Source organism: Impatiens glandulifera, chromosome 4, assembly GCF_907164915.1.
Source record: "Impatiens glandulifera chromosome 4, dImpGla2.1, whole genome shotgun sequence".
In the NCBI taxonomy this organism is placed as follows: Eukaryota; Viridiplantae; Streptophyta; class Magnoliopsida; order Ericales; family Balsaminaceae; genus Impatiens; species Impatiens glandulifera.
Genome location: NC_061865.1, coordinates 58,621,977 through 58,766,155, shown reverse-complemented (window position 1 = coordinate 58,766,155; position 144,179 = coordinate 58,621,977). Strand labels below are relative to the sequence as shown.

The window sequence follows — 144,179 nt, the reverse complement described above, 5'->3', positions numbered from 1 at the left end:
TTAATTATAAAGCACTCTTTTATTTTAATTCAAATAATAATAATCACAAAAGGAATCATTTTTTATGGTAGTAAATCTTTTCCAAAAATTATGAAAATCTTATGAATATTATTTAAATTAATTAAATTTATTAGTTTTAGTTAACTAGTATTAGTATTGATGACAATGGTTAATTAAAATCAAATATAAAATAAAGATTTCCTTTTAAATACTAAAATGACATTAAAATAAAATTTCTTCTATAATTATGTTTATATTGAAAGGGTGGTAAACATTTATTATATTATTGACAGACTATAAAAACAAGATATTGTGTTAGTGGTATATTATAGTTATAATCCAAAAAAAGAAATATTTTAATTAAAAAAAAAACCTGATTTTATAGCATAATAATTTATTCAATCCTAGTTTACCATAATATAAAAAATTAATTTTTATGGTAGTAAATATTACACAATAATTACAAAATCTAAAATTAAATTTTGAAGATTTGATTAACACATTGATTACAATGTATTTATTTTAGAGTGGAGCCTTTTAAACCAAATTTCTTTTTTTCTAAAAAATAAAATCTATATAAGGAGTGTTCTATCCCATGAACAAAATCCCATCACATTGATAAAAAATAAAAGAGCTTTGTTATCCAATCCAATCCCTTATAGAAATATCATGGGTAGAAGTAAGGTCAAGTATTCCTACATTCTCAATCACACCCTGAGAAGAAACACGTTAAGAAAGAGAAGATTATGTGTTGCGAAAAAAACTATATGAACTCACCACTCTATGTGACGTTGAAGCATGTACCGTAATCTATAGTGAAATTGATTCCGAACCTTTTGTTTGGCCCTCTATAGATGAAGTACGGAGACTTATCACTAAGTACCATACGTTTTCAAAGGCCGAACGGGGAAAACGGAAGGTCAATCAAGAGACGTTCACGAGGCAGAGGCTAGGAAAGACAGAAGAGATGCTGAGAAGACAGCAAAGAGAGAACATTCGCAACCAAATGACGTACATCATGTACCAATCCATGATAAATCCACAAACAGCCATGTCAAGGCTGAATGTGGATGATTTTGTAGAGCTGGATAGAGTTACTGGCCAGAACCTAGAGGAGGTCAAAAGGATGATGGAGAATCATCGGAGGGACCACTCTTTCAACCCACCTCCCCCTCAGTTTGGCGCCGACGGGAGTGGATTCGTCGGTGGTAGCCAAGATGAGTTTATGCCTCCAAATTATGGGGGATTTGACTCATTAGTGGCGCCCAACATGCCATATCATAATCCTCCTCCTCCTTTCATGGAGTTTGCGTCTCCCAACATGGGATTTCAGCCTCCAGTTATGGATTTCCCACAGGTCAATATGGGATTTCCATATGACATGCATTTCATGGATCCCCCCAACATGGGATTTCAGCCGCAAAATGCAGGCCTGCCTTACATGGATCCCAACATGGGAATCCCAGACCAGACCGATCTGCCCCCATTCCCTTAATTACGCAGACATGGCTCCAGAATACTCATTCTCCAATTTGCATATGTTTTTTTAGACCCAATGTAATAATGTCTTCTTTAATATAATTTATTTTTGTTGAAGTCTTTTTAATATGTATTTTTTTATTTAACAATTGTTTTTTAAAAATAATATATTCTTTTAATAACGAATAAATTAATTAAAATAATAAATATTTATGAACTATTTAAAATATAGTACGCTTAATTTTATTTTTCGATATTTGTATATATATATATATTATTAGTATTTATTATATTTTATAAAATAAATTATATTTAAAAGATTAATTAATATTTTTAAAATATCAATACAATAATATAATAATTAATATTTTTAATTTTAATTTTGTAACGTTTGACTTCATTATAATTAAACATTTTTATAATATATAAAATATTTAAAACATAATATATATATATATATATATATATATATAATTTCAAATTATATGAAATCTATATGAATCCTAATAAAGATGAAAGAATGAATTAATAATATTTTTAATATATATCTGATTAAGTTGAATTTTTAAACTATTTGATTTTTCAAATTAAGATAAAGTGTTTTTAAATAGTGCCGTGAAATAAAATTTGTCCTTTGAGAAAATATAAATAAATTGAATAATATAATCTTTCAATATAAAGACATAAATAAGGATGGACCCAACTAGCTAGCAAGAGAAATGGAAAATTAATTGTGCTCCATTAATTAATTAAGAATTTACTTTTATATCTTAAAGTTCTACTAGTTCAAAATTAAATAAATTATTTCTCTTACATTTACTACACTCACTAATTAATTAGTATCTGCCATTATATCTTTTCATTAAACTTTTTTAAATATTTTCCATAAACACCAATATAATCTAATACAACTCATTGTCTTATATTTAAACAATTAATTTAGCCTTATTCCTTTCTTTCTCTATATGTCAAAATATAAAAAGTATATGTATCTAATTAAGATTTTCAATATTTAATTATTCATAATAGAACAAATTCTACACAAATTCATACATACTTTCTATCGATAAAAATTGATGGCATACAGTAATGATAACAAACTTGAGCGACCTTAAAATAACGATTGATTTATCTATACAAATCATATTAAGGTTATCAACGTTCAAAGTAACAAATAACGATTGATTTATCTATACAAATCATATTAAGGTTATCAGCGTTCATCGTTACTTTGACCTCCCTTGGATAATGTTCAGCAACAAAGAAAGTTTTATCCATATTGAAGTTAGTTACAAAGAATCACATGATATCGAGTAATTTATTTATTATAACTATTAGTTCATGTTTGTGTTAGTACTTCATCTCTATTTATCACAAGTCATAATATGTATGACATCATCTAATCTTGAATTAAAATTCCAACTCAAAATTAATAATCATTTTAGAAAACAAATAATGTAGGTCTATCAAGAAAAAAATATAATTATTTAAAAAAATATTATATTCATCTACCCAAGATCATTAAAATTAAGGTAAAAAAATAACAAATAATTATTTTAAAAGAATGTTATATTCATTTATCCCAAAATGATTAAATTTAGGACACAAATAAATCAAATAATTATTTTGAAAAATATTGTATCATTTCATATCAATAGAATTAAAATTTGAGATAATTTTTTGTTCAAAAATATACAAAATAATAAATGGTATGTGCTAAAATAATTTATATCTTTTAATTATATTTTGTGTATTTTGCAAGTAAAATGAAATAGAAGAAAAAATTGAGGCTAAAGCCGTTTTTCCCAAATCAAATAATGGTATGGCCATGCGGAGACTAGGCGTGCAACCATCTGGCCAAACAAAATGGTTAATGCCCAAGGCACGCGACGCAAAACATAGAAAGACCGCACATGGATCGCCAAATAGAAAGACCAAGTGATCGGGCTTCGTCTCTTCTTCCTCGGATATGTGGATAAGGACGACCGAATTATTTGAAATTTCGTCCGAGCTTATCTTTGTCAATTCTTGACAAAATGATGAAATTCTAAAAGAAAAATTATCACAATAGTAGTGTGTTACATTCCAATTTCTTCCCGATACGTCCCAAGGAAAATCTCGAATTGGATCCGATCCAGTTCCTCCACCACCGCGAACCCCAGTTAGAGTCAGGCATGCTACACTTTTTAGTCATTTCCCTACAATAGGGTTAATTGACTACAAGAGGAATAATTGAGTGTGATCATTTCCCCTATGATAGGGTTAATTGAGTAATGATAGTTTTTCTCTATAAAGGTACATGTTTTGGGGGATAGAAATGTCTTCTTGTCGATCTATATGGATACCAAAGAAATTATTTGATACAATTGCAAAAGAGTTAGTTGGTAAATATATATGTTACAAATAGGTTAATTACTTGGTTAACTGAATGTAGATCTAGGATTGCTTGGTTATTACAGATCTTGATTATATAGGGTATTGGACAACAAAGGGGTTAATTGAGTTACAAAAAGGGTACATATTATTTTCTTCTACAAAATGTATAAGCTTAAGGGGTTACAAAGGAACTTCTTGTGATCATGGCTACAAAAAGGATAATTGGATACACTTACAAAAGAGATTTACTTGGTCAATTAGTTACAAATGATTTGTATAATTGAATATAGTCTAGGGGTTAATGGCTATAATTGATTTTTTATTAGACAGAGTCTTTTATAGCCAAAGGTGATTAAAATCTACCACCTTCATGTTTAATGGGGGCTTGATTAGCCTTTGTAATATGTTCTATTTGTTTTTGTTCATTTTGAAATACATGTTTTTATTATAAAATAAGGTTGTGTGTCAGTCTAGATTTACAGTAAAAAAATTATTTGAAATAAAATTTGATTTATATAAATAATACTTATTAAGTTTAAGTGATATGAGTAAGTGTGGTTAATATTATATATTTATTAACATCATTTTTTTTTCAAAATAAATATGTTTGAAACTATATTTATATTATTACACAAGATAATATATTTTTATTAATTAGTAGAATGTATGAATATTTTGATTAAATATCTATAAAAAAATTCTTCTTTGTAAAATTCTAACAATATATGAATGATGGTTCCTTTCCTTATCTATCTATTGAGCATTCCTTTATTTTAATTAAAATAACAATCACAAAAGGAATCAATTTTTTTTATAGTAGTAAATATTTTCCAAGATTTACAAAATCTTATAATATTATTTTGAATTAATTAATTTTATTAGTTTTAGTTAACCATAATTGATGACAATGGTTAGAGAGTAATACTATCATTCATCGTCTTACAAAATATTTTGAATTCAAATTTATATTTTTACACCAATATCCATTTAAAGTACAATTGTTTACATTTTTAATGTATTTATATACATCTTCTTATTAATTAAAATAAAATATAAAATAAAGATTTCGTTTTAAATACTAAATGACATTAAAGATTAATTTTTTTCTATAATTATGTTTATCTTGACGAGGTGATAAAAATTATTGTATAGACATGTTATAACTATTTTAAAATAAGTTATTATGTTAGTATAATATTACTATTATAATTCAAAAAAAGAAATATTTTAATTAAAAAAAAAGCTGATTTTATAACATAATTATTTATTCAATTTGGTCCACCATAATATAGAAAATGAGTTTTTATGGTAGTAAATAATATATAATTAATTAAAAAAAATCTAAAATTAAATTTTGTAGATTTGATTAACGCGTTGATTACAATGTGTCGAGAGTGAGAGTCTTTCAAACAATATTTTATCAATTTTTTTTTCTCTAAAAAAAAACTATATAAGGAGAGTTCTAGCAATTGAGAAAAATATAAGATTTTTTTTTATCTAATTCCTTGTAAAACATCATGACTAGAAAGAGAGTGAAGCTTTTTTACATTCTACATTACACTTTGAGAAGAATTGCGTTCAAAAAGAGAAAAATATGTGTTGTGAAGAAACTAAATGAACTGACGACTCTTTGTGGCATAAATGTACAGTCATCTACAGTGAATTTGTTTCACAACCTTTTGTCGGGCCATCTATAAAGGAAGTATAGAAGAGTTAGCGCTAAATACAAGACTTTTTCAAAAAATGATCAAAGAAAACGAAAGGTCAATCAAGAGAGGCTCGAAAAAATGACAGAGAAGCTGAAAAGACTACAAAGAAAGAACCGGCATACGCATATCATGTATCAATCCATGATAAATCAACAAACAACAATATAGGCTGAATGCAGAGAATTTTGAAGAGTTGGCTAAAGTTATTCGATATGAATTTCTAACATGCAAACATGGGATTTCAGCATCCCAATATAGATTTCCAACCGGCCTACATGAGATTTCCAAATGACCTGCCTTACATGGATCCCATGGGAATCCCAGACCCAAGCGACCTGCCCCAGACATGAGACCACATTACCCCTTCTCCAGTATGCATGTTTCTTTTTGTTATCTTTTTTAGTCCCAATGTAATGTCTTTTTTTAATATAATTTATTTTTATTAAAGTCTTTTCCTGATATATTTTTTTATTTAATAATAGTTTTTTAAAAATAATATATTTTTTTAATAACGAAACAAATTAATTATTATTTTTATTTAGTAATAGTAAGATAATAGATTAAAATAATAAATATTTACGAACTATTTAAAATATTAAATATTCTACTTTAATTAGTTTTTTATATTTAATTATATATATTACTAGTATTTATTATATTTTATAAATTTAACTTTTTATATTTATAAGATTAATTAATAATTTTAAAATATCAATACAAAAAATAATAAATAATAATTTTAATTTTGTAATGTTTTACATCATTATAATTTTTTTTAATATGTAAAATATTTTATACATAATATAATAATATATATATATATATATATATATATATATATATATATATAAAAGTAATGTTAAATTTATTAATTTAAATAAATTATCCATGGTAATAACTAGTTCAATGTTAGGCCTTGTTCGGTAAAAGTTTTTATATTAATCTTCATCAAATTAATTTCTTAATCAATTATTTCTCATCAATTACATCACTCATTTCATTAACTAAAATACTAAAATATCATTTATTTTAAATTATTATTTTTTATTTTATTTATATATAATACCTCTTAAGTCTTTTTACCAAAAATATTCATTACTTTCTCAAAATCATCGCTCATTGTCGAGATTCAATAGATGGGAGGAGTCAATAGAAAACGCAAACGTCTTCAGACCCTTTCCCAGCTTTTCTTCTTCCTGAAATTCTGAGGCGCGTTCATTTTAGCCCTCGGACTTTCCTTTCTTTTAATCTACAGAATTAATTTTATTAATTTATAAATAATTCAGTCCCTAAACTTTTTGTCTAGGTGTAATTTAACTCATAGACTTTTTCAAGGTCCAATTTTATCATAAACTTCTAATTTGTTGGAAGGTAAAATCGCTGTTGAAACGGACATTTTGCTCCCACTAACTTGGCCTGAAACTAAGGGGAAGTGAAGTGGTGGGCTGCAATTCATATTATTTTTAATAATTTTGAAATATTTTGACCATTCAATTATTTGTTCACGTCCAATTTGATCCTCAAACTTTATATATGTTAAATTTTGGTTATAAAGTTTCAATTTAAATTTTTGGAAATTCTTTAGGACTTGTTTGGTTCATTTTCACACCAAATAACCTTAATTTATCAAATAGAGCCTCTAAATCAATTTAGAAAATTTTCAAAAATTCAAAGATAGTCAAAATATTATTTTCTATAAGAAATATATTTTCCAATATTGTTAGGGCCCGTTTAGAAAACGACCTAATTTGAAACACTCGTATCTTGAGTTCTACAACTTGAAAAATTTAAAAATTATTTTTGACCTCAACAAAATTTTCAGAATTTTCTAAGCACGTTTAGAAAAACACTCATTTTAGTAGTGTAATATTTGGAGTTCTTTATCTTCAAATATTCCAAACTCTAGTGCAACGCACGTGCTCCTAAAAATATATTCGACATGCACAAGAACTTTCAAAAAAAAATCAAACATCTTTAGAAAAATTCTTGATTTTGGTTGTGTCATAAACGAGGCTCCAATCATCTGAAATCCTTAATCCACATCTTACTACACTCGTGAACTCTTTTCCTACAAGGATTCACTATTTAAACCCAACAAATAAACACTCAAGCAACATACAAAGTAGCGAATTCACATTTTGTTCACGTGTGCCCGAGGTGCATTCAAGGTTTCTTTATATCTTATTTCGTCTATAAAAAACCAAACGAGAGTTTAAAGTCGTCTCTAAACTAAGAATAAGGTTATACTTCTAAATAGACTTAAGACATGATAATGACAATCATGAGAATTCTAATGGCGTAATCAACTTTTATCTAAATCTAATGAAACTTAGAATTATCTTTGAGCAATGAATAATATCAATACCTTAGTTTTAGACACAAGTTAGGATATTCACAAGTAAAAAAGAATTATGAACTAAGAATACATGTGTAATAAACCTTCACAATATACAATGGTCAAACTACATTCGAGTAGAGACTGTCATTTGTACAGGCGCATAGGACATAGCGTTATGTCCCATTCTTAATGCATAACTAAGCACTAAACCCTTAATCCGTGAATACTCCAATTTTGTTCCTCATCTCTAAAACAGGAAAACATCCTACATGGACAGCCTTCCTATCTACTTTTGTGAGATTTGAGAGAAAAATAATCTAAGGGGTTCTATAACATAACTTCTCTATAAAAAAACATTTTTTATAAATAAGTTCACAAGTTGTGTCTACCATTCAAATTCTTCGTTGTCCCCCGTGGGTCAAGCACTCGAATGGATAGAAAATGCATGGGACCAATCAACTCTGGATCGCACAAATCACCTTTAAAAACGCAACATTCGAATGGATAAGAAACTTGAACTGATATGAACCTATTACTTCTTACCGCGCCCTTAAAGCGAAAAAACGAAAGACGAAAAAAAAAGTCTTTGACTACAAAAAGTGGTTAAGATCTACCACCTTCATTCATTGGGGGCTTTGAGGTGGCTGGTTAACATTTGGAATTTTTTATTTGATTTTTGTTCATTTTGAAGTACATATTTTTATTATCAAAATAATAAAACTGTGTTGAGTCACGATCACCGTAAAAAAATGATTTGAAATAAAAAAATTGTTTTATAAAACATATTTATTAAATACCTGAAATGAGAAAGTGTGGTTTATAGTATTATGTTTATTACCATAATTTTTCTTTGTTAAAAATAAATAAGTTTATAACTATATTTATGTTATCACACAAGGCAATATTTTCTATAGAAATATTAGAATATAGTAATACTTTGATCAATTATATATAGAGAACTCTTATTTGTAAAATTATAACAATATATGGAAACATATATAAAAGATGGTTACTTTTCTTATCTAAAGAGTACTCTTTTATTTTAATTAAAATAATAATCACAAAAGGAATAATTTTTTATGGCAGTAAATCTTTTTCAAGATTTATGAAATTTTATAAATATTATTTTAAATTAATTAATTTTATTAGTTTCAGTTAACTAGCATTTATGACAATGATTATAGAGTCATACTATAATTCATCATCTTACAAAATATTTTGAATTCAAACTTTCATTTTGACAATACTATCCATTCAAAGTACAATTGTTTAGATTTTTAATACATGTATATATATTCTCTTATTAATTAAAAGCAAATATAAAATAAAGATTTAATTTAAATACTAAATGATATTAAAAAATAATTTACTTCTATAATTATGTTTATGTGAAGGTATGGTAAAACTTTATTGTATTGATAGTCTATAACTATTTTAAAATAAAAATATTGTTTTAGCGGGATATTACCATTATAACCAAAAGACCAAATATTTTAATTAAAATAAGTTGATTTTATAACATAATTATTTATTTAATCTGGTCTACCATAATATAGAAAATAAGTTTTTATGGTAGTAAATATTACACAATTAATTACAAAATCTAAAATTAAATTTGAAAATTTGATTAACGCGTTGGTTACAATGTACAAGAGTAAGAGCCTATCCAATAAATTTTTGTCAAGTTTTTTTTTCTCTAAAAAAAATCTATATAAAGAGTGTTCTAGCATTGAAAAAAATATAAGATTTTTCATTATCCAATTCCTTGTAAGACATCATGACCAGAAAGAAAGTGAAGCTTTCATACATTCTCAATCATACTTTAAGAAGAATCAAGTTCAAAATGAGAAAAGTATATGTTGTGAAGAAAGTAAATGAACTGACGACTCTGTGTGACATTGATAAGTGTACAATCATATAAAGTGAATTTAATTCACAACCTTTTGTTCGACCATCTATAGAGGAAGTACGAAGACTTATAGCTAAGTACAATCATATAAAGGCTGATAGAGAAAAACGAAAGGTCAATCAAGATACATTTACAAGACATAAGCTCTGAAAGGTGGAAGAGAAGTTGAGAAGACTACACAGAGAGAACCGTCATAATCAAATGACACATATCATGTATCAAACCATGATAAATCCACGAAGAGCAATGTCATGGCTGAATGTAAATGATTTTGAAGAGCTGGCTAGAGTTACGCGATGGATTTCCAATATGCAAACATGGGATTTCATCATCCCAATATGGATTTCCAACAGGTGATTTCCAAATGACCTGCCTTTCCATGAATCCCAAACCCAAGCGACCTGCCCCGTTTCCTTGATAACGTAGGCATGATTGGTCCACATTACCCATTCTCCAATATGCATGTTTCATTTTGTTATTTTTTTTAACCCCAATGTAATGTCTTTCTTTAATATAATTTATTTTTGTTGATATATTTTTAATATATATTTTTTATTTAATAATGGGTTTTCAAAAATAATATATTCTTTTAATATCGAAAAAAAGTATTTTTTTTTATTTAGTAATAATAAGATAAAAAATTAAAATAATAAATATTTATGAACTATTTAAAATATTAAATATTCTACAGTTAATTGATTTTTTATATATTTAAATATATATATTACTAGTATTTATTATATTTTATAAATTTTATAAATCTCACCACCCTTTCACGTGCTTACAAGAATAGGTTTTATTTTTTTTCCTAAAACACACCAACTTGAACCGGCCTTGTTTTAGATGTTTTGATATATGTTAAAACTTATATTTTTGGGTCGTTCAATAAAAAATATATGAAAAATGTCGCTATTATCTTCCTTTTTTTACTACCCCAAACAAACATATCCTTAAATTTAATTTGTTTTAAGTTATTTGAAATTATTATAAAATAATTTACTACCTATTATCTTTATTAAACAAGTTATTATAGTTGTCAAACACTGTTAAACAAGCCTTAATTTTAAAAGTAAATTATCATATAAAACAATTGTCCACGTGTAAATTAATAAAAAAAAATATTACTAATATTATTAATTTAAACATAATAACTAACAAATACATGTAAAATAAATTATGTGCAGTTTTATCTTTCAAAACAAGTTAATTAATTAATCATTTTTCTTTTGCATTATTAATAAAGAAAATTTTAAGACTTGTAATTAATAGAAAATAGTAGCATGATAACTTCATTTTATTAAATATAAAATAAAACATAGCACTAGTTTTCTTTTCTTTTTTAAATGTAGAATTTTGCATTATTCCAATAGAAAGACTCATAGCCAGGAGGGTCAATTTAAAAATATTTATTAACTGAAAGTATAATTCATAAAAACGGCTATAGGTGTAAATTATTTATAATTTCCTTAGCTTACCGACGCATATTATGCGTTGGTATTTATGTGTCAGGAAAAGCTCAAATTGTGTAGTGTATAGATCATGTGCTCATAAACTCCTTGTGCAATTTAGGTAGAAATAAATAATAGAACCAACATTGAAGAATGTTTTGATTGTTTTCCTTTAGTTTATTTTGTCATGCATGTATATATTATTATTTTTTCATTTTTATTATATTGCTGAGTTATATAGTTAAAATATGTTAATATTAACTCATTTTTTGAAATTTCAACAATATATAGTCATAATAAACTCGTAGTGATTGTGTTAGGAATTTCAAGTTGAATAATACTTCCTATTGAAATCAATTGATCTGATTAATTTCACAAGTCAACCAAATCATACTAGCAGATCAGCAAAGTAATAAAGAACACCAGATTTACGTGGAAAACCCTCTCAACACGGAGGGTAAAAAACCACGGGGCAAAACCAACAGATTTCACTAATCAGTAAGAAACCGATACAATTGTTCCTCTCAACTTTAAACCTAAAGTTGAGGTATACATACAGAGAAACTAATTTCATTCAAACCCAAACAAATCTAGGTTTGAGAAAACATGAAATTCCCTTTACAAGTAAGAGAGAAATGAACCTGAGGGTAATCAAGACAAAGAAGGTGATACTCTGTTCTCCTTCTCTTCTTCTTCCTCTGTATTTTCTTCACTCTGTTTCTCTTGATCTCTTCACAGAACTCTCTCTGAAAATTGTGGTAGAGAGAGAAACAAAATTAGGGTTTATTTGGTTTTATATTGCCTAATTGGGCTGGACCCATAAGGCCCAACAATCTCCCCCTCCAGCCCACGGAGAGAGGCACACCGATCTTCAAGTCATCACTTGGTATTCACGCCGACAAACCGACAACAAAGCTCAAACTTGTCTTTTGGAACTATCTTCGTAAACATGTCTGATGGATTCTTATCAGTGTGAATTTTCTTCAGCTTCATCTGCTGGCTTTCTATTGCATCTCTTAACCAATGAAATCTCACATCAATATGCTTAGTTCTGGAATGATATGTAGCATTCTTGCTCAAATCTATAGCACTCTGGCTATCACAGAAAACAACTGCATCTTCTTGTTGCATACCAAGCTCCAAGAGAAATCTAATCAACCACAATAGCTCTTTACCAGCTTCAGTGGCTGCAATGTATTCTGCTTCTGTGGTTGACAAAGCCACACATTTCTGCAGTTTGGATTGCCATGACACGGCTCCCCCTGCAAAAGTAAACACATAACCTGAAGTGGATTTTCTGTGATCCAGATCTCCAGCCATATCAGAATCAGTGTAACCTTCTAGCACATGTTCACCATTTCCAAAACTCAAACACAAATTGGAAGTGCCTCTTAGTATCTAAGAATCCATTTCACTGCTTCCCAATGTTGTTTTCCTGGATTAGAAAGGAATCTGCTTACCACACCGACTGCATAAGCTATATCTGGCCTAGTGCAAACCATTGCATACATCAAACTCCCTACAGCTGAGGAGTATGGCACACTTGACATTTCATCCTTTTCTTTTTCTGTTGATGGACACAACTTCTTGCTCAATTTCAAATGGCTAGGAAGTGGACAACTTACTTTCTTTGCTCCTTGCATGTTGAATCTTTCAAGCACCCCTTCAATGTACTTCTCTTGTGACAACCAAAGTCTCTTAGCCTTTCTGTCACGAGTAATCTTCATGCCCAATATCGGCGTGCTTGACCCATGTCTTTCATTTCAAATGTCTTGGACATCTCTTTCTTCAACATAGCTATAAACAGAGCATCCTGTCCTGCAATCAACATATCATCAACATAAAGTAAAAGGATTATAAATTTTTCCATTAGGAAATCTTTTGAAGAAAACACATGGATCTGCCTTGGTTTTCTGGTACCCATGACTCATCATAAAGGAGTCAAATTTCTTGTACCACTGTCTCGGGGCTTGTTTCAAACCATATAGACTCTTCTTCAATTTGCAAACCATGTTTTCTTTTTCTTTCACTTCAAATCCCTCTGGTTGCACCATATAGATCTCTTCTTCAAGGTTACCATGAAGGAATGCAGTTTTTACATCAAGTTGTTCAAGTTCAAGATCTAGGCCAGATACTAGACCTAACACTGCACGAATGGAAGTCATCTTTACCACTGGTGAGAAAATTTCCCCAAAGTCGATGCCCTGTTTCTGTCCAAAACCCTTTACGACCAGTCGGGCTTTGTACTTCATAAGTTCTCCATTTTCATCTCTCTTTAGCTTGAACACCCATTTATTTCTCAAGGCCTTTCTGCCCTTAGGAAGCTCCACAAGCTCATATGTGTCATTTTCTTGCAATGACTTCATCTCGTCTTTCATTGCATCATGCCACTTAACTTTGTCTTTATGAGCTTGTGCCTCCTGAAAACTTTCTGGCTCTCCTCTTTCTGTCAACAGGATATACTCTGAAGAAGGTATCTTTTAGAAGGTTGGTGCTCTCTCTCAGACCTTCTTAATGGGGGCTCTTCTGGCTCTCTTGACGATGTTGCTTCCCCCTGCTCAGGAACACCATAAACACTCTCATCATCATTACTACCATTCATGTCAGAGGTTTCCTCAGTGGCTTCTTCATTTTGTTCATCTTCATCCGTTACTGTTGACTGTACATGTGAAGGAATTGGTATGAGTTCTATGGACTCATCAACCCTCCTCTGACTTCTCAATTATTTCTGGACTTATCCCTGTCTGACCTTCAAAGAACACAACATCTCTGCACCTGACAATTCTCTTCTTTTCTGAGTCCCATAACCTGTACCCAAATTCTTCATTTCCATATCAAGGAAAATACATGGAAGTTGCTTTATCATCCAACTTGGATCTTTGTTCCTTTGGAATATGCACATATGCTTTTGTCATCCAAACACCCTTAGATGTGAGTATGAAACATTTCTTCTTAGACCATACTGTTTCTGGTATCTCGAATTTCAAAGGAACAGATGGCGACCTGTTTATGAGATAGCAGGCTGTGCGAACTGCTTCTCCCCAAAACTGTTTTGGCAACTTTGCCATCTTCAGCATGCATCTCACCTTTTCTACAATGGTGCTATTCATTCTCTCAGCCACCACCATTTGCTGCGGAGTTCCAGGCACTGTCTTCTCATGTCGAATACCTATTTGGTACAATATGTTTTAAATTCCTTGGAGGTATACTCTCCCCGTTATTCAGAGCGAAGGACATTTCAGCTTACTGTCTGTCTCTCTTTCTACCATGACATGGAACCTCTTGAAAGTAATGATACCTGGTCTTTTGTTCTCATAAAATAAACCCACACCTTTCTAGATGCAGCATCAATAAATGTTAAAAAATATCGATTGCCACCCAATGACTCCACTTCAAAAGGACCACACACATCAGAATAATCAAGTCTAACACATTATGTTTCTTTCTGATGTCTGACTAAAAGAGACTCGATGTGTGCTTACCAAATGGGCAGTAGTCGCATAGATCCAGAGACCTCATCTTTGGTTGAGGGGATGTGCAGCTTCCTCACCAGAATTTCGCAGCCCTTTCTCACTCATGTGGCCAAGGCGTTGATGCCACAGATGTTAGAGAGCTTTCAGCTTGTACTGCATTCAGATCATCTTTGAGTACCTCACATGTGTTCTGTACAATGAATGCCACGACTTCCCTTTTGCTACAATCATTGATCCTTTGCTGAGTTTCCATTCACCACCACCAAAGATAATGCTTGAATCCATCTTTGTCCAATGCATCACCTGATATCAAATTTAGACGTAAATCAGGAATATGCACGCACATCTTTCAGTGTTAACCGATGCCCCTGTTCTGTCTGCAAATTAAATGCACCAATACCCACCAATGCTTGAGTGACTAGTATACCATCTTCACTGTACCAAGATCTCCAGCCTTGTACGTGGTGAAGAACTCTTATTCGGTGTAGCATGATAGCAAGCACCTGTATCAACTATCCACTCAACTCCTGGTGATCTCTACATGTAGATATTGTTCCTTTTCACAAGAAGAATAACTACATCCTCTGCAGTTACTGTGGCTGTGGTATTTCTGTTTTCATCATCTTTCTTCTGATTTTTGCCTTCATTCTGTAGTCTTTTCAGGCTCTACAATTTTCTTCATGTGACCTTCTTTACCACAGTGATAACATTCTCTCCCCTTAGATTTTGATCTGCCTCTTGACTTGCTATGGCCTCTGATTGTTGTCGGGTTCAAGCTCTTCCCCTGTTCTCTGGACTAGGGCCTGTGCACTATTTGTATTAGTTGACTTCCTTCTTGTCTCCTCATTGAAACAAGCTGCTAGTAACTATACTCATATTAAGCACCACCATTCGGAGCTGCATTACTAACGTCACAACCAATGTCTCCCAACTGTAGGCAATGATCCCAATAGCAATAAGGCTTGTAGCTCATCTTCTAAGGTCATCTCCATCACTGATAATTGATTAATCAAGCTCTGGAACTCGTTTAAAGCTCAGCAAAACCTGTGCCTTCTCTAAATTTCAGATTTACACCTTTCGGATCAGAAACGCTTTTGTTAACTGCCGTCTTCTGCTCATACAATGACTCTAGCTTCTTCCATAGCTCATGAGCACTTTTCTCACTTGCTACATGGTGATAAAACACTATAATCAAGCCATTGTCTGATTGTGCCGACCTGCTTTCCGGTTCAGGTTTATCCAATCAGCTTCAGCCATCCTTTGGCTTTGCACTACTCCTTCAACTGGCTCTACAGATCCTTACAATAAAGGATGTCCTCCATTTTGGATTTCCAAATCTGCAAGGTTATTGTTTGTCAGCCTTGATCATAGGCTACTGCCTTCCATCTGAACCTGAGGGAAAAAAACACTCTTCAATAGAAAGTAAACCTAACAGCTCTGATACCACTTGTTAGGAATTTCAGTTGAATAATACTTCCTATTGAAATCAATTGATCTGATTAATTTCACAAGTCAACCAAATCATACTAGCAGATCAGCAAAGTAATAAAGAAACACCAGATTTACGTGGAAAACCCTCTCAACACGGAGGGTAAAAACCCGGGGCAAAACCAACAGATTTCACTAAGCAGTAAGAAACCGATACAATTGTTCCTCTCAACTTTAAACCTAAAGTTGAGGTATACATCCAGAGAAAACTAATTTCATTCAAACCCAAACAAATCTAGGTTTGAGAAAACATGAAATTCCCTTTACAGTAAGAGAGAAATGAACCTGAGGGTAATCAAGACAAAGAAGGTGATACTCTGTCTCCTTCTCTTCTTCTTCCTCTGTATTTCTTCACTCTGTTTCTCTTGATCTCTTCACAGAAACTCTCTCTGAAAATTGTGGTAGAGAGAGAAACAAAATTAGGGTTTATTGGTTTTATATTGCCTAATTGGGCTGGACCCATAAGGCCCAACAGATTGGACACTATATGGAAGATCGGGAGACACTTATTGTTTTTTAAATTTAATTATATATGAAATATAATAACAAATAAAAAGAGGAAGGTTTACGTCACATATAATATTGAATATCAATCAAAAGTTTTGGTTATTTTTTTAAAAAGAGACTTGGCTAGTGTTTTCATATATATATATATATATATATTAGAGAAATTTCTCTAGGGTTTCATCACTGTCGCCTCATCCGCCTCATTCGCCTACTGATCTACGGGCAAAGTCCCTAGCTAGAGTTCTGTCGTAGTTGCCACCTCATTCGCCTACTGATCTATTGGCAAAGTCGATCGATCTTCTTCTGTTGGACCATACCGATATGATTCCACAAAGAGGAGAAGAACTTAGAGTCGATGAAAAATCACCATTTTCCATGGTCCTAGCATCCAGATCTCCTATGATTGGGGCACCTGGTTGATCCTGGCATTGAAGAGGTAATTTCGTACTTTTTGTATAGATGTTTATCTTTTGGTTGGATCCAGTTTGGTGTTCAGGGTAAGAAAGCTCCCATATTATTGGTTTCTTTAAAATTAGTTATCATTTTATGTTGATTCATTAAGATGGATTTGTTTCTACTAATTAATTTTGGAAGAATAGGTTTTTTGTTTTTGTTTGGTTTTGTTAAATGTCTTCTTGTCATCATGTTGGAAGAATCGATTTTTTATTTTTGATTGGTATTGATAGATGTCTTCTTGTCATCATATTGGAAGAATTGGTTTTTATTTTTGATGGTATTGTTAGATGTCTTCTTGTCATCCTGATACAAAAGTGATAATTGGATATAATGCAAAGGATTAACTTGGTCCATAGTTACAAATGATTTTACTTGGTTATTTAATATAGATCTAGGGTTACTTGACTATATAATGGATTATTGATACCTAGGGTCTCTGTGGGTGCAAGAGAGTTCATTGAGTAATGGTAGTTTTTTTACAAAGAGTACATGTTTATGGGGATAGAAAGGTCTTCACTTGGTTAATTGAAGGTAGAAGGATTGATTGGCTATTATAGATCTTGATTACATAAGGTCTTTGGCTACAAATTAAGGGGTTAATTGAGTTACAAAAAATGTACTTATTTTTTTTTATAAAAAGGTTTAGGCTGAAGGAGGTTACAAAGGGGGCTTCTTGTTATCATGGCTACAAAGGGGTATAATTGAATACAATTACAAAGAGACTTACTTGATCAATTTGTACAAATTATTTGGTTAATTGAATATTATAGGGTTACTTGGCTATAATGGATTTTTTTATTAGACATGGTCTTTAGCTACAAAGTTGGTTAAGATCTACCACCTTCATGTTCATGGGAATTGAGATGCTTAATGAACCTTTGGGATATTTTTTTGTTTTTGTTCATTTGGAAGTATATTTTCTTATATAAAAAAAAATTGTGTTTGAGTCAAGGTTTATCGTAAAAAAACATTAAAAAAAAAAATACTTATTAAATTTATGAGAATGAATAAGAATTCTATGTATCATGTTTATTAACATAATTATTTGTTGTTAAAATAAATAAGTTTTAAATTATATTTATGTTGCAATATTTTTATTGGAATTGTTAAAAAAAATATATATATATATAAATATTTTTATTAAATATCTATATATAAATAATAATTATTGGTAAATTTCAATCCAATCAAATGTGGTAGAATATATGAAAGATTGTTTATTTCTACATTCCTTATATATAAGGAAACTATAAAGAAACAATTTTTCATATAATTTTCATATTGATTGAAATTTACAATAAGAGACTCTTTATAGATAATTAATGAAATATAGAGCACTCTTTTATTTAAATAAAATAATATTCACAAAAGGAATCTACTTTTTATTGTAGTAATTTTTTTCAAAGATTATGAAATATTATATATATTATTTTAATTAATAAATTATTAGTAATAGTTAAATTCATAATCATTCAAATATATTGAATTTTTAAATTTTCATTTTGACAGTAATGTTCATTTAAAGTATATTGTTTAGATGTGCACTACATGTATCACATGGTGACACATATATACAAAGTGAAGTATTATTTTTCTTCTGTTGATTTTTTCTCTTTGTATATGTGACACTTTCTTAATGGATAAAGATAGGACATGTACGGATAGCATCGAACTAACCTCCAATTTGCATTTCTTTCTTCTTTTTTTTTTTTCTTTTTTTTTTGTTATTGTTTTAGCCCCCAATGTACTCTTTCCTTAATATAAATTTATTTTTGTTGAAGTCTTTCTATTATATATATATTTTTTAAAACATACATTCTTTAATAACAAATAATTTAATTATTATTTTATTTAGTATAATAATAATTATAAATATATATGAACTATTTAAAATATATTGCAGTTAATTTTTTTTTATATAAATACTTGAATATATTTATATTTTATAAATTTATTTATTTTTTATATCTATAAGATTAAATAATAATTTTAAAATATCAATACAAAAATATAATAATTTTAGTTTTGTAATGTTTGACTTCATTATAATTAAACATTTTTTTTTATAATATATAGAATATTTAAATCATAATATATATATATATAACTAATGTTAAATTTATTAATTTAAATAAATTATCCAATATTTTTAATAACTAATTCGGTGTACGATAGATAGACGAGACATTTAAACTTAAGGATTAATTTTAGTTAATGTAATTAAAAATATTTTTAAATAATTGTGTTCACTCAAAAATTTAAGAATTATAACATGCAAGTTAAAAATGAGTGTCTTTATAAAATCCAAATAAATTTTAAATTTGTTTAATGTCTGGTTAATGAGTTATAAAATTTGAAAGTTAAAAATATAAATTCCAAACCAGTTAGAATTAGGCCAATTAGAAATATAATGAGTAATAAAGTATCTACTCACATTAATTATTAAATTTAAATTTATTTTATTATTCATCAAATTACTAGAATATTGCTCATTTGCGCATGGTTGTATTACAAAGTTAAAATATTATATATTTGTCTATTTAAAAAATACATTATCATCCCTCTCAAACTTTTTTTAAAATAAAAATAAATATTTAAAATAATGTTTTATCACATTAATTTTCCGATTAATTAATTTTTTTTTTATTTTGTTTTAAAAATGTTTGAGAATAATAATAGATGCGCAAGGGAAGATATGCGCCCAAAGATCTACTATCGCATATCACTATGATTGTGTCTTGGATGCCCCTCCCTCCCGATCAACAATAGTATACATTGATTGACATTTTTGTAATAATACAATTTGAGATTTTGTATTAATACAATTTAATTTTTATTTACGAATGATTTTTTTTTAATCATAGTTGAACAAGATATGATATAGGCTGCTCTCCAAAAAAAAATGAGAAAAAATGTAAAAAAAACATGAGAGTAAAAATTATCAGTGACGACGAATAGGGATTTATCGTCGCTGATATTGTTAACTATCAGCGACGACAAATAGAGATCTGCCGTTGCTGATATTATTAACTATCAGCGACAACGAATGAAGATCTACCGTCGCTGATATTGTTAACTATTAGTGACGGCAAATGGGGATCCAGCGTCGCTAAAAGTCGTTGTTAACTATCATTGACGGCAAACGGCGACGGTTTTATTCACCGTCGCTGATATTTATCAGCGACAACGTTAAGGCTATTAGCGAAAGTTTTTACCATCGCTAATGATGCATTTTCCACTAGAATAATTACCGATTGTAAAAGTTGATATCGACTATTAAAGTCTACATCGAATGTAAAAGTCGAGAAAATAAATATCGACTATAAAATTTGATGAAAACAGTAAATGTCGAGAAAAAATTTCTCGACCGTTAAAGCTGATGCCAACTATAAATGTTGAGAAAATAATTATTGATTGTAAAGTCGATGCCGACTATAAAAGTTGAGAAACCAAATGTTAAAGGTCGAGAAAATAATTACCGATTGAAAATTCGATGTCGACCATTGTCTCTTCATTCGTCCCACAACGTCACTCGATTTGTCTAGAATTCCTCATCATCAAATACATATATATTGATGATCAACGGACTAACATCGTCAACGAAGAACTTGACTCAAATTATTTTTCTTATTACGTAACAAACTCACTGTGTGTATCATTCCGTTTTATTTAAGGGAATGTATTAAAGGCTAAAATATCATCAACGAGTCAATATCAATCGCTTATTTGTTAAAAGACTATTGAGTCTATCCATAAATTGAAGAGTAAACATTAAATTTTATTAACTTGTAATATTTTGTTTATTATTTCATTATTAAGCAGTTTTTGGTATAAGTTACAACTGTATAGGGTATAAGTTATATATATATATATATATATATATAAAAGGATGTATAATAAAGAAAAATTTAAGATTAGTAATTAATAGAAATTAGTAGCATGATAACTTGATTTTATTAAATAAAAAATAAAAAATAGCACTAGTTTTCTTTTCTTGTTTAAATGTATAATTTTGCATTATAAGAATAGAAAGACTCATAACCAGGAGGGTAGATTTAAAAACATTTATTAATTGAAAGGTATAATTCATAAACCTGCTATATTATCCGCAAACTAAAATTTTCTTTTATTCCTTAACTTACAGACACATATTATGCGTCGGTATTTATGTGCCGGGAAATACTCAACTTGTGTAATGTATAGATCATGTCCTCATAAACTCCTTGTGCAATTTAGATAGAAATAAATAATAGATCAACCATTGAAATAATGTTTTGATTCTTTTCCTTCAGTTTATTTTTTTATGCATGTATAGATATATTATTGTTATTATTATTATTTAATTGTGTTATCAAGTTAAAAATATGTTAATATTAAACTCATTTGGAGACATCGACAATACAAGGCCATAATAACCTTGTAGCGATTGGACTATATACGAAACGGTCGAAGAGACTTATTTTTGTTTTTAATTTAATTATATATAAATATAATAATAAATAAAAGTGGAGATCGTTCTACGTCAACACACGTTCAGACCCACAGTGGCACTAACCACAAATGCGCACGTAACCTTTTGAGCGGACGAAGGATAAGAGATTTGGTTATGCATTTGTACTATAATTATACCTACTGATTCATACCACTCTATCGTAGAGAGATTTCACCTAGGTTTTGTCCGCCCGCTGCCGCCTCAATTACGGCCTACTTATCTAAACGGCATAGTCGATCTCCTTATGCTTTTGCCCCGCCTCATCTGCCTTACTAATCTACAACAAGTCGATCCTCCCCTAGGCTTGTTCACCGCCGCCTCTACAACTCTTGAATCTACTGGAAGAGTTCTGATCGATCTTTCTTCTTTTGGATTGCCCCGCTATGTTCTACAAAGCGGAGAAGAATTAAGGAGTCGATGAAATTCACCCTTTGCTATGTGTCCTAGCATCCCTGGCTCGACAATTGGAGCACCTTGGTGATCTTGGCATTGAAGAGGTAATTTCGTGTTTTATATAGATGTTTATATTATAGTTGGATCCAGTTTGGTGTTCAGGGTAGGAGAGAGTTCCCATGATATTGGTTTCATTGAAATCAGTTACCATTTCACGTTGATTAATTAAGATGAATATATTTTTGCTAATTAATTTTAGAATAATCTATTTTTTATTTTTGATTGGTACTGTTAGAGGTTTTCTTGTCATCGTGCCCATTGTTACAAATGAGTTACTTGGTTAATTGAATATAGATCTAAGGTTACTTGACTATATAATGAATTATTGATTACCTAGGGTCTTTGGCTACAAGAGGGTTAATTGAGTAATGGTAGTTTTATTTTCTATAAAAGGTGCGTGTTTATGGGGATCGAAATGTCTTCTCGTCTACATTGTTACAAAAGAAATAATTTGATACAGTTGCAAAAGAGTTAGTTGGTAAATATGTTACAAATAAATTACTTGGTTATTGACTGTAGATCTAGGGTTTCTTGGCTAAAAGATCTTGATTACATAGGGTCTTTGACTACAAAGAGGTTAATTGAGTTACAAAAAGGGTATAGACTTAAGGGGGTTTACAAAGGGGCTTCTTGGCATTATGACTACAAAAGGGTAATTGGAGACAATTACAAAGAGAGTTACTTGGTCAATTTGGTTACACATGATTTGGTTAATTGAATATTTCTAGGGTTACTTGGCTATAAATGATTTTTCATTATACATGTTCTTTGGCCACAAAAAGTGGTTAAGATCTACCACCTTCATGATTCATATGGTTTTGAGTTGCTTGATTAACCTTTGAAATACTTTCTATTTTTTTTTTTTTCATTTTGAAGTACAATTTTTTATTATCAAAATAAAAAAGTTGAGTTACAGTTTATAAACTGTAAAAAACTTATTTATAAAAAATCGATTTATAAAAAAATAATACTTATTAAATTTACGAAAATGATTAAAGGCTGTTCATAGTATTATGTTTATTAACATAATTTTTCTTTGTTAAAAATAAATAATTTTTAAACTATATTTATGTTATTACACAAGACAATTATTAGAATATATGAATATTTTGATTAATAAGTTTTAAAGAACTCTTATTTGTAAAATTCTAACAAAATAAGAAAAAAATATATGAAAGATTGTTATTTACCTTATCTATAGAGCACTCTTTTATTTTAATTAAAATAATAATAATCATAAAAGGAAATAAAATTTCTATAGAAATATTAGAATATATGAATATTTTGATTATAAGCTTTAAAAATTGTTATTTGTAAAATTCTAACAAAATAAGGAAAAATATATTAAAGATTGTTACTTACCTTAATTATAAAGCACTCTTTTATTTTAATTCAAATAATAATAATCACAAATGAATCATTTTTATGGTAGTAAATCTTTTCCAAAAATTATGAAAATCTTATAAATATTATTTAAATTAATTAAATTTATTAGTTTTAGTTAACTAGTATTAGTATTGATGACAATGGTTAATTAAAATCAAATATAAAATAAAGATTTTCTTTTAAATACTAAAATGACATTAAAATAAAATTTCTTCTATAATTATGTTTATATTGAAAGGGTGGTAAACATTTATTATATTATTGACAGACTATAAAAATAAGATATTGTGTTAGTGGGATATTATAGTTATAATCCAAAAGAAGAAATATTTTAATTTAAAAAAAAACTGATTTTATAACATAATAATTTATTCAATCCTAGTTTACCATAATATAAAAAATTACTTTTTATGATAGTAAATATTACATAATAATTACAAAATCTAAAATTAAAATTTTGAAGATTTGATTAACACATTGATTACAATGCATTTATTTTAGAGTGGAGCCTTTTAAACCAAATTTCTTTTTTTCTAAAAAAAAATCTATATAAGGAGTGTTCTATTCATGAACAAAATCCCATCACATTGATAAAAAATAAAAGAGCTTTGTTATCCAATCCAATCCCTTATAGAAATATCATGGGTAGAAGTAAGGTCAAGTATTCCTACATTCTCAATCACACCCTGAGAAGAAACACGTTAAGAAAGAGAAGATTATGTGTTGCGAAAAAACTATATGAACTCACCACTCTATGTGACGTTGAAGCATGTACCGTAATCTATAGTGAAATTGATTCCGAACCTTTTGTTTGGCCCTCTATAGATGAAGTACGGAGACTTATCACTAAGTACCATACGTTTTCAAAGGCCGAACGGGGAAAACGGAAGGTCAATCAAGAGACGTTCACGAGGCAGAGGTTAGGAAAGACAGAAGAGATGCTGAGAAGACAGCAAAGAGAGAACCGTCGCAACCAAATGACGTACATCATGTACCAATCCATGATAAATCCACAAACAGCCATGTCAAGGCTGAATGTGGATGATTTTGTAGAGCTGGATAGAGTTACTGGCCAGAACCTAGAGGAGGTTACAAGGATGATGGCCACTTTCAATCCACCTCCCCCTCCTCCTCAGTTTGGCGCCGACGGGAGTGGAGTCGTCGGTGGAAGCCAAGATGAGTTTATGCCTCCAAATTATGGGGGATTTGACTCATTAGTGGCGCCACAATTACATGCCATATCATCATGCTCCTCCTCCTCCTTTCATGGAGTTTGCGCCTCCCAATTACATGGGATTTCAGCCTCCAGTTATGGATTTCCCAACAGGCCAATATGGGATTTCCATATGACATGCATTTCATGGATCCCCCCAACATGGGATTTCAGCCGCAAAATGCAGGCCTGCCTTACATGGATCCCAACATGGGAATCCCAGACCAGACCGATCTGCCCCCATTCCCTTAATTACGCAGACATGGCTCCAGAATACCCATTCTCCAATTTCCATTTTCTTTTTGTCCCAATGTAATGTCTTCTTTAATATAATTTATTTTTGTTGAAGTCTTTTTATTATGTATTTTTTTATTTAACAATTGTTTTTTAAAAATAATATTCTTTTAATAACGAATAAATTAATTATCATTCTTGTTTATTAATAATAACATAATAAATTAAAATAATAAATATTTATGAACTATTTAAAATATAGTGCGCTTAATTAATATTTTTAATTTTAATTTTGTAACGTTTGACTTCATTCTAAATAAACATTTTTTTATAATAGATAAAATATTTAAAACTTAATATATATATATATATATATATAATTAATGTTAAATTTATTAATTTAAATAAATTATATTTAAACTTAACTATTAATTTTATTCAATGTAATTAAGAAATATTTTAAAATAATTTTGTCCACTCAAAGTTTTAAGAATGATATTAGGGAACTTAAAAATAAGTGTCTTTAAAAAATAAAAATAAAATCAGCCCAAATTAAAATTTATAGTCCTAACCTAAAAACATAGTAAAATTGTATTGAGAATTGAAATTTTCAAATTGTGTAATGTCTAGTTCATGAGTTATAAAATATAAAGTTCCAAACAATTATGCCAATTAGAAATCTAATTACAAAGTAAAGTATTAGTAACACATTAATTATTAAATATTTTTTATTTTTTATTTTTTATTCATACTATTTTCCACTATAAAGTTAAAATATTATAGTATACCTATTTAAAAAAAATACAATGATACAAAATTAAAAATCGTTTAATTTCGTAAACAAATGTGAATAAATAATTGAGTCGATTATCCTCTCAAACCTTTATAAAAAAATGAAATATTTTTTTTTAATTTAAAATTTAAAATTAATAAAACTAAAAATATTTTAATTTATAAATTAAATAATTAAAAAATTAATGTGATAAAACATTTTTTTAATCAATTTAAAAAAAATTATATTTAAAGTACACTAAATGATATATTATAGAGCTCATACAATATTAATTGACAATATCAATATGGTAAATGATGATTTTTATAACACAATCCGTTTCCCCTTATCCATATGATTTTATCTATTTTTATGATTATATAATTTCAAATTATGTGAAATCTATATGAATCCTAATCAAGATGAAAGAATGAATTAATAATATTTTTAATATATATCTGATTAACTTGAATTTCAAACTATTTGTTTTTTCAAATTAAGATATAAAATAAAAATAAAATGTTTTTAGATAGTGCCAATATATTGTGAAATAAAATTTGTCCTTTGAAAAAAATAAATATATTGAATAATACTTTTCAAAATAAATTGAATAATATAATCTTTAAATATAAAGGCATAACTAAGGATGGACCCAACTAGCTAGAGAAATGGAAAATTAATTGTGGTCAATTAATTAATTAAGAATTTACTTTTATATCTTAAAGTTCAATCATTTCAAAATTAGATAAATTATTTCTCTGCATTTACTACACTCACTAATTAATTAGTATCTGTCATTATATTTTTTCATTACAACAATTTAAATATTTTCCATAAACACCAATATAATCTAAAACAACTCATTGCCTTATATTTAAATAATTAATTTAGCCTTATTCCTTTCTTTTTAATTTAGCCTTATTCCTTTCTTTCTCTATATGTCACATTCATTGTATTTAAAAAGTATATGTATCTATTTAAGATTTTCAATATTTAATTATCAATTATCGATCAAATTCTACACAAATTCATAAATACTTTCTATCGATGAAAACCGATGGCATACCGTGATAATAACAAACTTGAGCGACCTTAAAATAACGCTTGATTTATCTATACAAATCATATTAAGGTTATCGGCGTTCACCATTAGTTTGACCTCCCCTTTGATAATGTTCAGCAACAAAGAAAGTTTTATCCCTATTGAAGTTAGTTACAAAGATTCACATGATATAGAGTAATTTATTTATTATAACTATTAGTTCATGTTTGTGTTAGTACTTCCTCTCTATTTTATTACAAGGCATGATATGTATGACATCATTTAATCTTGAAAAAATTAAAATTCCAACTCAAAATTAATAATCATATTAGAAAACAAATATTGTAGGTCTATCAATACAAAAATATAATTATTTAAAAAAATATTATATTCATCTACCCAAGATCATTAAAATTAAGGCAAAAAATACAACAAATAACTATTTTTAAAGAATCTTATTTGATTTATCCCAAAATAATTAAATCTAAGATACAATTAAATCAAATAATTATTTTAAAAAATATTTTATTTTTTATTTCAATATAATAAAAATTTGAGATAATTTTTCGTTTAAAAATATACAAAATAATAAATGGTATATGCTAAAAATAATTTGTATCTTTTAATTATACTCGGTGTATTTTGCAACTGAGATGAAATAGAAGAAAAAATTGGGGCTAAAGCCATTTTCCCAAATCAAATAAGGTCATAGCCATGCGGAGACTAGGTGCGCAATCATCTGGCCAAACAAAATAGTTAACGTCCAAGGCACGCGACACAAAACATAGAAAGAACGCACGTGAATCGCCAAATAGAAAGACCAAGTGATCGGGCTTTGTCTCTTCTTCTTCGGATAAGTGGACAAGGACGACCGAATTATTTGAAATTTCCTCCAAACTTATCTTTGTCAATTCTTGACAAAATGATGAAATTTTAAAAGGAAAATGATCACAATAGTCGTGTGATCATTTCCCTACAATAGGGTTAATTGACTACAAGTGGAATAATTGAGTGTGATCATTTCCCCTATGATAAGGGATAATTGAGTAATGATAGTTTTTCTCTATAAAGGTACATGTTTTTGGGATAGAAATGTCTTCTTGTCGATCTATATGGATACCAAAGAAATAATTTGATACAATTGCAAAAGAGTTAATTGGTAAATATGTTACAAATAGGTTAATTACTTGGTTAATTGAATGTAGATCTAGGATTGCTTGGTTATTATAGATTTGATTATATAGAGTCTTTGCCAACAAAGTGGTTAATTGAGTTACAAAAAGGGTACATATTATTTTCTTCTACAAAATGTATAAGCTTAAGGGTTACAAAGGGACTTCTTGTAATCATGGCTACAAAATGATAATTGGATACACTTATAAAAGAGATTTACTTGGTCAATTAGTTACAAATGATTTGTATAATTGAATATAGTCTAGGGTTAGTTAATGGCTATAATTGATTTTTTATTAGACAGGGTCTTTGGCTACAAAAGTAATTGATTTTTTATTAGACAGGGTCTTTGGCTACAAAAGTAATTGATTTTTTATTAGACAGGGTCTTTGGCTACAAAGGTAATTAAGATCTACCACCTTAATGTTTTTTTTAAAATGACTTAGCATCATTTCATTAAAAATTCTCAAAAATGAGAAAAAAAACCACGAGTTTAAGAGATTATTCTAGACAGGCCTAGAATGATTTTAAAGTCGTAACATCCTGAATAAAAGCTAAAAAGCTAAAAACGTAAATGAATTATCTAATTACAATACTTTCAATTCTAGTGAGTTTAAAAAGCTAGAAGGATCTACCACCTTCATGTTTTTTGGGGCTTGATTAGCCTATTATATTTTCTATTTGTTTTTGTTGATTTTGAAATACATTTTTGTATTAAAAAAAAAAGGTTGTGTGTCAGTCTAGATTTACAGTAAAAAAATTATTTGAAATAAAATTTGATTTATATAAATAATACTTATTAAGTTTAAGTGATATGAGTAAGTGTGGTTAATATTATATATTTAGGGATATGAGTAAGTGTGGTTAATATTATATATTTATTAACATCAATTTTTTTTTTAAAATAAATATGTTTGAAACTATATTTATATTATTACACAAGATAATATATTTTTATTAATTAGTAGAATGTATGAATATTTTGATTAAATATCTATAAAAAAATTCTTCTTTGTATAATTCTAACAATATATGAATGATGGTTACTTTCCTTATCTTTATATCACTCTTTTATTTTAATTAAAATAACAATCACTAAAGGAATCAATTTTTTTTTATAGTAGTAAATATTTTCCAAGATTTACAAAATCTTATAATATTATTTTGAATTAATTTTATTAGTTTTAGTTAACCATAGTTAATGACAATGGTTATAGAATGATCATCTTACAAAATATTTTGAATTCAAATTTTATTTTGACAGCAATATCCATTTAAAGTACAATTGTTTACATTTTTAATGTATTTATATACATTTTCTTATTAATTAAAATCAAATATAAAATAAAGATTTTGTTTTAAATTTTAAATGACATTAAAGATTAATTTTCTTCAATAATTATGTTTATGTTGACGAGTTGGTAAAAATTATTGTATAGACATGCTATAACTATTTTAAAATAAATTATTATGTTAGTAGAATATATATTACCATTATAATTCAAAAAAAGATATATTTTAATTAAAAAATCTGATTTTATAACATAATTATTTATTCAATTTGGTCCACCATAATATAGAAAATAAGTTTTTATGGTAGTAAATATTATACAATTAATTTTAAAATTTTAAAATTAAATTTTGAAGATTTGATTAACGCGTTGATTACAATGTATCGAGATTGAGAATCTTTCAAACAATATTTTATCAATTTTTTTCTCTAAAAAAACTATATAAGGAGAGTTCTAGCATTGAAAAAAATATAAGAATTTTCTTTATCCAATTCCTTATAAAACATACTATAAAGAGAGTGAAGCTTTTTTACATTCTCAATTACACTTTGAGAATAATTACGTTAAAAAGGAGAATAATATGTGTTGCGAAGAAACTAAATGAACTGAAGACTCTTTGTCTTTGTGGCATAGATGTACAGTCATCTATAGTGAATTTGTTTCACAACCTTTTGTTTGGCCATCTATAGAGAAAGTACAAAGACTTAGCGCTAAGTACTAGACTTTTCCAAAAAATGATCAAATAAAACGAACTGTCAATCAAGAGAGGCTGAAAAGACTACAAAGAGAGAACAAGCATACGTATTATGTATCAATCCATGATAAATCCACAAACAACAATGTCAAGGTTGAATGCAAAGAATTTTGAATAGCTGGCTAGAGTTATCCGATATGGATTTCCAACATGCAGACATGGGATGTCGAAATGACCTGCCTTACATGGATCCCAACATGGGAATCCCAGACCCAAGGACCTACCCCCATTTCCTTAATAACTCAGACATGAGACCACGTTACCCCTTCTTCAATATGCATGTTTCTTTTTTATTATCTTTTTTATCCTTAATATAATGTCTTTCTTTAATATAATTTATTTTTGTTGAAATCTTTTCATGATATATTTTTTATTTAATAATGGTTTTTCAAAAATAATATATTTTTCTAATAACGAAACAAATTAATTATTATTTTTATTTAGTAATAATAAGATAATAAATTAAAATAATAAATATTTATGAACTATTTAAAATATTAAATATTCTATCTTTAATTAATTTTTTTATATTTGATTATATATATTACTAGTATTTATTATATTTTATAAATTTAACTTTTTATATTTATAATATTAATTAATAATTTTTAAAATATCAATAAAAAAATAATAAATAATAATTTTAATTTTGTAATTTTTGACTTTATTATAAAAAAAATTTAATACATAAAATATTTAAAACATAATATATATATATATATATAAGTAATGTTAAATTTATTAATTTAAATAAATTATCCATTGTAATAACTAGTTCAATGTCATATGGAAGACGTCGAATAGAAGACGACGAACGTCTTCAGACGAGGGGTGAGCAAACGGGTAAGCCCAACCCATATTCAACCCAAATTAAATTTACCCAACCCATAATTCAACCCATATTATTTACTAATATGGGTTGGGTATAGTTGGGTTGAGTATGGGTTGGGTAACCCAAATTATTTTATTTTTATTTTTTCATTTAACATTTATTTGACTCATTTAACAAATTTTTATTCGTTTAACACATTTTTTTACATGTTTAACACGTTTTTTACATTTTTCACGTTTTGAAATGTTTAACATGTTTTTGACATGTTTAATATGATTTTCACACGTTTAACACGTTTAACACGGTTTTGGCACGTTTAACACAGTTTTGACACGTTAAACATGTTTTTCATGTTTTTGGCATGTTTAACCGTTTTTAACACGTTTTTCACGATTATGACACATTTAACACATTTGACACATTTTTCATGTTTTTGGCACGTTTAACACATTTTGACACGTTTAACATGTTTTTCACATTTTTGACACGTTTAACACGTTTTTCACGTTTAACACTTTATGACATGTTTTCCACGTTTTTGACACGTTTTGACATGTTTAGCATGTTTTTTACACGTTTTCACATTTTCGACACATTTAATACGTTTTTCACACGTTTAACACGTTTTTGGCACGTTTAACACATTTAACACGTTTAACATGTTTTTCACGTTTTTCACATTCCTAACACGTTTAACAAGTTTTTCATGTTTTTGACACGTTTAACACGTTATGACACGTTTTCCACATTTTCCACGTTTTTGGCACATTTTGACACGCTTAACACGTTTAATATTTTCTCACATTTTTGACATGTTTAATACGTTTTTTACACGTTTTACGTGCCAAAATGTGAAAAACGTGTTGAACTTGCCAAAAACGTGAAAAACGTGTTATAATGCAAAAAAATGTTAAACGTGACAAAAATGTGTGAAAACTTATCAAAACGTGTTAATGTGCAAATAAACATGTTAAACATGTCAAAAATATGTTAAATGTGCAAAAACGCGTTAAACGTGCCAAAACGTAAAATTTGTCAAAAACGTAAAAACGTGCCAAAAACGTGAAAATGTGTTAAACGTACCAAAACGTGTTAAACGTACCAAAACGTGTTAAATGTGCTAAAAATGTGTTAAATGAGCCAAAAATGTGTTAAACGTATTCAACATGTAAAAACGTGTTAAATGTGCCAAAAATGTGAAAAACATGTTAACGTGTGAAAAACGTGTCAAATATGTCAAAAACGTGTTACAAATATCAAAAACGTGAAAAACATATTAAACGTGTGAAAACGTGTTAAACATGTTAAAAATGTGTTAGAATGTCAAAAATGTGTTAAACGTGCCAAAAACGCGAAGACCGTGTTAAAATTATCAAAAACTTATTAACGTGTTATATATGTTAAAAACGTGTTAAACGTGCTAAAAACGTAAAAAAACGTGTTAAACTTGTCAAAAACGCGTTAAACGTATTAAAAATATCAAAAATGTGTTAAACGTGACAAAAACGTAAAAAACATGTTATTAGTGTGAAAACGTGTTAAACATGTCAAAAACATGTTAAATGTGCAAAAAACATGAAAACATGTTAAACATGTGAAAAACGTGTCATAAGTGTGAAAACGTGTTAAAAATATTAAAAACGTGTTAAACGTGTGAAAAACGTGTTAAACATGTTAAAAACGTGTTCGACTTAAAGTTGGAAGAAGATTAGTTTATATTGGATTAATAATAGAAAATTAAATTAAATTTATATAATTTGGGTAATTTGGGTAACCCTAACTCAATCCAAATTAAACACAACCTATACTCAACCCAACCCAACCCATATTAACCAACCCAAAATAATATTTTGGGTTTGGGGTAGGGATGGGTTTGGGTAAACCCAAATAATGCTCACCCCTAGACTTGGCCATGCACCTATTCATCTATATTATTTTTAATAATTATAAAATATTTTGACCCTTGATTTATTTGTTTCCGTCTAATTTGAACCTCAAACTTTATATATGTCCGATTTTGGCTAATAAGTTTCAATTTCAACCTTTTGGAAATTCTTTAAAGCTTGTTTGGTTTATTTTTACACCAAATAATTTTGATTCATCAAATAGAGCCTCTAAATCATTTTAAAAAATTTTAAAAAATTTAAAGATGATCAAAATATTATTTTCTATAAGAAAGATATTTTCCGAAATTTTTAAGGCCCGTTTTGAAAACGACCTAATTTGAAACACTCATATCTTGAGTTTTACAACTTGAAAAATTACAAATTTTTTATAGCGAGTCCACAAAATTATTTTTGACCTCCACAAAATTTTTAGAATTTTCTAAGCATATTTGAAAAAACACTTATTTTAGTAGTGTCATCATATTTGGAGTTCTTTATCTTTAAATATTCCAAACTCTAGGGCAACGAGCTCTTAAAAATATATTCGACATATATAAGAACATTAAAAAATGGTTAAGATCTACTAAGTATAGTTACACATGATCAGGGTTAATTGGCTATAATGAAATTTATTTTTATTAGAAAGGGTCTTTGGCTGCAAAAAGTAGTTTAATATCTACCACCTTCATTCATTGGGGGTTTGAAGTGCTTGGTTAACATTTGGAATATTTTTTATTTGATTTTGTTCATTTTAAAATACATATTTTTTTTTTTTATCAAAATAGTAAAATTGTGTTTGAGTCATGATTTACCGTAAAAATCTTATTTAAAAAAAAAGTTGATTTATAATTTTTTTATTTATTAATTACGTGAGTTGAGAAGGGTGGTTCATAGTATTATATTTATTAATTAACATAATTTGTATTTGTTAAAAATATATAAGTTTGTAACTATATTTATATTATCACACAAGGCAATATTTTTTATAGTAATATTTTAATTAATTATCTATAGAGAACTCTTATTTATAAATTTTTAACAAAATATGGAAACATATATAAAAGATTATTACTTTTCTTATCTAAATAGCACACTTTTATTTTAATTAAAATAATAATCACAAGAGGAATCATTTTTATAAATATGATTTTAAATTAATTAATCTTATTAGTTTTAATAATTAATTAATCAGTATTTATGACAATGGTGATAGAGTCATACTATAATTCATCATCTTACAAAATATTTTGAATTCAAATTTTTATTTTGATAGTACTATCCATTCAAAGTAGAATTGTTTAGATATTTAATGCATGTATATATATTCTCTTATTAATTAAAAGCATATATAAAATAAAGATTTTGTTTAAATATTAAATGACATTAAAAAATAATTTTCTTCTATAATTATGTTTATACGAAGGAATGTAAAACTTTATTGCATTGATAGGCTATAACTATTTTAAAATAAAAATATTATTTTAGTAGGATATTACCATTATAACCAAAATACTAAATATTTCAATTAAAATAAACTGATTAACGCGTTGCTTACCCTGTATCGAGAGTGAAAGCCTATCGAATAAATTTTTATCAATTTTTTTTCTCTGAAAAAATCTATATAAAGAGATTTCTAGCATTGTTAAAAATATAAGATTTTTTTTAACCAATTCTTTGTAAAAAATCATGACTAGTAAGGAAGTGAAGTTTTCTTTCATTCTCAATCACACTCGGAGAAGAATCAAGTTTAAAGTGAGAAAAGTATGTGTCATGAAGAAACTAAATGAACTGACGACTCTTTGTGGCATTGATAAATGTACTGTAATTTATAGTGAATTTATTTCACAATCTTTTGTTCGGACATCTATAGAGAAAGTGAAGACTTATAGTTAAGTACAATACTTTTCCAAAGTCTGATCAAGAAAAACGAAAGGTCAACCAAGAGACCTTTACAAGACAGGTTCAAAAAGTGGAAGAGAAGTTGAGAAAACTATAGAGAGAGAACTGTCCTAAAGAAATGACATATATCATGTATCAACCCATGATAAATCCACAAAGAGTAATGTCAAGGTTGAATGTGGAAGATTTTGAAGAGCTCGCCAGAGTTACTCGATATGGATTTCCAATAAGCTAACATGGGATTTCAGCCTCCCAATATGGATTTCCAACATGTAATTTCCAAATGACCTGCCTTTCATGAGCGACTTGGCCCCATTTCCTTGATGGGTTCACATTACTCATTCTCCAATATGCATGTTTCTTTTTGTTATCCCAATGTAATGTCTTTTTTAATATAATTTATTTTTTTCAAGTTTTTTTATTATATATTTTTTTATTTAATAATGGTTTTTCAAAAATAATATATTCTTCTAATAACGATAAAATTAATCATTATTTTTATTTAGTAATAATAAGATAAAAAATTAAAGTAATAAATATTTATAAACTATTTAAAATATTAAATATTTTAGTTATTTTTAACGTTTAACCCAATTAGACTTTGATTGTAGAAGAGTCACGCAGAAGCGGTTGTGCGAGGAGATGGGATCGATTCGCCGGAGGATGTGGTGTTCTTTTACGTCGTCTTCTACTACCCTTTCACGCTATAACTACAAGTATCCTTAATGTACACCTTCATTTTTTTTGAGTTTCCATTAATCTTGTATCTTGTTACATTTTTTGGTAGAAGACTACATGAAAATTGTATTGTCACAGGACATTGTAGACGGTGAGTGCATAGTCTTCTTCCGACAATGAGACGAAGGTGGTGATGAAGACAAAGAAAGAGGAGAGATAAGCCGACGACAACGAATCATTAAAGAAGAAGCCGCGAGAAAGAAGCAGTTCGCGAATGGAGTTCTTAGCCTAAACTTTGATCCGTAGTGGATCTCTGATCTTCGCCTATTTCCCTTCCTATTCTAATGAAAATAGGTTCTAATTAACGATGTCCAACACCTTGGTGAGATCTTGAATCGACGTACTCCAGGAATCGTGGTGACGGCAAGGCGAGGCGCTCATTCGGAAAATTGAATTCCCGACTAGCAGTGGCGGACCCATAAATATTTTATCGGGGGGCAAATACATAGTAACGTAGCATTTTTTTGGCAATCAAATAATGCATTTTCTAATTAAAATCTTACTCGGTAATTACATAAAAATACTAACAAACACAATTATAAAATATTAATAAACACAATTACTAAATTATTCTTGTCCATGAGTCGGTACAAAAGAAGACAAATTTATTCTACAAGATTATATTTGTTGAAAATATTGCAATATTGGCTCATTTTCAATTGTTGAGAAAATATCTTTCTCAACATATAAACTAAACTATCATTAATCCATTCATCTCCCATTCGATTACGCAAATTAGTTTTCACGGTCTTCATTGCAGAAAAAACTCTTTCAACGGATGCAATTGCAACTGGTAAAACTAAAGTCAAATCTATCAATTGATAAACCAATGGAAAGACTATATGTTTTTCTGTTGCAACCAATTTCTTAGCAAGAATTCCCAAGTCTTCAATTGAAGAAAATTGAGGATCATCCCGCAAATTAAATAAGTAAGCCCGAAGTTGTTGTTCCAAAAATAAATAATCACTGCCTGTGAAATCTTCGGGATAAAGTTTGGCAAGACGAATGAGTTTACGAATATCAAATTGGGAGAATGAATTTCTGGGATGAAGACATGATATGCAACCAAGTAATTCTATATTAATTAACTTCTGAAAAACGATTATTCATTTCTTGCATAATCAAGTCAACAACCTAGCATTAAATCATAAACAATAACTATTAATAGATAATAAATAATTTTTATTATACCCGACAAAAAAATTTCGCACGATAATGATGAAGATTAGTGATGAGTTCCCCTTTTCCTCTCCGCCTACCATTGCTCTCAATTATCATATGCTGATTCATATCAAGTATTGAGATCGAGTGTAATTGATAAAAACTGCTAACTTGGTCCAAAATATCATGTCATTCATCTTCTCTAAATTTTTGTAATTGATTTTTTGAACTCGCAATCAATGACATTGCTTGAACTATATTTTGATCTCCTCTTTGTAGGCAAAGTGACAACTCACTTGTAATTCCCAATAAATTTTTCATCAAATGCAACACAAAAAAAATTCATAAAAAACTAATTATATAAAAAATATATGAAAATTTAATTTAATAGATTTCATTTTATGAGAATATAAAAAAAATAAAAAATATAAATAAGAACAAAAATACAAAAACGTGATAAACACATATTATCAAGTGAATAGACACTCGAGATTACGATTATAGAATATTAATTCATATAAAAATAATATATCAAATTCTTTATTTAAATACTGAACCAAACCAATGTAACTATTTTAACATGTTTATTAATATTAATTTATATTTTCTTAAATTTTTTTGAAATAGTTTAAAATTAAGAAATATAAAACACTATTATTATTTTAATTTTTATATTTTACCCTTATAAGTAATTTGTATTATTAATTATATTGAAAAAAATAAAAAAATAATGTATATTTATTATATAAATATAATTTTAAATTAAATAATATTATTATATGATTTACATTTTATATATAAATTTTTATACTTTATTTATATAAATAAATCTTATTGATATATTAATTAAAATTTATGTATTATTATAAATATTTGTATATTAGAAAATATTGTTAGTATAAAATAAAATATTAATAATAATTATTTTAATAAAATTATATTTAAAATTATAATAATATAATTATGAATTAGTTTATAGATAAATTATATAGATATAAATTATATTAGTTTTTATTATATTTTTGCGAGATTTAAGGGTAAGGTAATCTAAGGGGTTTTATAACCTAACTTCTTTAGAGTTGCGTCTACTATTCAAATTCTTCGTTGAGTCCTCGTGGGTCGGCACTCGAATGGATAGATAAGACATGTGAACAACCAACTCTGGTTCGCACAAATCACCTTTAAAAACGCGAAATTCGAATGGATAAGAAATCTGAACCCATATGAACCTATTACTTTTTATCGCGCACTTAAAGTGAATAGACGGAAAAAAAGTAATAGTTACAAATGATCGGGGTAATTGGCTCTAATGATTTTCTTATTAGACAGGGCCCTTGTATACAAAAAAAAAAAAATTTAAAAATGGTTAAGATCTACCACCTTCATTCATTGGGGGATTTGAAGTGCTTGGATAATATTTGGAATATTTTTTATTTGATTTGGTTCATTTTGAAGTACATATTTTTATAAACAAAATAATTAAATTGTGTTTGAGTCACGATTTACTGTAAAAAACTTATTTGAAATAAAAAAAAATTGATTTATAAAAAAATATTTATTAAATACATGAGTTGAGAAAGGGTGGTTCATAGTATTATGTTTATTAACATAATTTTCTTTGTTAAAAATAAATAAGTTTGAAACTGCATTTATGTTATCACAGAGGGATAATATTTTCTATAGAAATATTAGAATATAGTAATATTTTGATTAATTATTTATAAAGAACTCTTATTTGTAAAATTCTAACAAAATATGGAAACATATATAAAAGATTGTTACTTTTTTTATCTTAAAAGCACTCTTTTATTTTTATAAAAATAATAATCACAAAAAAAATTAAATTTTTATGGTAATATATCTTTTCCAAGATTTATAAAAAAAATTATAAATGTTATTTTGAAGTAATTAATCTTATTAATTTTATACTTTTAGTTAACCAGCATTTATGACCATGATTATAGAGTCTATTATAATTCATCATCTTACAAAATATTTTGAATTCAAATTTTTATTTTGACAGTACTATCCATTCAATGTACGATTGTTTAGATTTTTAATGCATATATTTATTCTCTTATTAGTTAAAAGCAAATATAAAATAAAGATTTCATTTAAATACTAAATGACATTAAAAAATGATTTTCTTCTATAATTATGTGTATAATTATGCTTATGTGAAGCCTTTGATAAAACTTTATTTTATTGATAGGTTATAACTATTTTAATATAAAAAAAAAATGTTTTAGTGGGATATTACCATTATAACCAAAAAAACTAAATATTTTAATTAAAATAAGTTGATTTTATAACATTATTATTTATTCAATTTGTTCTATCATAATATAGAAAAAGAGTTTTTATGGTAGTAAATATTACACAATTAATTACAAAATATGAAATTAAATTTTGAAAACTTGATTAGCACGTTGATTACAATTTATTGAGAATGAGAGCCTATGAAATAAGTTTTTATCAAGTTTTTTTACTCTAAATAAATCTATATAAAGAGATTTCTAGCATTGTGAAAAATATAAGATTTTTCTTTAACCAATTCCTTGTAAAACATCATGACTAATAAGGAAGTGAAGTTTTCTTTCATTCTCAATCATACTGTGAGAAGTTCAAAATGAGAAAAATATGTGTTAGGAAGAAACTAAATGACTCTTTGTGGCATTGATAAATGTACGATCATTTATAGTGAATTTAATTCACAATCTTTTGTTTGGACATCTATAGAGAAAGTGAAGACTTATAGCTAAGAACAATAATTTTCCTAAGTCTAATCAAGGAAAACGAAAGGTCAACCAAGAGACCTTTACAAGACATAGTCGGTTCAAAAAGTGGAAGAGAAGTTGAGAAAACTATACAGAGAGAACTGTCATAAAGAAATGAAATATATCATGTATCAAACCATGATAAATCCACAAAGAGCAATGTCAAGGCTGAATGTGGAGAATTTTGAAGAGCTCGCTAGAGTTACCCCGCTATGGATTTCCAATATGCAAACATGGGATTTCAGCCTCCCAATATGAATTTCCTACCGGTAATTTCCAAATGGCCTGCCTTTCATGAATCTCAGACCCACACATTCTCCAATATGTACGCATGTTTCTTATTGTTATCTTTTTTAGCTCCAATATTGTAATTTCTTTCTTTAAAATAATTTATTTTTATTGAAGTCTTTTTATTATATATTTTATATATAATAATGGGTTTTCAAAAATTATTTACTTTTAATAATGAAAAAATTTTATAATTATTTTTATTTAGTAATAATAAGATAAATATTTAATAACTATTTAAAATATTAAATATTCTAAATTTAATTAATTTTTTTATATTTAAATATTATATTGCTAGTATTTATTATATTTTATAAATTTAATATTTAATATTTATAAGATTAATTAATAATTTTAAAATATCAATACAAATAATAATAAATAATAATTTTAATTTTGTAATGTTTGACTTCATTATAATTTTTTTTTAATATATAAATTATTTAAACATAATATATATATATAAATAATGTTAAATTTATTAATTTAAATAAATTATCCATTGTAATAACTAGTTCAATGTTAATGTTAGATTGATAGGATATTTAAAATCAATTATTAATTTTAGTTTATGTAATTAAGAAATATTTTAAAATAATTTGGTTGACTCTAAATTTTAAAAATCTAAAGTAGAACATGCAGGTATCATATATGCGCACACCACATTAATCCGAATTATTTTATAAATTTTGCGTGGATTTTGGGACTCCAGTTTTTCTTAACAATATTTAACTCAATTAGGCTTCATTCATGCGGAAGCCGGTTGTGCGAAGAGATGAGATCGATTGATTGTTGCGTCCCCGTGGATCGAGCATTCAAATGAATAGATAAGAATGAGACCAACCAACTCTGGATCGCACAAATCATCTTTAAAACGCAACATTTAAATGGATAAGAAACTTGAACCCATATGAACATATTACTTCTTACGACGCCCTTAAAGCAAAAAGAAAAAAAAAGGTCTTTGGCTAAAAAAAAAAAAGTGGTTAAGATCTGCCACTTTCATTCATTCATTCATTGGGGGCTTTGAAGTGCTTGGTTAACATTTGGAATATTTTTTATTTGATTTTGTTCAATTTAAAGTACATATTTTTATTATCAAAATAATAAAATTGTGTTTGAGTCATGATTTATCGTAAAAAATACTTATTTGAAATAAAAATAAAAAGTTGATTTATAAAAAAAATATTTATTAAATTCGTAAGATGAGAAAGGATGGTCAAAGTATTATGTTTATTAACATAATTTTTATTTGTTAAAAATAAATAAGTTTTCTATAAAAATATTAGAATATAGTAAAATTTTGATCAATTATCTATAGAGAACTCTTATTTATAAAATTCTAACAAAATTTAGAAACATATATAAAAGATTGTTACTTTTCTTATGTAAAGAGCACTCTTTTATTTCAATTAAAATAATAATCATAAAAGAAATTATTTTTTTATCGTAGTAAATATTTTTCAAGATTTATGAAATTTTTTAAATATAATTTTAAATTAATTAATCTTATTAATTTTAGTTAACCAGCATTTATGACAATGGTTTTAGAGTCGTACTATAATTCATCGTCTTACAAAATATTTTGAATTCAAATTTTGACAGTACTATCCATTCAAAGTACAATTGTTTAGATTTTTAATGCATATACATATTCTCTTATTAATTAAAAGTAAATATAAAATAAAATTTTCATTTAAATACTAAATGACATTAACAAATAATTTTTTTTCTAAAATTATGTTTATGTGAAGGGATGGTAAAACTTTATTGAATTGATAGGTTATAACTATTTTAAAATAAAAATATTAATTTAGTAGAATATTACTATTATAACTAAAATATTAAATATTTTAATTAAATAAGCTTATTTTATAACATAATTATTTATTCAATCTTGTCTACCATAATAATATAGAAAAATGAGTTTTTGTTGGTAGTAAATATTACACAAATAATTACAAAATTTAAAATTAAATTTTCAAAATTGATTAACGCGTTGATTACACTGTATCGAGAGTGAGAGCCTATCGAATAATTTATATCAAGTTTTTTTTCTCTAAAAAAATCTATATAAAGAGAGTTCTAGCATTTTGTGAAAAATATAAGATTTTTCTTTATTCAATTCCTTGTAAAACATCATCATGACTAGAAAGAAAGTGAAGTTTTCTTACATTCTCAATCACACTTTGAGAAGAATCAAGTTCAAAGTTCAAAATGAGAAAAGTATGTGTTGTGAAGAAACTAAATGGACTGAAGACTCTTTGTGGCATTGATAAGTGTATGGTCATTTACAGTGAATTTAATTCACAACCTTTTATTCGGACATCTATAGAGGAAGTACGAAGACTTATAGCTAAGTACAATACTTTTTTAAATGTTGATCGAGGAAAACGAAAGGTTAAACAAAAGACCTTTACATGACAGGAGCTCGAAAAGGTGGAAGAGAAATTGAGAAGACTATATAAAGAGAACTGTCATAAAGAAATGACATATATTATGTATCAAACCATGATAAATCCACAAAGAGCAATGTCAAGGCTGAATGTAGAGAATTTTGCAGAACTCATTAGAGTTACCCTCTATAGATTTTCAATATGCAAACATGGGATTTCAGTCTCCCAATATGGATTTCCAACAGGTGATTTCCAAATGACCTGCCTTTCATGAATCCCAAACTCGAGCGACCTGCCCCCATTTCCTTGATAACGCAGACATGATCGGTCCATATTACCCATTCTCCAATATGTATGTTTCTTTTTGTTATTTTTTTTAGTCCTAATATAATGTCTTTTTTAATATAATTTATTTTTGTTGAAGTCTTTTTATTATATTTTTTTATTTAATAATGTTTTTTCAAAAATATTATATTCTTTTAATAACGAAAACAATTAATTATTATTTTTATTTAGAAATAGTAAGATAAAAAAAAATTAAAATAATAATTATTTACAAACTATTTAAAATATTAAATATTCTACAGTTAATTATTTTTTATATTTAATTATATATATATATATATATATTACTAGTATTTATTATATTTTATAAATTTAACATTTTACATTTATATTAATTAATAATTTTAAAATATCAATAAAAAAATAATAAATAATAATTTTAATTTTGTAATGTTTGACTTCATTATAATTTTTTTTAATATATAAAATGTTTAAAACATAATAAATATATATATAAGTAATGTTAAATTTATTAATTTAAATAAATTATCGATTGTAATAACTACTTGAATGTTAGATGGAAAGCGTCGAATAGAAGACGACCCTTTCCCAGCTTTTTTTCTTTCTGAAATCCTGAAGTTCTGAGGCGCGTTCACTTTAGCCCTCGGACTTTCCATTCTTTTAAATTCAGCCTGGACTTTATTTACAAAATTAATTTTATTAATTCATAAATATTTCAGTCCCTAAACTTTTTTGTTTAGATGCAATTCGACCTATAAACTCTTTTAACATTCAATTTTGACCATAAACTTCCAAATTCTTGGGGTGAAACAGCTGTTGAAACGGATATTTTGGCCCAACCTTGGACCTAAGTGAAAGAGAAGTGGTGGCCTACCATTCATATTATTTTCAATAATTCTGAAATATTTCGACCTTTGGACTATTTCTTCACGTTTAATTTAATCCTCAAATTTTATATATGTCTAATTTTGCTATAAAGTTTTAATTTCAACCTTTTGGAAATTCTTTAGGGCTTGTTTGGTTTATTTTCACACCAAATAACCTTGATTCATCAATTAGAGCCTCTAACTCATCTTAGGACACTTTCAAAAATTTAAAGATTGTCAAAATATTAATTTCTTTAAGAAATATATTTTCCACAATTTTTGGGCCCATTTTGAAAACAACCTAATTTGAAACACTCATATCTTAAGTTCTACAACTTGAAAATTACAAAATTTCTATAGTGGGTCCACAAAATTATTTTTGACCTCCACGAAATTTTCAGAATTTTCTGAGCATGTTTGAAAAAACACTCATTTTAGTAGTGTTTTATTTGGAGTTATGTATCTTCAAATATTCCAAACTCTAGTGTAGCGTGCTACTAAAAATATATTTGACATTCACAAGAACTTTCAAAAAAATTCAAACATCTTTAGAAAAATTCTTGATTTTGGTTGTGTCATTGACGGGGTTCCAATCATCCAAAATCCTCAATCCACATCTTCCTACACTCGTGAACTCTTTTCCTACAAGGATTCATAGTTTGAAACCGATAAATAAACACTCAAGCAACATGCAAAGTAGAAAATTCACATTTTATTCATGTGTGCCCGATGTGCATTCAAGATTCATTATATCTTCTTTCATCTAAGAAAAAACTAACGAGAGTTTAAAGTCGTCTTTGAACTAAGAATAAGGTTATCCTTCTAAATAGACTTAAGACATGATAATGACAATCATGAGAATTCTAATGGCGTAATATCAACTTTTATCTAAATCTAATCAAACTTAGAGTCATCTTTGAGCAATGAATAATATCAATACCTTAGTTTTAGACACAAGTTAGGATATTCACAAGTAAAATAATTATGAACTAAGAATGCATGTGTAACAAACTTTCAAAAAATACAATGGTCAAACTACATTCGAGTAGAGACTATCATTTGTAAAGGCACATAGGACATAGCACTACGTCCCTTTCTTAATGCATAACCAAGAACTGAACCAAAATACTCTATTCCTCATCTCTAAAATAGGAAAACATCCTACATAGATAGTCTTCTTATCTATTTTTGAGAAATTTGAGAGAAAGGTAATCTAAGTGGTTATGTAACATAACTTCTTTAGAAAAAACGTTTTCTAAAAATAAGTGTACGAGTTGCGTCTACCATTAAAAAATTTTCGTTGCGTCTCCCGTGGGTCGTGCACTCGAATGGATAGATAAGGCATGTGACCAACCTACTCTAGATCGCAAAAATCGCCTTTAAAAACGCGGTATTTGAATGGATTAAATACCTGAACACATATGAACATATTACTTTTTACCACTCCTTAAAAGAAAATAGACGAAAAAAAAGTATAATAATTGGCTATAATGATTTTTTTTTATTAGATAGGGTTTTTGCTAAAAATAAGTGGTTAAAATCTAACACCTTCATTCATTGGGGGCTTTGAAGTGCTTGGTTAACATTTGAAATATTTTTTATTTGATTTTTTTTCATTTTGAAGTACATATTTTTATTATTAAAATAAAAAAATTGTTTGAGTCACGATTTACCGTAAAAAAAATTAATTTAAAAAAAAATTGATTTATAAATAAAATATTTATTAAATATGTGAGATGAGAAATGATGGTTCATAGTATTATGTTTATTAACATAATTTTTCTATGTTAAAAATAAATAAGTTTGTAACTATATTTATGTTATCACATAAGGTAATATTTTCTATAAAAATATTAGAATATAGTAATATTTTGATTTAAAGACCTCTTATTTGTAAAATTCTAACAATATATGGAAACATATATAAAAGATGGTTACTTTTCTTATTTAAAAGGTACTCTTTTATTTTAATTAAAATAATAATCACAAAAGGAATATTTTTTTATGATAGTAAATCTTTTCCAAGATTTATGAAATTTTATAAATACTATTTTAAATTAATTAATTTTATTAGTTTTAGTTAACCAGCATTTATGACAATGATTATAGAGTCATACTATAATTCATCATCTTACAAAATATTTTGAATTCAAATTTTCATTTATTTTGAATTCAAATTTTCATTTTGACAATACTATCCATTCAAAGTACAATTGTTTAGATTTTTAATACATGTATATATATTCTCTTATTATTTAAAAGCAAATATAAAATAAAGTTGAATTTAAATACTAAATGACATTAAAAAATAATTTATTTCTATAATTATGTTTATGAGAAGGTATGGTAAAACTTTATTGTATTGATAGGCTATAACTATTTTAAAATAAAAATATTGTTTTAGCGGGATATTACCATTATAACCAAAACACCAAATATTTTAATTAAAATAAGTTGATTTTATAACATAATTATTTATTTAATCTTGTCTATCATAATATAGAAAATAAGTTTTTATGGTAGGAGATATTACACAATTAATTACAAAATCTAAAATTAAATTTGAAAATTTGATTAACTCGTTGATTACAATTTACAAGAGTAAAAGCCTATCCAATAAATTTTTATCAAAGTTTTTTTTTCTCTAAAAACATATATATAAAGAGTGTTCTAGCATTGAAAAAAATATAAGATTTTTCATTATCCAATTTCTTGTAAGACATCATGACCAGAAAGAAAGTGAAGCTTTCATACATTCTCAATCACACCTTAAGAAGAATCAAGTTCAAAATGAGAAAAGTATATGTTATGAAGAAAGTAAATGAACTGACGACTCTTTGTGGCATTGATAAGTGTACAGTCATATAAAGTGAATTTAATTCACAACCTTTTGTTCGACCATCTATAGAGGAAGTACGAAGACTTATAGCTAAGTACAATACTTTTTCAAAGGTTGATCGAGAAAAACGAAAGGTCAATCAAGATACCTTTACAAGACATAGGCTCTAAAAGGTGGAAGAGAAGTTGAGAAGACTACACAGTGAGAACCATCATAATCAAATGACACATATCATGTATCAAACCATGATAAATCCACGAAGAGCAATGTCATGACTCTGAATGTAGAGGATTTTGAAGAGCTAGCTAGAGTTACGCGATGGATTTCCAATATGCAAACATGGGATTTCATCATCCCAATATGGATTTCCAACCGGTGATTTCCAAATGACCTACCTTTCCATAAATCCCAGACCCAAACGACCTGCCCCCATTTCCTTGATAACGTAGACATGATTGGTCCACATTACCCATTCTCCAATATGCATGTTTCTTTTTGTTATTTTTTTTAACCCCAAATGTAATGTCTTTCTTTAATATAATTTATTTTTGTTGAAGTATTTTTATTATATATTTTTTATTTAATAATGGTTTTTCGAAAATAATATATTCTTTTAATATCGAAAAAAAATTATTTTTTTTATTTAGTAATAATAAGATAAAAAATTAAAATAATAAATATTTATGAACTATTTAAAATATTAAATATTCTACAGTTAATTGATTTTTTATATATTTAAATATATATATTACTAGTATTTATTATATTTTATAAATTTACTTTTTATAAATCTCACCGCCCTTTCACGTGCTTACAAGAATAGGTTTTATTTTTTTCCTAAAACACACCAACTTGAACCGGTCTGATTTTAGATGTTTTGATATATGTTAAACTTATATTTTTGTGTCGTTCAATAACAAATATATGAAAAATGTCGCTATTAACTTCCTTTTTTACTACCCCAAACAAACATATCATTAAATTTAGTTTGTTTTAAGTTATTTGAAATTATTATAAAATAATTTAATACCTATTATCTTTATTAAACAAGTTGTTATTGTTGTCAAACACTATTAAACAAGACTTAATTTTAAAAGTAAATTATCATATAAAACAATTGTCCACGTGTAAATTAATAAAAAAAAATATTACTAATATTATTAATTTAAACATAATAACTAACAAATACATATAAAATAAATTATGTGCAGTTTTATCTTTCAAAAACAAGTTAATTAATTAATCATTTTTTTTTGGCATTATTAATAAAGAAAATTTTAAGACTTGTAATTAATAGAAAATAGTAGCATGATAACTTCATTTTATTAAATATAAAATAAAACATAGCACTAGTTTTCTTTTCTTTTTTAAATGTAGAATTTTGCATTATTCCAATAGAAAGACTCATAGCCAGGAGGGTCAATTTAAAAATATTTATTAATTGAAAGTATAATTCATAAAAACGGCTATAGTTGTAAATTATTTATAATTTCCTTATCTTACCGACGCATATTATGCGTTGGTATTTATGTGTCAGGAAAAGCTCAAATTGTGTAGTGTATAGATCATGTGCTCATAAACTCCTTGTGCAATTTAGGTAGAAATAAATAATAGAACCAACATTGAAGAATGTTTTGATTTTTTTCCCCTTTAGTTTATTTTGTCATGCATGTATATATTATTATTTTTCCATTTTTATTATATTGCTGAGTTATATAGTTAAAATACGTTAATATTAACTATTTTTTGAAATTTTAACAATATATAGTCATAATAAACTCGTAGTGATTGGACACTATACAGATGGTCGGGAGACACTTATTATTTTTTTAATTTAATTATATATGAAATATAACAACAAATAAAAAGAGGAACCTTACAATCAAAGTGCGCCACGTAATATTGAATATCAATCAAAGTGTGCCAAGTAAGTTTTGGTTATTTTTTAAAAAAGAGGACTTGGCTAAATGTTTTCATATATATATATATATATATATATATATATATATATATATATATATATATATATATATATATATATATATATATATATATATATATATATATATATATATTAGAGAGATTTCTCTAGGGTTTCATCATCGCCGCCTCATCCGCCTCATTCGCCTACTAATCTACGGGCAAATTCCCTAGCTAGGATTCTGTCATCGTCGACACCTCATTCGCCTACTGATCTACTGGACAAGTCGATCGATCTTCTTTTGTTGGACCATACCGATATGGTTCCACAAAGCGGAGAAGAACTAAAGAGTCGATGAAAAATCATTATTTGCCATGGTCCTAGCATCCAGATCTCCTCTTATTGGGGCACCTAGTTGATCCTGGCATTGAAGAGGTAATTTCGTACTTTTTATATAGATGTTTATCTTGTTGTTGGATCCAGTTTGGTGTTCAGGGTAAGAAAACTCCCATATTATTGGTTTCTTTGAAATTAGTTACCATTTCATGTTGATTCATTAAGATGGATTTGTTTCTACTAATTAATTTTGGAAGAATCGGTTTATTGTTTTTGATTGGTATTGTTAAATGTCTTCTTGTCATCATGTCGATTTTTTATTTTTGATTGGTATTGATAGACGTCTTCTTGTCATCATATTGGAAGAATCGATTTTTTATTTTTGATTGGTATTGTTAGATGTCTTCTTGTCATCATGCTACAAAAGAGATAATTGGATATAATTGCAAAGGAGTAACTTGGTCCATAGTTACAAATGAGTTACTTGGTTAATTGAATATAGATCAAGGGTTACTTGACTATATAATGGATTATTGATTACCTAGGGTCTTTGTGGGTACAAGAGAGTTAATTGAGTAATGGTAATTTTTTTACAAAGAGTACATGTTTATGGGGATAGAAAGGTCTTCACTTGGTTAATTGAAGGTAGAAGGGTTGCTTGGCTATTATAGATCTTGATTACATAAGGTGTTTGGCTACAAATGAAGGGGTTTTTTGATTGGTATTGTTAAATGTCTTCTTGTCATCATGTCGATTTTTTATTTTTGATTGGTATTGATAGACGTCTTCTTGTCATCATATTGGAAGAATCGGTTTTTTATTTTTGATTGGTATTGTTAGATGTCTTCTTGTCATCATGCTACAAAAGAGATAATTGGATATAATTGCAAAGGAGTAACTTGGTCCATAGTTACAAATGAGTTACTTGGTTAATTGAATATAGATCAAGGGTTACTTGACTATATAATGGATTATTGATTACCTAGGGTCTTTGTGGGTACAAGAGAGTTAATTGAGTAATGGTAATTTTTTTACAAAGAGTACATGTTTATGGGGATAGAAAGGTCTTCACTTGGTTAATTGAAGGTAGAAGGGTTGCTTGGCTATTATAGATCTTGATTACATAAGGTGTTTGGCTACAAATTAAGGGGTTGATTGAGTTACAAATAATGTACTTATTTTTTTTCTAAAACAAGTTTAGGCTTAAGGAGGTTACAAAGGGGGCTTCTTGTTATCATGGCTACAAAAGGGGTATAATAGAATACAATTACAAAAGAGACTTACTTGATCAATTTGCTACAAATTATTTGGTTAATTGAATATTATAGGGTTACTTGGCTATAATGGATTTTTTTATTAGACATGGTCTTTAGCTACAAAAGTTGGTTAAGATCTACCACCTTCATGATTCATGGGGATTTGAGATGCTTAATTAACCTTTGGGATATTTTTTTTTTGTTTTTGTTCATTTGGAAGTAATTTTCTTATTATCAAAAAAATTTTTGTTTGAGTCAAGGTTTATGTAAAAAAACATTTAATTTTTTATTAAAAAAAATACTTATTAAATTTATTAGAAATGATTAAGAATTCATAATATTATGTTTATTAACATATTTTTTTGTTGTTAAAAATAAATAAGTTTTAAATTATATTTATGTTATTACACATGGCAATATTTTTATTGAAATTGTTATAATATATATATATATATATAAATATTTTTTTATTAATTATCTATATATATAAAGAATTATTATTAGTAAATTTCAATCCAATCAAATGTGGTAGAATATATGAAAGATTGTTTATTTCTACTATCCTTATATATAAGGAAAGCATAAAGAAACAATCTTTCATATATTTTCCCATATTTAATTGAAATTTATAAATAAGAGATCTTTATAGGTAATTAATGAAAATATAAAGCACTCTTTTATTTAAATAAAAATAATATTCACAAAAGGAATCTATATTTTATTGTAGTAAATCTTTTCAAAGATTTATGAAATATTATATATATTATTTTTAATTAATTAAATTTATTAGTAATAGTTAAATTCATAATCTTACAAATTATATTGAATTTAAAATTTCATTTTGACAGTAACTTTCATTTAAAGTATAGTGTTTAGATATGCACTATATGTATCTCATTTAGGTGACACATATATACAAAAAAAAAAAAAAAAAAAAAAAAAAAGGGAAGTATTATTTCCCTCCTTTATTGATTTTTTCTCTCTTTTTGTACATGTGACATTTTTTAATGGACAAAGATAGGACATGTACTGGTAGCATCGAACTAACCCTCCAATACCCTCCAATTTGCATGTTTCTTTTTTTTTTCTTTTTGTCTTTTTTTTTGTTATCTATTTTAGCCCGCAATGTACTCTTTCCTTAATATAATTTATTTTTGTTAAAGTCTTTTTATTATATATTTTTTTTCAAAAATAATACATTCTTTTAATAACAAATAAAATTAATTATTATTTTTATTTAGTAATAATAACATAATAAATATATATGAACTATTTATATTTTATAAAACTATTTATTTTTTATATTTATAAGATTAAATAATAATTTTAAAATATCAATAAAAAAATGTAATAATTTTAGTTTTGTAATGTTTGACTTCATTATAATATATAGAATATTTAAATCATAATATATATAATTAATGTTAAATTTATTAATTTAAATAAATTATCCAATATTTTTAATAATTAATTCGGTGTATGATAGACATGACATTTAAACTTAAGGATTAATTTTAGTTAATGTAATTAAAAATATTTTTAAATAATTGTGTTCACTCAAAAATTTAAGAATTATAACACGCAAGTTAAAAATGAGTGTCTTTGTAAAATAAAAAATAAGATCTAAATAAATTTAAAATTTGTGTAATGTCTGGTTAATGAGTTATAAAATTTGGAAGTTAAAAATATAAATTTCAAACCAGTTAGAATTAGGCCAATTAGAAATATAATGAGTAATAAAGTATCTACTAACACATTAATTATTAAATTTAAATTTATTTTATTATTCATCAAATTACTAAAATATTGCTCATTTGCGCATGGTTGTATTACAAAGTTAAAATATTATATTTTTGTCTATTTAAAAAATGCATTATCATCCCTCTCAAACTTATTTTAAAATAAAAATAAATATTTAAAATAATGTTTTATCACATTAATTTTTCGATTAATTAATTTTTTTTTAAAGTTTGTGATAGACGCGCAATGGAAGATATGCGCGCAAAGATGCACGCATAATAATATGCTCTACTTGCGCATATCACTATGATTGTGTCTAGGATGCCCCCTCCCTCCCGATCAACAATAGTATACATTGATTTGATTGACATTTTTGTATTAATACAATTTGAGATTTTGTATTAATACGATTTGATGTTTATTTATGAAAGATATTTTTTTAATCGTAGTTGAGAAAGATATGATATAGGTTTCTCTCCGCAAAAAATGTAAAAAAAAACCTGAGAGTAAAGATAATCAGCGACGACGAATAGGGATTTATCGTCGCTGATATTGTTAACTATCAGCGACGACGAATGGAGATCTGTCGTTGGTGATATTATTAACTATCAGCGACAGCGAATAGATATCTATCGTCGTTGATATTGTTAACTATCAGTGACGGCGAATGGGGATCTAGCGTCGCTAAAAGTCATTGTTAACTATCATTGACGGCAAACGACGACGGTTTTATTCGCTGTCGCTGATATTTATTAACGACAACGTTAAGGCTATTAGCGAAGGTTTTTACCATCGCTAATGATGCATTTCGCACTAAAATAATTACCGATTGTAAAAGTTGATATCGACTATTAAAGTCTACATCGAATGTAAAAGTCGAGAAAATAAATATCGACTATCAAATTTGATGCCAATAGTAAATGTCGAGAAAAAAATTGTCGACCGTTAAAAATGTTAAGAAAATAATTATTGATTGTAAAGTCGATACAGACTATAAAAGTTGAGAAACCAAATGTTAAAGGTCGAGAAAATAATTACCGAATGAAAATTCGATGCCGACCATGGACTCTTCATTCGTCCCACAACGTCACTCAATTTGTCTAGATTTCCTCATCATCAAATACATATATATTGATGATCAACGGACTAACATCGTCATCGAAGAACTTGACTCAAATTATTTTTCTTATCACGTAACAAACTCACGGTGTGTATCATTCCGTTTTATTTAAGGGAATGTATTAAAGGCTAAAATATCATCGACGCTCACGCTCAATGATTCAGAGTCAATATCAATCGCTTATCTTTTAAAAGACTATCGAGTCTATCCATAAATTGAAGAGTCAACATTAAAATTTTATTTGCTTGTAATATTTTGTTTATTATTTCATTATTAAGCTGTGTTTAGTATGAGTTACAACTGTATAGGGTATAAGTTATATATGTATAAACTATAGGGATGTATAATAAAGAAAATTTCAAGATTAGTAATTAATAGAAAATAGTAGCATGATAACTTCATTTTATTAAATAAAAAATAAAAATTAGCACTAGTTTTCTTTTCTTGTTTAAATGTATAATTTTGCTTTATTAGAATAGAAAGACTCATAACCAGGAGGGTAGATTTAAAAACATTTATTAATTGAAAGGTTATAATTCATAAACCTGCTATATTATCCGCAAACTAAAATTTTCTTTAATTCCTTAGCTTACAGACACATATCATGCGTCGGTATTTATGTGCCGGGAAATACTCAACTTGTGTAATTTAGACAGAAATAAATAATAGATCAAGCATTAAAAGAATGTTTTGATTCTTTTCCCTCAGTTTATTTTTTTATGCATGTATAGATATATTATTATTATTATTATTATTTAATTGTGTTATCAAGTTAAAAATATGTTAATATTAAACTCATTTGGAGACATCGACAATACAAGGCCATAATAACCTTGTAGCGATTGGACTATATACGAACGGTCGAAGAGACTTATTTTTGTTTTAAATTTAATTATATATAAAATATAATAATAAATAAAAAGTGGAGATCGTCTACGTCACACACGTAACATTGACTAACCAAAATGCGCCACGTAACTTTTGGTTTAAGAGAAAGAGATTTGGTTATACATTTGTATATATATATATTTATACATTAGAGAGATTTCCCTAGGGTTTTGTCACCGCTGCCGCCTCATACGCCTACTTATCTACAGGCATAGTTGATCTCCTTAGGATTTTGTCCCCCCGCCTCATATGCCTACTAATCTACAGAAAAAGTCGATCTCCCTAGGGTTTGTCACCGCTGCCTCATACACCTCTTGATCTACCGGAAGAGTCGATCGATCTTCTTCTTTTGGATTGCCCCGATATTGTTCTACAAAGCGGAGAAGAATTAAGGAGTCGATGAAATTCACCCTTTGCTATGTGTCCTAGCATCCCTGGCTCCGACAATTGGAGCACCTGGTTGATCTTGGCATTGAAGAGGTAATTTCGTGTTTTATATAGATGTTTATATTATAGTTGGATCCAGTTTGGTGTTCAGGGTAGGAGAGAGTTCCCATGATATTGGTTTCATTGAAATCAGTTACCATTTCACGTTGATTAATTAAGATGAATATGTTTTTGCTAATTAATTTTAGAATAATCTATTTTTTATTTTTGATTGGTACTGTTAGAGGTTTTTTTGTCATCGTGCTACGAAAGAGTAACTTGGTCCATTGTTACAAATGAGTTACTTGGTTAATTGAATATAGATCTAAGGTTATTTGACTATATAATGGATTATTGATTACCTAGGGTCTTTGGCTACAAGAGGGTTAATTGAGTAATGGTAGTTTTATTTTCTATAAAGGGTGCGTGTTTATGGGGATATAAATGTCTTCTCGTCTACATTGTTACAAAAGAAATAATTTGATACAGTTGAAAAATAGTTAGTTGGTAAATATGTTACAAATAAATTACTTGGTTATTGACTGTAGATCTAGGGTTGCTTGGCTAAAAGATCTTGATTACATAGGGTTTTTTACTACAAATAGGTTAATTGAGTTACAAAAATGGTATAGACTTAAGGGGTTTACAAAGGGGCTTCTTGTCATTATGACTACAAAAGGGTAATTGGAGACAATTACAAAGAGAGTTACTTGGTCAATTTGGTTACACATGATTTGGTTAATTGAATATTTCTAGGGTTACTTGGCTATAAAGGATTTTTCATTATACATGTTCTTTGGCCACAAAAAGTGGATAAGATCTACCACCTTCATGATTCATGTGGTTTTGAGTTGCTTGATTAACCTTTGAAATACTTTCCATTTGTTTTTTTTTATTTTGAAGTACAATTTTTTATTATCAAAATAAAAAAGTTTGAGTTACAGTTTACTGTAAAAAACTTATTTATAAAAAATCGATTTATAAAAAATAATACTTATTAAATTTACGAAAATGATTAAAGGCTGTTCATAGTATTATGTTTATTAACATAATTTTTCTTTGTTAAAAATAAATAATTTTAAATTATATTTATGTTATTACACAAGGAAATTATTAGAATATATGAATATTTTGATTAATAAGTTTTAAAGAACTCTTATTTGTAAAATTCTAACAAAATAAGAAAAAATATTTGAAAGATTGTTATTTACCTTATCTATAAAGCACTCTTTTATTTTAATTAAAATAATAATAATCATAAAAGGAAATAATTTTTTTATAAAAATATTAGAATATATGAATATTTTGATTATAAGCTTTAAAAATTGTTATTTGTAAAATTCTAACAAAATAAGGAAAAATACATTAAGATTGTTACTTACCTTAATTATAAAGCACTCTTTTATTTTAATTCAAATAATAATAATCACAAAGGGAATCATTTTGTTTATGGTAGTAAATCTTTTCCAAGAATTATGAAAATCTTATAAATATTATTTTGAATTAATTAAATTTATTAGTTTTAGTTAACTAGCATTGATGACAATGATTAATTAAAAACAAATATAAAATAAAGATTTCCTTTTAAATACTAAAATGACATTAAAATAAAATTTCTTCTATAATTATGTTTATATTGAAAGGGTGGTAAACATTTATTATATTATTGACAGACTATAAAAATAAGATATTGTGTTAGTGGGATATTATAGTTATAATCCAAAAGAAGAAATATTTTAATTTTAAAAAAAAAACTGATTTTATAACATAATAATTTATTCAATCCTAGTTTACCATAATATAAAAAATTACTTTTTATGATAGTAAATATTACATAATAATTACAAAATCTAAAATTAAAATTTTGAAGATTTGATTAACACATTGATTACAATGCATTTATTTTAGAGTGGAGCCTTTTAAACCAAATTTCTTTTTTTCTAAAAAAAAATCTATATAAGGAGTGTTCTATTCATGAACAAAATCCCATCACATTGATAAAAAATAAAAGAGCTTTGTTATCCAATTCAATCCCTTATAGAAATATCATGGGTAGAAGTAAGGTCAAGTATTCCTACATTCTCAATCACACCCTGAGAAGAAACACGTTAAGAAAGAGAAGATTATGTGTTGCGAAAAAAATATATGAACTCACCACTCTATGTGACGTTGAAGCATGTACCGTAATCTATAGTGAAATTGATTCCGAACCTTTTGTTTGGCCCTCTATAGATGAAGTACGGAGACTTATCACTAAGTACCATACGTTTTCAAAGGCCGAACGGGGAAAACGGAAGGTCAATCAAGAGACGTTCACGAGGCAGAGGTTAGGAAAGACAGAAGAGATGCTGAGAAGACAGCAAAGAGAGTACCGTCGCAACCAAATGACGTACATCATGTACCAATCCATGATAAATCCACAAACAGCCATGTCAAGGCTGAATGTGGATGATTTTGTAGAGCTGGATAGAGTTACTGGCCAGAACCTAGAGGAGGTTACAAGGATGATGGCCACTTTCAATCCACCTCCCCCTCCTCCTCAGTTTGGCGCCGACGGGAGTGGAGTCGTCGGTGGAAGCCAAGATGAGTTTATGCCTCCAAATTATGGGGGATTTGACTCATTAGTGGCGCCCAATTACATGCCATATCATCATGCTCCTCCTCCTCCTTTCATGGAGTTTGCGCCTCCCAATTACATGGGATTTCAGCCTCCAGTTATGGATTTCCCACAGGCCAATATGGGATTTCCATATGACATGCATTTCATGGATCCCCCCAACATGGGATTTCAGCCGCAAAATGCAGGCCTGCCTTACATGGATCCCAACATGGGAATCCCAGACCAGACCGATCTGCCCCCATTCCCTTAATTACGCAGACATGGCTCCAGAATACCCATTCTCCAATTTCCATTTTCTTTTTGTCCCAATGTAATGTCTTCTTTAATATAATTTATTTTTGTTGAAGTCTTTTTATTATGTATTTTTTTATTTAACAATTGTTTTTTAAAAATAATATTCTTTTAATAACGAATAAATTAATTATCATTCTTGTTTATTAATAATAACATAATAAATTAAAATAATAAATATTTATGAACTATTTAAAATATAGTGCGCTTAATTAATATTTTTAAAATACCAATATAATGATATAATAATTAATATTTTTAATTTTAATTTTGTAACGTTTGACTTCATTATAATTAAACATTTTTTATAATATATAAAATATTTAAAACATAATATATATATATATATATAATGTTTAATTTATTAATTTAAATAAATTATATTTAAACTTAACTATTAATTTTACTCAATGTAATTAAGAAATATTTTAAAATAATTTTGTCCACTCAATGTTTTAAGAATGATATTAGAGAACTTAAAAATAAGTGTCTTTAAAAAATAAAAATAAAATCGGCCCAAATTAAAATTTATAGTCCTAACCTAAAAACATAGTGAAATTGTATTGAGAATTTAAAATTTTAAATTGTGTAATGTCTAGTTCATAAGTTATAAAATATAAAGTTCCAAACCAGTTAGAATTATGCCAATTAGAAATCTAATTACACAGTAAAGTATTAGTAACACATTAATTATTAAATATTTTTATTTTTTATTTTTTATTCATACTATTTTCCACTATAAAGTTAAAATATTATAGTATACCTATTTTAAAAAAAATACAATGATACAAAATTAAAAATCATTTCATTTCGTAAACAAAAATAAATAAATAAATGAGTCGATTATCCTCTCAAACCTTTATAAAAAAAATAAATATTTTTTTGAATTTAAAATTTAAATTTAATAAAACTAAAAATATTTTAATTAATAAATTAAATAATTAGAAAATTAATGTGATAAAACATTTTTTTAATTAATTTAAAAAAAATATATATAAAGTACACTAAATGATATATTAAAGAGCTCAAAAAAGTTTCATGATCTATACCAAGATTAATTGACAATATCAATATGATAAATTATGATTTTATAACACAATCCGTTTCCCCTTTTCCATATGATTTTATCGATTTTTATGATTATATAATTTCAAATTATATGAAATATATATATGAATCCTAATCAAGATGAAAGAATTAATTAATAACATTTTTAATATATATCTGATTAACTTGAATTTAAAATAAAAATAAAATGTTTTTAGATAGTGCCAATATATTGTGAAATAAAAATTTTTAACAAAAATAAATATATTGAATAATACTTTTCAAAATAAATTGAATAATGTAATCTTTAAATATAAAGGCATAATTAAGGATGGACCCAACTAGCTAGAGAAATGGAAAATTAATTGTGGTCAATTAATTAATTAAGAATTTACTTTTATATCTTAAAGTTCTGTCATTTCAAAATTAAATAAATTATTTCTCCTACATTTACTACACTCACTAATTAATTAGTATCTGTCATTATATTTTTTCATTACAACAATTTAAATATTTTCCATAAACACCAATATAATCTAAAACAACTCATTGCCTTATATTTAAATAATTAATTTAGCCTTATTCCTTTCTTTCTCTATATGTCACATTCATTGCATTTAAAAAGTATATGTATCTATTTAAGATTTTCAATATTTAATTATCAATTATCGATCAAATTCTACACAAATTCATAAATACTTTCTATCGATGAAAACTGATGGCATACAATGATAATAACAAACTTGAGCGACCTTAAAATAAGGTTTGATTTATCTATACAAATCATATTAAGATTATCAGCGTTAACCATTAGTTTGACCTCCCCTTTGATAATGTTCAGCAACAAAGAAAGTTTTATCCCTATTGAAGTTAGTTACAAAGATTCACATGATATAGAGTAATTTATTTAATATAACTATTAGTTCATGTTTGTGTTAGTACTTCCTCTCTATTTTATTACAAGGCATGATATGTATGACATCATTTAATCTTGAAAAAATTAAAATTCCAACTCAAAATTAATAATCATATTAGAAAACAAATATTGTAGGTCTATCAATAAAAAAAATATAATTATTTAAAAAAAATATTATATTCATTTACCCAAGATCATTAAAATTAAGGAAAAAAATACAACAAATAACTATTTTTAAAGAATCTTATTTGATTTATCCCAAAATAATTAAATCTAGGATACAATTAAATAAAATAATTATTTTAAAAAATATTGTATCTTTTATTTCAATACAATAAAAATTTGAGATAATTTTCCGTTCAAAATTATACAAAATAATAAATGGTATATGCTAAAAATAATTTGTATCTTTTAATTATATTTGGTGTATTTTGCAACTAAAATGAAATAAAAGAAAAAATTGGGGCTAAAGCCATTTTCCCAAATCAAATAAGGTCATGGCCATGCGGAGACTAGGTGCGCAACCATCTGGCCAAACAAAATAGTTAACGTCCAAGACACGCGACACAAAACATAGAAAAAACGCACGTGGATCGCCAAATAGAAAGACCAAGTGATCGGGCTTCGTCTCTTCTTCTTCGGATAAGTGGACAAGGACGACCGAATTATTTGAAATTTCCTCCGAACTTATCTTTATCAATTCTTGACAAAATGATGAAATTTTAAAAGGAAAATGATCACAATAGTCGTGTGATCATTTCCCTACAATAGGGTTAATTGACTACAAGATGAATAATTGAGTGTGATCATTTCCCCTATGATAGGGTTAATTGAGTAATGATAGTTTTTCTCTATAAATGTACATGTTTTTGGGGATAGAAATGTCTTCTTGTCGATCTATATGGATACCAAAGAAATAATTTGATACAATTGCAAAAGAGTTAGTTGGTAAATATGTTACAAATAGGTTAATTACTTGGTTAATTGAATGTAGATCTAGGATTGCTTGGTTATTATAGATTTGATTATATAGGGTCTTTGCCAACAAAGTGGTTAATTGAGTTAAAAAAGGGTACATATTATTTTCTTCTACAAAATGCATAAGCTTAAGGGTTACAAAGGGACTTCTTGTAATCATGGCTACAAAAGGATAATTGGATACACTTACAAAAGAGATTTACTTGGTCAACTAGTTACAAATGATTTGTATAATTGAATATAGTCTAGGGTTAATGGCTATAATTGATTTTTTATTAGACATGGTCGTTGGCTACAAAAGGTAATTAAGATCTACCACCTTAATGTTTTATTTTTTTAAAACGACTTAACGTCATTTCATTAAAAATTCTCGAAAATGAGAAAAAAAAACCACGAGTTTAAGAGATTGTTCTAGACAGGCCTAGAATGATTTTGAAGTCGTAACATTCTGAATAAAAGCTAAAAAGTTAAAAACGTAAATGAATTATCTGATTACAATGCTTTCAATTCTAGTGAGTTTAAAAAGTAAGAAGGATCTACCACCTTCATGTTTATGGGGGCTTGATTAGCCTTTTGTAATATTTTCTATTTGTTTTTGTTTATTTTGAAGTACATATTTTTATTATAAAAAAAAAGGTTGTGTGTGAGTCTAGATTTACAGTAAAAAAAATATTTAAAATAAAATTTGATTTATATAAATAATACTTATTAAGTTTACATTATATGAGTAAGTGTGGCTAATATTATATATTTATTAACATTATTTTTTTTTTGTTCAAAATAAATATGTTTGAAACTATATTTATGTTATTACACAAGATAATATATTTTTATTAATGAGTAGAATGTATGAATATTTTGATTAAATATCTATAAAAAAAATTCTTATTTGTAAAATTATAACAATATATGAATGATGGTAACTTTCCTTATCTATAGATCACTCTTTTATTTTAATTAAAATAACAATCACTAAAGGAATCAATTTTTTTTTATAGTAGTAAATATTTTCCATGATTTACAAAATCTTATAATATTATTTTGAATTAATTTTATTAGTTTTACTTAACCATAATTAATGACAATGGTTATAGAATGATCATCTTACAAAATATTTTGAATTCAAACTTATATTTTGACAGCAATATCCATTTAAAGTACAATTGTTTACATTTTTAATGTATTTATATACATTTTCTTATTAATTAAAATCAAATATAAAATAAAAATTTTGTTTTAAATATTAAATGACATTAAATATTAATTTTTTTCTATAATTATGTTTATGTTGACGAGTTGGTAAAAATTATTGTATAGACATGCTATAACTATTTTAAAATAAATTATTATGTAAGTAGAATATTACCATTATAATTCAAAAAAAGAAATATTTTAATTAAAAAAAAGTTGATTTTATAACATAATTATTTATTCAATTTGGTCCACCATAATATAGATAATGAGTTTTTATGGTAGTAAATATTATACAATTAATTAAAAAAATCTAAAAATTAAATTTTGAAGATTTGATTAACGCGTTGATTACAATGTATCACACTCTATGAGAGTGAGAATCTTTCAAACAATATTTTATCAATTTTTTTCTCTAAAAAAACTATATAAGGAGAGTTCTAACATTGAAAAAAATATAAGAATTTTCTTTATTCAATTCCTTGTAAAACATCATGACTAGAAAGAGAGTGAAGCTTTTTTACATTCTCAATTACACTTTGAGAAGAATTATGTTTAAAAAGAGAAAAATATGTATTGCGAAGAAACTAAATGAACTGACGACTCTTTGTGGCATAGATGTACAGTCATCTATAGTGAATTTGTTTCACAACCTTTTGTCTGACCATCTATAGAGGGAGTACGAAGACTTATAGCTAAGTACAAGAATTTTCCAAAAAATGATCAAATAAAACGAAAGGTCAATCAAGAGAGGTTCGAAAAAATGAAAGAGAAGCTAAAAAGACTACAAAGAGAGAATCGGCATACCGGCATAAGTATATCATGTATCAATCCATAATAAATCCACAAACAGCAATGTAAGAAACTCTGGATCGCACAAATCACCTTTAAAAACGCAACATTCGAATGGATAAGAAACTTGAACATATTACTTCTTACCGCGCCCTTAAAGCGAAAAGACGAAAAAGGTCTTTTGACTATAAAAAGTATTTAAGATCTCATTGGGGGCTTTGAAGTGCTTGGTTAACATTTGGAATATTTTTTATTTGATTTGGTTCGTTTTGAAGTACATATTTTTGTTATCAAAATAATAAAATTGTGTTTGAGTCACGATTTATCGTAAAAAACTTATTTAAAATAAAAAAAGTTGTTTTATAATTTTTTTTATTAGATGCGTGATATGAGAATGGGTGGTTCATAGTATTATGTTTATTAACATAATTTTTATTTGTTAAAAATAAATAAGTTTGTAACTATATTTATGTTATATTAGAATATAGTAATATTTTGATAATTATCTATAGAGAACTCTTATTTATAAAATTCTAACAAAATATAGAGACATATATAAAATATTGTTACTTTTCTTATATAAAGAGCACTATTTTATTGTAATTAAAATAATAATCATAAAAAATTCATTTTTTATGGTAGTAAATCTTTTTCAAGATTTATGAAATTTTATAAATATTATTTTGAATTAATTAATCTTATTAGTTTTAGTTAACCAGCCTTTATGACAATGGTTATAGAGTCATACTATAATTCATCATCTCACAAAATATTTTGAATTCAAATTTTCATTTTGACAATACTATCCATTCAAAGTACAATTGTTTAGATTTTTAATGCATGTATATATATTCTCTTATTAATTAAAAGCAAATATAAAATAAAGATTTAATTTAAATACTAAATGACATTAAAAATAATTTTCTTCTATAATTATGTTTATGTGAAGGGATGGTAAAACTTTATTGTATTGATAAGCTATAAATATTTTAATATTAAAAAAATTGTTTGTGGGATATTACCATTATAACCCAAAAAAAATATTTTAATTAAAATAAGCTGTTTTTATAACATAATTATTTATTCAATTTGTTCTACCATAATATAGAAAAGGAGTTTTTATGATAGTAAATATTACACAATTAATTACAAAATCTAAAATTAAATTTTGCAATTTTGATTAATGCGTTGATTACAATGTATGCATTAAATTTTTATCAAGTTTTTATTTCTCTAAAAAAAATCTATATAAAGAGATTTCTAGCATTGTGAAAAATATAAGATTTTTCTTTAACCAATTCTTTGTAAAACATCATGAGTAGAAAGAAAGTGAAGTTTTCTTTCATTCTCAATCACACTTTGAGAAGAATCAAGTTCAAAATGAGAAAAGAATGTGTTGTGGAGAAATTAAATGAACTGACGACTCTTTGTGGCATTGATAAGTGTACAGTCATTTACAGTGAATTTAATTCACATCCTTTTGTTCGGACATCTATAGAGGAAGTACGAAGACTTATAACTAAGTACCATACTTTTTCAAAGGCTGATCGAGAAAAACGAAATGTCAATTAAGAGACCTTTATAAGACAGGGGCCTGTCTCGAAAAGATAGAAGAGAAGTTGAGAAGACTATATAGAAAGAAATGTCATAATCAAATGACATATATCATATATCAAATATCAAACTATGATAAATCCACGAAGAGCAATGTCAAGCTGAATGTGGGGGATTTTGAAGAGCTCGCTAGAGTTACCCGTTATGAATTTCCAATATGCAAACATGGGATTTCATCATCCCAATATGGATTTCCAACAGGTGATTTCCAAATGACCAACCTTTCCTTGAATCCCAGACCCGAGCGACCTGCCCCCATTTCCTTGATAAGGTGCACTTTACCCATTCTCCAATATGCATGTTTCTTTTTGTTATTTTTTTTTAGCTCCAAATGTAATGTCTTTCTTTAATAATTTATTTTTGTTGAAGTCTTTTTATTATATATTTTTTATTTAATAATGGTTTTCAAAAATAATATATTCTTTTAATTATTATTATTTTTATTTAGTAATAATAAGATAAAAAAAAAAATTAAAATAATAAATATTTATGAACTATTTAAAATATTAAATATTCTACAGTTAATTATTTTTTTATATATTTAAATATATATATATATATATATTTCTCGTATTTATTATATTTTATAAATTTACTTTTTATAAATCTCACCACCCTTTCACACGCCTACAAGAACAGGTATTTTTTCTTTTCTAAAACACACAAACTTGAACGGCCGGCCTGGTTTTAGACGTTTGGTTTTAGACGTTTTGATATATGTTAAAACTTATATTTTTGTGTCATTCAATAACAAATATATGAAAAATGTCGCTATTATCCTCTTTTTTCCTACCCCAAACAAACATATCCTTAAATTTAGTTTGTTTTAAGTTATTTGAAATTATTATAAAATAATATACTACCTATTATCTTTATTAAACAAGTTATTATAGTTGTCAAACACTATTAAACAAGCCTTAATTTTAAAAGTAAATTATCATATAAAACAATTGTCCACATATAAATTAATAAAAAAAAAGTATTACTAATTATTAATTTAAACATAATAACTAACAAATACATGTAAAATAAATTATGTGCAGTCTTATCTTTCAAAACAAGTTAATTAATTAATCTTTTTTTTGTGCATTATTAATAAAGAAAATTTTAAGACTTGTAATTAATAGAAAATAGTAGCATGATAACTTCATTTTATTAAATATAAAATAAAACATAGCACTAGTTTTCTTTTCTTTTTTAAATGTAGAATTTTGCATTACTCCAATAGAAAGACTCATAGCCAGGTGGGTCAATTTAAAAATAATTATTAATTGAAAGTATAATTCATAAAAACGGCTATAGGTGTAAATTATTTATAATTTTCTTAACGCATATGATGTTAGAATTTGTATCTCCCAAATCTGACCAGCTTGTAACAATCTGTAAAAATACAAGAAAAAAGAACACAAGAAGACACAGATTTATAGTGGTTCACTCAAATTGAGTTACATTCACTTCAGCCACCACCAGATTTCACTTTGAAGAAAAAGGAATACAGAGTTTTTGCCTCACACTTTCTCTCTAAAATTCAGTCTATACTCTGTAAATTCTTAATTGAAAGTAGAAGGATTGATTGGCTATTATAGATCTTGATTACATAAGGTCTTTGGCTACAAATTAAGGGGTTAATTGAGTTACAAAAAATGTACTTATTTTTTTTTTTATAAAAAACGTTTAGGCTGAAGGAGGTTACAAAGGGGGCTTATTGTTATCATGGCTACAATAGGGGTATAATTGAATACAATTACAAAAGAGAATTAAGTTGATCAATTTGTTACAAATTATTTGGTTAATTGAATATTATAGGGTTACTTGGCTATAATGGATTTTTTTATTAGACATGGTCTTTAGCTACAAAAGTTAGTTAAGATCTACCACCTTCATGATTCATGGGGATCTACCACTTTCATGATTCATGTGGATTATGGGGATTTGAGATGCTTAATTAACCTTTGGGATATTTTTTTTTGTTTTTGTTCATTTGGAAGTACATTTTCTTATTATCAGAAAAAATTGTGTTTGAGTCCAGGTTTATCGTAAAAACACATTTAATTTTTTTTTTTTTAAATACTTATTAAATTTATGAGAAATGATTAAGAATTCATAATATTATGTTTATTAACATAATTTTTTGTTGTTATTACACAATTAAGTTTTAAATTATATTTATGTTATTACACATGGTAATATTTTTATTGGAATGGTTATAATATATATATATATATATATGAATATTTTTATTAATTATCTATATTTAAAGAATTATTATTGGTAAATTTCAATCCAATCCAATCAAATGTGGTAGAATATATAAGAGATTGTTTATTTCTACCTCCCTTATATATAAGAAGGAAAGTATAAAGAAACAATCTTTCATATATTTTCCCATATTTGATTAAAATTTACAAATAAGAAATCTTTATATATAATTAATGAAAATATAGAGCACTCTTTATTTAAATAAAAATAATATTCACAAAAGAAATCTATTTTTTTTTATTGTAGTAACTCTTTTCAAAGATTTATGAAATATTATATATATTATTTTTAATTAATTATATTTATTAGTAATAGTTAAATTCATAATCTTACTAAATTTATTGAATTTAAATTTTCATTTTGACAGTAATGTTCATTTAAAGTATAGTGTTTAGATGTGCATTACATGTATCTCATTTATGTGACACATATACACAAAAGTGAAGTATTATTTTCCTCTTTTGTTGATTTTTTTACTCTTTGTACATGTGACGAATTCTTAATGGATAAATATAGGGCACGTACTGATAGCATCGAACTAACCCTCCATCCAATTTGCATGTTTCTTTTTTTTGTTATCTGTTTTAGCCCCCAATGTACTCTTTCCTTAATATAATTTATTTTTGTTGAAGTCTTTTTATTATATATGTTATTTTCAAAAATAATACATTCTTTTAATAACAAATAAAATTAATTATTATTTTTATATAGTAATAATAACATAATAAATATATGTATTGCAGTTAATGTTTTTATATATATATTTGAATATATTTATATTTTATAAATTTATTTATTTTTTATATTTATAAGATTAAATAATAATTTTAAAATATCAATAAAAAAATATAATAATTTTAGTTTTGTAGTGTTTGACTTCATTATAATTAAACATTTTTTTATAATATATAGAATATTTAAAACATAATATATATATAATTAATGTTAAATTTATTAATTTAAATAAATTATCCAATATTTTTAATAGACGGGACATTTAAACTTAAGGATTAATTTTAGTTAATGTAATTAAAAATATTTTTAAGTAATTGTGTTCACTTAAAAATTTAAGAATTATAACATGCAAGTTAAAAATGAGTGTCTTTGTAAAATAAAAAGTAAAATCCAATTAAATTTTAAATTTGTGTAATGTCTGATTAATGAGTTATAAAATTTGGAAGTTAAAAATATAAATTCCAATATTAGAAATATAATGAGTAATAAAGTATCTACTAACACATTAATTATTAAATTTAAATTTATTTTATTATTCATCAAATTACTAGAATATTGATCATTTGCGCATGGTTGTATTACAAAGTTAAAATATTATATTTTTGTCTATTTAAAAAATACATTATCCTCCCTCTCAAACTTTTTTAAAAATAAATATTTTATCACAATAATTTTCCGATTAATTAATTCTTTTTTTTTTTTTTTTAAAAAATTTGAAAATAATGATAGACGTGCAATGGAAGATATGCGCGCAAAGATGCACGCATAACAAGATTCTCTACTGGGGCATATCGCTATTATTGTGTTTAGGATGTCCCCTCCCTCCCGATAAACAATAGTATACATTGATTGGCATTTTTGTATTAATAAAATTTGAGATTTTGTATTAATACGATTTGATTTTTATTTACGAATGATTTTTTTTAATCATAGTTGAACAATATATGATATAGGTTGCTCTCTGCAAAAAATAGCAAAAAAATATAAAAAAAATCTGAGAGTAAAGATTATCAGTGACGACGAATGGAGATATGCCGTTGCTGATATTATTAACTATCAGCGACAACGAATGGAGATCTATCGTCGCTAATATTGTTAACTATCAGTGACGGCGAATGGAGATCTAGCGTCGCTAAAAGTCATTGTTAATTATCATTGACGGCAAACGGCTACGGTTTTATTCGACGTCGCTGATATTTATTAGCAACAACGTTAAGGCTTTTAGCGAAGGCTTTTACCATCGCTAATGATGCATTTTCCACTAGAATAATTACCGATTGTAAAAGTTGATATCGACTATTAAAGTCTACACCGAATGTAAGAGTCGAGAAAATAAATATCGACTATAAAATTTGATGCCAACAGTAAATGTCGAGAAAAAAATTGTCGACCTTTAAAGCTGATGCCAACTATAAATGTTAAGAAAATAATTATTGATTGTAAAGTCGAAGTAGACTATAAAAGTTGAGAAACCAAATGTTAAAGGTCGAGAAAATAATTACCAAATGAAAATTCGATGCCGACCATGGACTCTTCATTCGTCCCACAACGTCACTCGATTTGTCTAGAATTCCTCATCATCAAATACATATATATTCTAACATCGTCATCGAAGAACTTGACTCAAATTAATTTTCTTATCACGTAACAAACTCACTGTGTGTATCATTCCGTTTTATTTAAAGAAATGTATTAAAGGTTAAAATATCATCAATGCTCAATGATTCAGAGTCAATATCAATCGCTTATCTTTTAAAAGACTATCGAGTCTATCTATAAATTGAAGGTTCAACATTAAATTTTATTAACTTGTAATATTTTGTTTATTATTTCATTATTAAGTCATGTTTGGTACGAGTTACAACTGTACAGGGTATAAGTTATATATGTATAAACTATAGGGATGTATAATAAAGAAAAATTTAAGATTAGTAATTAATAGACAATAGTAGCATGATAACTTCATTTTATTAAATATAAAATAAAAAAATAGCACTAGTTTTCTTTTCTTGTTTAAATGTATAATTTTGCATTATTAGAATAGAAAGACTCATAACCAGGAGGGTAGATTTAAAAACATTTATTAATTAAAGGTGTAATTCAAAAAACTGCTATATTATCCGCAAATTCCTTAACTTACATACACATATTATGCGTTGGTATTTATGTGCCGGGAAGTACTCAACTTGTGTAATGTATAGATCATGTCCTCATAAACTCCTTGTGCAATTTAGATAGAAATAAATAATAGATCAACCATTGAAAGAATGTTTTGATTCTTTCCATTCAGTTTATTTTTTTATGCATGTATAGATATATTATTATTATTATTATGTTTTATTATTTAATTGTGTTATCAAGTTAAAAAAATATGTTAATATTAAACTCATTTGGAGACATCGACAATACAAGGCCATAATAACCTTGTAGCGATTGGACTATATACGAACGGTCGAAGAGACTTATTTTTGTTTTTAATTTAATTATATATTAAATATAATAATAAATAAAAAGTAATAAAAAGTGTAGATCGTCTACGTCACACACGTAACATTGACTAACCAAAATGCGCCACGTAACTTTTGGTTTAAGAGAAAGAGATTTGGTTATGCATTTGTATATATATATATTTATACATTAGAGAGATTTCCCTAGGGTTTTGTCGCCGATGCCGCCTCATACGCCTACTTATCTACAGGCATAGTTGATCTCCTTAGGATTTTGTCCCCCGCCTCATATGCCTACTAATCTACAGAAAAAGTCGATCTCCCTAGGGTTTGTCACCGCCGCCTCATACACCTCTTGATCTACCGGAAGAATCGATCGATCTTCTTCTTTTGGATTGCCCCGATATTGTTCTACAAAGCGGAGAAGAATTAAGGAGTCGATGAAATTCACCCTTTGCTATGTGTCCTAGCATCCCTGGCTCCGACAATTGGAGCACCTGGTTGATCTTGGCATTGAAGAGGTAATTTCGTGTTTTATATAGATGTTTATATTATAGTTGGATCCAGTTTGGTGTTCAGGGTAGGAGAGAGTTCCCATGATATTGGTTTCATTGAAATCAGTTACCATTTCACGTTGATTAATTAAGATGAATATGTTTTTGCTAATTAATTTTAGAATAATCTATTTTTTATTTTTGATTGGTACTGTTAGAGGTTTTTTTGTCATTGTGCTACGAAAGAGTAACTTGGTCCATTGTTACAAATGAGTTACTTGGTTAATTGAATATAGATCTAAGGTTATTTGACTATATAATGGATTATTGATTATCTAGGGACGTCTTTGTCTACAAGAGGGTTAATTGAGTAATGGTAGTTTTATTTTCTACAAAGGGTGCATGTTTATGGGGATAGAAATGTCTTCTCGTCTACATTGTTACAAAAGAAATAATTTGATACAGTTGCAAAAGAGTTAGTTGGTAAATATGTTACAAATAAATTACTTGGTTATTGACTGTAGATCTAGGGTTTCTTGGCTAAAAGATCTTGATTACATAGGGTTTTTGACTACAAAGAGGTTAATTGAGTTACAAAAAGGGTATAGACTTAAGGGGGTTTACAAAGGGGCTTCTTGTCATTATGACTACAAAAGGGTAATTGGAGACAATTACAAAGAGAGTTACTTGGTCAATTTGGTTACACATGATTTGGTTAATTGAATATTTCTAGGGTTACTTGGCTATAAAGGATTTTTCATTATACATGTTCTTTGGCCACAAAAAGTGGATAAGATCTACCACCTTCATGATTCATGTGGTTTTGAGTTGCTTGATTAACCTTTGAAATACTTTCTATTTGTTTTTTTTTCATTTTGAAGTACAATTTTTTATTATCAAAATAAAAAAGTTTGAGTTACAGTTTACTGTAAAAAATTTATTAATAAAAAATCGATTTATAAAAAATAATACTTATTAAATTTACGAAAATGATTAAAGGCTGTTCATAGTATTATGTTTATTAACATAATTTTTCTTTGTTAAAAATAAATAATTTTTAAACTATATTTATGTCCTTACACAAGGCAATTATTAGAATATATGAATATTTTGATTAATAAGTTTTAAAGAACTCTTATTTGTAAAATTCTAACAAAATAAGAAAAAAATATATGAAAGATTGTTATTTACCTTATCTATAGAGCACTCTTTTATTTTAATTAAAATAATAATAATCATAAAAAGAAATAAAATTTCTATAGAAATATTAGAATATATGAATATTTTGATTATAAACTTTAAAAATTGTTATTTGTAAAATTCTAACAAAATAAGGGAAAATACATTAAAGATTGTTACTTACCTTAATTATAAAGCACTCTTTTATTTTAATTCAAATAATAATAATCACAAAAGGAATCATTTTTTTATGGTAGTAAATCTTTTCCAAAAATTATGAAAATCTTATGAATATTATTTAAATTAATTAAATTTATTAGTTTTAGTTAACTAGTATTAGTATTGATGACAATGGTTAATTAAAATCAAATATAAAATAAAGATTTCCTTTTAAATACTAAAATGACATTAAAATAAAATTTCTTCTATAATTATGTTTATATTGAAAGGGTGGTAAACATTTATTATATTATTGACAGACTATAAAAACAAGATAGTGTGTTAGTGGTATATTATAGTTATAATCCAAAAAAAGAAATATTTTAATTAAAAAAAAAACCTGATTTTATAGCATAATAATTTATTCAATCCTAGTTTACCATAATATAAAAAATTAATTTTTATGGTAGTAAATATTACATAATAATTACAAAATCTAAAATTAAATTTTGAAGATTTGATTCACACATTGATTACAATGTATTTATTTTAGAGTGGAGCTTTTTAAACCAAATTTCTTTTTTTCTAAAAAAAAAATCTATATAAGGAGTGTTCTATCCCATGAACAAAATCCCATCACATTGATAAAAAATAAAAGAGCTTTGTTATCCAATCCAATCCCTTATAGAAATATCATGGGTAGAAGTAAGGTCAAGTATTCCTACATTCTCAATCACACCCTGAGAAGAAACACGTTAAGAAAGAGAAGATTATGTGTTGCGAAAAAACTATATGAACTCACCACTCTATGTGACGTTGAAGCATGTACTGTAATCTACAGTGAAATTGATTCCGAACCTTTTGTTTGGCCCTCTATAGATGAAGTACGGAGACTTATCACTAAGTACCATACGTTTTCAAAGGCCGAACGGGGAAAGCGGAAGGTCAATCAAGAGACGTTCACGAGGCAGAGGCTAGGAAAGACAGAAGAGATGCTGAGAAGACAGCAAAGAGAGAACCGTCGCAACCAAATGACGTACATCATGTACCAATCCATGATAAATCCACAAACAGCCATGTCAAGGCTGAATGTGGAGGATTTTGTAGAGCTGGATAGAGTTACTGGCCAGAACCTAGAGGAGGTTACAAGGATGATGGCCACTTTCAATCCACCTCCCCCTCCTCCTCAGTTTGGCGCCGACGGGAGTGGAGTCGTCGGTGGTAGCCAAGATGAGTTTATGCCTCCAAATTATGGGGGATTTGACTCATTAGTGGCGCCCAATTACATGCCATATCATCATGCTCCTCCTCCTCCTTTCATGGAGTTTGCGCCTCCCAATTACATGGGATTTCAGCCTCCAGTTATGGATTTCCCACAGGCCAATATGGGATTTCCATATGACATGCATTTCATGGATCCCCCCAACATGGGATTTCAGCCGCAAAATGCAGGCCTGCCTTACATGGATCCCAACATGGGAATCCCAGACCAGACCGATCTGCCCCCATTCCCTTAATTACGCAGACATGGCTCCAGAATACCCATTCTCCAATTTCCATTTTCTTTTTGTCCCAATGTAATGTCTTCTTTAATATAATTTATTTTTGTTGAAGTCTATTTAATATGTATTTTTTTATTTAACAATTGTTTTTTAAAAATAATATATTCTTTTAATAACGAATAAATTAATTAAAATAATAAATATTTATGAACTATTTATAATATAGTGCGCTTAATTTTATTTTTCGATATTTGTATATATATATATATATATATATTATTAGTATTTATTATATTTTATAAAATAAATTATATTTACAAGATTAATTAATATTTTTAAAATATCAATACAATAATATAATAATTAATATTTTTAATTTTAATTTTGTAACGTTTGACTTCATTATAATTAAACATTTTTTATAATATATAAAATATTTAAAACATAATATATATATATATATATATATATATAATTTATTAATTTATTAATTTAAATAAATTATTTAAACTTAACTATTAATTTTATTCAATGTAATTAAGAAATATTTTAAAATAATTTTGTCCACTCAAAGTTTTAAGAATGATATTAGGGAACTTAAAAATAAGTGTCTTTAAAAAATAAAAATAAAATCGGCCCAAATTAAAATTTATAGTCCTAACCTAAAAACATAGTGAAATTGTATTGAGAATTGAAATTTTTAAATTGTGTAATGTCTAGTTCATGAGTTATAAAATATAAAGTTCCAAACCAGTTAGAATTATGCCAATTAGAAATTTAGTTACACAGTAAAGTATTAGTAACACATTAATTATTAAATATTTTTATTTTTTATTCATACTATTTTCCACTGTAAAGTTGAAATATTATAGTATACATATTTAAAAAAATACAATGATACAAAATTAAAAATCATTTAATTTCGTAAACAAAAATAAATAAATAAATGAGTCGATTATCCTCTCAAACCTTTATAAAATAAATTAAATGTTTTTTTGAATTTAAAATTTAAATTTAATAAAACTAAAAATATTTTAATTAATAAATTAAATAATTAGAAAATTAATGTGATAAAACATTTTTAAAATATCAATACAATTATATAATAATTAATATTTTTAATTTTAATTTTGTAACGTTTGACTTCATTATAAATAAACATTTTTTTATAATATATAAAATATTTAAAACATAATATATATATATATATATATAATGTTAAATTTATTAATTTAAATAAATTATATTTAAACTTAACTATTAATTTTATTCAATGTAATTAAGAAATATTTTAAATATTTTTACTTGATTAGCCTTTGTAATATTTTCTATTTGTTTTTGTTTATTTTTAAGTACATGTTTTTATTATAAAAAAAAGGGTTGGGTGTGTGTCTAGATTTACAGTAAGAAAAATTATTTGAAATAAAATTTGATTTATATAAATAATACTTAATAAGTTTAAGTGATATGAGTAAGTGTGGTTAATATTATATATTTATTAACATCATTTTTATTTTGTTCAAAATAAATATGTTTGAAACTATATTTATGTTATTATACAAGATAATATATTTTTATTAATTAGTAGAATGTATAAATATTTTGATTAAATATCTATAAAAAAAATATATATTCTTTATAAAATTCTAACAATACATGAAAGATGGTTACATTCCTTATCTATAGAGCCCTCTTTTATTTTAATTAAAATATCAATCACAAAAGAAATCAATTTTTTTTATAGTAGTAAATATTTTCCAAGATTTACAAAATCTTATAATATTATTTTGAATTCATTTTATTAGTTTTAGTTAACCATAATTGATGACAATGGTTATAGAGTGATACTATCATTCATCATCTTACAAAATATTTTGAATTCAAATTTATATTTTGACAGCAATATCCATTTAAAGTACAATTGTTTACATTTGTAATGTATTTATATACATTTTCTTATTAATTAAAATCAAATATAAAATAAAGATTTCATTTTAAATACTAAATGACATTAAAGATTAATTTTCTTCTATAATTATGTTTATGTTGACGAGGTGGTAAAAATTATTGTATAGACATGCTATAAGTATTTTAAAATAAATTACTATGTTAGTAGAATATATATTATCATTATAATTCAAAAAAAGAAATATTATAATTAAAAAAAATTGATTTTATAACATAATTATTTATTCAATTTGGTCCACCATAATATAGAAAATGAGTTTTTATGGTAGTAAATATTATACAATTAATTTTAAAATTTTAAAATTAAATTTTGAAGATTTGATTAACACGTTGATTACAATGTATCGAGAGAGTGAGAATCTTTCAAACAATATTTTACCAATTTTTTTTCTCTAAAAAAACTATATAAGGAGAGTTCTAACATTGAAAAAAATATAAGAATTTTCTTTATCCAATTCCTTGTAAAATATAATGACTAGAAAGAGAGTGAAGCTTTTTTACATTCTTAATTACACTTTGAGAAGAATTACGTTCAAAAAGAGAATAATATGTGTTGTGAAGAAACTAAATGAACTGACAACTCTTTGTGGCATAGATGTACAGTCATCTATAGTGAATTTGTTTCACAACCTTTTGTTTGGCCATCTATAAAGGAAGTACGAAGACTTAGCGCTAAGTACTAGACTTTTCCAAAAAATGATCAAATAAAACGAAAGGTCAATCAAGAGAGGCTGAAAAGACTACAAAGATAGAACCTGCATACATATATCATGTATCAATCCATGATAAATCCATAAACAGCAATGTCAAGGCTGAATGCAAAGAATTTTGAATAGCTGGCTAGAGTATTCCAATATGGATTTCCAACATGCAGACATGGGATGTCGAAATGACCTGCCTTACATGGATCCAGGGGCGGAGCCAAGATTTGAAACCTACCGGGCTAATTTTTTATTAAAAAAATCTATCCGGGCTAGTTTTATAGTTTGCTGTCACAAATGCTTTTTAGAGACGGAAAATAACCAATAACGACGGTATTTACCGTCGTTATTGATAAAATACATACAGACTGTTTAAGGCTACCCGGGCTACAGCCCAGGCCGGCTTGTACTTGGCTCCGCCCCTGCATGGATCCCAACATGGGAATCCCAGACCCAAGGACCTACCCCCATTTTCTGGGCTTGTACTTGGCTCCGCACCTGCATGGATCCCAACATGGGAATCCCAGACCCAAGGACCTACCCCCATTTCTTTAATAACGCAGACATGAGACCACGTTACCTCTTCTCCAATATGCATGTTTCTTTTCTATTATCTTTTTTAGCCCTAATGTAATGTTTTCTTTAATATAATTTATTTTTGTTGAAGTCTTTTCATGATGTATTTTTTATTTAATAATAATTTTTTAAAAATAATATATTTTTCTAATAACGAAACAAATTAATTATTATTTTTATTTAGTAATAATAAGATAATAAATTAAAATAATAAATATTTACGAACTATTTAAAATATTAAATATTCTATCTTTAATTAATTTTTTATATTTAATTATGTATATTACTAGTATTTATTATATTTTATAAATTTAACTTTTTATATTTATAAGATTAATTAATATTTTTTAAAATATCAATACAAAAAATAATAAATAATAATTTTAATTTTGTAATGTTTGACTTCATTATAAAAAAAAATTAATACATAAAATATTTAAAACATAATAAATATATATATATAAGTAATGTTAAATTTATTAATTTAAATAAATTATCGATTGTAATAACTACTTGAATGTTAGATGGAAAGCGTCGAATAGAAGACGACCTTTTCCCAGCTTTTCTTCTTTCTGTAATCCTGAAGTTCTGAGGCACGTTCATTTTAGCCCTCGGACTTTCCATTCTTTTAAATTCAGTCTGGATTTTATTTACAGAATCAATTTTATTAATTCATAAATAATTCAGTCCCTAAACTTTTTTGTTTAGATGCAATTCGACACATGAACTCTTTTAACATTCAATTTTGACCACAAACTTCTAATTTCTTGAGAGGTGAAACAGCGGTTGAAACGAATATTTTGGCCCAACCCTATACCTAAGTGAAAGAGAAGTGTTGAGCTTACCCATCCATATTATTTTCAATAATTCTGAAATATTTCGACCTTTGGACTACACGTCCAATTTAATTCTCAAATTTTATATATGTCCAAATTTGCTATAAAGTTTCAATTTTAACTTTTGGAAATTCCTTAGGACTTGTTGGGTTTATTTTCACACCAAATAACATTGATTCATCCATTAGAGCCTCTAACTCATTTTAGAACATTTTCAAAAATTTAAAGATGGTCAAAATATTATCTTCTTTAAGAAATATATTTTTCACAATTTTCAGGGCCGTTTTGAAAACGAACTAATTTGAAACACTCATATCTTAAGTTCTATCACTTGAAAAATTACAAAATTTCTATAGCGGGTCCACAAAATTAATTTTGACCTCTACAAATTTTTCGGAATTTTCTGAGCACCTTTGAAAAAACACTCATTTTAGTAGTGTTTTATTTGAAGTTATGTATCTTCAAATATTCCAAACTCTAGTGTAGCGTACTCCTAAAAATATAAAATTCAAACATCTTTAGAAAAATTCTTGGATTTGGTTGTGTCATAAACGGGGTTCCAATCATCCGCAATCCTCAATTCACATCTTCCTACACTCGTGAACTCTTTTCCTACAAGGATTCATAGTTTGAACCCGATAAATAAACACTCAAGCAACATGGAAAGTAGAAAATTCACATTTTATTCATGTGTGCCCGATGTGCATTCAAGATTGATTATAGCTTCTTTCATCTAAGAAAAACCTAACGAGAGTTTAAAGTCGTCTTTGAACTAAGAATAAGGTTATCTTCTAAATAGACTTAAGCCATGATAATGACAATCATGAGAATTCTAATGGCGTAATATCAACTTTATCTAAATCTAATCAAACTTAGAGTCATCTTTGAGCAATGAATAATATCAATACCTTAGTTTTAGACACAAGTTAGGATATTCACAAGTAAAATAATTATGAACTAAGAATGCATATGTGTAACAAACTTTCACAAAATACAATGGTCAAACTACATTCGAGTAGAGACTATCATTTGTAAAGGCACATAGGACATAGCACTACGTCCTTTTCTTAATGCATAACCAAGCATTGAACCCTTAATCTGTGAATACTCTATTCCTCATCTCTAAAATAGGAAAACATCCTACATGGATAGTCTTCCTATCTATTTTTGAGAGATTTGAGAGAAAGGTAATTTAAGTGGTTATATAACATAACTTCTTTAGAAAAAACGTTTTTTAAAAATAAGTGTACGAGTTGCGTCTACCATTTTTCGTTGCGTCCCCCGTGGGTCGTACACTCGAATGGATAGATAAGGCATATGACCAACCTACTCTAGATCGCACAAATCGCCTTTAAAAACGCGGTATTTGAATGGATAAAAAACCTGAACACATATGAACATATTACTTTTTACCACGCCTTAAAAGAAAATAGACGAAAAAAAGTATAGTAATTGGCTATAATGATTATTTTATTAGATAGGGTCTTTTGCTAAAAATAAGTGGTTAAAATCTAACACCTTCATTCATTTGGGGCTTTGAAGTGCTTGGTTAACATTTGAAATATTTTTTATTTGATTTTTTTCATTTTGAAGTACATATTTTTATTATTAAAATAAAAAATTTTGTTTGAGTCAGATTTAACGTAAAAAAATTATTTAAAAAAAAAATTGATTTATAAATAAAATATTTATTAAATATGTGAGATGAGAAATGATGGTTCATAGTATTATGTTTATTAACATAATTTTTCTTTGTTAAAAATTAATATTTATGTTATATTAGAATATAGTAATATTTTGATCAATTATCTATAGAGAACTCTTATTTATAAAATTCTAACAAAATATAGAAACATATATAAAAGATTGTTACTTTTGTTATCTAAAGAGCACTCTTTTATTGTAATTAAAATAATAATCATAAAAAAAATCATTTTTTTATGGTAGTAAATCTTTTTCAAGATTTATGAAATTTTATAAATATTATTTTGAATTAGTTAATCTTATTAGTTTTAGTTAACCCGCATCTATGACAATGGTTATAGAGTCATACTATAATTCATCTTACAAAACATTTTGAATTGCATGTATATATATTCTCTTATTAATTAAAGCAAATATAAAATAAAGATTTAATTTAAATACTAAATGAAATTTAAAATAATTTTCAAGATTTTATAAATGCTAAATTGAGGGAGAGAATGAGGGAGGGAATGATGTGTCAAGTTGGAAAAATGATAAAAGGTGAGGAGAGAGAAGAGATAGAAATTTTGTTATTTTTTTGGCTAATCAAATTGCGCCACATCATTCCCTCCCACATTCCCTTCTTAAATTCTCTCTTCCAATCATTTCTGAATGATTATATAGACATGTTATAACTATTTTAAAATCAATTATTATGGTAGTAAAATATTACCATTATAATTCAAAAAAAGAAATATTTTAATTAAAAAAATGATTTTATAACATAATTATTTATTCAATTTGGTCCACCATAATATAGAAAATGAGTATTTATGGTAGTAAATATTATATAATTAATTAAAAAAAAATTTAAAGATTTGATTAACGCATTGATTACAATGTATCAATAGTGAGAGTCTTTCAAACAATATTTTATCAATTTTTTTACTCTAAAAAAAACTATATAAGGAGAGTTCTAGCATTGAGAAAAATATAAGATTTTTCTTTATCCAATTCTTTGTAAAACATCATGACTAGAAAGAGAGTGAAGCTTTTTTACATTCTCAATTACATTTTGAGAAGAATTACGTACAAAAAGAGAAAAATATGTGTTGTGAAGAAACTAAATGAACTGACGACTCTTTGTGGCATAGATGTACAGTCATCTCCAATTATTTTGATTCACAACCTTTTGTTTGGCCATCTATAGAGGAAGCACGAAGAATTAGCGCTAAGTACAAGACTTTTCCAAAAAATGATCAAAGAAAACGAAAGGTCAATCAAGAGAGGCTCGAAAAAAATGACAGAGAAGTTGAAAAGACTACAAAGAAAGAACCGGCATACGCATATCGTGTATCAATCTATGATAAATCAACAAACAACAATGTAGACTGAATGTAGAGGATTTTGAAGAGCTGGAGAGTTATTCGATATGAATTTCCAACATGCAAACATGGGATTTCAGCATCCCAAATATAGATTTCCAACCGGCCAACATGAGATTTCCAAATGACCTGCCTTACATGGATCCCAACAAGGGAATCGCAGACCCAAGCGACCTTCCCCATTTCCTTAATAACTCAGACATGAGACCACATTACTCCTCCAATATGCATGTTTCTTTTTGTTATCTTTTTTTTAGCACCAATGTAATGTAATGTCTTTCTTTAATTTAATTTATTTTTATTGAGGTCTTTTCATGATATATTTTTTATTAAATAATGGTTTTTAAAAAATAATATATTCTTTTAATAACAAAACAAATTAATTATTATTTTTATTTAGTAATAATAAGATAAAAAATTAAAATAATAAATATTTACGAACTATTTAAAATATTAAATATTCTACATTTAATTAATTTTTTTTATTTAATTATATATATTACTAGTATTTATTATATTTTATAAATTTAACTTTTTATATTTATAAGATTAATTAATAATTTTAAAATATCAATACAAAAAATAATAAATAATAATTTTAATTTTGTAATGTTTTACTTCATTATAAATTTTTTAATATGTAAAATATTTTAAACATAATATATATATATATATATTATATAAAAGTAATGTTAAATTTATTAATTTAAATAAATTATTCATTGTAATAACGAGTTCAATGTTAGGTCTTGTTCGGTAAAAATTTTATATTAATCATTACCAAATCAATTTTTCAATCCATCACTTCTATTCAATTATATCATTCATTTCATTAACCAAAATACTAAAATATCTTTTATTTTAAATTATTATTTTTTATTTTATTTATATATAATACCTTTAAAACTTTTTACCAAAAATAATAATTATATTCTCATAATCATCCCCCATCATTCAATTCAATAGACAGGAAGACAAAACCCTTTTCCAACTTTTCTTCTTTCCGAAATCCTGAGGCGTCTTCATTTTAGCCCCTCGGACTTTCCATTCTTTTACTTCAGCCTAGAATTTATTTACATAATTAATTTTATTAATTCATAAATAATTCAGTACATAAAATTTTTGTCTAGGTGTAATTCAACTTATAGATTTTTTCAACGTCCAATTTTGACCATAGACTTCTAATTTGTTGGAAGGTAAAATCGTTGTTGAAACGGACAATTTGCTCCCACTGACTTGGCCTTAACCTAAGGATGAGTGAAGTGGTGGGCCTCCAATTCATATTATTTTTAATAATTTTGAAATATTTTCACCATTGAATTATTTGTTCACGTCTAATTTGATCCTCAAACTTTATATATGTTAAATTTTGGCTATAAAGTTTCAATTTAACTTTTTGAAAATTCTTTAGGACTTGTTTGGTTCATTTTCACACCAAATAACCTTGATTCATCAAATAGAGCCTCTAAATCATTTTAGAAAATTTTCAAAAATTCAAAGATGATCAAAATATTATTTTCAATAAAAAATATATTTTCCACAATTGTTAGGGCCTGTATCATGAGTTCTACAACTTGGAAAATTACAAAATTATTTTTGACTTCCACAAAATTTTGAAGAATTTTTTTAGCACGTTTGGAAAAATACTCATTTTAGTAGTGTCATATTTGGAGTTCTTTATCTTCAAATATTCCAAACTCTAGTGCAGCGCGCGTGCTCCTAAAAATATATTCCACATGCACAAGAACTTTCAAAAAAAATTCAAACATCTTTAGAAAAATTCTTGATTTTGGTTGTGTCATAAACGGGACTCCAATCATCTCAAATCCTCAATCCACATCTTCCTACACTCGTGAACTCTTTTCCTACAAGGATTCACTGTTTGAACCCAACAAATAAACACTCAAGCAACATACAAAGTAGCGAATTCACATTTTGTTTACGTGTGCCTGAGGTGCATTCAAGGTTTCTTTATATCTTTTTCGTCTATAAAAACCTAACGAGAGTTTAAAATCGTCTCTAAACTAAGAATAAGGTTATCCTTCTAAATAGACTTAAGACATGATAATGACAATCATGAGAATTCTAATGGCGTAATCAACTTTTATCTAAATCTAATCAAACTTAGGATTATCTTTGAGCAATGAATAATATTAATACCTTAGTTTTAGACACAAGTTAGGATATTCACAAGTAAAAAAGAATTATGAACTAAGAATACATGTGTAACAAACCTTCACAATATACAATGGTTAAACTACATTCGAGTAGAGACTGTCATTTGTACAGGCACATAGAACATAGCGCTACGTCCCTTTCTTAATGCATAACTAAGCACTAAACCCTTAATCCGTGAATACTCCAATTTTGTTCCTCATCTCTAAAATAAGAAAACATCCTACTTGGACAACCTTCCTATCTATTTTTGCGAGATTCGAGAGAAAAATAATCTAAGGGGTTCTATAACATAACTTCTCTATAAAAAATATTTTTTAAAAATAAGTGCACAGGTTGTGTCTACCATTTAAATTCTCCGTTGCATCCCCCGTGGGTCGAGCACTCGAATGGATAGATAAAGTATGGGACCAATCAACTCTGGATTGCACAAATCACCTTTAAAAACGCAACATTCGAATGGATAAGAAACTTGAACATATTACTTCTTACCGCGCCCTTAAAGCGAAAAGACGAAAAAAGGTCTTTTGACTACAAAAAGTATTTAAGATCTCATTGGGGGCTTTGAAGTGCTTGGTTAACATTTGGAATATTTTTTATTTGATTTAGTTCGTTTTGAAGTACATATTTTTATTATCAAAATAATAAAATTGTGTTTGAGTCACGATTTATCGTAAAAAACTTATTTAAAATAAAAAAAGTTGTTTTATAATTTTTTTTTATTAGATACGTGATATGAGAATGGGTGGTTCACAGTATTATGTTTATTAACATAATTTTTATTTGTTAAAAATAAATAAGTTTGTAACTATATTTATGTTATATTAGAATATAGTAATATTTTGATAATTATCTATAGAGAACTCTTATTTATAAAATTCTAACAAAATATAGAGACATATATAAAATATTGTTACTTTTCTTATATAAAGAGCACTATTTTATTGTAATTAAAATAATAATCATAAAAAAATCGTTTTTTATGGTAGTAAATCTTTTTCAAGATTTATGAAATTTTATAAATATTATTTTGAATTAATTAATCTTTATTAGTTTTAGTTAACCAGCCTTTATGACAATGGTTATAGAGTCATACTATAATTCATCATCTCACAAAATATTTTGAATTCAAATTTTCATTTTGACAATACTATCCATTCAAAGTACAATTGTTTAGATTTTTAATGCATGTATATATATTCTCTTATTAATTAAAAGCAAATATAAAATAAAGATTTAATTTAAATACTAAATGACATTAAAAATAATTTTCTTCTATAATTATGTTTATGTGAAGGGATGGTAAAACTTTATTGTATTGATAAGCTATAAATATTTTAATATTAAAAAAATTGTTTGTGGGATATTACCATTATAACCCAAAAAAAATATTTTAATTAAAATAAGCTGTTTTTATAACATAATTATTTATTCAATTTGTTCTACCATAATATAGAAAAAGAGTTTTTATGATAGTAAATATTACACAATTAATTACAAAATCTAAAATTAAATTTTGCAATTTTGATTAATGCGTTGATTACAATGTATGCATTAAATTTTTATCAAGTTTTTATTTCTCTAAAAAAATCTATATAAAGAGATTTCTAGCATTGTGAAAAATATAAGATTTTTCTTTAACCAATTCTTTGTAAAACATCATGAGTAGAAAGAAAGTGAAGTTTTCTTTCATTCTCAATCACACTTTGAGAAGAATCAAGTTCAAAATGAGAAAAGAATGTGTTGTGGAGAAATTAAATGAACTGACGACTCTTTGTGGCATTGATAAGTGTACAGTCATTTACAGTGAATTTAATTCACATCCTTTTGTTCGGACATCTATAGAGGAAGTACGAAGACTTATAACTAAGTACCATACTTTTTCAAAGGCTGATCGAGAAAAACGAAATGTCAATTAAGAGACCTTTACAAAACAGGGGCCTGTCTCGAAAAGATAGAAGAGAAGTTGAGAAGACCATATAGAAAGAAATGTCATAATCAAATGACATATATCATATATCAAACCATGATAAATCCACGAAGAGCAATGTCAAGCTGAATGTGGGGGATTTTGAAGAGCTCGCTAGAGTTCAATATGGATTTCCAACAGGTGATTTCCAAATGACCTACCTTTCCTTGAATCCCAGACCCGAGCGACCTGCCCCCATTTCCTTGATAAGGTGCACTTTACCCATTCTCCAATATGCATGTTTCTTTTTGTTATTTTTTTTTAGCTCCAAATGTAATGTCTTTCTTTAATAATTTATTTTTGTTGAAGTCTTTTTATTATATATTTTTTATTTAATAATGGTTTTCAAAAATAATATATTCTTTTAATTATTATTATTTTTATTTAGTAATAATAAGATAAAAAAAAATAAAATAATAAATATTTATGAACTATTTAAAATATTAAATATTCTACAGTTAATTAATTTTTTATATATTTAAATATATATATATATTACTAGTATTTATTATATTTTATAAATTTACTTTTTATAAATCTCACCACCTTTCACACGCCTACAAGAACAGGTATTTTTTTTCTTTTCTAAAACACACAAACTTGAACCGGCCTGGTTTTAGACGTTTTGATATATGTTAAAACTTATATTTTTGTGTCGTTCAATAACAAATATATAGAAAATGTCGCTATTATCCTCCTTTTTTACTACCCCAAACAAACATATCCTTAAATTTAGTTTGTTTTAAGTTATTTGAAATTATTATAAAATAATTTACTACCTATCATCTTTATTAAACAAATTATTATAGTTGTCAAACACTATTAAACAAGCCTTAATTTTAAAAGTAAATTATCATATAAAACAATTGCCCACGTGTAAATTAATAAAAAAATGTATTACTAATTATTAATTTAAACATAATAACTAACAAATACATGTAAAATAAATTATGTGCAGTTTTATCTTTCAAAACAAGTTAATTAATTAATCTCTTTTTTGTGCATTATTAATAAAGAAAATTTTAAGACTTGTAATTAATAGAAAATAGTAGCATGATAACTTCATTTTATTAAATATAAAATAAAACATAGCACTAGTTTTCTTTTCTTTTTTTAAATGTAGAATTTCGCATTACTCCAATAGAAAGACTCATAGCCAGGTGGGTCAATTTAAAAATATTTATTAATTGAAAGTATAATTCATAAAAACGGCTATAAGTGTAAATTATTTATAATTTTCTTAACGCATATTATGTTAGGATTTGTATCTCCCAAATTCGACCGGTATGAAACAATCTGTAAAAATACAAGAAAAAATAACACAAGAAGACACAAATTTATAGTGGTTCACTCAAATTGAGTTACATCCACTTCAGCCACCACCAGATTTCACTATGAAGAAGAAGGAATACAGAGTTTTTGCCTCACATTTTATCTCTCTAGAATTCAGTCTATACTCTTAAACTCTTAATAATCACATATTTATAGGGTAAACATTCTGGTAATAAACCTAAATAACTCTTGGTCAGGCCCAAGCTCAAAATCAAATACAAACCCAAAACTTCTAATTAACACTTGTAGAGTTTATTATAAGTGTAACCTTAATAACTCAACATATTATGCGTTGATATTTATGTGTCAGGAAAATCTCAAATTCAACCTATTATGCGTTGATATTTATGTGTCAGGAAAAGCTCAAATTGTGTAGTGTATAGATCATGTGCTCATAAACTCCTTGTGCAATTTAGGTAGAAATAAATAATAGAACCAACATTGAAGAATGTTTTGATTTTTTCCTTTAGTTTATTTTGTCATGCATGTATATATTATTATTTTTTTTTTTTATTATATTGTTGAGTTATATAGTTAAAATATGTTAATATTAACTCATTTTTTAAATTTCAACAGTATATAGTCATAATAAACTCGTAGTGATTGGACACTATACGGAAGACACTTATTGTTTTATTTAATTTAATTATATATGAAATATAATAACAAATAAAAAGAGAAGGTTTACGTCACATATAATATTGAATATCAATCAATGTGCATCACGTAAGTTTTGGTTATTTTTTAAAAAAGAGACTTAGGCTAAGTGTTTTCATATATATATATTAGAGAGATTTCTCTAGGGTTTCATCACCGCCCGCCTCATCCGCCTGATTTGCCTACTGATCTACGGGCAAAGTCCCTAGCTAGGGTTCTGTCGTCGTCGCCACCTCATTCGCCTACTGATCTACTAGCAAAGTCGATCGATCTTCTTTTGTTGGACCATACCGATATGGTTCCACAAAGCGGAGAAGAACTAAAGAGTCGATGAAAAATCACCATTTGCCATGATCCAGATCTCCTCTGATTGGGGCACCTGTTTGATCCTGGCATTGAAGAGGTAATTTCGTACTTTTTATATAGATGTTTATCATGTGGTTGGATCCAGTTTGGTGTTCAAGGTAAGAAAACTCCCATATTATTGGTTTCTTTGAAATTAGTTACCATTTCATGTTGATTCATTAAGATGGATCTGTTTCTACTAATTAATTTTGGAAGAATAGGTTTTTTGGTTTTTGATTGGTATTGTCAAATGTCTTCTTGTCATCATGTTGGAAGAACCGATTTTTTGTTTTTTATTGGTATTGATAGATGTCTTCTTGTCATCATATTGGAAGAATCGGTTTTTTATTTTTGATTGGTATTATTAGATGTCTTCTTGTCATCATGCTACAAAAGAGATAATTGGATATAATTGCAAAGGAGGAACTTGGTCCATAGTTACAAATGAGTTACTAAGTTAATTAAATATAGATCTAGGGTTACTTGACTATATAATGGATTATTGATTACTTAGGGTCTTTGTGGGTACAAGAGAGTTATGAGTAATGGTAGTTTTTTATTTTACAAAGAGTACATGTTTATGGGGATAGAAAGGTCTTCACTTGGTTAATTGAAGGTAGAAGGGTTGCTTGGCTATTATGAGGTCTTTGGCTACAAATTAAGGGGTTAATTGAGTTACAAAAAATGTACTTATTTTTTTTCTAAAAAAATTTAGGCTTAAGGAGATTACAAAGGGGGCTTCTTGTTATCATGGCTACAAAAGGGGTATAATTGAATACAATTACAAAAGAGACTTACTTGATCAATTTGTTACAAATTATTATGTTAATTGAATATTATAGGGTTACTCGGCTATAATGGATTTTTTATTAGACATGGTCTTTAGCTACAAAAGGTGGTTAAGATCTACCACTTTCATGATTCATGGGGATTTGAGATACTTAATTAACCTTTGGGATATTTTTTGTTTGTTTTTGTTCATTTGGAAGTACATTTTCTTATTATCAAAAAAAAAAATGTGTTTGAGTCAAGGTTTATAGTAAAATAACATTTAATTTTTTTTAAAAAAAAAAATACTTATTAAATTTATGAGAAATGATTAAGAATTCATAGTATTATGTTTATTAACATAATTTTTTGTTGTTAAAAATAAATAAGTTTTAAATTATATTTATGTTATTACACAAGACAATATTTTTATTAGAATTGTTATAATATATATATATATATATATATATATATATATATATATATGAATATTTTTTAATTATTTATATGTAAAGAATTATTATGGGTAAATTTCAATCCAATCAAATGTGGTAGAATATATGAAAGATTATTTATTTCTACATTTTTATATATAAGGAAAGTCTAAAGAAACAATCTTTCATATATTTTCTCATATTTGAGATCTTTATAGATAATTAATGAAAATATAGAGCACTCTTTTATTTAAATAAAATAATAATCACAAAAAGAATTTTTTTTTTATTGTAGTAAATCTTTTCAAAGATTTATGAAATTTTATATATATTATTTTTAATTAATTAAATTTATTAGTAATAATTAAATTCATAATCTTACAAAATATATTGAATTTAAATTTTCATTTTGACAGTAATATATATTTAAAGTATAAGTGTTTAGATGTGCACTACATGTATCTCATTAATTAGGTGACACTTATAAAAAAAAATGGAGTGGTAGATTTTTTTCTCTTTGTACATGTGACGTTTTTTTAATGGATAAAGATAGTGCATGCCCTCCAATTTACAAGTTTATCTCTTCTTCTTTTTTCTTTGTTCTTTGTTTTTTGTTTTCTGTTTTAGCCCCAATGTACTCTTTCCTTAATATAATTTATTTTTATTGAAGTCTTTTTATTACATATTTTTTATTTAATAATTGTTTTTCAAAAATAATACATTCTTTTAATAACAAATAAAATTAATTATTATTTTTATTTAGTAATAATAACATAATAAATATATATGAATTATTTAAAATATATTGCAGTTAATTTCTTTATATATATATTTTAATATATTTATATTTTATAAATTTATTTATTTTTTATATTTATAAGATTAAATAATAATTTTAAAATATCAATACAAAATTATAATAATTTTAGTTTTGTAATGTTTGACTTCATTATAATTAAACATTTTTTTATAATATCTAGAATATTTAAAACATAATATATATATATATATATATATATAATGTTAAATTTATTAATTTAAATAAATTATCCAATATTTTTAATAATTAGTTAGGTATAGGATAGACGGGACATTTAAACTTAAGGATTAATTTTAGTGAATGTAATTAAAAATATTTTTAAATAATTGTGTTCACTCAAAAATTTAAGAATTATGACAGGCAAGTTAAAAATGAGTGTCTTTATAAAAATAAAAAATAAAATCCAAATAAATTTCAAATTTGTGTAATGTTTTGTTAATGAGTTATAAAATTTGGAAGTTAGAAATATAAATTCCAAACCAGTTAGAATTAGGCCAATTAGAAATATAATGAGTAATAAAGTATCTACTAACATATTAATTATTAAATTTAAATTTATTTTATTATTATTATTCATCAAATTACTAGAATATTATCAAATTACTAGAATATTGCTCATTTGCATTGTTGTATTACAAAGTTTAAATATTATATTTTTGTCTATTTAAAAAATACATTATCATCCCTCTCAAACTTTTTTTTTAAATAAAAATAAATATTTAAAATAATGTTTTATCACAATAATTTTCGAATTATTTAATTTAGTAATTAAAAAAAATTGTTTTAAAAAAAGTTTGAGAGTGATGATAGTAGTCGAAGTCTTGATTTTTTTTTGTGTGGTGTGTAAAACCTGACAGTGCCAAAGCCTATTTGTATCTCTTCTTGTTACACCTCGGGAGTTTTATTTTTTTAGAATAATTTCATTGTTTCATATTTCTTTATTTGTCTTACAATTGGATTGTTGGGTAAGTATGGGAATAAACATACATATTGGTTGCCTATTTGCAAATATTACCCAAAATTTTGTTAAAAAAACAGGAGTTGGCACAAATTTTTGCTTTTATGGCTCAATTCTCTTACATTACTATTGTCATCGCCAATGCAAGAAATTACAGGAATGCCCTTTAGTATTTCATCTCTAGTTATCATAAGTCATAACATGTATGCCATCATCTAATTTTTCTATTTGGCTAGGTTTAGGGTTTATAATGGGAATGGTGGTGTTAATTAATGTTTGCTATGAAAAAGAAAACAAATTTATATTGAAGTCTTTGTTTCTTTTTTTTATTTGCCTTAGTCAAAACATTTTATTAAAAAATAATAATTCATATATACTTAATTAATTTACCTTAATCAAAGTATTAATTATTAAGGGCAGACATAAATTGTCACTAAATAAATCATAATAGCCTATGGTTGAAAGTTTCTTATTTAAGAGTAATATTGTTTAATGAAAAATCAAACATATAATATATTTTTCTTTTTCCTGAAAAAAAGTACTTATTTATAAAAATAACAAACAAAATATAATGTTTTTATAGTTAAACTAAAACTAAAGAAAAATAATATAAATTGAAAGTCTAATAGAAGTTGTAGAATTGAAGAAAAAAATTATAATTTTTGGAAGATGAATGAAAAAGAAATAAATAAGTTGTTTGGACTTTGGAGGAAGAGTTTGAGAAGACACTAAAAATTTAGGGTTTTGGTTATTAATTTTGTTTTGTTTTTCTAAAATTTATAATTATATAGTAATGACACTTGAATTATAAAATTGAGTTAATTATTTTTTAAATATCAAATTAACAACATAATTGTTTACATTTTATTCATTAAATTATATAATAATTAAATGATAGGCATAAAGACAAAATAGTAGTTAGGATAGTCCCAAACTCTTCTAATTAACAAGTTTTCATGAGTTAAAGCTCCACCCTAAATAATTCAAATTTTTTTCTGAATCTGGATATGACATATAGAAACCGCCAAATTAACATTTAATTCAAATTTGTTTCTTGCTATCGCGATCTCATCCATACACCGAGAAGATAAATTTGATTGAAAAAAGTGTTTCCAAATGAGGGAGTTCTAATTTTAGAATAAGATATAACCCTTAATGAACATATCAAAAAAATCAACATTCAAAAGAAAATTTTATAACTAACCTGAAATCCATATATCTGCATTCTCTACAATACCAGACTAGATTACTGTTCTTCTTATTTCTAAATAATTCACATTTTTATTTCTAAATCTGGATATGACAGAAATCGCCAAATTAACATTTAATTCAAATTTGTTTCGTACAAATGCGATCTCATCCACACATGAGAAGATAAATTAGATTGAAAAAGTATTTCCAAATAAGGGAGTTCTAGTTTTAGATTGAGATTGAGATATATAACCTTTGATGAACATATCAAAAAATCAACATTCAAAAGGAAATTTTATAACTCACCTGAAATCATCCATATGTTTGCAACAATACCCGACTAGCATTTACTGTTCTTCTTCGATTTCCTCAATCAATATCTGTATCGATGAAACTAGTAATCAAGCTTCAACTTAAGAAAACCTTAACAATGCAATCATATATATGATGAACATCAAATCAAAACACCCATTGTCTGCAATAACAAAAGAATAAATACCCTGTTAAGATTATTATCTTCATCTCCATCAGATCTGCGAATTTGAAGAGAAAACGAAAAGATGAAAAATAGAACCGACCTCTTAATGGCTGAAATACATATGATTCCTGAAAATTATTATGAAACACACAAATACAATAAGCATATATAGTAAACAAATTGACACTTATTACAGTTAAAAACATATCTATCTAAAGAATCAAAACTTTTAGCAGCAGTTGTTATATCTGGAAAAAAAGAAGCTCAATTCAGCAAAACACGGTTTTATCATGGAACTACTACATTAGAGTAGATTTAACAACACAACATCAGATTAAGAAAGAATATGTATGAAGGAAAGGAAGAAAAACTAAACTGATAACTAGTACTATTTCTTTCCAAAAAGATCACCATCATTATCATCATCATCATCATCATGAAGCTTATAAAAGCTCATGAGAATCCCCTGTTTAGCTTCTGAATAGCACAAAACATTTTCCGCCTTGTTCCAACTGCGTTTATACCCATATCCTTAAGATCTTCCAATGTCAGCATTGGTAAAACTTCATCATCTACTTCGTGTATCTCAAATACCGGTGCATATCGACCTAACCCTAATTGATTTAGCCAAACTCTAACGCTATTCCTTTCCTCGTGATTCCAATTTCTAGCATCTGTATCCGATGGTCCTCCTCCTCCTTCGAGTTCAATCCCACCACCTTCATGGTGTTCTTTATTTTCCAATCCTCTAGTTCGAACACCAACCCTTCTCCTTCTTTCTACATCAATCCCTACATTTTCTATAGAATTAATTGGACTATGATCTTTCAATCGACTATCTGAACCTTCAACATTGAAATCCCTAAATCTCTCATCCATATCTTCATCTCCAACACTAAACTTCTCATCACCTGCATCATCACCCTTCGAGTTCCAATTTGACCTAAATCGTTTGCGTTTAGACTTCCCATCTCGAACTTTCCAGCTCCCAATCGCGACACCTTCTCTATCATCTCCCTCTAGGGTTTCATTAGCAAAATCCATCGAAGCACCACCCCCACCACCCCCAGCCGCTAAATTGACAACAGGACGCGTTCTCATACCCTTACCGGAGTCTTTTATCGGTGGCTTCCACTGCTTAACCCTTCGATTATCGTAGGTTTGTTCTCCGATATCTCCTAATCTGACACTTGGACGACGTTGTCTCTTAGTTGATATGTTCTCGGTGGAGATTATCGCCGGAGCTATACCACCGTTAGTCTGACCCTCCGGCGGCTGTATCTCCGCCATTTGGAGGTAATATACAACTCAAAAACTGACCCTCTTTTGGGAAGTTGTAGATACGAATGGTGAAGAAGAAAGATGTTCGCTTTCTTGGTCTTTATATCAGAAATCTCCGGTGAATGAGTGAAGTGTCTGAGTGTTGACGGAGCCGCCGACGATTAAAGAAATGACCTTTTCCGAGCAAAGAAGAGAGAAGGAGAAGGTAGCTGTAGCCTTTCCTTTTCTTGTTTTTTAATAAACCAGAGGATTTGTAATTATAAATAAGGTCATACCCCCCTCAGCTTATACCCTTATCCATATATAAACCCTCAACTAATAAAATGGCTTTCTTCCCATAATCAAACAAAGGGATGACATTCAATGGTTGGGTTCACGTAGTTTAAATCGGGGTGGGGAGAAGGTACTGGTCGAGTTCAAAAATGGAGATAAAGAGTGTGCAATACTCAAACCCGATATCCGATACATGATACCAGACTATTTTAATATTTAAAAAAAATTATGGGTATTATCTGATTTATCAACATCTTCCAAGTTATATTTATTCTTTTTAAAATCTATCCTCTTATAAGTGTTTAATCAAGTAATTGAGTACTCGGCAGGAATCGGGTACCAACGAATTGGGAATGGGTATAAAAATAGAGATAATTATTGGAGACGGGTGACGGATAGTAAAATGAAATTCGGATTCGGGACCAGGACGGATACTTTGCGCGACGAGTATGGTACACATTGTCATCCTTAATCAAACATAATTTCATTCATTTTCTCATTAATCATAATCACTCAATTTATTAACTAAAACACTAAAATACATTTTATTTAAAATATATACTGTCATTATATATTAATATACCTTTTAAATTTTAAAATATTATATATGAATTTCTCAAATTATTTTATTGGGTGTTTTTTTAAGTATAAGTCTAGTTTTTTGATATAAACAAATTGAATATTTAATTTTTGAATATTTAATTTCTTTTTCTAACCTAGCGACAACCAAAGTTATTCTCAATTTTCCTAAGGTCTTGGCCCTCCTAGGTATGAGTCTGTCAGACGGCAAGTGCAAGTTCTGCGTCTTTAAATGGTTAAGTATTTACATGCTATTTGTTTAATCCGTTGTTAATGGTAGTTTATAGTGAAATGATAGGTTTTTATTAATTTTATCTTGATTTTTTTATATTTTTTTTATAAAATTGTGTAATGTTATTTAACAAATAAAAAAAATGTATTTGTGTGTCATATTGTTGATATTAAATTTTTAAAAAGTTGATATTTTTTACTACATGATACAAAATTACATAAATAAACCTAAAGAACTAAATAAAAAATTTAACAAAAAAAAAAAGAGATGCAATATTATGTCAAACAAAAAGTTACATCTCTCAAGTTCTTGAAAAATAAAGATTTAATTTATTTTACAAACATTATTTTCTATTAAGTTTTGTTTGTTTTAACTTATTTTAAATCTTATTTTATTTTAGCTACATATATTATTATCTTGATAATATATATATATATATATATATATATATATATATATATAAAACAATTAAATAAATAAATCTTAAAGAAATTGTCAATTTATTAATTGTCTGTTTTTATTATTAATTTATTCAATGATTCAATAAACTGCTGAAAAATGAGATTATCTTATTTTCAATAGTTTTATATTTTATATATTCTTTCAAGAATTCATTTCTATATTATGACCACTTGATGACCTTATTTATAGGATTCTGATTTCAAACCAAAACAACAATTAGAATGACATAAAACAAGCATTGATTCATTTTGATTTTTGCATTTGATCTACAATATATTACTCTCCATAAACAACTAATGTGTTTAGTTTACTTTTACTATGTGTATCAATGTTTTACAAGAACACCCAAAAATGCAAAAACATGGTAAAAATAAAGAAGGAAAAACCTGGACCCAAGGCAGCTTTTTGCGTGTTTTAATCGATCTTGGAGTATTGTCCTTTTCAGCCTCAGCATGCCTAAACTTGAATCATTCTTCATCTCGGGTAGCAATTAGTATATGAGGTTTTGATACATTAGGGAGAAGTTGTACAGAGTGAACCGTGACCGAGATTGTGCTCCAAAGGATACATATTGGTATGTCTCACATATTGTAGATGGTCAAGAACAGTTTTTCTTGCATTTGAAATCTTTTTAGCTTCTCTTCTATTTATTAGTCTCTTAGAAATTGTGCATGCAGAAAGTGGATCAACCGATCCTCCTCCAACCCTCCTGTGTCAATGATTCATTAATCAGAAAAATAAATTAAAAAGAGGGCAATAAAAGAATTATGGTCGAGAATATGGACCCCAAAATTTTCTCAGATGCAAGTCTGGCTGCGTTAATTGTGCGACGATCAGGAACCCACTTCACAACACGGTTTGGGTCAGTTCTCATTGGAGAATGTATCTTTATAAGCTGCATGACAATTGACAAAAAAAAATCAAACAAATATATGAGAATACTACCTAAATGTAAAAGAAGCATGGTAGTAGTACTATATAAAGAGATAAAATAGTAGCTATGATCTTACTTACTCCTAAGCATTCCATCATCTGATAGTAAGCTCTGCCATGAAGAGGTGTATGACCATTTCGAGACTCAGAGAAGTATCTGGTCCTGGGATTAAAATGAAACAATACAGATTAGTGAAGTGATTCGTGTGGCCATCTGTACAACGAAAAACAGAGAATGAGTGGACATTTACCATTCTTTATAACCTGGATCAACTGTGAAACCATACATGTCAACACTGTCACAGATGGAGAGAGCAAACTCAAGAGCTTTGAGCCCAGTTCCTTTCGCTGCTGAACCAAAAGATGCACCTAACATGAGATACACAGGATTGCGAATTGGAATTTCCTACACAAGACAATGAAAATAAATTGCTACTTAGACTTAAGATAATCTACCATTTTCAAAAAAGGACTGGAGATTATAAAAAGTTCATATGTTAGACAATGTCAATGCAACACAAGAAGACTCGATAGACATCAGATTGCATTGGACTGACATAAATTCAACTAATCCATAAGCTTGGGAGTTTGTTGTTGACATAATAACAACTCTTCCATGTCTTCACATACAAGCCGTAGAACTTGTCTCTTAAGAGCATGTAAAACCTTGTTGGTAATCTCATGATTTCAAAAGCCTATCTGCTTCTATTTAACTCCTCTCGTTTCCCAGTAATTCAACCTTATGAAATGTAATTTTTTACAGTGAAACACACAGATTATTATGAGAAATGAGGATAGATATTCCCCTTTATCCCCCTTTTATCCCGTTTCTAACATCTGGGAACTTAGTTTTGTATTTGGTCGAATATTTCTACTCTCGACGTGATCTTTGCGTTCATTATAGTTTTGATGAAGTTCTTCCTTATTTTTTAAAATAATAATATTTCAAACCAAGGCCAAATTTGGTTCTGCGATTGACAGGGATTGGGGTAGCTTACAAACTGATCAATTTATAATTTATTTGGACTCCTTTGGGGAAGATGAATTATTCATATTTGTGTATCCAATTTTTTTGTGTCATAAAAATGTTTATTTAGGGGGTATATAATACATAGATGCCAAGGAGATACAAAGGGTAAAAAAAAGGTCACTAATGAAAGAAATATAGAAATACACAGAAGCTGCTGGCCAAGGATGCCACATTTGAAATAAATTTGACTCTCAAGTATTTCTTCTCTAGAGTCCAAAATCTTCATTTTTTATGGTTTCATTTAGTATGTGTCTTTAAACACTTCAGCGGGAAACCCGAGGAAATGGTCCATTTAGGAGGAAACACGTGATTTTTAGTACTACCTAATTTATAGGAAAGAATGGTTACAAACCCGGATCATTTTGTTCATGCTATCATGAATGGTAGTTTTGATGATCAGCACCTCCTTTCCAGCATCTGAAATATAAACACTAGTAGTTGATTCCAGTACAACGTAAGGCAGTCAAAAAAGAAAAATTGTTGTACCATATAATTCTGCAACTTTGTCCAGGGCTTTGGCAGATCCTCTATTAAGAAGGCGGAATGTACTCTTGCTCCCAACAAACTCTGTGTAGTTCTGCAAACCATCCCAAGGAAAGAAGTGTGTCTTTACTCTTTGTGAAGAAGGGAGCCAATGCAATGCATTGAAAACAATGCAATGCATTTAAAACATGTTATGGAAACAAAACCTCAATTGGTGCACCATTCTCTCTGAAAACAGCATCATAACCGTCTATCTCCTTTCCAAACTTTGTCTTCAGGAGATCACCTGAATTACCAACAACAGCACATCTGCCAAACTGCCTTGGAAGATATGGAGGTGTTTCAGGGAGCACTAAAGAAAGTTTCTCCATGCAAAGAGTCTTGTTTTCGCAATGATTTCTGTAACAAAATGCGTTACATGAGATCATTAGCAAAACAATAAAAATAATAATAATGGTTGGCACCTATGACCTAGCATATTTTTCTCTTTACATCTTCTATTGTCCATTTAAATCTCTTCTTTTTCCTTGTATCATATTTGAGTGAGGAGGATGGAATACTTTATGAACTATGAAGTAGCTTCCTTCTGATTCCTTACACTGGATGACTACATGCACAAAATTAAGTATTTCACAGGTAAAGTACTTACAGAAGTATCCCTTTGTTAATTCTCTGCCAAGCATAGTCTTTCCATCCATTGGGTAAAACATCAATGAACTCCTTAGTGAGTATAGTGCTGCTATTCCGAACCTGTGAATTTCATTTCGTCCACCAAACGGCGAAGAACAACTAAAGATTATGATGCATAGAGCTGAGAGTATGATTTCCAACCTAAAATGCAAGAAGATACTAAAGATAAAATAACTTTTTTCATGATATACTGCTTTATCCACAATAACTGAATAAAGGTTCTCTCCAGTCTTCCTCAAAAAGACAGCTTTAGAGTCAGGTATAGGAAGATTTTGTTGTTATTAGAAGAGAAAGAGAATAATGTACAAATTCTCCTAGCAATAATCTCAATTCTAAACAGAAAAAGAGTCAGAATACATAGAATTGAGAGGCACCATAAGACTTACCTGTTCCCATGTTGCAATAGCTTCACAAAGGTTAAACTCAAATGACAAACCTTCAGGTTTCCTTGTTTTAGGATCTGTCTGTTCATCATGCCAAATCAAAATCAGACTAGAGTAAACCTATGTGATAAGACATCATATTCAAAACTAGAAGATGCTTTTGGATTTTAAGAAATTCTGAAATTTTCATTATATTACATATGCCTGGAAAAGGAATAATTTATAGTCATCTCTTTCAAAATGTTTGATCATAATGGTATCCAGAACTTGACAGCCTAGAACAGATGTATGTTGCAAGAAGGTGGAGTCATTACTCATTAGCTACGAAAGAGAGAAAGAGACCAACCCATTTAGAGTCAGTGTTACTAGGGAACTGTAGCGTCACTTTACATATATCCTTGCCACTTATAGCTTGTAATCCTAGTCCATTTGAACTCTGCAAGTTAACATCAGACAAATATTAGTGATGCTCCATTACCAAAAAAAACTATAAATTCAAGTCCAGAAAGAGAATAACTATAATTTTATTAATTAGTTTAAGCATGGTGGTGAGTTAGCAAACTTTTTAGCAGGTATTCTCACCATATCGGAAGTTTATTCATAATTCATGTTACTCAGGTAAGAATATCTAAAAAGAACAAGAACTGGAATGCTTGTTTAAGACAGATGATAATAGTGGAATTTTGCAGAAATGGAGTTTAGACAGGTCCATTGTATAAATTCACTAGTTCCAATAAAAGATCCATCGGGAGAGAAATCTATAGAGGGTAAGTATTTGCCTCATTCAATATATTCGACGTGTCCATAATTAACAGGGCATGGCATACAAAAGATCCTCGTGAGAGATAGATTTTGAGCTGCTGTGAAAATAACTAAGTCGCCTGAATGTACCTCAAAAACTACATGATCGAAATAGTACAAATATAGTTTCATAGTCTAGATTCTAATTGATCCTTCATTAGACATTTCGGAATTGTACTAAGTCAGTTCCATACTACACTTGGCCAATGATTCTAAAACGAGATAAAAAAAAAAACTACTCTTACAGATTATCAAAATAATCATCAGACATACATTAACGGTTCATTAACAAAAAAAAAAATTAATTGAATCTGTCGAAAAGGTTAAGAACTAACCACGCACTTCTGGAAACTGCTTTGTACAGACTGCAATGCTTGGAGATCTGCATCCGATAGCTGGTGCGGCCTCTCTATACACGAACCACGTCAAATCAGTCGACTAATATGAGATACATACATACAGGAGCAGAAGCAAAGACACACTTACTAAGATTAGATACACCAGTGATGTAAATGAGGATGGCAGTCAAGCCAGAGACCAATGCAACTAAGAAAGCGAACTGTAGGAGCCGCATCTAGTGGCTTTTTGTAAGTGAATTCCTCCGATCCGATGCTGCGAACTGAAGGTGCGTCTTGTAAAGGCTCCTCCGATGGTGGATTGAACTGCTTCTTCTTGCTTTAGAATGACGGTTTTGATGAATCTTTGAAGATAAACAGCAGTCAAAGAGAGTGTAGAGTGATGAAATCTTGAGTTTTTCACGATTCTTCGCGCTTGGATTGAGATCGGATTTGCTTCCAAGAAGAAGATTGAAGAACAAGAGTAAAGTGGTAATTCTGATCTAGTCCTTCTTATATTATATTCTCAATTTTAATTCTACTCCTAAACTAAATTTACATGTAATTTCGATAACATAATTTTATAAAATACCTTCACTTTATTTTTATAAAATAAATATTATAATAATTGAAATAAATAAAACTCAAATAACCTAACATCAAACAAACATAATTTTATTAATTTTATTTTTAATTCAAATTAGCTCTACACTCCCAAAGGCATAATCTTTTTGGGGTAAAATGTTCATTTCGGTTTATCTTCTCATTAAAATAGTTTGTATCGATTTTTCAAATTTTTTATCCTTTAGCTAGATCGTTGACTTGGTTATAAGATGGTTTACAAAATTAACAAATATTCAATGTCGTAGTGATCCAATACATATATTCATAACATTGTATTATTATTATTATTATTATTATTATTATTATTATTATTATTATTATTATTATTATAACACTTTATGATATTTATTCTGAAAAGTCAGTAGAGCCGATCGAAGAATTAAATGTTCTTCTCAGGAACCTACGAGTTCTCAGGAACCTACGAGTTCGATAATATATTAGGTAACGTATTTTTTTTTATGTAATGATTTGTTGGTTTATTTAAATAATTTTTTATCATTTTTAAAATAAACATACCATTTAAAAGAAATTAAAAAACGTATATAATACAATAATGTTTTAACCAATCTTAGTAAAAGAAAATAAAAGTAAAAATAAAACAAAAAAATTATGTGAATCCCAAAATTTAAATTATACTTTACCACTAATTTAAAAAATAATTAACATAAAAAATCAAAATAATTATATTTAAAATAAAAAAAAAACATAAAATAAAAAAAAAAAATAACAAGAAGATCTTCACAAGGTTAATAACCAAGTCAATGACTCATCACACTTATTGAAATTCAACTTAGTTTACGACAAATGAAATTTAACGTGAATCATTTTATATAAGATTTGAAATATTATAAGATCGTGTTCTGGTAAGATTTTTTTTTTAATATCCACAAAATTATTTTTCAAATCAATTCCTTCTTATTCTTCACATAGCTTAAAACAATTTTCAAAATACTAAAATATTTTTTTTATTTTAAAATTATATTTTAAATACTACATATTTTAATATTAAATTATAATACAAAATTATTCATTTTATTTATCTTTTACAATATTAATTTAATAAATATATTTTGTTTTTATTATATTCTTTACGAAAGCCTAGTTTCATTTATTTTACTATATTTTATTATATTATTATAAATATATTTTACTATATTATTATAAATGATATTAAGGACGAAGATGAACATTTGGAAAAAATAATAAGAAAGAATAAATAAGAAAAAAGGGAAAATATTATTTTAATATTAAATAGTACATACATCCCTGTTGGTAATAATTATTTTGGGTTTTTAAAATAACCCGAAAATCCGAACAACACCTAAATGTTTATTTTAAATTTAAAAAATATGCATTATTTGAAGTTAATTAAATAACTCATAGTATTTATAAATCTAATTCAACGTCATTTCTTTCTTCATTCAAATAAATTTATATTATTTATTAATATAAATAAATACTAATTCAATTTATTAATTAAAACATTATAATATTTTATATTATAAATTATTATTTTTTATTTTGTCATTACATATTAATAAATTTAAATATAAAAAACTAAACTTTTCAATCATGAAAATAAAAATAAAAATAAAATTTCTGACAGTTTGCGTGTTATATAGCATATTATTCTATTTATTTTGTTGTCCTTTTGCAATAATTATTAATATTAAAATAGAGTGATCTAATAATTCCAGGGTATGAAACCAAGAACAGATCATCATCATCATCACTGTCTCTGGTTTCCATTTCTTTCTTGGACCATAAGAACATCGATCGAGAGAGATCCCAACATCCTAAAAAAGAGGGAATGTCAGTTTCCATGTTCAAATCAGAAAACCCTCCATAAAGTCAGCTACTTTGATGTACAAAACCGCTTTCTTTTTCCAATCTCCAAAGCTATAACAAAGATCGAAAAAAGCAGAAATATTACTTTCAAAACCCAATTCTAATGGCTAAAGAAGGAAACGAGGAAGACCCTTCAACACTCGTTAACAATTTCCAGGTAATCCCACTTTTCAATTCTTCACTTAACGCGTTCTATCGGTTATAAAGCTTCTCATTCCTTTCTTATGAAGAAAGAAGACGAAGATAAGGACTTTGATCTGGGATCTGAAGAACCTGAAACCCCATTTCCCATCTCTGTCACTTCTAGGGTTAGTCCCATTTCACTCTTTTTACATACAGATTGAATGATTTATACATGTCTGCGGTGGCTGATGCAGGTGCTGTTCATGTTGAGCGACATTGCCGCCGGTCCAGCATACAGATTTTCTCACTGGCTAGAACTTGTTCGTAAAAGAAGTGGTAGAAATCGTTCATCGGGTTTCCCCCGTCGATCTGTTACTCTAGATGCTATCACTTTTAGGTCATTTTTTTTACTACCCTTGTTCTTAATCTTTCAGATTTCGATATCATTCTCATACATTGTCTTTAATGTAAATGCGCAGTGCAGGAGATTATATATCCGATGGAATCATCTCTCCACCTTCTGAACAAGGAGATGAAATTAGTTTATGGGAAAGACTTGGTAAAGCTTCTAAGTTATCCATTGAACCGAATTCGTTTTCATGGGATAGTCTTTCTTCACTTCATCATACTGAACATAGTAATATCTCTGAACAATCTGAGGATGAAACTAATAGGGCATTAGAGGTATATATATATTTCAATTGAATCCTTCCATTTGTTGATATTTCAGATCTTTGTTGTTATAGATGACACTTTATTACGCGTTTTTTTAAGGTTACTGTCAATTCTGGTGGAGTAGTGTTTTTTGCTTTGTTCAACCAACAACAAATGCATGATCATTATTCAACTAAAGAAGCAGCTGCTGTTATTAAGTTTTCGTCTTCAAGGATGGCTACACAATCTGAACGACTTGGCTATGAGTTCGCCAAGTGGCTAGGTGTCCAAACTCCAAATGTATTGTGTTATATTTTTATTTTTGATTGTGTTATCTTGTATTTGAAGCATTGTCTGATTTTGTTTTTAAAAAAATCATGTCAGGTTCGGGTCATTCATAATTCTTGTCCAGAGTGGCTGAAGATTAAGGAAGCCACAGAGAAAGCGAGAGATCAAGCCGTATCTGAGGGAGATGAAGTTGGCGAACTTACTTGTTCAGAGCTTCTAGAAGCTCTTGAGTTGAGCAGATGTCTTCTTCTGATGAAGTACAAACACAAATCCTACAATCTCTAATTTTACATTTCTCTATTTCAGAAAAAAACACATTACCATTAAAACATTTTCACACTTTCATTCCTTAAAACTCATCTCCAATACAAAATGCTCTGTTATATTGAAAAGGGATTGAGTATTTTTCTTAATAAAGTTTGGGTTTCTTGTTAATCTTAATCATCCACCCTATCTAGGCTAGATCATACCCAATATGTGAAGCTTGAGAAGGAACTCCATTAGATTGAACTTGAGAAATTTGACGCTTAATCTGGTTAATTTGACCCCATATATTTATATACCATAATGTATGCTTCTGAAATTTAAAGAAAAAAAGACATTCTTGTATAAAAAGAGGTAATAAGTAATCAGACTTTGATTTATGTTCTTGTGTATGTCTAATTTATGTATTTTTTGTGTGTAAAGTTATGTACATGGGTGTCCCTTGTTGGAAAGCTCATCCTCGTTTGATTCACAAGAAGCTGCACAAAAGACGGCAGTTGCCCTTGGCAGGATATTGATGTTAGATCTGGTCATTAGAAATGAAGACAGACTTCCTTGTCATCAGCTGGGCTGGCGTGGAAATTCTGCAAATTTGTTATTATCCGACGAAATCTCATCAGCAAATATCGGCTTAAAGGAAACCTTAGACTCATCTATTGAACGACATATCCAAAAAGATCGAAGGGCATCATCAATGCATATCAGATTGACAACAGAAACACCAAAATCAACAATTGAATCCAGTTTTGGAATTGTGGCCATTGATTCTGGTGTCCCCAGACGACCACCTGCAGGAAAACGTGTAAGTGACCAAGAGACTTATCCAGAGTTGGTTGAACTCCTCATTAATAGCCGGGGTTATGCTTCAAGTCTTCTGTACGAGGTAACTAATGGGAAATTAGGATCTCCACTAGAAGATTCCTCTAGTGTTATCGATAAAGACAAAGCTTTGATTGTTCAAGAGTTTCGAAGTGGGTTCCGTGCTGCCTTAAGGGAGTTGCAAGGTTTTCAAATGTTCTTGCTCGCACTTCATCAAAAATTGGATATCCTTTTAAGAGCTTTTTTTAATATCACAAGCAAAATATCCTCCGGAGAATCGTCAGAGAAAGATGAATCAGTTAATCTGGATCAGGCTTTTAAAGATGATCCCTCTGATTCGAGTATTTATGACTTTGATAGAACTCCTTCTAGAGCGTCATCGTCGGCATGCAAAGGGAATTTGGACTCTAGTTCTCCTATGTCTCGAGAGGGGAAGTTTGGTAAATGGAGTGGAGAGTCTTTTCGCAATCTTCGGTTGACATCAAAGATCCGTGACTTCCACAAATTTGCCAAGGTATGCCAAAATAAGAAGAGAATGTCCAATTTTGCTGGACAAGCAATAAATTACCAATTGAAACTTAATCTTAACATTTTCCCTCCTTTTCAGGTTGATGTGGAGCTAAATAAAGAACTAGAACAATGGAACGAAATGCTTAAAAATGACGCGTTAAAATTATGCATGGAACACAATTTCAACAGTGGATTTTTTGAAGGTGGCGACAGCTATAATGTTGCGGATGCCTATGAGTTAAAGGTTGTTTTCACTGTCACCTTTATATATTTTTAACGCGTGAAATTAGTTATATTTAACCCTCCCAGGTAGCTTGTGCTAGCCTGGAATAAACCCGCGTCTAAAAAAATAGTTGTATTTGCACGTGCTTACTGTCTTTTATTGGTTTTCCTCGTACAACAGGTTAGACTTGAGCACATTCTTGAGAGAATAACTTTGATATCTGAGGCTGCAAATACAGAGAAGCCGTCACAAATTTCTAATAGCCTCTTCATTGGTGGTGCTCTGGCAGCTAGTTCTTTTTGCACTCTGAAACATTTTGGGATTTCACACATTTTATGCTTGTGCTCTAATGAAATCGGGCAGTCAGATTCGCAACGTCCTGAATTGTTTGAATACAGGAATATTTCTGTAAGTGTTTTGTACGTCATTCATTCTTTGTTGTGTATTTTACATCTTTGTGGGCATATTCAATTTGCTTTATGTGCAAGAGTTCATAATTTTTATGTGAAGTTGTGAGAACTAGAGATTCTAGTTATTGTTCTGAGGATGTAATAGAGTCATAAAAACTTTAGTATAAAATCATCAAGTTAGGTGATGAGAAGATGTCAGAAATCGAGACAATGAGACCCACCCCGAGTAGTTCAGATGACACAAGTTTTGGACTAACGGGGTTTTGGGGTTTGACCTATACGAGATGCACCCGGCACTCTGGTCATAGAAAAGAAAAATGTGACTTGCCTTATCTTGGAGCAATGATATGCTCAGATTCTTCTGTTTGTGTACTTGATTTTCACTATTTTCATGGATTAGTTTAGGTAGCTTCGAGATTTGGCTTCATTTGGAAACAATTTTCATTCAAATTTCTCATATAGATCTAGATGAAATCACATTTGAAGACATCAAAAAACTTATTGGCAGTTTCTTGTTAATATCACATGCGATGGACAGATACGCGACGAGGAAGATGCAAACATCAGCAGCATATTTTCAGAAGCACACGATTTTATTGACCACGTAGAACAAACCGGTGGAAAGATTCTCGTCCATTGCTTCGAGGGAAAAAGTAGAAGCGCAACTGTCGTAATCGCATACTTAATGATCAGAAAGTAAGTGAAATTTCACGTGTAACTTATTTTTCGACGATATTAATATAATATGGGTGGGTCTTAAAACAAACAACGCAGGAAAATGACTTTATCGGAGGCATGGAATTCTGTGAAAAGGGTTCACAGACGGGCCCAACCAAATGACGGGTTTGCGAGAATCCTTCTGGAACTAGACCAGGAATTACACGGGAAGGTATCAATGGAATGGCAGAGAAGGAAACCGACAATGAAGGTGTGCCCTATTTGTGGGAAAAATGCTGGGTTGAGTAGCAGCTCACTTAAACTTCATTTACAAAAAGTGCACAAGATGCTTTCATCATCAGGGAGTCTGGATAGTGCCATGGAAATACAAAAGTCTATAACTACAACAATCAACCACATTAGTAGAGCTTCGAGTGTCAACTCTAGATTAGAATTTACATAAACAAAATCATCATCATGGGGGTAAAACCTAAGAAAATAGAGTTATATTATTAGTTACCACAGTTATTGCTAGACTTTTATGTAAAATATTTCATAGATGGATAAGAAATGAATGTTTCCTTGTAAGAAATGTGTATATTTTTTACAGGCTCCTAATCTGCAGACACACTAGGAAACAGACAGACATTGCGGTGAGCAGAAGATTGTAGTCTCGGCCAACTTGAAGGCTGTCGGAGTAGATTTTGTTCGAAGGAAGAGCTGCATTTGCATTGTCAACTGACATAACTAACAGATGAAAGACAATGTTGTTGAATTAGTTTAAACTTTTTGATTCATGAAATGGATGTTGTTTTTACAACATTCTGTCTTATAATGTATGGAATCTTGTTGAAGAGAATGTATTGGAATAAAATGTTTATTTATACTTAAGGTTCAATGATCCTTCTTTTCCTTGTTTTCATAGTGAAAATAAATAAACATATGGTGTGGGATAATAGAGATTTCAAATGAAACAGGACAAGGGGTATGTCTTGTGGCATGGAACCGATTTGAATCAAATAATTTGTGATGTTTTCTCGAGGTTTAACTGTAGATCTCTGTTGCGTTATTTGATCGATTTAGAAATATGGGTTTAAATAGGAAATACGGTTTTGAATAATAGAGATGACAATGGGGCGGATCAGACAGGGAGGGAATGCATCTACGACGTCACGTATTTTTGCTATTATAATACGTCTCCCAGCTTGTTTCGGATTTATAACATGTTCTCAAAAAATAAAAATTATATAAAATAATGTTTTATATATATATTAAAAAAATTATATTATTATAAAGATTTTTTTTTATAAATTTTGAAAAATAAATAGATATATTGATAATATTGTATATTTAATTGTGTTTCTTAGTTTTGGACGGAACATAAATATCATCAACGTCCCTCCTTCGTTAAATTGGGAGGAAATCATCACAAACAAGATATTTCAGATTGAAAATTACGTATAAATTATAATTGTCATTTTTATCGAGAAAGACTGCGTACATTTTATTCAATATATTGGTAATGTTTTATATTTAATTGTGTTAGTAAGTATTTAAGTATTCGGAAGTAAAATTCCATCTATAACATAAATATTATCCTAATCTTATCATTGGTCAACTATAGGTAAAACTAAAAAAAAATAGTCATAAACAAGACCATTTCAGATTGAAAATCAAGTTACAATTACAATTATCATCAAGAGGGTTTTAGTCTATATAAATAATATATAATTTGTTTAGTAAATATAAATGTTAGTCCTTATAATTTTGAAATTATTTTATTTATTTGTATTAAAAATAGAAAAATAGAAATAATAAATATATATTGTATTAAAAAAAATAGTTTAGTATAAATTATAAGAAAAAATATGAATAAGTTGATTTTTGATATAATTGCCATCCCTAGGCTTGCTTGTGCGTTTATCTCCATCGCTACTTGTAGTGTTCTTTCTCGTCGCATCCGTTCATAGTGAAATCTAAGCAAACATTATCGATTGAAACGATGATGAGGATGAAAATGAAGATGTTTTCTCTTCCCCGAAGAAGGGTATTTTGTATTTCAAGAGTTAGATTCGCTTCTCTGATGATCGATGATTCTCAAAGTCTGCAAACCCACAAACTCGATGTAGACATTACCCACCAAGTTTCAACCTTTCTCAATAACAACCAATGGAAGATTCTCCTTGAAACATCGGATCTACATAATAAGCTAAACCCAGATGTAGTTCAATCTGTTCTTCGTCACAGCAGCAATTCAATCAAACCCTCAATTCTTCTCGAATTCTTCAATTGGTCTTGCCATCGTCAAACGGGTATCCCTCAAAACTTGAATTCCTTCTCCCTTCTCGCCATTCTACTTTCTAGGTCTAGACTATTCGTTCAAGCTAGAAACATTTTTGAACGAATGTTAGAACCTCGATTCCCTGTTTCATCTGTTCTTGATTCCTTCTTCACTTGTTCTAAAGACCTAAATTGTTCCATCTCTGATTCAGATGTTTTTGACATATTGATTGATACTTTTAGGAATAAGAACATGATATCTGAAGCTGCTTCTGCCTTTTTAAGTGCTAAGAACAATGAAATCTTCCTTCCTAGTTTATTGTGTTGTAATTCTCTGTTGAATGCTTTATTACAACGTAGTTCAATGGATCTCTTTTGGAGAGTATACGATGGTATGATTCAATCCAAGTTTAAACCTGATTTGTATACTTACAATGCTTTAATCAAAGCTCATTTTAAAACTGGAAATCCCAAAGAGAGTAAAAGGATTCTTCTTGAGATGGAATCAAATGGTTGTACTCCGAATTTGATCACCTATAATGTTGTCATTAGTGGGTTAAGCAGATGTGGGCTTTTCGACGAATCGTTAGAGATGAAGAATCTGATGAACGATAAAGGATTAACTCCCGATGAATATACCTATTCAAGCCTCATTGATGGTCTTTGCAGGCAGAGGAGATCGAAAGAAGCGAAATCGATGCTTGTTGAAATGTATAACATTGGATTGCATCCCAATGTTTTCACTTACACAGCTTTGATCGACGGTCTTATGAAGCAACATGATTGGGAAGAGGCTATGATATTAAAAAAGGAAATGATTGATCGAGGAATCAGGTTAAACAATGTTACTTATCGTGTTATGGTTACAGGTCTCTCGAAGATTGGTCAAGTAGAGGTGGCTGAAGATCTATTAAAGGAGATGATTACAGTAGAAGGTATAAAACCGGATGTTTCTTGCTATAATTCGATTATAAGCAGCCTTTGTAAAGCGAGAAAGATGGAGGAGGCTAGAGCTTATATTGCGAAAATGGAGGAATTACGAATAAAACCAAACGAATACAGTTATTTTCCTCTCGTTTCTGGATATACTGCAGCCGGGGAGATGGTTCTAGCTGGTCAGTGCTTTAAAGAGATGATTGATCGTCGGATTCAACCCGATAGCTTTATTTATTGGTCTCTCATTAATGGGAACTGCAAAACCGGGAATTTAGTCGAAGCCATCTCGGTGTTTGATCGCGCAGTTGATCAAAACGTGCCTCTCGATGTTCAAACCTACACTGTTCTAATCCATGGCCTATCAAAAACCGGAGATATGGATAAGGCAATGTTTGTTTTCACTAAACTCTGTGAAAAAGGTTTAATTCCAGATGTTTTCACTTATAGCTCTCTAATCAACGGATTCTGCAAGAAAGATGAAATCATCCAGGCGTTTGAGCTTTACGACGAGATGCGTGGGAAAGGTATCAAACCGAATATCGTCATTCACAATGCGTTGATTGATGGACTTTGTAAATCGGGTAAAATCGATCGGGCCCGGGAAATTTTCGATGCAAACAGTTTGGATAGTAATTGCGTTACTTACGCTATCATGATAGATGGTTACTGCAAATCGGGAAACCTCGAGGAGGCGTTTAAGTTATACGACAGTATGCAGGTGATCGGAATTCAACCCGATCATTTTGTTTATAATATTCTTATCGACGCTTCCTTCAAGGAAGGAAACGTGGAGAAAGCGTTAACTTTGTTCGACGAAATGGACCGAAAGAATTTCGCGTCAACAGTTAGTTACAACATTTTGATCGACGGGTTCTGCAAATTAGGGGATTTGTCTAAAGCCGAAGAATTGTTGAGAAAAATGGTTGATAGAAAGATTGAGCCCAATAATGTAACTTACACTATACTAATCAATCATCTTTCGAAGGAAAAGATGATGTCAGCCGCTGAAGATCTTGTCGCGGAGATGATGAAACGTAATCTCTCGCCAACTGTAGTCACTTATACGTCTCTTTTACGCGGTTTTCATATAACTAAGAGCAGACCGAAGATGTTTATGCTTTTCAACGAGATGTTGGCGAAAGGTATTCAACCTGATGCAATTATTTACTCGTTGATGATTGATCCCGACAACAATGAAGAAGGCTGTGTTAGTCTCGAGAGTGCTTTAAAGTTTTGCGACGAATTATCGTCTATGAATCACGAGAATGCGTATAAAGCGTTTGATTCTTGGTGCAGACGAAGGGAGTTGACGGATGTAAGAGTTTTAGTTGATGAAATGATGAATTGTGGATATAAACCGAGTTTTTCTACATGTAAAGCTCTTTTGAATGGTATGAATGATTCGGGTAGGAAGGATGAAGCGGTTATAGTACTGGATTGCATGGTTAAGTTGAGATGGATCGACGATTGCATGGAAAATGCGTGACAGAATGATACAACAACAGAAGGGAAGACATTTTTTTAATGTTGTTTAACTTATGTAGACTAGTCTAGTATTTTTGTTTTAGCATATGTTAAACTGAAACTCAGATTTTCAAGGAATCAAATGAATTTAAGGCGACGATTTGTCGAAAGGATGTCTTCATTTTCGATACGAATTGGTATTCACAAAGAAAATAGGGTTCATTTTCGATACGAATTGATAACTGAAAATCTGTTTCATGATAATCAAACTGAATTAGGATTTTGAAGGGTAATCACACATTTTCTATCCGTTATACTTAATTGATTAGAATAAAATATAACTTTATCTCATTATTAAGTAAAAGCATCTATTCTTAGCCAAAAAAGAAAGTAAAAGTATCACTTGTATCCCTCCTTACTAAATGTATCCCTTAATAAAACATTATATTTACTTAATTTAATTTGTCAAAATAAATTGAGTTTGAATGACTGAAAAATAATAAAAAAAAATATATGAGAAAAATTGAATAGAGATAGAATTTTGTTTAATTTTAAAAAACTTTGTAACGACATAATTTTGTGTACGATTGTATTTTAAATTTATTATTTTTTCAAAATATATGTGTTCAGAACTATCAAATACAGTTTAAATACTTTAAATAATGTACGAAAAAAATTATTATTTTGTTTTGTTAATACATTGTTTTTATTTTTATTTTTACAAATATGATAAATTAATTCAAAAAATACTAAAATTTTAATAACTTAAAAGTCTTGTATACACAATTCAAAAGTTCGAGTCTCATTTAATGAAAAAACAACCGTCTTCTCCATAAATTAATTGTCTCAAACTAGCGTTAAAATGAATGGTAGAATTTGACAGTTATGTAAACAAATATATTATTATTATTATTATTTGACAATGTTTTTTAACTAAATATATGAAGAATTAGAGACAAAATTTCACTATAAAAAACATTAAAGTAGGCAGTTTTTACACACAAAAAACTTATCATCACCAAAAATCTGTTTTCTAGAGCTTGCTTTTTCTTCATTACAGAAGATTTTTCATTTGATTCTTATTCAATATACAAGACTAGTAAAATAATATTATACTTGTGGAGCTTCCTCAATAGTAAAAAAAAGTAAAAATAAAAATAAAGTGAAGAATTACATATGATACACAAGGATGAAAATGTAAAAATCACTTGAATTTTGCATGAGGCAAAATTACCACCACCCATATGTATATATATATATATGTATCGAGAAAAACAAGCATCTGATCAATTTGCTTGCTACCTGTTCGGGTTTTTCAAGAGTGCAAGAACCTCCACATCTTCGTAAGACGATTCATTTATAAGATCGATAGATGATTTACCATCTTTATCAATAGCTCGTGCATTAGCTCCCCTGTGCAGCATATTCATTGAAAATGAAAATAAGTATAGTGTGTTTTTTCAATCGATCATGATCTGAAAAACAACTTGTATACCGGATAAGCAATAAAAATCACATTATAATTTGGATCTTGATCCAAAGAAAAACTTATAGTAACCGAAAATAATTTTTTAAATTATAGTTTTGGCACCGTGATTGTGAAAAAAATAGCAGTTTCCAACTAAGGCAAAGGAGACGGACCTGCTAAGGAGCAATTTTGCAATGAGGAATCTTCCTCGAGTTATACTATGATGTAGAGGCGTTTGTGCTTTTGAATCTGTAACGTTTATATTTGCACCATGCTGTAAAAGTAGCTCTACCATGCCAATATCCGAAGTTTGACAAGCAAGGTGAAGCATGGAACATCCATCAAGGTATTCATTAAAACCATTATCTTCTGATTCCCTAAGTGGGCTGGAAGAGACTGAGCTGGCTTCGAAAGAATCACCTGAACAGTCCAAATATTGATCAGGACTTGATTGATATATTGGTCGCATTATACTTGAAAAACTTGAATTAGTACTAGATGTGTGTTGCCCATTGACATCATTAACGTCTACACCACAAGTAACAATAAGGCGGTAAACTGCCTTTTTGTCGTTTGTGCGAACACTTTCCCACAGCTGTTGAGCAATCGAGAGCAGATGTTCTATCCCTTTGTGCACGAAACGCTTTTCAGCATACTGCATTAGTTAGACCAAATTTTCAAAGTAATAATTAGTATACCATTTCCAAATCAATTATTTGTTTGAGGACTTCAAATAGAGATTTGGAATTATAATCTCATGGAAAAAATGAATTCCTCTCTTCTAGGAAGAAATTGCAATTATATGTTTGTTGAAAATTATAGAATTTTAAAGTCGGTAAAATAAATACACCTTTGCGTGAATGAACTTCTCCTTTACTGAAATGTGATCATCAGGCCTAGGTTTGTTGAAGAATTGTTTTTGCTTATCATATTCAACGAACCTAAACCATAAAAGCACCTATTAGGAGATACAATTCATGTTTTCAAATTAAATGGGGATTATGAACTACTTACTTCATACGTACTTCATCAGCCTGAACAGTTCTTCTTGCTTGTAACAACCCCTCCCATATTGAATTCACAAAGACGTTACCCAGTGCTTGAAACAAGTTGATGACAGAAGGTTCCCAGACCTTCACATCAAGTGTAAGTGACCTAACCTGCATTACCACTCAACCAACGGAATCAAATCAGCAATAGGGCTCTCCCTTCAAGCCTGTTTCAATATGTTTTTTGAAAAAAAAACTTTTTCATTAAACAGTCATGTCACAAGTTCAACAAAAATACACTACAAAAGAAAGAGTATAACATCAGAATCACAACAAGCAGGAAAAAAACAGATGTAAAACAAATCATAGGAGCTAAAATCTATATTGATTCTAGCCCTCTTAGTTCTAGGATCTGTCTTTCCTTTCTTGTGAGCATCATAGATCACATTATTGTGAAGAATTCTGTGTTTTTCTTACTTGTTTTAATATTACTGGGAGAAAATGGGATGCTGACGGAAAAAAACAAACAATAGGGACTCAGTATAAGGCTGCTTACTTTGGAAATATGTACACCAAGGTTACGATGAACACCTGAACATTCAATACAGATAAGAACACCTAGATTTAGCGAAGCCCAGTCCGGTTCAGTTGCACTACAATCAGCACATTTATCGTTGCCGGGTACTCTTTTAAGCAATTCTACAGGCTTATCAATTTTTGTGTTGTAATGGTACTGTTGTAAGCTTCTGGATGCACGGATAAGATTCTTGGAAGGTAAATCAGTTTTTTTATGATTTTGCTCCGAAAAGGAGAAACTGTCAGAAGAATCACTATCATTGGAAAGCTTCGAACCATCAGTGCTTGTAGGACTAATGGGTAGACCCTGACATGGAATTAATAACAAGCAATAAGCACAGAGAAATATAAGTTGATATTAATAGAGAAATCAAGATGTTCTCCTTGTCTTACTCTGTCATGAGTTAAGGAAGTCAACAAAGAAGTAATTACTCCTGTTATCTTCTCAATCCAATCCATCTGATCCACAGCATTCTCTGCCTGTATTATCAAGAAAGGTTGCATGTTAACAACCAATTTTTTTATTTGTTTTTACAACATTTTTTCCCTGGAGCAGGCTGACAATTTTTTTATCCAATCTGTCTTTAAACCTCAAACATACCTGTAAGGTATAGTTCTTTAATGGGGAAATAATTCTGAAGCAGAACCTCAAGTCAGACTGGTCTGCATCAGCTTTTATTGTAGATGTCATAAGATTCACAGTGTGACGCGCAACAGATTTTTCGTCATGCACGCCACCATGGTAATGAGAAGACAACCACCTACTCAACAGATTAGCACCTGGTTCGTTGGAGTTATTCTTATGAAGAGGATTTTGACTCCCACCTCCCTGAAAATATATAGGAATTATCTAATGGGAAGGAAAACACAAAACAATAATTCTAATATGTAAGTTATATAATTCATGACTTACAGCTGCCCTGCTCACCAGCTGTTTGCGATAATAGTAAAGCATGCCTCGGCTATCGAGAACAAAATATCTCCTCTTCCAGTCGCCTCTCAGGTTAGAAGATCGTTTCGAAAGATAACCTTGTTTGATGGTTTGAACCTAAACTATTGAAACCTTAGAAAGATACAATAACCAGAGAGGAAAAGAAAGTGGTATTAAATACCTTTCCCTCCACAGTTGACTGCATCACTGCCACTATTTCTTTGTGACAACTTCTGTTGTGGAACAATTGTACTGCATCTCCATTTTCTTGCAAAGGCTGGCCAGTTTCACGGTCAACCTGCTTTTTATACTCGTGCATTCTCTCAAAAAGAGCTGCCAGCTCTAGGTTGGAACTCTCTTTTGATTGTTGTGCATAAGTCAACACCTGCAAATCTCAAGAAAGATTATTCAAACTTAAGTCACCACATTATAAGAAAAACAATTGGTTAAAAATGAAGGATAATAACTTCCTGGTAGCATATAAGAGATTATTTAAAATTAACCTTATCAAAAGGAATTTACATGCATAACATCTTTATACAAGGAAGATATAGAGATAAAGATAACCATATCCCTACATACTTCAGTGCACCAGATTTCGTGACAAAGAATCCATTCTAAAGCCTTATTCTCCATCTTTTCTTTATAATCTTATCATTTTGTAACGCCATGGTTTGTAATCAACTACCATGTGTGTCATTAGTCCTTCACAAGGGAATACCATAATATACAAACAAAAACAATCCTCAGAAGGAAAACCTAAAATAATGTCGAAGAACACTTTTCCTTTTACTCCTAGACAGAAATATGATTTTGAGGTTGTATTCAATGAAAAGCATGTGCACAACTAAATAGATGCTTTCAGAATTTTATACAATTTTCTATTATCCATAAGAGGCAACTCAAACCTTGATGCAATGTTAGCTTCAACATATCACACAATTCTCTTTTAATCAGCCATTTAGTCATGAATTTATATGTGTTCATTAAAAACACACAAAAATCAGGCTTAATAAACACAATCTGCAACTACAACAACTAGAAGTAAAATGAAAAATAAAAATATATATGCTTAAGCGTTGGACCTGGTTAATATAAGGCTCCATTTGATGCAATAATTCATATCCCTGCAAGAAAAAATCTTTTAGCTGGAATTTATTAGCATAAAATATTATAATGCCGTCCATATACTATACCTGTTTGAAGTAATTAAGTTGAGCGTCCATAGCCCCACCAACAGCATCCAAAAACTCGAACCTTTTTTTGTATTCAGTATTTGCAAGAGTGGCAATCTGAATTCAGAAGAAAAGGCGTAATCCATACTGTTTGACTATATATTACTCAAGGATTTCTGCCACAGGAAAGAATGATGGCTAAAATAAATCTAACCAGATTAAAACGTGTTTGCTCAAACATTGATCTTGCATTGTGAAGTTCCTGGAATATCTCAAGACCAAATTAGTTATTCTTATAACAATTAAGGTTATCCAGAAAAGAACTTTCTTAAGACATAACTCATCATAATGGTGAACAAAAGAGTGAATCTGGGGTGACAGAAGTTACCTCTTGTATGGCAGTAGCTATATCTAATCTTGTACTTTTCCTCAGTGACAGATATTTCTCACGTGCCTGTGGAAAAGAAGCTTCAATAGTCAACTTACAAATTCAAATGTTTACAGGACCATTTATTTCAACCAAGAAACAGATGCATGAAAATTACTACAATAAAGAATATTATATAATATATTAAAGGAAAGCAAAAGTAGTTCACTTACAATATTGGCAAAACAAAATTCAATTTTTTTTTTAATATAAACTGCGAAGCAAACCTGATCATATGTAGCATTAGACTTGTCAAAACGCTTCCGAGCTTCCTAAACCAATAAGAAGTTCACTTACTCTAAATCTTCAAGGAAAAGTAAAGAATGCTGCGATACATAAATCAAGATATGCTGCAGAATATATACAAGAATCATTGCGCGAGACTATATTAAACTATGGAACTCTTGAAGCCTTCCCTAACAATCTTGACTATACAGTGCAGCTTCTAATCCTATGAAATAAACTTGTATTATGATGTGCCAAACTAAAGGAACAACAATCCATCTGCTAGTACCTATACATATTGCATGCATACAATAAGTTGCAAATGTTCTTCACCAAAGACTTAGAAATAAGTGTTACCTTGATATCCTGAAGATCCACATTTATAAATTGTAGTAATCTATCATTTACAATTTGTTCCACCTGAGAAAGAAATTAGGAACTGGAAATGTCAAAAAAGAAGAAAAGGGTATTAAAAGTAAGAAATAATTTATCACTTAAGAATAAGGAGTACAGTTCTCCAAGAAAGATCGCATAACGCATAAGAAAGCAGTGATACTCATCGATAGAGACAGAAACCAGAGTAAAAAAATGTGAGAGTTAAAAAAAATATAATGGGTTAACAACATCTTCTTGTCTTAAAATGAAACTAGAGAATGTGCTTTATTTTATTTCTCTTTTCTTCTTCCTCTTCTTCATTAAATCCTGATATTACAAAGGGAATGACTTTGTAGAATCAGGTCCAGTTATAGATAATTTGGGAGATTTTTATCTGCTGGGGTCAATTTTAATCGTTCATCAATAAAATTGCTCTAAGGGTTTTTTCTCTCAAACACAATATGGATATGATGAAAAACAAGTAATGAAGAAAAAACTAAGAAGAGAGCAACTAAACAATGGAGAAAGCTCTGTAAAAACACTTGAAATTCACTTATGACATAAAGGATACAAGGAAAAGTTAGAGTTCAAAGAAGAAAGGTAACTTCGCCGTTTGATTTAAGGGAAGATGGAGATTCTCTCTTGATACATTAGGGGAGCAAAAGACAAGGTGAAAGGAAAGAGTTAGAAGAGCTCTATTTAATTATTCTTTTTAAATCTGTATTCCCCTCTTGTAACACTTCTTTTATTTATGTTCCATAGCAGATGGATTTCATCCTTGGAAGCTCATTGGCCTTGTGATAGAGGACATTTCCTTTCTTTACCTTTTTTTCCATTTTGAATTGTTACTCAAAGGAACTAAAGTCACATTTTGCGACATTCCACATTAATACAAGCTTTAACTTTGTTTAAATGACAATTTATTTTCAAAAATTTGGTGAAATACAAAAATAGTATATCAAGATAAGAGAATTGACACCTTCGATCGAAGAACCTCCTTGTATGTTGCCAATTCTCTCAAAGCAATGGCAAACTTTGTCATGACAGGACCTGAGGAAACAAATCAAAGTAGCTCAAATATCAAACAACAGTAATTTACAAGAAATTATTTTCAAGATTTTGAGTAGCAAATCAGACACTATAAGAACATGAAAACAAGTAGTGTAAAGAAAAAAGATTTCTCATTACCTACAACTCCATACAATAATTCATTAATGAAAACAAGAGGACGCAACTGTTTGGGATTCTACTTGGAATGTTAACTCTCTCCCTCTCTACGCACACAAACAGAGCTGCTAAAGGAGAAGATTAAACGCCTTTTGTACTTGATTTGCTAATAGGGATTGATGACTAATGCAAAATAAAAACAATAACATTTGACAAGTCATCAAATACATTACGATTAGTTATGTTTTCCATCCAAACTACCTCAATTCTGACATAATTTACAAGTTAAAACTTTCATTTGACAAATTGCACAAGTTTGCATATTGATTTAGCAAAAGTCAAACTTCTCGCACAAGTTTGAGGATCAATATGAGTTTTCAAAGCTCCAACATACCTCCAAAAGAAACACAAACAGGATCGTTGAGACCAGCAAAATTTTCCATGGCACTTGCAAATGCAATGTCTTTATCATATCCCTCTCCAAGTCCTTCTCTGTAATGTACAAGGTATATATAATGTGAAGCAACTGTCTAAATTAGAAAACCATTGGAATGGTTAAATCAACTAGACAACTATTGAACCCTGAATAGCTAATAACTCATGATCCACAAAATAAACATAATCTTGTGAGACAAGCAAAGCTAGAAAGTATGAGATCAATGGAACAAGAGTACATATAGAGAAGGAAATACTTACGTGTATTTTCTACACGCTTTACAGAACTTTAGGCTTCTTTCCCTCAATGCCTCAGCCCCTTCTTCAAGACCTATGATCTATTTCAACACAGGATGCAGAGCAAGTATTTCAATCTCAAACAAGCATGTCTTGCATCACATGCACTAGTAATCAGTCATAAATGATATGCCTTTATGAATTATAAGACCATGTGTTAGAAACCCACAAACAGATGCACATATTAGACTAAAACTCCAGATATAAAAGCCAACACTATATACTGTTAAGGAAACGATTTCTCTACTTCAAAGCTTCAATTTTTAATAAAAACCCAAGCTTAAAATTTCAAAAGTGGACAGAAACAGTAAGATTCCATATACCCATTTCAATATTTTTGCTACAAAACGCATAGAACTTTCATTGAAAACAACTCATGTCTGCATCATAAGTACCCATTAATTTCAATTAACATGAGTCTGGGAGACACCATTCTCTTTTAAACAATTTTCTTTTGGATATGTTGTAAATAAATGTCCCTAACCAAAATCAAAATATAAGCGTCTATTCCCGATTGATCTAACAGTTATTGATTATTACAGATATTGATTACAATAACATTGAATTCGAGATTTGCAGATGTGCAATAATCACTAAAATATACATAAATGGAAAGGATGTATGAACGCACCTGCTGTCGAAACATGGGAGAATCATCAAGTTTTGCGAAATGCAGCTTTACTTCCTGCTGCCGCATGGTGGCCGAATCATCAAAGCTCTCGAAATGCATATTGTTTTTCCACGACTAATACCAATTCACAGCACATGTATTTAAAATTATGGAGATGAACATCGGGATTCCATGTGCTATCGTTGTCGTTGTTGTTGTTGAGGCGAAGGAAGACGCAGACAGATAGTGGTTCAGTAATTTGGAAAGTGGATTTGCAGTGGATCGGAAATGGAGGATGGGAGAGTAAATGAATTTGAGGAGAACCTCCTCTTTCCGAATTTTCATGCTTGTCATCCATGGTGTTTTCCTCATCTCTCTCCTTCTTCCTCTTTCTCTTACATGCGCGCGAAACCTGCCTCGCCTACTGTGTTTTCATCAAAATTATATATCAGACTAAATAAAAATAATAATAATAATAATAATAGAATAAAGCACTCCAAAAATAAATACACTCTCTAGAAAAATAAAAAGGGCAAGTATTCTGTTTTCTTTCGATTTTGCTTGCTCCCTGTTTCCTCACAAAGGGAAGGGTAAAATCGTCTATAAAAATTACTATTCTGCCCCTCTCCTGTGATAGAAACAGGGGAGCAGACAAAATCGGAAACAGAGGATCTCAAAGGCAAGGATTCTCTTTTTCCGATTTTGCTTTTTTCCCCTGTTCTCTCACACAAGGAAAAGATAAAATCGTCTATAAAAATTACTATTTAGTCCCTCCTCTGTGATAGAGAACAGGGGAAACAGACAAAATCGGGAGTAAAGGATCGAAAAGAATCAAATGAAAAGTTTTCATAATAATTCTCGTAGAATCGAGAATGAATTAATGGTTGCTCGAGCCACAGACAAAATCACAACCAAAACTCTTAAATCTCTTATACTTAAAGTTTTGATACTATATTAAATTTTGAAGAAGTTGTAAACTATAAATTTTATTTTTTAAACTGAAGATAACCGGGAGGTATAAGCAACAAAATCACCCACCAATAGTTAAGAATATTATTTGAAATATAAAAATTTGTGATAAAAATTCCGATTTAACTAAACAATATACATAGAATAAAACACTAACATCAATTCAAATTTAGACAAAAGAAAAATAGGCACTATCTAATTGGAAAATAATTTTCAAACTTATTTAAAAAAAAAAAAAAACTCTTTAATTTTACAAAATAAGTATTTTTTTTTATCAAGACAAAAAGACAATACATAAGGTTTAAGTAGTGAACTTTACTTGTCTTAATTATATTCTTATTAATTATTAACAAATGGATCTTTCTTAGCCACAGATTGTTTTTAATTAATCATGCACATAAATTCCGCCAAATCATATTTATATATAGAAAACATGAATTAAGTTGAAACTAATAAATTAAAATAAGAAGTGTCGATCAATATATATATATATATAAGTATCATACTTTTCATTAAGAAAGAAATAAGGCATGCAAACCAAACAGAACCTCCAAATACATAAAAATTTTCAAACTTTCAAAACGGCATAATAGCGGTTCCTCCTCCTCCTACTCCGGTAAGAGAAGTTGACGGCGGTGGCGGTGCAGAAAGAGAAGATGAACTACTACTACGTTCAGCATGGCAGAGTTGACGGAGTTTAGTGGGCACATACCAAACAGACAAACGAGGATGAGAATTAAAAACGGCGTCAATATCCCATTCTCTACTAGATCTACCTGCGACGTTAACCAACGGTCGGTAACAAGCTTGTCTCCATGCGCCGACATTCTCACCTCTTTCCTTAAAAACTCTGCGAAGAGCATTGGAAGCTTCTTCGTCTAGACAATGGAGTGCATAACAATGAACGTAATGTCTCATCTTTGGTTTGTTTATGTAACTTGCTCCTGCTTTTTTAGCATACCTAAACACTTGATTCGTCACCTGTAAATATCATATTCCAAACAAGACTTCACAACTGATCATTTCTTTGGGTTTTTATAAGTTTTTTTTTTTTAAAAAAAAAAAACTTAGAAAAGTAATTTTTTGTGGGTTAATTTTACCATCTCAATTATTTTGATATTTTAATAGATAAAAATAAATGTGATTAAAAGAATAATTAGGATTTAAGTAAAAAACTTAAAACCCAAATATGGGTTTCAAGATTTTTATCAAAAACTCAATTTTTCCCTTTTTCAAATCACAATTATTCTTTTCCTATATTAAAATACAAAAATACCCTTTTGAGTAAAATAACTTTTAAACTTTTTTTAAAACTAAAATTTTACCCAAGAACTCAAACTAAACTCAAAAAAATCAAAGATTTAAGTTTGTTTGATATTGTTTTTTTTTTTTACACAAAATCCAATATTTTCCCTCATATCTCATTGCTCTTTCTATCTATCAAATAACAAAATACTATTTATTTAATATATTCTTTATAATCTTTTTATCTCATCTAATTCAAAGGGTAAAATAGTCATAAAGCAAAAAATAGTCACAAACAAACAATTTATCTTAAACCTAGATAAAACCCATAGATCAAAGAAGCTCCTAAGTGCTTGTTTGATCTTTGTTTTATTTGGGGATCTTATTAGGGTTTTTTTGTGATAATTTAAAAAAATATATATATATCAGTTTTTGAGTGTTTATTAACGAAAATTCCCTTATAACTTAATGGGTAAAAACCATTGAAAAAACCAAAAAACTTGTAGATGAAACAAGACCTTAGTTTAGATAAATACCTTAGTAGGACATTTTTCACCTCTTTCCTTGGCAATATTCTGAACTTGAACAAGAAACTCCCGACACTGTTCATAAAGATGAAACAAATAATCCAAACCATTCTTCTTCCCACGCGCCACCTCTCCCGGTTCAGTAACAATAAACGGATGTTCCCTTTGTCTCTCATCTCCTCCTCCTTCTCCCTCACTTCCTCTCTCCTCATCACAACAATTCCCTCCCTTCCTTCTCCTCCTCCTCCTCAAACCCTCCTTTCCTCCTCCTCCGCCGGCGCCGGCAACCGCCGTCATCTCCCACCCGGCAGACCCAACGCCGGCACTTCCGGCGGCTTCCTTTTCCTCCGAAAGACCTTCTTGAGAGAGGGCGTCAAGAGAGTTAATTGATATTGGGTTTTGTTCGGAGGAATAGATGAGATGACGGCGCCGGAGTTCGGCACGGACGGCGGCTTTGATACCGTAACGTTCGCCGACGAGGAGTTCATAACGGAAAAGATGAGAGAGAGAGTTCATCATGTCGTCTAGTTCTTCGTCTTTCATGTCTATTAGAGTGCTTACTGTGAACCCTAGCTCTGATATCTTCGCCGCCGTGTAATATCTTTAGATTTATGGAAATTTTATAATCATCAAACTGTTTTTTTTTTTCAAATAATTGTGTAAATTGTTTATTAACAAATATATTTATTGTTGGTGCTTTCCAATACCAAATTATGTATTTAAATTATTATTAAAGCATTTATTCAAATAATTCAAACCTAAATAAACATTCTTTTATTTCTCTCATCAATACTAAAATAGCCTATTTATTTTTTTACAAATTCATTTTCATCATTCAATACTTTCTTATGCCTTGTTTGATCTTTAGATTTTTGGATTTTTTTAAAAAAATTGATTTTAGTTAAATCACTTTTATCTAATAAAAAACTAAAATTATCCTTTATTTAATTATTTAAAATGAATTTATCATTCAATGTATAGAAAAAAAAGTAAGAATATTTGCTTCTATAAACACCCAGCAATATTTTTATTTTATTTTTGCAAAAACTTGATTAAAATACAATAATTACCCTTTATTTAAAATTAATTTATCATTTAATGTATAGAGAAAAAAAATGTAAGAATATATTATATTTTATTCAATAAACACCCAAAACTGTTTTTTTTTTTTTATGGAAAAACCCTGATTAAACAAAAAAAAAACAAAGATCAAAGAAGCTCTTATTTTTAAATAATCCATAACATTATCTGCTAACTAGGCCTAATTAGTAAATAAACAGTTTAATTCAATGCAACATATAAAAATCATGCATCTAGTTAATAATAATTTCTTGAAATGTGATAATAAATTAAAAAAGAATTGAGAAAAACAAATACCTAATGCCATAAGCATGGAAGAGATCCTCTAGACCACCGAGGTCCCTTTGGTGGGGACGGGCGGCGGAGTAAGAAATCATAGCGGCCGGATGCGGCGGCGGTGGGGCGGCGGCGGCTTCAAGAAGGCGGTTAGCGGTCGGTCCTCTTGGATCCCATTTGAATAAGCTGGCTGAGAAGGCTTCAGGATCCATTTTTTTTTTTTTAAATTTGGATTCTTCTTGTTTCTCTTAACAATGGAGCAGTGAACAGAAGTTGTTATTTTTATATAACTATCTGACTGATCAGTGTCTGTATATGTGTGTGTTTTAGTGTGTGAGAGAGAAAAATAAATAAATTATGATAGACATTCGTACTAATTGGTTTGCTCAGAATTACTGCAATAGTAAATTTTTATTTTTATCTTATTTCACGTAAATTACAATCAAAATAAATAAATTAAATAAAAAGGTTGAGTTATTTTTATATATTAAATTTAAAAGATAACATATATTTTAGTAATTTATTTTAAAAAATAAATAATTCATTTTTATTAAAATATTATTTTAAAATAATACCAAAAACTATCTTTAAATCAAATAAGGATATGAATATTATCACTCTAGATGTATACAAAATAATATCAATAGATCTGTGAATATAATATTAATTTATATTTTTATAATATTTTCATTTAAATTAATATAAAGATAATATTTAATATAAACAGATAATTTTGATAATAAGTTAATCCATATCTTTAAAGTCTGCAATTTGTTTGATTTTGGTTATTACAGGATTTTGTTTGAAAAAAAATAGTTAGTTAATTTAATTATCAAAAATATTAAATTGCATTTAAAATTTTAATTAATTAAATAATTTAACAATTAAAATGACATTGATATGATATAATTTATTTTTTAAATAAAATAGGAAAACCTGCTATATCATGTTTTCAATTATTACAGACTTTACAGTGAACATTATTCATGTTTTAAATTTTAATATCTCATTATTTAATTATGACTAATTGGATATGAATTATTTAAATAATCATAATTTAAAAATATTATTCACTTAAATCAATTTATTATTTAAAATATTAAAAAAATTATTTTTTATTTTATTATTATATATTAATAATCATTAAATATTTTTTTACAAAAAATAATTATCATCCTCTAAAATTATTACTGTACATTATTTTCTAAATAACTTTAATCCGTACAAATTAGCCTGTGTTTTTTTATAATTAACTATTGATTTGAATATTTGATACATAAAATTATTTAAATAATAATATTTATATTAAATAAAAACAAAAAAACATACCTAATTTTGATAAATAAAAAATATAAAAATTTAATCGATCCATAATCTTGTAAACATGGTGTTGAATTTTCTTAGCATCAGTTTAGTTAGAGATCATTGGTGTAGGATATTAGTATAATAGAAAATTTTAGTCGATGTTTTGAAAAAAAAATGTTGTGATGAATAGATATACTTTTTAAATATATTCTTTTTTTGGAAACCATCTTAATTTAACTTAAAAATGTTAGACGGTCTCAAACAGTTGAAATTGGATCTCAAGATAATATCTCACTTGATGTCTCATAGGAGAGAAGAGAGAAGAGAGTAGTGAGAAGAAATATAAAATTTATTTAAAATAAAATGTCATATATGTAATTTTTTAGGATTTATAATTTAAGGTTTAAGATTTAGGGTTTATTTCATGTATATATATATATAATTTTTTATTTGTCTAATTTATCAAAATTATGTTGTTTTGATAAATGAGACAGGAAAGGATTGTTTTGATAAATGAGACAGTAAGGGACAGCAGATCTCACCCCAAACAGTCTATACACCCCTTTTACCTCTAACAGGGAAGGATAAAACAGTCTTTTTAAAAAATAATAATAATTCATTTTTACTCATTTTCTTTCTCGTGAAAGGAAAACAGGGGAGTAGGTAATATTTGGTAACAGACAACTCTAAATCACATAAAATGTAAACACATTATTTGAATTTTTTCTTATTTTGTTAATATTATTTAAAGTCAAAATAGTTTCATTTATGTAGGGAGTGTTTAATTAAGTTAAATAAAATAGACTAATGCCAATAGTGTTTTTTTAGCATAAGTTTCAGCAAATGATACAAGTTTAATAATTTTGTTGTGATTTTATTATTATATATTTAATAATTTTAATTATTGATAAATAATATAAAAAATCATATATATATATATAAAGAACTTATATAATTATATATTATTATTATTTATTTAAAAATATTGATATGATGATTAAGTTTTTTATTAATTTGAATATAATTAATAATTAAAATAATTTATATAAATATAAGAATAAAATAATATTTTTATTTTAATAATTTATAATTTATAAATCTTAATACTTAATAAAAGGTACAATAAATTAATAAATAAATTTGGCATTTATCGGTTCGTTTTGAATGCAAAAAGAGTACGTGATGATTCAGTAGTATTGTTGGATTTATAGTCTGACTGAAACGTTGACTGCCACGTCATCGTTAGATTGGATGCTTTCTTCCTTTCTAACTAGCCATGTTGGCCTTCAACTAGCTACCCCTACTCTTCCAACTAAATTACCTACCTATGTTTTTTTTTTTTTTTATTTCACTACAAATAATAATAATTATTTTTTAACATAAGGTATAAATTATAATGATTAAAAAAATATATTATATTTTTAACATTTAGAGGACACGTGAATAATTTGTAACATGAGATCCCAGCTGTTATTAATGGAAATAACCAAACACTGTCTTAAGAATATTGTCACCTGAGCTTATAAGGTTCAATTTGTTTTTTATCTAAGAATTTGTCATGCTTATTCAAATAACAAAAACAACTTAATTTAGGCCTAGTTTGATCTATATATATGGTTATTAGGATTTTTTCTACAATTTTATTCCAAAACTCAATCATCTTTTCTTAGTTTATCATTTCAATCATCTAATAACTCTTTTTATATATTTAAATATGACATTTATTTAATTATATAAAATTAATTTATCTTTAAAAAATAAATAACATAAACAAAATTAATCAAAACATTATTTTTATGAAAAAATTCAGAACAAAAAAAAACCAATAACTACTGCATTAAAAAAAAGTGACATCTATTTGAAAAATAATACCACTTAAAAAAAAAAATTCTTTCGTAGTTATCGGAAAATTTGACTAAATAACTCTGAAGATAGGGTTATTTGACCTGATGGTCGCCGATAATTTTAATTGCTTTCGTGGTTGGTCACTTATATTATTATTTTCGCGTAACGCAAAGGGACTTCACGTTTCGCGAAGTGGATTAGATCAGTTTTATATAAATACCCAATTTTTTTCATTTCATTCATTTCTTTTCTCTCTCTTCTCTCTCTGATCTTGTTCGACGGCGGCGGCGAAGGCTACGGCGACGGCGGCTACAGCTAGGGCGACGGCGGAAAACATCAAAGATAAGAAAACTCTAACAGCCTAACCCTGAATCGATGTTCATCATACTGATGTTCATCATACTGTTCTTATTTATATTATCTTCATTTCAAACAATTTATGTTGTTCTTAATCAAACTCTAACCCTAAATCAATTTAATATGTTCTTATTGTTCATATTTTTGTTCATTTTTTTGTTCATATTTGTCGATAATGATATTTGCAGATCATATGGGTTTCGTTTTAGAGAAGATTCACTTCGCGTTTCGCTAAGTACTTCGTGTTTTGTGAAGGCACGTCGCGTTACGCGAAGCGGTACGGTTGGCACGCGAAGGCACATCGCGTTACGCGAAGCGGCATCGCGTTACGTGAAGCGGCATTGCGTTACGCGAAGGCCCATCACGTTATGCGAAGCGACACGATGACCTTGTGATTCTGAACAATATGGTTCTAAACCCTAAAAGACATACATATAATAGAGAGTTGTTTATGTTGTTGAGCCCCACAAGAAGCAACAACAATGTTTCCATTCTAGGGTGTATAAACGTGTACATGTTTAGAACCATAATCTTCGATGTTTTGGTGGTAAAGCTAATTCATGTGACCTTTGTTCATCACTCTTGCAAATATATGTATGAAAAAATTCTTAATAATACTGTTCTGAATTTTTGTCTGAATCATAACCTTGGGCATCCTTGGTGTAGAATTTTTTTTTTATAGAAGTTCACTCACTTTTACTTACCCGATAAAGATGTAAAGATAAAGAGATCTTCCATTCAAAGTGGTCAATAAAAGTGATTTCTATATTGACGTGAGATTAAAGATAAAGAGATCTTTCATTCAAAATGGTCAATAACAAACAAGTCTATGTAAAATCAGTATCTTCTCTATAAATGATATCCAAGATCTGGTTTATAAAAAAAATCTTCTTATTTTTCTCAATTGCATGACCATTTAATAAAAAAGAATCAAGTGTTTTAAACTCAACTTTTCACTCAGATTAATAATCAATTAAGACTTTACCTTACAAACATAAATATCATCTTTAATCAAACATGCATTCATTACTCACACCTTAGAGAAAATAGTACAAGAAAGGAAAATACATCTGCGATATACTAAGAAATAAGTATACCCACACCAGTAGGAATCGAATTTGATGTTTTACACAAATTTAAGTACAACTCTGTGCCGCTTCGCGTAACGTGGTGTGCCTTCGTGTGCCGACTTTGCCTCTTCGCGTGACGCTTCGCGTGCCGGTCGTGCCCTTTCGCGAAACGTGAAGCCCTTCGCATAACGTGAAATCGCGAGAATTAAATTAATTTTCCCTGAAACGGAACCGAATCAGAGCATCATCAACTTCATCATTGACAAGATGAACAACCGCGATGAACAACCAAAATGAACATAAGAAAATCTCATGGTTTAGGGTTTGAAGATGAAAATAAAGAAAATAAGAACATAAATCAATCCAATCACCTGATATTAGAACGGTTTTCTTCATCAATCTGTATAATATGTTCGTTTAGGATTCCGTCGTCGCCGCCGCGAGAAGAGAGAAGAAATGGAAGAGAAAGAAAGAAAATGAAAAAATTTGAGAATTTATATTAAAAAAAAATCCCTTCGCGAAAAAGGGTAATTTTGTAAAAAAAATAAAATAAATGACCACAAAAGCTACCCATGTTTGGGATCATTTAGTCAAATTTCCCTAGTTATTCATAGTATATTAACCATCTTTGTATTAATTATTTGAAACTAATATTATTTTAAATATATATAATTTATTAAAATAGCTTAATTCAATAGAGTTTTGTCTTGAAGATCACATATTTTAGATTTTATTATTATTAAGAATGTCTTAAATTAAATTTATATAGTTATTTGAGAGATTTTAGTGCCATTTTTATAATAAAAAAATTAACTAGTAAAAAAAAGTATGTTATTTAGAGCTAATATTATTTGAATTTACAATTTATTAGAATAGTTAATTAAAAAGAGTTTTATAAAAAAATATATATTACTTGATAGAAAATGTATGTTATTTGGATTTTTAATTCATTCAATTATTATCATATCCTTAACACTTAAAAAATCAAATAATTTTGAAAAAAAAATGATGAGATTGTTAAACTTTTAGTAAAAAAAAATCAAATTAAACAACTTGTGAAATTGTACTAACCTCATAAAGATTAAAAACAATGTAACATATTGATTTAAGTTATGGGTTAAATGTAAAAAACATAGATAGTAGATAATTTAGAAAATATAAAATTGTGGTGATAATTTTGTATATTATTATTATAATAAACTGAAGATCATTGACAACTCCAGATTTTGTACTGTCATGACTCATATAAAGATGAGCAGTAAAATTTCTCTGTTTTTTACTGTAGATAAAAAATAATAATAATATTATTAGCTAGGGTTACTTTATTATGCTGCTAGCTTGCATCGATCATATCATGACAGTGTGTATTTGGACTTGTCTTTCCTTCTTCACCCTAACTAATTAGGTTTTGTTTGTTTTTGTCTTTTCTTCTTCCATCTTCACTTAGCTCCAGATCATCTAACAAATTTTATATATATATATATGCATTGAATTTTGAAATAATCTTATAGAGATTGAAAATATAAAAGTGAAAAAAGGATTATTTAACTTATTTGGATTCAAACAAGGACTAGTAAAATATTTCAACTAGTTAATTGTTTTCTCTATAGTCTAGAAATTCATTTTTATTACAATGTTTTATTTTAATATAAGATATCATCATGTATTGGGATTATTTGAATAAATAAATTAATGTGATTATTTTATAATAAATATGATTAATTAAGAATGTTAAAAATAATTAGTTGAATCAAACAAAGCCTAGTGATGGGTCTCCTATCTAGTTAGGCTACAACTGGCTACAACACACTGATCCTTTAATATGTCAATGTGCCATCTGCCAAGTGCATGCATGCTATTTGTACTTTCCCACCTTCCATTTAATACTATTTTGTAAAACTATATTTCTTTTATTTTTTAAAATTTACTTGTGTCAATACTTAATGAGTTAATATTTAGTATTTTAAAGTTATGGATATATAATAATAAAATAAAAAATATTAATTTAAAATAGAGTAAATTTTAATATTTTAATAATAAATTGAGTGATGTAATTAATGAGAGAAATAGTTAAATAATATACGAGTAGTTTGAATTATTTAAATAACCTAAATTGAACCATTTAAATTTGATATTTAAATAATTTTAGTTAGTATGAAGTTATGAGAAATCAAATTAACAGTGAAATGGTTTAGAAAAATAGATGGTGTTTTAAAATTATGATTAATAAATTAATCTATTTTATTAATAAATTAATCTATTTTATTAATAAAAAAATTAGTTCAAAAATAATTTTTATCTAATGAGTCAAATAGTTTTTTTTATCTTGAATTAAGATATTTTGAAATTCTTTTAGTTGTAAAAATTATAGTTGTGTTTGATGTAGCTTATAAGTTGAAATGTAATAATCTTTAAAAGTAATTTTAACTAATAAGTTAATGAAAAATATTATAATCAAATAGTAAGTTTCATTATTATTATTATTTTTGAGAACGTTGGGTTCCGTTGCGACTAATTCTCGCAGATTAAACATATAACCCGCAAACACACTTAATCATTTAATCAGAAACAAAATTTAGCGCATGACGAACTCGAACCTAAGACCTGAGGATATCCACATCTTGTTGTCGTAGACTAGAAGAGAGGATAAGTTTCATTTAGCTTATACTAATTTTATTTGTTACAATTTATTCAGTATTGAATTTAGTTTATTTTGATAGTTGGGTATTTTTCATTTAGTTTATATGTAAAACATATATTTTTTTTATATATTTGTAATAATATTTAATAATTAATATTATATATATATATATAAATATAAATAAATATATCATTTTTTTATGAATTTAATTTTAAATATTAATAAATTATTTAAATTAAAAAATAATTTATTTTAAAATAATTATATAAATATATTAATTTTTATAAGTTTTTGTTTAATAATTTACTAAAACAAAGAGTATATTTAAAATCATTAAATTAAATTAAAAAAATTACATCTAATTTTTGTTTAAAGTTTTTGTTTAACAATAATAATATGTTATTTGTATTTATTTATTTATTAATTACTAAAATATTGTTTTATATATTATATTTTATATTTACAAATTAAATATAATAAAAATAAAGTATTATTTAGAAAACAATTCAAAGTTATGGATATTTTCTCATTCAAACATATAACAAATGTTTTTATCAAGCTTAAAGATAATTAAGTGAGGGACAAAAGATATAAGAAAAAAGAGAAGAAACAAACCTTGAAAGAAAATAGAAAGAAAAAAAAACCTAAAATGTGGCATATAACCTAAGTCCCCCAACCAATCCACTGTTGACACGTATCTCTCTCTACTGAAACAGTTGAAAACTGAATGCTTTGAAATTTCTTTGTTTGCTAAGTTCAAAGTTGAAACTGACTTGGCTTTGCTTTGGCTGCCGTCTTTGCACAGTCAATTCATACAAGTTTGGCTTAATTTACTGGATTCCTGGACTTCATTTTTGGAATACTTTCTCTTAAAAGCATTCATTTTTACTGCTCATCAATCTTCTTTGGTTCAACCAAAAGATTTAACTATGCAAATTCCCAAAAGATTAATCCAATCATACAAGAAAGTTTTCATCTTTTAAAATCAAATAAAAAACCCAATAAATCAAATGTAACTTCAATGAAATACAATGGGTTGATCCATTATGGTCTTTTAAAGTTGATATAATAGATATAATTGAGGAGTTAAGGGCTAAATACCATTTTTCATTTTGATTAAATCCCAATTTTATATCCACTTATGTTTGATCATAATTCTTATAAACTAAGTTTCAATGAATTAGAGACTTTAAACTTCAATTCTTATAAAATACTATTTCAGAAGTATCTTGATGATGACTACATTATTATATATGTAGATACTTTAATTGTTCTTAAATGAAACAAATCTCCTTTAATATTGAGATTATTTAAAAACTGATATTTTGTGACCATCACAATCACAGTTACTTTTAAAAAAGTGAGAGTTATTTTATATGATATAAAAGATGTGATTGAATTTGAGTACTAGAATTAATTCAACAGCAAGACAATTATGAATATGAAGATGTTTTAATCAAGGTATTGATCTCAAAACAACTGAGCAACAATTGCGTGTATGGTCCCAATTGGTCGTAGATTTGGTGAGACGCTCCATTTTTCAGATAAATTTAAATCCGATGACAGCATGTTTCAAATATTGATTCGATTATTTGAATAAAATTCTAGCATATCCATTTTTATGATATCAAAACCCTATAAATCCGATGACAGCATGTTTCAAATATTGATTCGATTATTTGAATAAAATTCTAGCATATCCATTTTTATGATATCAAAACCCTATATATGAAAACCATCTTTCACTAATTTTGTGATATATTATCTCGAGGCCTGGTCACGAGGGTTGGGCCCTTAAGGTCTTATGATTCTTATCGAACTTTTATTTTTATCACTTTTTTAAATAATATAGAAAGACATAATATTTTAACCATAAAATTAACACAATTTACTTAGGGGATGCTTGGTACGTGGTTTTTGTGCTCAGGAATGGGAAAGGGAATAAAATGAAGTGTTTGGTTGATGGGTTTCATTCCAGAACATTGATTTGATTCCCGGATACTCAGGAATCATCCATTCCTCTCTAAATTGGGAGGAATTAATCCCATTCCCTTGTAATTTATTTTCTCTCCCATGATGTCCACTCTCCCACGTTCTCTCTCATAATTATAATTATAATATTATATATATTTTTTCTTTTATAATTATATTAGAACGTTCTTTTATAATTAAAATAATAATTTATTTTAATTTATTTATTAAAATAAATTATTTCAATTATTTAAATAATATTGAGAAATTATTTTAAATAATATAAAATTAATAAAATAAAATAACTATTTTAAAATAATTATAATAACTAATAATAAAAAAATTATTTTTATATAATTAATTTATATATTATATATTAATAATCAAATTATAATAAATTAATTAAAATATAAAAACTTAAAAATAAAATAACAATTTTATATAAAATAAATATTGAAAAAATATCAGAAAAGTTAGATATAAAATATTTTAATAAAAATTTTTATTAAAAATATTATGCAATGTTATAGTATATTATTAAGTAAAATATTATATTTCATTTTATTAATTATTAATATATAATATTTTAAAAAATTTATCTTTATTAATAGATAATTTTTATTTATAAAAAAAAAAAATTGAATCATTCCCACTTCAATATTTTATATATTTTAAACAATTATAATATTAAAATAATAATATTTTATATTTTTAATTAAATAAAATATAATAAAAATAATAAATATTAATTTAATTACAAAATAATATTAATAATTTCTCTCTAATAAATCTAAACATTATCAATGGAATAAAAATATCAGAATGAAAATATCCAAACACTATCAATGGTATTGAGAATGATTAATACTCATAACCAAACACTACACTTCTATCAATCATACCCATTCCCATTCCACACATCTATCAATCCCATTCCTATTCCGATTCCCTTATTTGAACCAAGCGCCCCCTTAATTTAGTTGATTAATGGTATTCTTAATAAGTTTAATGATATATATGAAGGGTTTAAACCTTCGTATAAATATTTTTTTTTTATCTTTAACAATGCTATCCAATTCCAAATGCCCTTTTCGGTATGGTTGGTTCTAAAATTTTGAATATTGTGTCAATAAAACCGTTTCCTCCTAGATTTGAATAGTCACCAATCAATAACAAAGATTATCTACTTACATCACTTTCAATTATGTCAAAAAAAAATGATAAAAAAACAATAATGAAACATTAAAAGGAAACAAAAGTGCTCTTAAATCCTCAATCTAATCATATTAGGTTTTCTTTGACCCGAATTCAAATCAAGAATTGAATCAGAATCCTTTGATTTCTTAAACATAAAACTTATCCATTGAGAATCTAGAAGATAATTTGAATCTTCTTATTGATGAAGAAAGTAGTTCAGCTAAAGAAAGAGACTGAGTTCCATAAATACATACATAATCACCCATATTTTTCCTTATTTGCTTCTACTAATCAAGTAAATACATACATGATCACCCATATTCTTCCTTATTTGCTTCTACTAATTAAGTAAGTTCATGGAATGGGAATAAATTCTTGTTAGATAGAACTGATCTTCCTAATTAACCCTACATCTCATCCATAAATGTTTCAAAATGGGATGCATATAACCGGGTGGGTTACCCGTTTCCAAATAAGGCTAATAAGTACTTTATTCGGTTGAATTTAACTTAATCAAACATCATTTCACTCTTCCTCTCTTCTTCTTCTTATACATCAATTCATTAATCAAAATACAATTTAAGGCCTTGTTCTCTTTAGGTTATTTAAAAAACCCACACAAAATCCATTTTCCAATCAATCACTTCTTATCCATCACATCACTCATATCATTAACTAAAATACAAAAAATACTCTCTATTTTAAATTATTATTTTATATTTTATTTATAAATATCAATACCCTTTAAATCTTTTTACCAAAAATAATCATTACTTTCTCAAAATCATCACCTATCATCTAAATTTTCTCTCTCTTGATTTTTAAAAAAACCCAGAACCGAACAAGGCCTAAGTCTTTTTAGCAAACCTTTTAAAAAAAACACCATTAATCACTACTTTTTAAATAATCTGAATCTGAACAAACCCTAGGTTTCTTTGACCCGAATTTACTTAGGATCCTCTGCTCCCGATTTGTCCCTGCTCTCTCACAGGGGAGGGGCAAAATAGTAAAAAAAGATGTTCTTTTTTAAAGATGGTTTTGCCCCTCCTTGTGAGAGGGTGGCCAAGACTGACCCAATCCCAAAATCAAGAATTGAATATGAATCCGAACAAACCCTAGGTTTTCTTTGACCCGGATTTATTCTTGTGTGCCAAGCATGACCCAATTTCAAAATCAAGAATTGAATATGAATCCGAACAAACCCTAGGTTTTCTTTGACCCGGATTTATTCTTGTGTGCCAAGCATGACCCAATTTCAAAATCAAGAATTGAATATGAATCCGAACAAACCCTAGGTTTTCTTTGACCCGGATTTATTCTTTGTGTGCCAAGCATGACCCAATTTCAAAATCAAGAATTGAATATGAATCCGAACAAACCCTGGGTTTTCTTTGACCCGGATTTATTCTTTGTGTGCCAAGCATGACCCGATTTCAAAATCAAGAATTGAATATGAATCCTTTGATTTCTCATTTCTTAGACATAAAACTTATCCATTGAGAATCTCCTAAAGATAATTTGAACCTTCTTATTCATGAAAAAAGACTAGAGTTCCATACATACATCATCACCCAGATTCATCCTTATTTGCATCTACTAATTAAGTAAATTCATGAAATGGAAATAAGTTCTTGTTAGATAGAACTGATCTTCCTAATTACCTGTGATTCATTAATAGACATCTTTTCATCTTCATCTTGAAAACAGTAGACAGGAGCTTGCCATCCATCATCTTCAAGCACTTTTCCAACTTCAAATGTCATCACATGTGCACTATAACCTGCACAAACATAATCAAACATTAAATTATAACCCCAATTCCTCAATGAAATCCAAATCAAATCAAAACTAACCTGTATAAAATACCCAATAAACAGGCCTTTTAGTAACAACATCTTCATAGTACCAAATGAAATCAACCTTCTCCCAAACATTACACAGAAACCCATCCATGTATTTCTGTCCTAAGTAATTTGCACCATCCATCCAATTTGGAGTCAGGATTCCCACCCCAACACTCAAGACTCGACATTCTCTGTTAAAAACTTAAAATCGAATCATTTTGTGAAAAACAGATCGATTTGCATAAAGATGTCTGATTTCTTACTTGTTAGAATCTAAAGTGTAGATGAAGGAAGTGCCGTTAGTCCATTCGAGGTCGTAGGTTAACTTTCCTAGTTGGTCCTGAAGGATATTGAAATTACGACCGTTGGGCCAGTCGTACCAGAGGTCGACGTGCTGGAGAGTGCCGCTCCGGTTCATGAAGAGGATGGAGTGAAATTGGACCGGCCATGGAGATGCTGTCGGATCAGAATCTGAGGCGGAGGCGGCGGCGGCGGCGGTCGGAAGGATAATGTTTGTGAAGACGAGGAGAGAGAAGAAGAGGATAGAGTGAGTTTTTGCACGCATTTTTTTTTATCTAAAATTTGGGAAATGGAAAAAGTTATTCTTTATTAAGTATATATATTTTTTTTAAATATTATGAGTTTTTTAAAATGAAATCAAAATTGAAGAAAAATATTAGCTAAAATGTAAACATTAATAATTTTTTTGTTTGAGACAAATGTCAAATTCATTCTCAATAATAAAAAAAATATATTGAATTGAAGTTAGTGTTTGTTTGGAACATTTTTAGAAAATTATGAATGAAACATTATAGATTTTTTTTCCTGTTTTTGAAAAAAAAAATGAGGGATTATGTGATATTAGAGGGTTATGTCACTTTTTTTTTTTCAAAATTACCTAACCTAGATTCTCTTGCTATAAATATATGGATCATATTAAATTAAATAAAATTTAAAATAATTAAATTAAATTATATTACATTATTTTTCCATCCATATTAGGTAACATATAACTAATATTTGTTTTTGTATGCATTTATTATTTCTCTTAATAGTTTTTATATTCTAACAAATTAATTTTTATTTAAATTATGACCTCCCTTCCTTTAGTCACATTCCTTTTTTATGTCCAACGAAAGGTCCTTAATATATATATATATATATATATATATATATATATATTTATTTATTTAATTTGAATTGGCTTGGTTTATCAGGGATAAATTATCCGCAATTATCATCAACGGTGCAACAATCAGTTTCATCTCTCACGTGATTAATTTCGATATATATATATATATATATATATATATATATATATATATATATATATATATAGAAATTGTAAAGTAACAAAATAAGTATAAATCTTTAACTAACTAAATTAATAAGATTTTATATTTTAAATTTAATATTAACTTGATGAATTACCTTAATTACAATAATTTTTCATTATTCAATACAATTAATACAAAATATTTGAATTTTATTTTGTAAAACATTAGGTTGGCTTTCATTTTTCTTTTAAATGTGATTAATTTTACGGGCAATGGCGGAGCCACATAGCGGGCTGCGGTGGGCTCTAGCCCAGGGTAAAGTTTTAAAACAGTATATATATATATGTTCATATTTAACTAATATAGTTAGTTCACTTGGCTTTGGAATTAAACGGTATCCTAGAGGTGCCAGGATCAAACCCCTGACCTCCTCTTTTGTTTTATTTTAAATTATATAATAGTGTTATTAATTCTTTTAAAATTATATATATATTTTATTTTTAATATAAATTACTTATAAGATTAAATAATAATTTATATAAAAGTAAAATAGTTTTTTATATTTTTAATTTTAAAATTTATATAAATTAATATATTATTTATTCTTCCAAAACGAATTATATACATTAATATTATGTAATTTTCTTCTCGAGTGTATATTAACTTAATAATCTGTTTTTTTCATGATTTATAATTTTATTATTATTTTCATGTATTTATTCGTTTTTTTATATTTTTTACTAATTAAACTTTTATATTTTTTTTCTTTATTTAAAACTTAATTAATTTAACTTTTCACATTTTTAAAACAAATTTTTCTTTAAATATATAATTTTAACTTTATAATTTTTTTAAATCGAGTATTCTTATCTTTGATTAGATTTCGTATATTTATTTTATTTTAGTAAGATATTATTATTAAAAGGAGAGCATTATATTAGAAAAAAACAAAAAAAACAAGGTTTGGAACCCTACTCTCCAACAACTACAAAGATGCTTGCTGGCAGCCCTTCATTATTATTATTAGTAAGATGGGGCGGAAGACCCGAGGAACTACGACTTTCACTTGTAGATCAATCCTAATTGAGGTTCGACGTCTGAAAGGTTTAGGAACGAGCTCGAGTGATAACGAGAGAAACGGGAGAAAAGAAGACAAAAGGAAATGAATAAAAGAGAAGCCCACGTGGACGATTTGATTAATATTTTCATTTATTACCCGTATTAGTGTAATACCTATAATATTTTAGTTAGCCCAGTGGAAAAAAAAATTCTGGATTCGCCCTTGTTTACGGGTTAAGCTTGTAAGCACACTCAACCAAAACCAATAATCATACATACGTATTTTTTATGGACTTGACCCACCTCTTGTTGCTGATCCACTACAAAAGAAAATGGGATTTATCATTGGTTAATTTGTCACAACTTGCTTCCACTCCATTATTGATATTCTTGAAGGCAATGTCAATTATATGTCTTCTTTTTCATTTAAATATATTATTGATGTTTTTTTAAGAAGAAAATGTATATAAAATTAAGCAATCCCTGGCCTCAATATATATATATATCTTAATCCAACAAAAGAAAATATAGGCATGAGTAAATTCAACTCCAAGCTTCAAATATCATCTATTTCTTTTCTTACACTTTCTCCCCCACCCACCCACCACTTTAAAAATAACATTTCTACACTATATAATTAAACACACACACACACAAAAAAAAACATTCATCAATTGATCAAACACAAAACCAACTAATATAAACTATGATGATCATGAAGATGATGATTATCATCGCCACATTCTTCATATATCTCGCAACCGCACTCCACGGAGACAATCTCCAAGACATGTGTCCTTCTAACATCGTTAAGGGAATATTCCTTAACGGTTTTCCTTGCATAAACCCCGCTAATGTCACTGCCTCCGACTTCAAATCCTCCATATTGAGTCAACCAGGCGAGTTCGATGACTTCACTCGCTCCTCGTCCTCTTTGTTAACCGCCGCCGAGTTCCCCGGCCTCAATACGCTTGGCCTTGCTGTCGGTCGAACCGATCTCGAAATCGATGGCATTGTCACCCCACACACCCACCCGAGATCCTCGGAGATGATTTTCGTCGCAAAAGGTACATAAATATTTAAATCTAATTTAATTCGTTAACTAAAATACTAAATTACTCCTAATTTTATTTTATGAAATTTTAGTATAAAAAATTAACCATAACATGTTAAGATGATTTAGTTATTATTATTTTTCTTTATTTAGGAAAAGTGGCTGTGGGATTTATCGACACACAAAGCGTGATATTCCAGAAGGTTCTCGAAGAAGGGGAAGTGTTTGTTTTTCCGAGGGGGCTTCTACATTATTATGTGAATACGGGATTTGGGACAGCCACTCTATTCTCGATGTACAATAGTCAAAATCCGGGTATGTGGAGCATTGTCGGGGGAATATTTCAACAAGAGGAATTGATAAAGAAGAAGCTAGTTTCACTCTCGACATCGGGAGCAGAACGTGTTGAAAATGTTGACGTATTCGCCTTTTAATTAATCTTCTTCGAGTATATTTGTTTTCTTTGGTGAAATAAATATAAATTGTATTTGCAATGTTCTAATTATATGATTTACATATTTAGTATGTACATGTGTTAGATATATAAAAATTTGGTTTATTATGAAACTATTGACTCAATAACACTAGTTACTTTGATGGTTTTACATATTCACTCAATTGGGATGTATTTTTAACAAAAATAAAAACTATATTTGTCTATATATAAATTTGAAACAAATACTGTACATAATATAATATATATATATATATAATTGTATATATAATTATTCAAAAATTCTCCTTATGGAAATCAAACTTGGTTGTGGTCTTGTGAGAGAAGTCCAGAGCCAACTGTTTTAACTCTTTTATCAATGCTGGTGCACCACAATAGAATACCCCTGCACATTGAACCAAACAGATAAAAAAAATTCATAATTTAATTTTAAATAGAAATAAAAACTCGAACTCATAACTTTTTTGTGTTAAACTTACCAACTCGACTATCTATATGATTGAGAGCAATGCGTTTATAAACATTACGCCAATTGGGCTTGGCAAAATGAGACTTGACCCGAGTCCCAGACACAACATCTACGCCATGTTTGGCGTGGTTAAGTGTCTGGAGCATAGTAATGAGTGCTGACCTAGCATCCCCTTCTTCGTAAACGCTCGTGCAATAATTATGCATCTCAATTACTCCTGATCTGTCGAGTTCGGCTGCTTCGTTCATTATCCCTTTAAACCAATCAAAAGAACCTTGTTCTCTTGTAACCCAATAGAAGTATGCTCTTCTAGTCTTGAACTGCCTTCCACTTCTTGACCTTGTGTTGGTTTGGGTGTTTTGTTGCTCGATCGATTTCATGTTGTTGACTATATCCTTCACGATGCTGATCATAGGCGTGGCACCGATGCCAAGACCGACAAGTAAGACCACTTCGTAGTTTTTGTAGTCTTGAGCTGGTGCTCCATATGGTCCATCGATTAAAACCCTTGGAAAACTGTAATATTGTGAACCAAAAATAAATAAATGACTTGCTAATTCATTACAAAATTATATTGATTTAAGATGTTATCAGCACCAACATCAAAGTCATGACTCCATATAACTAATTCAATACAAAATTATTAAACTTTAATAATTTTAAATATAATTATGAGGATCTGGTGTGATAAAATAATGCTTTCTAAAATAAGACCAAGAACAACTAGACCCATTTTGATTCCAACTCAATGTGAGGTGGATATAAGATGATGTATTGTGCATAAAGTTCCAAAACAACTAAATTGCAAAAACAACATTGACCCATTTTGATTCCACCTGACATGTGATGAGGATAAGATGATATATTGTACAAAAATATTTTTTTGTTACAAAAATCCTTTTTTATATTATCAATTGACCATATATCATTGGCTCCCATTATACATTGCATATACACTTTTAATATAATGAGTTTATTTTATAAATTTCAAATAACCCATTTTCTTTTATCAAAGAAGATCTTTTGGACAAAGTCTATAAATATCCAAAAAAAAACTCAAGATCAAATAAACTCTTAGAATAGGATATTGGTAGCTGGTTACATTCAAAATGTAGGAGATATCATACTTAAAATGTTTATTGGTACTTAAACTTATATTAAATAATTTAAAATAGGTCAAAGTTTTTATTTGATGCTTCAAATTGAGTGAATTTGATTAAAAGAGTCACAAATTTAGTCAATCTAATGAAATTGTTTATTCACTCCTGGACTTCTCACTGACACACAAATTCGTGATTTTAATCCCCACATGTTGTTGTGACTAGTGATTGCATCTTCAATCGCGAACAACCTAATCCATTATGTTCAACCTCCCCGAATGATTAAGTTTGCTCGTAACCACAAGAAGTTGAACGAAATGAAATTCGGTATCGGGTTGAAAATGAAATCGACGTTCACAACAACGTCTGATCAAAATCACAAATGTAATATAGAGGGGAAAGTCAAGAATTGACAAATTAATTTTAAAAAGATAAACGAGTTTTATATCACACAATTCAAAAATAAATAAAGCTAGAATCTCAAATAATAATTTTCATTTAACCCATAAAAACAAATTTAGTGGATGGGGGATTTATAATAAATAAAATAAAATACTTACTTGATTTCTGATCCTTGTATGCCGTCAGCTCTTAGGAGTCCACTTTTCCCTTGAAGTGGTGGCTGGCATACCTATCACACACCAAAAACAAAGAAATCTACAATATTAGGTCAACATCCAAACCAACTACATTCAAATTTATTAACCCTAAAAAAAATCAGTTAATTCGGTTTTTACCTCCGAAAATACAGTTTTCAATTGTCTCGTCCAATCGCCCAAAGTTCGAATATGAACACTAAGATAGTCATCTCCTGGAGCCGAAGTTATGGAGAATGGATGCCTGATTTTATTTCGACGCGTTACCATATATTATAACAAATAAAAAGAAATACCAATTTCATTTTGTATTGTTTACTTAATTACCATTCGAAAGGCGAAACAGCAGCACAATTTACAAACATATATTGCCCACTCTTGTACTTGAATCCATGAGGCCTCGACGTAAAAAGCGCTAGTACATTTCCCGGGTAAACAGCGACCTTCAAGATTTTCAAGAAACAGGGGTCACAATTAAACAATATAGCAATATAGATTATTTGAATTTGAATATGTAAAGAGTAGACAAAATTCTTCACCTTTTGTATTGTAACAGGCTTGATACTAGATCTAAACGCTCTAATCAATCTTTCACATGCATAAAGAGTGATTGGAATCGCCAAGTACATCCATGTCTTAAAAACAAAACGCGACAAATCAAAATAAACATAATAGTAACATGTAAAATAATAGTAAGATTATAACTAACCGTTTTCTTGTACCATTCATGGGTAAGGTAAAGTTTGATTCCATGAGCGATAAGAAGAGAATAAACTATGACAAAGAGATGATGTGAGTACCAAAACGCGTTGTAACCCGTCAACTTGTCGAAAGGCTTAGGCAGTCTTATTTTGCTTCGCCTAAACCACGGCGAAGCCAAAGTGAAAGCTATTGACATTAAGACGACCATTATTATCCCACTAATCCCTTCAAAGCTCTTAACAAAATGCCAATAACTATCAGCCTGTTTCCCGAAATACTGCACCATCGGCTCATATTTAGCTGGGCTAGCCCTAATTAATCGAGGAAAATCACATGCCAAGTGAGAAATCGCGTGTGTTCCAACCCCAATTGCAATCGCAATTGCAATCACCTAATACATACAAAATAAAAAATGTTCAATACAACAAATATCTTCTTTTTTATTATAAAAAGAGATACATTTATATGAAAAGCTAATAAAAGTGCACTAAGTACCCCACAACCATAATCCTTTTCATTTCAAATTTTAGTTTAGTGAGGATGGAACTTACACATTTGGTTAGTATAAATGGAAATGTGGGCACTATTTTGTAACTTACTTCGTGAAATTTAAGATTATTTCTTTCGAATTCAATTAGGGCATTCTTAATGGAAACAAACAAAAAATCTTTGATTATTGAGATGAAAATGTGAGCGCTATATTGTAACTTAATCCGTGAAAGTTAAGATTAGCACTTCTAAATTAAAACGGAATATTCTTAGTGGAAACACAAGAGATATATGGTAACTATAAATGAAAATTAAAATGTGGGTACGATTATGTAACTTACTTTGTGAAAGTTAAGGTTATCGTCGAAAGGAACAACAACACCCAACTTGGTCTTGTTCCTTAGCCATGTAATGGTGTTTCTACAAACCGGAAGCAATATGATAGCCATGTTCAACTTGAGTGTTTCCGCAGCTCCTTTGGCGATGCTAACACAACTTCCCATAACATCGAAAGCGGCTCTATTCCGATATTGAAAATATTTCCAAATGAATAAACCGGCCATGGCTGCTACCCAAAGAACAATTATCCAAACCCTTTGCCAATTATCAAAAATGAAGTATTTGGTATCTCTATATGATCTCCTTAAGGGGTTAGGCTCGGCTCGAACCGTCAGCTTCTGGCTCAACATTTGGCTCAAGACCCTACTTTCTCCTACTCCACCTCCTCCTATTCTTACATTATTAGAATGGCTTTGATCTTGTAACAATAACATTTCCAAATCCTCAATCTGTCAAAAAATAATTAAAAAAAATCCCATATTTGTATTAAAAATATTGTACAATATTAGACAGAAATAATTAATGTTTTTTTTTTGCAATATATTTAATTAAATTAATTACAAACCAAGATATATCCTTGATTGTTTGGGTCTAGTTCTTCCATGATCAATGCTGCATATTCATGGGCTTGTCTCTGGATATTTGAGAGCATGTTTGCAGATGCACTAAGGCTGATTATCTGCAAATTATTTTTTATTAGTAATTTTTTTTTTAAAATAAAAATATTTAAATTATTTATAAAAAGATATCACAAGTTATACAAATAAGTATCAAAATTTTCAAAATAAATACAATAAATAAGGTCTCTTTGAATAAGTCATACTATTGTATATCTTTTCATTAATCAAATCGATAAACTTATATATCAAAATATTAAAATATACTATATTTATTTTTTTAAATATTAATATTTTTTAAGTCTTTTCACTAATAATCCAATTTTTCATAACCTAATACCAAACCAAATTTAAATAACATAAATACCAACTACTACGACTAAATAAGACAAACAATAAGAGTTCTTAGAACTTCAAATCGAAATTATTAATACAAGAAAAATCAAAATTAAAAAGAAAATTGTGATTTAGTGAGTAGAATCATGATACCTTTCTTAAAATAAAAAATAAAAAGTTGACTATTTTGTAATTTTGGTTAATCTGTCTCATTACTTGGTATTTTTTTTAATTACAAATAATTTTTAAATAATGATCAAATTTATACTTATATTTTTCTTTATTTAATATAAACACATTGTCTTGACCCGTAATTGAATGAACTTATAATCATGGAATAACTCGATAATTCGATTCTAAACTATATGTTTATAACCTTAGCTTATGCCTATTTGGGGCAGAGCAGATCTATTAATTCTTTAATTCCAGTTAATTGGAGAAAATTTGAACTAAGAAATAGACCCTAAAAGCTAAACTATGTGCAAATTGTAAAAATTAAACGCAATACGTCAATAAATACATTGCTTTATTTGAAAAAACAAATAGATTGCAACTCTACCTAAGTAAAAAAAAAATCTATATATATTTGTTTAAACATAGATTCAAACAAAATAGATGTTTATGAATTTTTAAATGTTAGGTTTTTTCTTGATGATCTACATTAATATTAAAAAAATGTATAAGAAAACAGTACCTCTCTGACCTCTTCTTCATTGATCCTTCCATCTTCATCTTTATCCACCCTGTCATGAATTTATTAATAGATCTGTAAAATTAATATTATAATCATCAATCTTTGACAATTCATATTACTTAAATTAATTAATCTCTAAACTATTTTCTTACATATCAAAAAAAGTCTGAAGTCTAGAATCAAAACTTTGATCAGAAATTTGATCCCAAAATTCCTTTAATTCATCTTTATATATCATAGTCCTAGTTATATTTCTTCTCCTAGCCAATGCATCAAATAACTCCAATGCAAATTCTTTCGATTCCTTATTCATCCCTATTACAAAAACAAGAAGATTAATTCATAATTTATAAAACAAATTAAAATTTGAATTTAATTTAATTAATTACTTACCAATACATTCACCAAATAGGGATTTTGGAAGAAGCCCATTAGATGATGCCGTTAGATTATCAAATCTCTTTTCAACGGCGGTCCAACCGGCGCCGCCGTCGGTTTTACTGATAAATTTCAAACCTTTAAGAGCATAAGCGGCGGCGGATTTCGACCGGTCGTAACGGATATGTCGTGGTTTTTTAGTGAGAGAAGCGATACGTTTAAGTTCATGGGAGAATTGTCGGATTCTTGAAGATGTGTTTCGAACAATTGATGAACCAAAAGATGACCTTTTTTCAAATCCCTTTGCTAAAAGTGTAAATTCTGGGTCTTCATTTTCGAGATCGCCGCCACCGGCGGTGGCGTTTTTAACGCTGTGAACGGCGATGGAATCTTCACGGACGTCGAGGGTGATTTCGACGTAGTCTTCTTGGCCGGAGGAGAATGAATCGACGGCGGCGAATCTGGTGGATTTACGGGTGGTGGGTCGTTTGTTGTTCGGAGGTCCGGTGCCGGTGATCTCTGTTTTGATTCCGATGAAATCACTCATTTCCATTTTATGGGTTGAATCTAAGATGATGCATGGATCATGGAATGGTAATTGAGAAGAAGAAAAATTGAAGTTTTTTTTTTGTTTTCTCTGTCTAGATTGGGATTTTCGCCATTGATGGTTAATAAGGTAGTATAGTAGTACCTAATCCTGTCGTGATTTGGTATTATATTTTAATATGTAAATAAATAAATAATAAATGTAATGAATTGTTCTTAGTTTGGAACAAGAAATGTTCTTTAATAAGTAACTTGTGAAACGCTGTTTGGTGTTTTGAAATGTAACAGTAGAGAGAGAGAAACGGTAATGTTCATC

At 28.1% G+C, this 144,179-nt stretch overlaps 12 protein-coding genes across 15 annotated transcripts; 6 read left to right on the top strand and 6 right to left on the bottom strand.

Moving 5' to 3' along the window:
* Positions 1 to 24,155: 24,155 nt before the first annotated feature.
* Positions 24,156 to 25,043, top strand: LOC124935551 (agamous-like MADS-box protein AGL80). Its single transcript, XM_047475980.1, has one exon. The coding sequence runs from the start codon at positions 24,156 to 24,158 to the stop codon at positions 25,041 to 25,043; it is 888 nt and encodes a 295-aa protein (XP_047331936.1).
* A 30,674-nt stretch (positions 25,044 to 55,717) lies between these two features.
* Positions 55,718 to 56,539, top strand: LOC124935550 (agamous-like MADS-box protein AGL80). Its single transcript, XM_047475978.1, has one exon. The coding sequence runs from the start codon at positions 55,718 to 55,720 to the stop codon at positions 56,537 to 56,539; it is 822 nt and encodes a 273-aa protein (XP_047331934.1).
* Positions 56,540 to 71,086: 14,547 nt separating this feature from the next.
* On the top strand, positions 71,087 to 71,908 carry LOC124935549 (agamous-like MADS-box protein AGL80). The gene has a single exon (XM_047475977.1). The coding sequence runs from the start codon at positions 71,087 to 71,089 to the stop codon at positions 71,906 to 71,908; it is 822 nt and encodes a 273-aa protein (XP_047331933.1).
* Positions 71,909 to 90,185: 18,277 nt separating this feature from the next.
* Positions 90,186 to 91,680, bottom strand: LOC124934832 (protein bicaudal C homolog 1-A-like). The gene is made up of 2 exons (XM_047475331.1): positions 90,546 to 91,680; positions 90,186 to 90,297 (listed from the first exon to the last, which is right to left on the bottom strand). Exon 1 carries the CDS (start codon positions 91,457 to 91,459, stop codon positions 90,623 to 90,625), a length of 837 nt encoding a protein of 278 aa, XP_047331287.1. The 5' UTR covers positions 91,460 to 91,680; the 3' UTR covers positions 90,186 to 90,297; positions 90,546 to 90,622.
* A 1,538-nt stretch (positions 91,681 to 93,218) lies between these two features.
* On the bottom strand, positions 93,219 to 98,122 carry LOC124934333 (sialyltransferase-like protein 2). Its single transcript, XM_047474851.1, has 12 exons — positions 97,803 to 98,122; positions 97,652 to 97,725; positions 96,862 to 96,951; positions 96,519 to 96,596; positions 96,092 to 96,192; positions 95,649 to 95,841; positions 95,446 to 95,536; positions 95,312 to 95,376; positions 94,181 to 94,335; positions 94,011 to 94,092; positions 93,782 to 93,891; positions 93,219 to 93,705 (listed from the first exon to the last, which is right to left on the bottom strand). The coding sequence occupies exons 1-12, from the start codon at positions 97,888 to 97,890 to the stop codon at positions 93,510 to 93,512; spliced, it is 1,323 nt and encodes a 440-aa protein (XP_047330807.1). The 5' UTR covers positions 97,891 to 98,122; the 3' UTR covers positions 93,219 to 93,509.
* Positions 98,123 to 100,000: 1,878 nt separating this feature from the next.
* Positions 100,001 to 104,962, top strand: LOC124934213 (dual specificity protein phosphatase PHS1-like). Of its 4 annotated transcripts, none has more exons than XM_047474711.1 (12): positions 100,001 to 100,280; positions 100,354 to 100,431; positions 100,501 to 100,643; positions 100,726 to 100,930; positions 101,021 to 101,200; positions 101,285 to 101,445; positions 101,876 to 102,785; positions 102,879 to 103,025; positions 103,185 to 103,412; positions 103,953 to 104,110; positions 104,189 to 104,342; positions 104,697 to 104,962. In XM_047474711.1, exons 1-12 carry the CDS (start codon positions 100,227 to 100,229, stop codon positions 104,703 to 104,705), a joined length of 2,427 nt encoding a protein of 808 aa, XP_047330667.1. In that variant the 5' UTR covers positions 100,001 to 100,226; the 3' UTR covers positions 104,706 to 104,962. The 4 variants fall into 4 exon arrangements, with proteins under 4 accessions (XP_047330667.1, XP_047330666.1, XP_047330665.1 ...); XM_047474710.1 differs by having other exon boundaries at positions 104,682 to 104,962; XM_047474709.1 differs by having other exon boundaries at positions 104,189 to 104,554; positions 104,682 to 104,962.
* A 1,050-nt stretch (positions 104,963 to 106,012) lies between these two features.
* Positions 106,013 to 108,909, top strand: LOC124934390 (pentatricopeptide repeat-containing protein At5g61990, mitochondrial). Its single transcript, XM_047474916.1, has one exon. The coding sequence runs from the start codon at positions 106,074 to 106,076 to the stop codon at positions 108,771 to 108,773; it is 2,700 nt and encodes an 899-aa protein (XP_047330872.1). The 5' UTR covers positions 106,013 to 106,073; the 3' UTR covers positions 108,774 to 108,909.
* Positions 108,910 to 109,787: 878 nt separating this feature from the next.
* Positions 109,788 to 117,784, bottom strand: LOC124935548 (ADP-ribosylation factor GTPase-activating protein AGD3-like). The gene is made up of 20 exons (XM_047475976.1): positions 117,608 to 117,784; positions 117,448 to 117,561; positions 116,781 to 116,857; positions 116,479 to 116,576; positions 115,897 to 115,967; positions 114,900 to 114,962; positions 114,545 to 114,589; positions 114,279 to 114,344; positions 114,105 to 114,152; positions 113,912 to 114,007; positions 113,801 to 113,842; positions 112,897 to 113,100; positions 112,698 to 112,832; positions 112,386 to 112,613; positions 112,178 to 112,264; positions 111,765 to 112,091; positions 111,234 to 111,379; positions 111,070 to 111,160; positions 110,393 to 110,874; positions 109,788 to 110,164 (listed from the first exon to the last, which is right to left on the bottom strand). Exons 1-20 carry the CDS (start codon positions 117,782 to 117,784, stop codon positions 110,050 to 110,052), a joined length of 2,712 nt encoding a protein of 903 aa, XP_047331932.1. The 3' UTR covers positions 109,788 to 110,049.
* A 1,187-nt stretch (positions 117,785 to 118,971) lies between these two features.
* Positions 118,972 to 121,735, bottom strand: LOC124935546 (floricaula/leafy homolog 2). The gene is made up of 3 exons (XM_047475975.1): positions 121,545 to 121,735; positions 120,177 to 120,768; positions 118,972 to 119,376 (listed from the first exon to the last, which is right to left on the bottom strand). Exons 1-3 carry the CDS (start codon positions 121,733 to 121,735, stop codon positions 118,972 to 118,974), a joined length of 1,188 nt encoding a protein of 395 aa, XP_047331931.1.
* An 11,682-nt stretch (positions 121,736 to 133,417) lies between these two features.
* LOC124936038 (uncharacterized protein At4g14100-like) lies at positions 133,418 to 134,348 on the bottom strand. Its single transcript, XM_047476487.1, has 3 exons — positions 134,017 to 134,348; positions 133,763 to 133,944; positions 133,418 to 133,689 (listed from the first exon to the last, which is right to left on the bottom strand). Exons 1-3 carry the CDS (start codon positions 134,316 to 134,318, stop codon positions 133,544 to 133,546), a joined length of 630 nt encoding a protein of 209 aa, XP_047332443.1. The 5' UTR covers positions 134,319 to 134,348; the 3' UTR covers positions 133,418 to 133,543.
* A 2,381-nt stretch (positions 134,349 to 136,729) lies between these two features.
* LOC124936895 (germin-like protein subfamily 3 member 4) lies at positions 136,730 to 137,784 on the top strand. Its single transcript, XM_047477425.1, has 2 exons — positions 136,730 to 137,156; positions 137,297 to 137,784. Exons 1-2 carry the CDS (start codon positions 136,796 to 136,798, stop codon positions 137,575 to 137,577), a joined length of 642 nt encoding a protein of 213 aa, XP_047333381.1. The 5' UTR covers positions 136,730 to 136,795; the 3' UTR covers positions 137,578 to 137,784.
* Positions 137,785 to 138,050: 266 nt separating this feature from the next.
* Positions 138,051 to 143,914, bottom strand: LOC124935545 (respiratory burst oxidase homolog protein C-like). Its single transcript, XM_047475974.1, has 11 exons — positions 143,333 to 143,914; positions 143,092 to 143,254; positions 142,940 to 142,988; positions 141,858 to 141,971; positions 141,280 to 141,741; positions 140,472 to 140,855; positions 140,302 to 140,397; positions 140,090 to 140,205; positions 139,904 to 140,006; positions 139,727 to 139,797; positions 138,051 to 138,582 (listed from the first exon to the last, which is right to left on the bottom strand). Exons 1-11 carry the CDS (start codon positions 143,868 to 143,870, stop codon positions 138,051 to 138,053), a joined length of 2,628 nt encoding a protein of 875 aa, XP_047331930.1. The 5' UTR covers positions 143,871 to 143,914.
* Positions 143,915 to 144,179: the final 265 nt, after the last annotated feature.

Coding starts and splice junctions, on each gene's coding strand:
- LOC124935551 (XM_047475980.1), top strand. CDS start 24,156: ATGGGTAGAAGTAAGGTCAAGTATTCCTACATTCTCAATCACACCCTG.
- LOC124935548 (XM_047475976.1), bottom strand. CDS start 117,784: ATGGATGACAAGCATGAAAATTCGGAAAGAGGAGGTTCTCCTCAAATT. Junction 115,968..116,478: donor TGTTTGTGTTTCTTTTGGAG/GTATGTTGGAGC, acceptor TTGTTTCCTCAG/GTCCTGTCATGACAAAGTTT. Junction 113,101..113,800: donor TGGAGCCTTATATTAACCAG/GTCCAACGCTTA, acceptor TGAGATTTGCAG/GTGTTGACTTATGCACAACA.
- LOC124934333 (XM_047474851.1), bottom strand. CDS start 97,890: ATGCGGCTCCTACAGTTCGCTTTCTTAGTTGCATTGGTCTCTGGCTTG. Junction 97,726..97,802: donor CACTGGTGTATCTAATCTTA/GTAAGTGTGTCT, acceptor GTTCGTGTATAG/AGAGGCCGCACCAGCTATCG. Junction 94,336..95,311: donor GCATGAACAAAATGATCCGG/GTTTGTAACCAT, acceptor TGTCTTGTGTAG/GAAATTCCAATTCGCAATCC.
- LOC124935546 (XM_047475975.1), bottom strand. CDS start 121,735: ATGGATCCTGAAGCCTTCTCAGCCAGCTTATTCAAATGGGATCCAAGA. Junction 120,769..121,544: donor TTCCATGCTTATGGCATTAG/GTATTTGTTTTT, acceptor ATAAATCTAAAG/ATATTACACGGCGGCGAAGA. Junction 119,377..120,176: donor GTGAAAAATGTCCTACTAAG/GTATTTATCTAA, acceptor TGATATTTACAG/GTGACGAATCAAGTGTTTAG.
- LOC124935545 (XM_047475974.1), bottom strand. CDS start 143,870: ATGGAAATGAGTGATTTCATCGGAATCAAAACAGAGATCACCGGCACC. Junction 143,255..143,332: donor CCTATTTGGTGAATGTATTG/GTAAGTAATTAA, acceptor TTTTTGTAATAG/GGATGAATAAGGAATCGAAA. Junction 141,742..141,857: donor ACAATCAAGGATATATCTTG/GTTTGTAATTAA, acceptor ATTTTTTGACAG/ATTGAGGATTTGGAAATGTT.
- LOC124936895 (XM_047477425.1), top strand. CDS start 136,796: ATGATGATCATGAAGATGATGATTATCATCGCCACATTCTTCATATAT. Junction 137,157..137,296: donor GATGATTTTCGTCGCAAAAG/GTACATAAATAT, acceptor TTCTTTATTTAG/GAAAAGTGGCTGTGGGATTT.
- LOC124934832 (XM_047475331.1), bottom strand. CDS start 91,459: ATGGCGGAGATACAGCCGCCGGAGGGTCAGACTAACGGTGGTATAGCT.
- LOC124935550 (XM_047475978.1), top strand. CDS start 55,718: ATGGGTAGAAGTAAGGTCAAGTATTCCTACATTCTCAATCACACCCTG.
- LOC124934390 (XM_047474916.1), top strand. CDS start 106,074: ATGATGAGGATGAAAATGAAGATGTTTTCTCTTCCCCGAAGAAGGGTA.
- LOC124936038 (XM_047476487.1), bottom strand. CDS start 134,318: ATGCGTGCAAAAACTCACTCTATCCTCTTCTTCTCTCTCCTCGTCTTC. Junction 133,945..134,016: donor TACACTTTAGATTCTAACAA/GTAAGAAATCAG, acceptor AGTTTTTAACAG/AGAATGTCGAGTCTTGAGTG. Junction 133,690..133,762: donor TTATTGGGTATTTTATACAG/GTTAGTTTTGAT, acceptor ATGTTTGTGCAG/GTTATAGTGCACATGTGATG.
- LOC124935549 (XM_047475977.1), top strand. CDS start 71,087: ATGGGTAGAAGTAAGGTCAAGTATTCCTACATTCTCAATCACACCCTG.
- LOC124934213 (XM_047474709.1), top strand. CDS start 100,227: ATGGCTAAAGAAGGAAACGAGGAAGACCCTTCAACACTCGTTAACAAT. Junction 100,644..100,725: donor CTAGATGCTATCACTTTTAG/GTCATTTTTTTT, acceptor GTAAATGCGCAG/TGCAGGAGATTATATATCCG. Junction 103,026..103,184: donor CGGATGCCTATGAGTTAAAG/GTTGTTTTCACT, acceptor CTCGTACAACAG/GTTAGACTTGAGCACATTCT.